The sequence below is a fragment of the Coloeus monedula genome, assembly GCF_965178545.1.
Source record: "Coloeus monedula genome assembly, chromosome: 4".
Taxonomy (NCBI): domain Eukaryota; kingdom Metazoa; phylum Chordata; class Aves; order Passeriformes; family Corvidae; genus Coloeus; species Coloeus monedula.
In genome coordinates, this window is record NC_138784.1 from 39,041,629 (window position 1) to 39,170,487 (window position 128,859).

General features: G+C 40.9%; 5 protein-coding genes across 5 annotated transcripts; 3 read left to right on the top strand and 2 right to left on the bottom strand.

The window, feature by feature from the left end:
* The first annotated feature begins 46,851 nt into the window (after window positions 1–46,851).
* Window positions 46,852–52,713, top strand: KRR1 (KRR1 small subunit processome component homolog). Its single transcript, XM_082280430.1, has 10 exons — window positions 46,852–46,961; window positions 47,369–47,544; window positions 48,032–48,166; window positions 48,418–48,543; window positions 48,636–48,719; window positions 49,315–49,371; window positions 49,869–50,039; window positions 50,207–50,284; window positions 50,423–50,516; window positions 52,067–52,713. Exons 1-10 carry the CDS (start codon window positions 46,874–46,876, stop codon window positions 52,207–52,209), a joined length of 1,152 nt encoding a protein of 383 aa, XP_082136556.1. The 5' UTR covers window positions 46,852–46,873; the 3' UTR covers window positions 52,210–52,713.
* Window positions 52,714–56,853: 4,140 nt separating this feature from the next.
* LOC309572650 (glioma pathogenesis-related protein 1-like) lies at window positions 56,854–67,288 on the bottom strand (the record flags this gene model as incomplete). The annotated part of the gene is made up of 6 exons (XM_082281054.1): window positions 56,854–57,005; window positions 57,089–57,115; window positions 58,217–58,299; window positions 60,051–60,160; window positions 62,188–62,433; window positions 67,109–67,288. The coding sequence occupies 6 exons, from the start codon at window positions 67,286–67,288 to the stop codon at window positions 56,854–56,856; spliced, it is 798 nt and encodes a 265-aa protein (XP_082137180.1).
* A 2,101-nt stretch (window positions 67,289–69,389) lies between these two features.
* Window positions 69,390–75,363, bottom strand: LOC309572649 (glioma pathogenesis-related protein 1-like; the record flags this gene model as incomplete). The annotated part of the gene is made up of 6 exons (XM_082281053.1): window positions 69,390–69,616; window positions 69,704–69,730; window positions 71,474–71,556; window positions 72,250–72,362; window positions 72,793–73,038; window positions 75,184–75,363. The coding sequence occupies 6 exons, from the start codon at window positions 75,361–75,363 to the stop codon at window positions 69,390–69,392; spliced, it is 876 nt and encodes a 291-aa protein (XP_082137179.1).
* Window positions 75,364–78,519: 3,156 nt separating this feature from the next.
* On the top strand, window positions 78,520–86,560 carry LOC309571970 (uncharacterized protein). Its single transcript, XM_082279903.1, has 6 exons — window positions 78,520–78,707; window positions 81,497–81,702; window positions 82,871–82,937; window positions 84,027–84,117; window positions 85,230–85,339; window positions 85,879–86,560. The coding sequence occupies exons 1-6, from the start codon at window positions 78,548–78,550 to the stop codon at window positions 86,166–86,168; spliced, it is 924 nt and encodes a 307-aa protein (XP_082136029.1). The 5' UTR covers window positions 78,520–78,547; the 3' UTR covers window positions 86,169–86,560.
* Window positions 86,561–89,303: 2,743 nt separating this feature from the next.
* CAPS2 (calcyphosine 2) lies at window positions 89,304–116,229 on the top strand (the record flags this gene model as incomplete). The annotated part of the gene is given in 18 exon segments (XM_082281193.1): window positions 89,304–89,381; window positions 91,687–91,733; window positions 93,277–93,322; window positions 93,448–93,558; window positions 96,276–96,305; window positions 96,311–96,484; window positions 98,833–98,955; window positions 102,280–102,347; window positions 104,697–104,816; window positions 105,933–106,007; window positions 107,515–107,610; window positions 107,718–107,811; window positions 109,029–109,144; window positions 111,256–111,332; window positions 112,843–112,997; window positions 113,548–113,667; window positions 114,705–114,801; window positions 116,054–116,229. Coding segments are annotated over 18 exon segments (1,803 nt in total).
* Window positions 116,230–128,859: the final 12,630 nt, after the last annotated feature.

A 128,859-nucleotide genomic window follows, 5' to 3' on the forward strand; every position in this document is an offset into this window, starting at 1 on the left:
CTCATTTCTGAGGCATGGGGAAAGGCTAATGGTGGTGATCCAGGGAAGTCCTACTTCCAGGGGAAAAAGCAGTTTTTATTCAGTCCTGTCACTGGTTCCCTGCTTGATCATTGCCCTACATCCAGAGCTGCTACGAGACTAATTCTTCTAAAATTGCTTTGGGTCCTAAAACTTATTCCAGAAGTATAAGGTAATATTGCTTCTGTGTCATATTAATGAAAGAAGGACACGGACAATGCATCCAGCAGCACAAATGTCTTACTGTGTTCGACTTATTATACCCTGAGTTCAGTATTATTAATTTTTAATGGGTTTCTAAATGCTAGTTATGAAAAAAATTCTCTCTTCACTTTTTTTGCACTTACAGGGCAAAACTCAAGATATGCTTTCACTCAGCCTTCTGTTCTGTCGCACACACAGAGACAGGCACAGCCAGGGTCTGAGGAGTGTTTGCTGTCAATGAGAGGTGTTATGTCACACAGTATTGGCACAGTCTAAGAACCACTACAGATGTGCTCTATTGACAGGAGAGATTTTTTGTACTTTGCTGCAAAGACATTTACACTGGGGTTTACAAAAGGATTTAAGAGAGTTAGGTGCCCAAATCCCATCGAGGCTTAGGTGGAATTTAGGGCCTTGCTGCCTCTGGTTCTGCAGCATAAAATGGTACATGCATGACTGCACTTGACTGATGTCACCAGCCATAACGTGTCCCCAGATCAGTGACAATGCTTGAAACAGTGGGTTGAACTCTTCTTGATCCAGGGCATTTTAGCTCCAGTGAATTCTTCTGATGAACTCAGCCTACATATAAATCATCTGTAGGGCCTTTGCACTCCTTCTTTACGCTTATTTTTTTCGGTGTGGACATGTGTGATTGAGGAGGAGAAATGGGGAGATGGAAGGACTCAGGAAGAGCAGGGAAAGCTTCGCCAAAGGATAGACCGAACAAAAAGGGGCTCTGCAGGGCAGATCTGGGAAGGCCAGGGGAAAGCATGATTTCAAAGCCAGGTAAATGAATATTTTATGAAGGCAGTGGTCCTTCCACTGAAGGGCTATGGATTTCATAACATTAGGTACAGTTTGCTATTCATGCAGTGGCAGGCTCCTGGGTGAAAGAGCAACACCCTTAACTGTGTTTAATAAGATACAGGAGGCATTAGAGAGTGAATGAAGAATGTTTTCAAACTGATACAGTCTGAAAGATGTGTGTTGGGGTAGCTCAGCCCACTCATGAGCTGAGATGGTTAAATGCCACTCAAGCCAGGGCCATCCATTGGGTGGATTTCCCCGCCCAAGACAGTGGGTCAGAGGGTGGATCATGGGATGGCTCGGAGGTCTAAGCCACCTCCCCCTGGGTGGTCCCCGGGCCCAAGTTACCTCCCCTTGTTCTGGAAAGTTCTCTTTTCCTCAATTCTTCATTGGTTCCCTGTTGCAGCTCCCACCTCCCTTATTGGTTCTTGTTAAATTGTATCCTCCCCCTTGGTTGTACCCCATTGGTTGCTTCCCTTTTCCCTGCCTTGCTCACCCCCTATAAAAAGGCATGCACACCCCCTCCATAGGGCCCTTCTGGTCCCTGGACCCTCTGGTAGTAAGTGTGCTGGAACCCACACCAGAGGCCCCTCTCTTTTCCTTTACCTCCGGGCTGACGCAAGCCCAGACATCGGCTGCCTGTTGTGCCTCCTCTGAGGAGGCAGCAGCACGCGCGCCCAGCTTGCGCCCTGCCTTTCCACCGAAGGCATTCCTTTAGGACATCGTGGAGGTGACGCTGCCTTCCCTCTGACCAAGGGCACGCCAGAGCTCGACCTGTTGAGCCAGCCCATGTCAATGTGTCTAGATGATGGCAATTTATGCATCTTCTGCCTCAAATTTCTTAACACACAGTAAAGGAAAGGCAGAGGTAGGAGGCTGAAGTGTGGAGAGAATGAGATTAAGGGAGGCGAAGTGCTGCGTACGATGCCCCTCTCTCTGCCAGGTTAATGTCCTCAGGCTCACGTTCAGCTATAACAGAGCTGAATGATGCCTGGGGCGTTCCATCGGTCTCCTGTGATTACAACTGCTGTAACTTCAGTGTGGCTTTGCATGTTCTGCCTTCACATGCGCACTTCTGCATGCATGGCACTTGGTTTTCTATTGCTTTGCAGGTTGAATGTTATCTGGTGAGCTCCCTGAAGGGCTCAGACCTCTAAACATAGCCGCAAGCTACATTTGCCTTTGTACAAACTTAGTCTTGGCAGAGCCTCTAATTATGTCTTATATAGACTTGTATATATGTGTAAAACTGAAATACAAAAAACATCACAGTTTTCAGATAAATTCATATCAGCCTGGAATACCTTGCAGTCCATGTCTGAAGTTATACACTCCTTTCTAATTGCAGAGGCTAATTCCAGCAGGTGAGCAACCTTCCCTCCCGAGAGGACTCCAACTCCTGCTTCTTATTCGCTCTCCCCAAATTAAGGTACTGTATTGGGTTGACCCTGAGTTGATGGACAGTTTTTAAGACCAATTACGCTTCTCACAATTTACATATTTAAACCGCACAGAAAGGCGGGACTTCCCCCCTTTTGGTCGGAGCTCGCCTGCTGGGAGGTGGGGGGCTCCGGAGCCTCCCGGCCCCGCCGGGCCGGGCCGGGGCCACTGCCCCTTTCCCCCTTTCCCAACGCTGTGGCACGGACCCTGGGTGGCTGGGGGGGACTGCCTCAGAGCCACAGGCAGCTAAACCCAGCCATGGACTGCTCACAGCTAAACCCATCCAGCGCGGCTTCTGGGGACCGGCGGGTCCCTCTCCTCTCCACGCGGGGCCGGCGGAGTCAGCGGGAGCCGGCAGAGCCCCCTGTCTGCAGCCAGCACACTTCGTGCTGAACTGAAGAAAACACCACGCAGCCAGCAGCACAAAGGGAGCGAGGCTTTCCCCACTGTAAAGGCTGAACAAGAACACTCTTCAGCATGGCGGTGTCAGTCAGAGAGAAAGAGAAGTGAGTCACATGGGACAGAGCTGAGCACGGCGACTGGGAGAAAAGAGGGCGGTGCCACGATTCTGGCGGGCAGCTTAAAAGAAACCTTCTTGCATGCCGTGGTAAGAAACTGTAATACCACAAACTGTTTGTCTCTTTAATCCATTTGAAGAACATGGGGGGATGGAGTATCTTCGTGTGCCTGTGAAGATTGTGAAGAATGCCAATGCCAGGCTATATAGTAGTAAGAGGCTGTTAAAGACTTGTGGCGAAGAAGAGCCTTTGTGTGCAGGCCAAAAGAACTTATCCTTAAAAAGATGAATAACCCCATGTGATGGCCCATGTTTTGCAGTGTGAAGGAACTGTGAGATTTTTCATGGGAGAGATGTTCTACACACAGCAGATTGTTTGTTTCCGGGCGGATCTGCTGTTAGTGGCAGTTTGGGAACCACGTGCAACTGAAGGAAAAACCCTTTTTTTTCCCTTAAGCATAAGAGAGAGACTTTTCAAGAACTGGAACACTGACTAACATCCCATGCTCTGTTATCCCTTGTGTGAGCTAGGTAAAAGGAGAGAAGTGCTGGCTGGAGGGGGGGGGGGGGGGGATTTGCTTTAATTTTGTTTTGTTATTGTCTCTTTACTTTTAATTCTATTAGTAATAAAACTCTTTCATTGTACTGCAACTGTTTAAGGTTTGTGCCTGTTTTGCTTTTCTCCTAATTCTTATCTCACAGAAAGAAAATGAGTAAGTAATGAATATTTTGAACCAAAACCACTACATTTAATTGGTGTTTCTGCCCGGTTTCGAACTCAACCCGCTACAGGTACTTCACCTAGATCCCATTACAAACTGTTAGGCGTGCCCAGAGCGTGGCAGGGAGATGGGGATGGAACTGGTACTCCAAGGGCTTGTGGGGAGGGATGTCCCCACCTGCTGTCTGCGGAGTTCCCGGAGAACCCCAAAATGTTAGGTCTGACCCTAACTATATCTTTAATTGTGCACAACAGGAGTGCTGATGCATTGCAAAGCAGGCTGGTGGCCAAACACCTCCAAGGGCAGAGACCTGGTGTCTAAGTGATCCTCAAACCAGTGGGGACCTGAAGAGAGGGTTCCCACAGCTCAGCATCTGGACAGCTGTGGCCTGACTCTTAGGTGATACGTTAAGGACTGGGTAATGGGAGTAGGAAGCAGACCTCAGGGTAAAGACTTCAGTGATCTCTGTTTATGACTTGCTTTATGTCATCTGTGTTTTATGGTGTATTCTTGATCTCAAATACAGCCTGATTAAGAAACTACACAAAAACTCTACAAGCACAGATCAATACCTACGCTGCTGCTTCATACTTTACTGTTTGTACATAATAATGACATGACTTATCCTGAGTGCTAAGCTAGACATATTTTAGACTAGTTGTACTAAATCTCTCTTGGTTTTTATTGCTCTTCCCTGGTCTTCTGGCCTAATATGCAAAATCTTTCTGTCAGGACAGTCACAGACACTGGAACAGATTCTGTTACCTGTGCCAACCCACACCCTGACTGCTTATTCATTCTCTCTGCCACAAACAGTGTTTTTGCATTACAAAGTAGACCTTTCATTTGAAAACATGTCATCTTCCACATCTGCAGATGTAGAAAGTATATTTTCATGGATAATTCAAACCAACAATGAGGCTGAAGGGAATACACTGTAATAATGTATATAAGCATAGAGCCCTGAAGCACTCTGAACTTCATTTTTGGTATTAGAAAAGAAAAGCATCAACTTATTTGACTTTGATTTGATATTAAGGGAATGTTTTATTTGTTCAAATACTTTGACAATTCAAAATTTGCAGGAGAAAAGTGCTTCCCTGTGTGCAGGTCTTTGAGCATAAGCCTGCCCAGGTGCACGGAACTGATGCTGTGCTCATGCTGCTGAGAGGGATTTCTGAGACTCAGCATCAGGAGGAATGGCTGGATGCAAATGCTCCTGGCTGGCTAGATGTTTGTCTCCATTACAGAGGTTGTTGGTTGTTCAGAAAGCTTCCTTTTGAGTAGTGTTTTGACCATGTAAACATGTGCTGTGTTCAACAGAGTTGAAGTTGCACTTTTCCTGATGAGTATTTCCAAAGCCACATTCTAATTCTTGTTTGCTTTCACAGAATCACAGAAGGGGTAAGGTTGAAAGGCACCACTGGAAATCATCTGGTTCAATCACCCTGCTCAAGCAGGGTTCCCTAGAGCACGTTACTCAGGGCCGTGTCCAGATGGCTTCTGAGTATCTCCAGGGAAGGAGATTCCACAACCTCTCTGGGAAACCTGTGCAGGTGCTTTGTTACCCTCACGATAAAGAAGTTGTTCCACATGTTCAGATGGAACTTGGTGGAACTTCAGGTGGGACTTTTAAAGCTAGAGGTAATTCTGACTCCTTATGCTGAGCTGTCAGACTGAAATGTATGCCCCTGCTCTTCTTGTTTGCAGGAAGACACACCAGATATACTGAGGGCTGCCATGACTGCCAAAACTAGAGGGAAACCAAGAACATAAGTCATCTTAGAGGTCTTTTCTAGCCTCCATGATTCTGAGATTTTGTGCAGAGGGAGCTTTTTCATTGATTACAAATACTTCAGTTCACTTCCTAATACACCTGCCATTTGTCACGGTTTTGCCTTTTGTGTTCTGGATTTTGTGCTATTTTTGAAAGCTTTTTTCACTCTACACCATAAGAAATGCTTTGAAAGCCAGTTTTGGTTTTATTTGCAGAAATGTAGGTCTCTCAGCTCTTTCCTCCCAGCCTTCTGATTTTGCAGCATCACCAGTTTGGGTATGTTAAGCATTTTCTCACCTCTTTCACACACGTAAGACTTGCAAGTTATGTGCCATAGTTTGGTAAAATTAGGCTACTGTTTTTATGTAGGTGTCTGCTTAGATGACCTGACAAGCTTATGAGTGCAGACTTCCCAATTTCCCCTGGTTTTATTTGTCCTGACCACCAAAACCTTCTCATCAGGAAACAGAAGACTGGCACAGAGCTCATGTTGTCTCTTTTTGAACAATTTGTAAATACTGCAGGACAAAATTCAAGAGATGAAAATTGTATTTTTCTTTATTAGCATGAGTCTAGCACATTATTTTATTTGCTTGCTTCTCCCTCGAATATGAATTATAGAACATTTTAGCAATGCAGAAATATTCATTTTCTCCATAGCCAGAACATTGAAAGCAACCAACAGAACAGTAGAAATCATGCCTTCATGAGCATAATACATCACCATGTAAACAGCTTTGAGAATACTCTTCAGTTTTGACACTAAATTTAACCGTGTCTTATCAAGAGAGTAATATCTAGAAAATCCGATTTACATAACATGAAAATCAGTCATTACTCAAAATTGTGCATGAATGCTTGCAGCAGAAATCACTTGCTTCTCTAGACACAATATCCGACTGCATATTTACACAGCTAAATGGGATTTCTCACCCTCCTTGTTGAACTAAGTATTTGTTTAGATACTCAGAAACATACGTAAAACTGTGTACACTGCCAGTCCATGGAAACCGCGCAAGCCTCCCTCTGCTTCTTCATGTCAGTCATGTTTTCCCAACTCGTATTTCTCAGTGTAATCTAAAATTGCATTGTTGTAAGCAGCTGGCTGCCTTTAACGCCTACTGCCTCTAGCACCGTACTCCTGGCATAATTTGTGTTGTTAGGAAGATAGTAGCACAAACATTTAAAGAACAAGACCTGATGAGAGATTAAGAGTGCTAGGAAATTATTTCCTGAGAGATTAAGAGTGCTAGGGAATTATTTCCCTCCTCAAAGATAACACAGCAAGATGTAGAAGGGTCTGGTTTTCCCTAGCTGGTCTGTCCTTAAAGAAAAGAGCCTTTTAGGGCTGGGGTGTATTTAGTCTGCTTTGCCTGGCACTCTTCTGCTGAGGACAGGCTTTCCAGTGGCCTAGGAGAAGCAGCTGATCCCAGAGAGGACCAAGCTCAGGATAACCAGTCTTGACATGCTGAGCACAATTGCAATTTGTTAAGGTGAGCCTCAGTGGAGTTCTGTCATGTCGCTCAAGAAGAATGACATCTTTGGAGAACTACATTAAGTACCTAAACAAGTGTGTGATCTTTAAGGATGCAGGTTGCCTGCCACTCAGATTAAATTAGACAGTATTAGACAAGACTCACCACATCTGAAAATCAAATATGAGCTCAAAGAAGTGCTTTAGGGCACTGAAAGGAGGTTCCCTGACTTAGTAATGTCATCTTCTCTTCCCTAATGGTGATTGGTGGAGTTGTTTCCATGATCTCACCAAAATGAAAGACTCTTACAACCAGAAGAATCATAATTTTTGTTTTCAAGTGCATTTGGTCTTTTTCTTTTAAATGTTTTTTTCCTTACATCCATCCACAGTATCAAATTGAAGTCCACCATTATCAGACAGCAACTCCAAAATCTGCAAGGTGGTATGAGCCACGTAACAGGTCCAAACCTGGCTGATATCCCTCTGCATGGAGCACAGGTGGTCTTAGACTGGGGAGAGGCCCTTCTCTTGCCGATTCCTCGTGTGGGGTGGGCTGAGGGGAACGGAGTGCACTGGGAAGCAAGAGGAGGTCAGACTGCTCCACAGCTGTGCCTCTGCATTTCTTGGCTGTAGCCAGTGTGAAGCAAGGGGATGTATTCAATTTAGCCAGCAAGGATAACACCTCCAGAAACTTTCTCCATTCACCCTTTATCTTTTCCCAGTGCAATATATGCAAGTTGAGGCTTTTGCAAACATGCACCTGTAGGAACTCCTTTAAGAAAGTATGCATATTATTTCTCTGACTCCCTGGACTGCAGTAGCAATTAGGTCATGCTAAGTTTCATTGCTTATCGCTGAGTTGAGGGAAGGAGCAGCAGAAGTCAGATATCACTTACATGCAGGGATTAAGGACATGACCCTACTGAACCCTATTTACTTGCTCAGCAACTCAAATGTCATCAGTCTTAAAAATCAATGAACACTGAATTATGAATAGTTTTCATATGGAAAGTTTGAGAAATATTGATGTCACTCGTGAGCAGTCGGTTCCACAATATTAATGTGTGCTATGAATCTAATTAGAGCTACACACTCAGCAGAATATGGACAAAGACAAGGTTAAAGTATTGCCTCCTGCCTTTCAGAAAGAATTGGGTGGCTTGCTTTAAATTTCATATGTGGTATTCCCTAAGTAGGTTTAAAATGCAATTACAAAATAAACGGATAAATCTAAAACTAAAAAGCTGTGTGCAAAGTAGATGCCCTTTTCTTGTCACTAGGACAAAAGCATTTATATGACTAAATTTGATCTTTCTTTTCTTCTGACGATCTCAATGTGCTTCCATCAACCAAAGTAACTTGTTTTCCATCTCTCTATTCAGACTTTATCTCTTCCCCAATTATATTTTCTTTTTCTTTCAGTCCTGAGTGCATTTATACTTTCCCAGTCTCAATATCTCTATCATGACCACATGTATATAGCCCCTTTGTTACAGAATACATAGCATGGCTCTCCACTCCCTTTTAATACAGCAGAGGAGCTTCTTGTTTGATACATTTAACAAAAAAATAGTAAATAACAAGTAATTGTTGTACTTGTTCCTTTCTGATGCTCGTGGACAGTGGGAGAGGCTTTTCCTGGGAGGCACAATTACTGGCACAATGTAGCACAAGTCTTACCAGCTGTGGTGTGGCCCTGCTGCCTTGGGAGAACAAAGATGTAAGCATTCACTGTACATGTCCCAGCCCATGAATACCTAAAGTTGTTACAGCAAACAGGATAGGAAGAAATTTGATTATGAATGGTGACTTGTTTTCTCACTGTTGCCCACAATAAACATATTTACAATATTTACACAAAGTGGTGTAAGAAGTTTTGGATGTTCAAGAAAAGCCTGTTTGTATCTCAAGTATGGTGAACAATGGGTGAAATTCAGCCCCGTGTTGCACTCCATGAGAATCAATGGAGCTTCTTCTTCTTTGGGCTGTCATTAAAGGCCAGTTGTCTCGTCTTTACCTCCAGATTGCTGCTGTGGAGCAGCCCCAGTGGGTGCGCTATGGGCTTGGTGGCTGCACTGGTGCTGCTTTGCCTGATGTGGCACCTCAGGCAGCACCCACTGTGTCAGGGAGTGACATCCCTGGGACCCCCCAAGAGCATTTTTCTGCATGTTACCTCCTCCCTTCAAGGGCTCACCTTCAGTTTAACCCAGGAGATGTCAAATACCACCTGAAGGTTCATGCACATGGAAGCCAAGTCCTGTTTTCTGCACTGCCTTTGCAGAGCTGATTTGTTTGGAGCCAGGTTGTGTTTGTGGCCTTCAGGGACCAGAGGGATAAAAAGTCCCTTATCTGGATCAAACTGTCACCTATACTGCTTTCAGTGCTGAAGCTCCCTCTGCTCTGGGTGCTTCAGCCCAGGGGCTGAGCTCTGTTAGAGCTACAAATCACCATGCAGCCATTGTAGGGATGTCCTGCTTCTCTTCACAGGAATACCCAGATGGGCACACATCCAAATACTGTCTAAAGTTCCTGCAGTTCTACTGTTCAAGTGTCATCCTCATGCTCCATCACACTGGAGGTACTGCATCTCTCTGAATGGATGTGGTACCAGCTGATACCCAGTTGGCAATGCACAGATATTATAAAAGTCCTCTATGTCATCCTGTGCAATTTAACCTGATGCTCTTTTGCATCACACAGACACTCTGCCTCCTTTGTTGCCTGCCTATGTACTTAAATGCTGGACAGCAGAGTTCCAGGAGCCACCAGAGCAGACAACCCAATATGTTAGACTATATTTTGTTGTTTGCTATTCAAAACACTAATCTCAAAATTGGAGCCAGTAAGGTTTCTTTCTTTTTTCTTCCTTTATTTCACTACAGCAGAACACAATAGATGTCAGCACATGCAATGCCTACTTTAATGGCCGTAGAATCACAAAAGGCCATAACTCTAGGTTTTCAGTTTCACAGACAGTGCACCTGGGAATTCATAGCTGGCAGCAGCTTGGGAGAGTGCAAACGGCTACATTGCAAGTCACTACTGAGACAGAATTATTTTAACAAGGTAGCATCACAACTTTGAAGTCCAACAGCAAGTATGAATAGCTCCGGAGAGAGTACAGGGGGAAAATTAAACAATGACATTATGCATACAGTGGTGTGTCTGTTGTGTTCCCCAGTTTAATGTTTACCCAAAGTGTGATGAAATATTTGAAAAAGCTTGCCTTTGAAAATAAGTCCTGTATGATTTTCCCCAACAAAGTAATACAAAATGATCTTCACTGCTCAGGCATGCAGCTTTGGTGAGGTTATTACTGAGTTCACAACACAGATGGACAGTCTCATTATATAGAACAAATGGGAATTGTTTTTATTACAGTATTTAATTGGCCATCTCCAGACAACACAGGATAGGGCAAGGCATGTTCCTCCATAATGATGCTGGAGAATGATCGCCAAGCTTTCCACAAGATTCCCTTTTGTCTGATGATTCCCGTTTTTTGGTGGAACAGGCTCCACTCTCAACCTCTGCCTCCTCAAGGTGAGCAGCTTCCCCTCCTCTCCCTCTTACCCTCGCACGCATTCATCTGTGTTTGCTATCATTGACCCCTAATTTTGCCCAATGCTGAGTGTAGAAGCTGTGAGAACTGGGGATATTCAATGTGTTAGTACATCAAAGAAGGAACAGCTTTCGCCCAGTTTCCCACAACACTGTGCTTTTATCATCCTTCTCTTCTTTATTTGGCTGAACCCACCTGGGGCAGCCTTGTGCTCCATGCTGCCCATTGCTGATGTCCCAGCACAGGTTGTGCTCAGACCCTACCGTGTCCTTAGCACCAGATCACTCCTTCCTTCAGAGGTGACCTGCTTTCACTGAGAGGACAAGAGTGCCCCATGCCTCCTCTCAGGGTAATATGGTGGTCCTGGCAGTCAGGTGGGAAGCAGGAGGAGGTTTTGATGCTCCCAAGGGAGAGAAGGGAGCTCAACACTTCAGGATGGAGGCTGACTGCCCTGCATCATCCAACTCTGATAGTTCCCAGCAGAGCAGCAGTTCCTTTTTAAGGGAAAAAAGCAAAGTGCTCAGAGATACTGGCACTGCCTGCGCTAGGCAGCAGCTGCAATCTGGCATCATGCTTTTGGACTTCTGTGTCTGAAACTCCCTTTTAGCTCTCAGCTGAGTACCATAACTAGGGTTTTTGGTTGTTTTCACCCAGTTGTACCCTCTGAGCAACTTGGGATTCTCCTTTCAGGTGTACTTGTGCTTTATTGTGTGTGTCCTTGGCTGAAGGAGTGTGCATAGGGGCAAGAGGGAGGCACTGGCTCAGGGAGATGCTGCTGCTCATAGACTGCTACTGCTGAGTACTGGAGTGCAGCCCAGCAGAATTAACCTAAAAGATCACAAATTATGCACATTGAAGCTAGGAATATAATTGCTCTGCTATTATGTACCCGATTTCTATAAAATACCATTATTTTACTGTTTAGAAACGTGTCTTTAGCAGCAGCTATAAATACACTTGCATTCCACAGTGGGTTTATTAAACATCAATTAAAATATTATTGAATAACTTATTAATTGACTATAACTACCATGTTACATGAAAAAATTGTTTAGAGAAGTGAAATTGTATCTTAGACTTGTGAAGTTACAGCTGATGAAACTGTAATTTTATACAGTACATTGAGAATAAGCATTTGTACACTTTTTTTGAACCCACTGTTTTTTAAGCCCTCCTACCTTATGAAAGCTTATTTGTTTAGACAGTATTTTAAAATGTAGATGACAAATTAAAATGCTACATAATAGTCTTCCAGGTAAGCTTTGGAAGCAGCAGAGGTGAAGCAGGAGGTGCTGTATCTTGATCTCTGCAGCATTCGAGCACTTACCTGCTTTTGTGGGGGAAACATTTGGTATGCGCAACGCGCTAAGGAGAAAATTACAAAGAGGAATCTCTAGCAGCAGGACTCATAAATTATATTGCCAAACCCCTCCTCTCAGTGACATCCTCACAATCAAGCTGGCACTGCTTTCATTGTGGAGGTGGGAAGCATCCTGAAGGTTACATGGCTTTTGGCTTCCAGCCTCTCCTTCCCCTCTTCTCACCTCAGCATCACTCCAACACCCTTCCCTACACTCATCTCTCCTGACTTTCACGCTCCCCCTTTTTTCACCTGCCATACCACTCTCATAACCAAACTTAACTCATCAGTGGTGATGATAAAAATTAAAGTAGAAGAAAAATATACCACTGCCCCTGCCAAAACAGTTGGCAGGTAGTTAAGCCGTGTTCCTCTGTTGAGGAGGATAAGAGCTCAATAGGAGGAGTTGAGCTACTTTCCCCTGCTTCATTTGGCAGGACTCTATTTTCAGATGTATTACCCCTAGGCTATTTGTGAAAAGAAATACACAGGCCGTGAAATTAGTGAATGTTGTGACACAACAGCCATGGGAGTAATTACTTGTGGAGGGTTAGACCTTTTCCTTTCCACCTTAAAGCATAGGATCACTCTGCTTTTGATGCTGGTCCAGGTTTCTAGAGTTTATTTTGTAAGCATTACTGGGAGTTATCTTGTGTAAACGTAGCTGTTTATCAGCTGCCACACTTTTAATGGTGAGGGATGTCCACAGGAATTAACACCATTTGCACAGAAGCAGCGTGGGCACGGTGCTTGCAGCTTGCCAAACTGCACCAGATTGCATGTGAGCAGTGACATTCTCCAGGCACACACACACACACACACGTGCTCTTCCTCCTGTAAAAGATGTCAGTACGTCTCTGCAGTACTCAAACCAGTGCACTTTGCTTGCCTCTGGCTCAGGGTTCCCCTCCTGCCCCTCCCAATAGCACCAAGACAACCTATAAAATGACCTTTATAATGAGAAAAAAAAAAAGGCAGGCAATTAGTATGCTAGAAGGGAAAATACGATGCTATATGGTTTCTTTTTGCTACGCTTAATAGATTAACTATGCCTGTAATTTAGTAAAAGGCTGTTTGTGGAGGGCATGTGACAGAGAACAGATGCAGTGAATACTGTTTTTAAATTCCCTTATTTATTCAGTTATTGAGACTGAGACTCTGAAAGAGATTTCCCTCCAGACCTGATTACTGCATTCTGGTATTTCCACATACTTTAGGCTGTAGTTATGCTACTGTGCAGATTTTGGTGAAAATCCCGCTTTTTATTGAACTTTTTCCATTACTTATTATAAAAGTCTCTTTCCTGTAATGCACTGTCTCAAACTGGGGGCAGAGATCGATTTCCTCATGTTTGACTTGTACTTCTGTGAATGCCTCCGGAATATGTAGAAACTGAATATAGATAAGTGAGAATAAAAAAAAATGAACTTTTATTGAAAACTTGGCACCACTGAGATCAGTGGAAATCCCCTCTTTCAGCAGGGCTAAGTTTTTGTCCTTAGGTCTTTCTAAAGATATTGAAAAGTATGAGTTTGGCTGTCAGCATCTCTGGGTTTTTCCATATTTATTTGTTGTGTATATTATTCTATGAAGGTTGATGCCACTCTGATCCCGTGGCACCCATTTCCATTGCAGTAGAATGACTCTCACCCAAACAGCCCGTCAAGAGGCTTCACTCCCTGCCTGATTCCACCCAAATTTAAAGGGAGGAAGATATCAGCCTGTTTCTGGCTAGATGTGAGAGCCATTTGGTGGGAAAGAAGTGGAAAGCACTGAGAGCCCCTGATAAGTAACTTGATCTTCTTTGCACCAGAGCAGGAGAGGAGGAGGGGAATCATTAGGACTGTGAGTAAGTGCCATTGGTTTAAGCAGTTATTACATGCTACTTGAGCCCTGTGAGAAGGAAAGTGTGTCTGCTTTCCATGCACACATGCAGAATGGTTTGTGAGGGTCACCACACAGCTGCGGCTTTGCTTGTGCAGTGCCATGGTCAGTGAGCAGGAACTAGGTATCCCATTCCTGGGATGAGCAGCTGGGAAAGAGAAAACTCATCCGGGCTACTACCAGCATTATGATCCATGTGTGTGACAGTTTTCTGGAGCCTGGCTGCAGTGTTGCAGCAGCTGTGGCAAGCAATTCAGATAAATAAACATTAACCCCTTTTCTCTTCAGATGCTTTGTCAGACCAGTCCCGGCCTGAAGCAGTCCCTCTGCAATGGACTGAGAGCACTGGTAACTTGGGGGGTGCCCTGGGGGACGTGGAGGTCACTGTCCATCCACCTGCCACAAGCCTGGCCACCATCCAGGGCCAGGATGCAGCGTTTGTGCCTGCGGGTGGCCTGACTTCTGCGGCTGACCAGGATACAAACATCAGGGCGGTGTTGAGTACCCCTGTGTTTTGCAGGAAACAGAGAGTTGTCTTTTTCTTCTCTTCCCAGCCATGGAGAGGAAATCAAGAAGCATGAGCAGCCTGAGAAACAAGCCCTTCAACTGCACTGTACAGACTGAAAGCATTTGTATCCTCCTTACCCAAAGGAGTACTGAAACTGGAGACCCTCAGGTGTGGAAGCTAAGCAGCAATGGCATGGTACAACTGTTTGACTGCATAGGAGCCTGTCACTGTTGGGAAACTGGAAGGTAAGAGAGGCTGTCTGTTTTCTAGCTCCAGCTTATGTTCCCCCTGGGTGTTGTCAGCTGGGGTTCTGATTGTGGGTGAGGAAAGTTGGAAAGACAGAACACAGCACCTGCCTGCAAAAAGGTGAACCTCAGGTTTCTTCTGCCTGCCTTCTCCCTTGTCTCCTGCCTCCCAGCACCACGTTTTCAGGCCCCCTTTCAGTAAGGCTCACCAGCATGGGCACACCTAGGGTAGACACAGCTCAGCCCAATAGTGGGCATGTCTGGATCCCTTCAGGAGTGAGGACAGGACATCAGCACTTGAAGAACTGTGCCAACATTTTTTTTTTTTCAGAACAACTTTCCTGAGACGGACAACATGCCCACCTCTGTTTTGTGGGGCTGTGGCACCGCCTCATCTCTGTTCTCCCAACCACAGCTTCTGCACTCAATGCTTCCTCCCACATTTACTGGGATGCAGTAGATAGTGTAGCTCTCTCTTTTAGTCCTCTTATATCCCTTGAAGGACCATAAGACCAGCATCTGCAAGTCCTGAGGTGTGCAGTTGTCAGCAGAGTGCACCCCACTCACATAAGCACTTCATTGTCTTGGGCTCTGTGCCAGGGCCTCCAGAGAAACTCCAGGTGTGAGAGGAAGAGGAAGAAGGTGAAGTCAGGCTTGGGGAGGGTGGGAAAAGGATGAGGGGACAGCAGCAGGAGTTTGGCAGTGCCAGGGAAAGGTGAAGAGCAGTAAGAAGCACAGAAGAAGAAGGCTATTCCTGTGCTTGATGAACTAAGCACGTCACAGTTTATGCTGGTGGGGTAATGCCAGTTCATTTACAAGATCTGCTGACTGGAGGATTCTGCATGTGTATCTCTCTATCTATATTGATATATGTATATATAGCTTTTGGCTTCTGAGGTGTTTTTCCCAAATAGCTGAACAGACAGAAAAGACCTTACATCAACGGGGTATTTACACATTCAGATGTGCCTACTGATGGTTTCCTCATCATAATCTGGCACTCTGCACATTTGTGAGATATTTATGGACAGGAATCAGTTATATTTTGGGAAAAGGAAGCTACTAGAGCAGGAAAAATAACCATGAAAGGGAAGACAGAGGGGGTAGGAAATAGAAGGAAAATTCTCACTGTCTTACCACAGGAGCTAAGAGCTTTATCACCCACGGTGGTAATAAGAGTTTACAATGCAAAGCAGCCCTAGTGCCAGGGTGATCTGTGTCCCTGGTTTGGCTGGGATGGGACTGGAACACAAGCCTGAAAATAACAAGAGGCGTTTTTGTCCCAGATCTCTGTCTTACGCTCATGTCAGGTCAAGCCACACCAGCCAGCAGAAGCATGTTCCTGCCACATCCTTCCTCTCTGGTTGCCCCTTCTTACACTTTCCTCTGCATTTCCTTTTTCAATGAGCAGGTAATACTTGGTCTTCATATCCCACAGGAATTAATTTCACCCCAGCTCAGAGAAAGGAGCATACATTCTTAAGTAAAGAGATACTGTGCTTAAATAATATTGGTATGCTTTTAAAAAAATTCCAGATGCCAGTCTTGCTCCTCCTGTCCATGTCTTATCTACATCCTGCATGAATCACACAGAGCACAAAAGACTCCCTGTCTGATTTTCCTTGGCTGTGTCATAATGGAAGGTTAATGACAGCAGAAACACAAACTTAAAACTCCTGCTAGCTAATGCCATTTGAGTGTTTAGCTCAGAAAAACAGCAGTGTACCTTTTCAAGCAAATGCAAATAAGCTTGATTAAAAAATCCTGCAGAAGTCTGGCACATTTACTCAGGCCAATGAAATTCAAAGTATTGCCACAATACCTGCCTTATAAAAATGCATGTATTTCTTCAGCTGTGTGTATTTAAACATTTTAGCAGTTCTAATGAGCTTTCAGAATGAAGCTGCTACAGCAATCAGCTTCTGTGTAACAAGCAACATTTAAATATTAAAAACGTAAATTAGCGAAGCTGGTTAATTACAATTTTCCAAATACTGCAGAAGTGCAAGTAAGACTATTAACTGCTTTGAAATTCAGATATCAGTTCCTCCCACTCAGGGAACATCTACTTCAGTAGCGAAGATGAAGTTACAGAACAGTCTCCTGAGCTAGCCAAAACAGTATCTGCTTACCAGAACTAAACCCCTTTGCATTTCAGATGCCATTCAGAGATGTTAAAACTGCACAAAAGGTTCAGGGAAATAGTTTTTGGGGTTTTTTTGTCCGGATCAGCGCATACCAATTTTTGCAAACAAAAATATCACCCAGGAAACAGAACTTCTCATGAAAGACAGGCTTTTACCTCTGTTGCTGGGCACTGTGGTCAACCATTCTGGGAGCTGGGCAGGCTGGGTCTCACCTCCACAGCCTTCCAGGCATGCGAGGACCCTTCCCTCACTGAGCACACAGAGAAGCATTTGTGTCAAGTTCACCCACTGCCAAAAATGTGCAGGCAGTGCCCAAGCTACAGTTCCTCTGTCCCAACATCTTCATAAAAATTACCTCAGCAGCAAATGTAATACCAGCAGAGTATTTACAAAAGCCAACTGATGAGGACATTATCTTAATCTTCTCTTAGAGAGCACAGGTTGGCATATGCTGGCATTCCAACCCATCCCGTGAACCCATTTCCTTTAGAGGGAAAAAAGTAGATGGAATCCTCTTTGAAGTACCCACTAGGAATGTCCCTTAACGTCCCAGATCCCCATTCAGCCATTACACCTCTGTTTACTGACATGAGTGCAGGCTCGGAGTAAATGGCCTAGCAGAAAGATGACAAATGGCTCCAAAACTGTAAATGTGTATATCTCTTGAGTGTATCATCTGCCTGTACTGCTTCACTCTGCAGAACAAAGAAGGGGTGCAGAAAAATCCTCCTTCTCAGTCTTCACTGGAACTGATTGAAACCCCAAGGAAGTCATCCCTCTTCAATGAGCTCTGGAAGTTTTAAATTTCAATACTGAAAAAAACCCCACATTATTTTCTCATTTTTTACTTTATACATTGCTGCAATTCAAAACCTTATGAGATAATGTCTTGCAAAAGTGAGGAAAATGTTGGATTACACCTCTTCACAGGAGTAAATGAATGGGTAGTTTTTGTTGCTGCTCAAGGAAACTGCATTTCATTGCTAGCTCTGCAGTGGTTGTGCACGCATTTATGTTTCTAAGGCATCTCAAAACTTTGCATGTTGCCTTTTTTTCCTTTTAAGTTACCTTTAATTTTCCATCTGTCTCTGACCCACCCTGATTTTGCCTAAAATCCCAGCTGGCCCATTCAGCTCCATCTATAGGCAGAAATGAAGTTCCAAACTGTTTCTGGAAGACATCATGTGTTAGGAGGATCAACACAGCAGCATCTTTTCACTTGCAACCTCCTGGCTGGCTTAGTTTGGGGTTTTCTTCTGGCAAATATCTCTCAAAAGTAAGTGAGAAAATGAAAAGGTTTATTCAACTGACTTTTGACTTCTAAATAAGAATTGAATTGACGCTTGTGTAAACTAGGACAATTGTTACCATTAACAGCTAAAAAAACCCCTGATACTTCAAGTCTTGGCATTGCACATAGTGTAAGAGATTATCTTTCCAATAAAGGATAGAAACTCGTTGGGATTGGGACAAGCAAAGGAATCAGTATTGTCTCCTATTCAGGGAAAAAGACACTTAATGATACGGGATCATTTTAACCAGAAAGCCTGTATCATGCCTGGAGGCAACCTGATTCTCTTGAATTTTACTCTCCTGGACATCCTTCATCTCCACATATCTGCTAGACTTCACCTTGATAATATATGGAAAAGGACATATATATGAAATTCTGAAAAAAATTATTTTGCCTTAATGTTTTTGTCATGACATGGGTGGTTTTTTTGTTATTCTTGGGAGATTGAGAAAAGAACATGCTGACTGTTAAGTACCACTGTAGAGACACTGGATCAGCCCTTATTTCACCACATTTAGAATACGGTTGTTCAAGCCAGTGGAAGGGGTTTTAGTGTCTCTCAGCTGCATAGAAGTGATTTTTAAAGATTGTTTTTGTGGTTGCTTCAGACCGTGAGGCAAGAAGGCCTGTTACTGAAGTAAAGTTCAAAAGGACTACACTCAGAAGGGAAAAAATTGGATCTATAAAAGCAAAAGCTGCAACAATTGTATAGATTTCTCTGCAGAACAGATTTTATCTAGTCTTCCCAGTTAGTTCCCTTTGAAAGGATAACTTCAAAGATATTCTCTGCAATGACACTGCTTCAGTGCCGAACCACAGCAGCAAGGAAATGTCAACAAGTTCTCTAAGTGAAGTCCTTTAAAAAAAGTCCTCCACCTTATTCTATTCATGCTCAAATACTAGCATCTTAATGGTGCTCTTGGTGCTGTAAGGTTTAGAAGCAAGCATAAAATAAACAAAACCTTACACAAACCCATCAGTGAGAGAGAGAAATATAGAGGTGCACACTCACTGCATTCTTTGAGGCGTTTCGTAAACAAACCCAGCTGCTGACTGGTGTTAGTTAAAATCATTTTGGTTCTCCTTCCTTTCTCTCAAACAGTTTCTTTTACTGACTTGCCTATGACTGCTTTTTCTAGGACAGAAATCCGAGTGAATCCACAGCTAAGTTGCTGTGTAATTCATGCTCATGATTCTTGGCCAGTTGTGGCTTCATCCAAAATATCTCTGGGTTTCCTTACAGACGTATTAGGTCAGATTCTCTTTTACTTTCTGTTTCCGGCTGAGGGAAGCATTTCATGTCTGAAAATTACAAATTAACACAAAGCTCTTTTGGATAATTCCTACATGATTATCAGCAGTGAGCACTTTAATTTATTTTGGGGGTGGAAAGGGCAGAGGGGGTAATTGCTGGTCCAGGCACAGACATGTGCTGTGGATGCATGTTTACAGCAAAATGTGTGGTTTCTCTGCCCAGGGCATGCTTCTGCCTAGAGAAGTTACCCTTCAATACATGCATGCAACATCTCACTGTGTCAGCAGAGCAGCCACTTTTGAAGGATTTTTTGTTTTTCGAGAGGTGACTGTGTGTAACTAATAACAGCCTCTTAAAAAACAAGTCTGATGATGAGAGCACAAACACCTCAGAACCTATTTGTTTCCATTTTTTTTTCTCTGGTAGCAATTCTAAGTCATCTATCTTCAAGGATGAACCCTAATCTTCTGGAGCCTGACTAATGGCCCACCCATCAGTGGGGTGTTTACATGTTGTTTGATGTTCAGCTCTTTTGAATCACAAAGAGAAGCATGGGCCTGCTCCAAAGCCCCTTGTCTGATGCTTTGCTAAGCCCATGCTTAAGATACTTGTGATACCATTCTTCTCTCTGCTGAGAGTAGGACCAGTTGAGGCCTTAATGAGATATTTAAATTACTTTGAATGGGATCAAGGACAGTGTGTGTGATTCATTCCCCACACCCCAAAAGGAAGAAACCACCCAGCTAAGTGGATGGAAAATGATTTTCTCTCTCTGTTGAAATCTTGGGAAGCATGGAAGACCCCTGCAAGACAGCTGCTTTATTCTCTCTGGGAGAGAGTGTGGAGGTTCCTAGTTTGGAAGAAGAATGGAGGGGGAGCACTGGGGATCTCCATCCTCACTGGCACCCTGGGGACCTGTGTGTCAGTGCCTGTGTGCCCCTTGCAGAGGGCACCAGGGGCTGCAGCTGTGCTGTGCAGCTGAGCCACAGTCTGCAGGAGGTGTCCAGCATCGTGCTGCAGGCACGGGTCAGCTTTGCTGCATGAACAAGCTCTTGTCTCACTCCTCTGCGACTCTGTCATTGTACAGATTCACAGGGGAAAAACCCATGGATTTGTTTAAGTGAGTGATAGAAATGAAAGCTTGAATTTGCTGATGATTTTTTCCTTCTCCTCATGCATCTGGGTATCAAAGGAATAATAATTGAAAAAAAGATATTCCAGCATTAATACTCCAGTAACTACATAAACCAGCAAGTTAATGCCACAATCCTTTTTTTCTATTTTTAGTTTCTTCTGCAGAAGACCTGAGCTTATTATGTTATTATGTGTGAGGAATGTTTATGTTGGTAGCAGTTCTCCGATGAAGGAAAAATATTAGCTCAGTTAGGGCCCTGGTAATAAGGGAAATCTGAATCTAACCTATGCTTGAATAAACATCAGTCCCGTCAAAATAAAATATCTTCAGATTTTAACTCAACAAATTTTTAAAATAAAAACAGAGGAAATGTCTTGACAGTGTCCTTTTAAACAACCTTCACAACTGGATGCACCATTTCTGAAAGTCTATTTAAATTCCTGTAAGCATCTAAATGACTCGGGGAAGAGCAGGCAGAGGAACAGATAACAAAAATCAATACATGCTTTTAGTAAAGGACAGTGGCAAAGGATAAAGAATGTAAACAATTATAAGAACAGAAGATTGCTGTAGCTCTAGTAATATTTCAGTCCCTTTCATCTTGTTCAACCTGCTGTTCAGTTTCCCTTATTTTTGACAGGGGGGTTGTTAAAGCTCTTTCCAGCCAAGGAATGGAAGAAAGCAGCCTGCTTTCTTCTGTGTGCTTTTTAAAAAGCAGAGAATAACTACATTAAAACACTTCCTGGCCTTCTCAGGTTTTGAACAGAGGCTTATTGGGAGTATCCATGACTCTTTTGCATGTGCAGGCCAGCTGTGCTAAAAACTACTGTGTATTTAGAGCAACTCATTCACCTTTGAGGGGAAAAAAAATCACAGGTGGCTCCCTGGCACCCCTTGCACTGTCACAAACTGGAGCAGCCCTTCTTGTCCAGAACTCCCTGGGCATTGATCTGAGAGCTTATGGTGAATGAGCCCTGCAGTATTGCACCAGTATCACTTGAATAAGAATGAATCTGCTTTATAACGCAGTTTCACAGCAACTTAATTGCTTTAAATAATAATAATTCAGGATTCACAGGGATGGCAGCAAGAATTATGAGAAGTAGAAGTGTATGTGTATTAAACAGGGTTGCCAGAAAGACCAGGAGAGCTTGTGCACTTACTGGCTCAGCTCTGTAGCAAATATGAAGTGCAAGAGGTGGTGCTGGAAAGTTCCAGATGGGCTTGGCTGACACACTGGTATCCTCAAACCTCGCCAGGGCTGTTCCCAGTAGCATGTGCTCAAATGCTTTGTTTGGCCCCATTTTTATGTAATCAACTTCAGCCCTGCTACACCCCAATCAGTTAATTTTTCTCATTTTCCCTTTTTTCCAAGAGATATGGCACATGTAGCTATGAATCCCAGCTTAAATGTTACTGCCATTCTGTGTCACTGTATGGACACAGACCAAGCAGGACCAGAAGCAAGGAAGATGCAGATGTCTTGACTTCTGAAAGCCCCTGCAGGGCAACCTCTGCACCACTGGCTTCTGGAGCTGAGCTGCTGAAGCCCAGCCAAGCCCTGGCAGTGCCCAAGGAGAAGACTGTAAATTGCATTTATGCCACTTCAGCTTCCTCCTTAGATTGGCATCAGCTGCAGATGGTCTTAATCTTGGTGCTGCTATGAAAACAGACCTCCAGGCTGCCTGGATGTGACCATTACAGAGGTGTGGTGCCATGGAGCTCCCCACAGAGCAGCCCTCCATCCTGCGGTGGGACTGACCATGGGCAGGCTGTGCTGGGTCACACATCCTGCCTAAATCAGCCTCCTGGCTTGAGATAAATTTCTGTTCCTTCTTCTCTTACCATGTTAGATCACCAGCTCAGCAGGTGCTTCCTGCTCTACTTACCCAGGCTGAGCAGGGGCACAGCTGCTTCACTTCTGTGGCTGCAGAGATTTGAGCCCACCTCTGGAGTCTGCTCCTGTGTCACGCTCAGTGCCAGAGTCCCAGTGGATCTTTGAGCATCACCTCTGGGTGCTGGGCTCGGTTGGTTTCCACTGAAGATTGAAATGAGATGTGTTTTTCCCCCAGGAATCAGTTGTTTAAAAAATAGTATAAAATGGTGGGGGAAGGGGGGGAAGGGGGAAGGCAGGGAGGGGAGTAGAGCAGGAGGGGTGGGCTCCAGGGATTTTGTCTACATGTGTAAAGAAGAAAAGCCTTTTGCTCCATTAGTCATCTTGTAATGGAACGTCTGGCCTTTAGAGGCGTCAGGGTTGTCGTGATCTCATCCCAGTTGCAAGGTGGGTTCCTCCAAAGACAGTTAATAGGGTCAATTAATGCTTTTAAACCAGCACCAGCTGGAAAAATCCTGCTGTACAGCAGTTTGCTGGAGTGATGTCAGGTGCCCAGGGGCTAGGAAGGGGGAGAGCAAAGGCACCACTGGGATACAATGCACCACTGCTGCCTAAACATATGATACAAATTGCCCCTAACACTAAGCAGCCCTTCTGCTCACTGTCAGTCAGACAAACAGGAAAAGAAACAATTGAATCTGGGTGCAGCTGCTCAGTGTGCTGAGGGAGCTGCCCTCTGCTCATGGCCACGGCTGCGTGGAGCGAGATTCCCCCTGCGTTTCTGATGCCCATCCTGGGAGCAAGGTCCTGCCAGCTTGTCTCTCCTGCCCATGCTGCTGTGGGTCCTGTGTCCTGCCTTCAAGCACCAGGCAAGTTTCAGCAGGGACTCCCTTTTGGCATGTGCCCCAGTGAGCTCTGCTTTTCTTACCACTGCTGTTGAGTTACTTTCACTAGCTGTACCAAGATCTGCAGTCTACTGGGTTCATCCCACTCCGTAAGGCTTCTCTTATCTCCAGCTGGAGGGGCAGCAGGCTGCCAATCTTCAGGAATCCTACCTTTGGGGAACCCAGCAGAGGGCTTGGGTGGCAGTGGCACAACAGCACGGTGGCACAGAGTGAGCCGGCTCTGGGTCCTGGCCCGAAGAGGTGACAATCTCCCCTAGGGTTTCTGCCATGCCTGCTGCAAGGGCTCTGTGACAGGAGGGCTGGGCAGTGCTGTGGTGGGCAGTGCTGTGGTGGGCAGTGTGTCGGGTGCAGGCTGGTACATGGTAGAGTGGAGGATCTCTAGAGGGATTTAGGAGCCTATTGCAGTTTGGTGCCAGCATGGACATGTTTTGTAGGTTTTCAGTGGGCAGGCATACTTGAGTAGAATTACAGCATCTACGGGCAAATGACAAGTTTTAAACTGCCCTTTGAAGTTTGGAAAGTCACACTTATAAAGCTTATAGAAGAGTGCCAGAAGGATAAGAAGCAACCAGAAGAAAGTAATGATGAATAAACACATACAGTCTCATGTGCTGCATTCACACTGAGGGGCTGCAACAGTACTTTCCCACAAAATGTCAAGAAGTGGTAAACATCCCTTGAGAAGCAAAGCAGTGTGGTGTTTTTATGCTTTAATTTCCCAGCCAGTGATTGTTAGACACTTCTTTGTGATTTAGCATTCTCATTAACTAGAATAGGTCCTTTGCAGAACTAAACTTAATCTGTATGTAACCTGGTGCATTTGCTTACTGTCATTTGGTGTCAGTATATAGTTTGGTGCCAATGGACTTGCAGTTAGACAGAAATAAAATTGGGAGAGAAGAAATCCCTGAACAAAGAGCTTGTGCCGTGACAGAAATATGTTCCCTTGCTTTGAAGGAACATGAAATAGATCTTAAAGCTTTGTCATCATCCTGAAGGTTGACAGTGATGTACAGATAGGAGAAACAGCAAATGAGGTACAGACAGGGCAGTGGCACACAACAGACTGCATGACCTGATAGTCTGGTAGTCTGGTTGCTGTTAAAAAACATGCACTTACAAAATGCAGCCAAGCTCAAATCCAGACACCCAGGGAGATATGGTGCAGAGCATCCTTCTGGGGAAAGGGCAGTGCTTCCTCCAAGGAAACTATGACAGACTGGAAAAGAGCTGGAGACCACAACGAATATGAGCTGCTAACCCAGCCCTTCTGCCAAATGATTAAAAACATGGGAATACTGAGTGGGAGTAAGTAGGATATATTACTTTCATGTTTGGCAGCAGCACATTGGCCAAATGAGTCCGTTTCTGGTGTCAGCAGTTTGAAGAGGATATTGAAAAACTGGACAGGATTCAAGTAAGAACTACCACAATGTCAAAAAAAAAAAAAAAGAAAAAGAAAAAGAAAACATGAGGAAGTCTCAAGGAGAGAAGTCTGTTTATCTTATCAGAAACAAGGCTAGTGCAGCCTGTGAATATCTATAGAGGAAACAAAAATTTATTAGCAGATAACTCTTCAGCCCAACAAATATAGAGCATTGTCCATCAAGAGGAGTCAAGGACAGAAACACTTCAGATTAAAAATAAGGTGTGTTTAACAAAAGGAGTAATTAACAACTAACCTAATTAATAACTACCATAGATTGCATTCTTTTCCTGCTAAAAGAGATGCTGTGGATACAACCAGGGTTAACAGGGAAATCCAAGTTTGATGTTCTGCAAAATCTCAAACCAAATGATCTCATCTATCTCTTCCAGCTCTGCCTTTGAATTCTGTAATATATTCTGTTCCTAATTCAATATGGGGAAAAGGTTTCATTCCAGTATCTGTGATTTCTACCAAATGGTTTTTGCATTTGTCTTCCAGTGGTTTTTATTTCCTGTAATGAAATTTTGGCTGATGTTTAGCTCTGTGTGCATAAACATTGCTGGCAGATAACAACTAGGCTACAATATCCAAAGCTTCATAGGAGCATTCCGTAACCTAGCAGCCAATTATGAAAATAAATTTTTAGATTCTGATTTTAATTCTCTGTCTGGAGGGAATTTCAGCAAAAATCCCATCTTTTTTTAAAAAAAAAAGAACAGTCAGGGCTTTACCAAGGGCTTGCAAAGTGGAGACTGAAAAAAAACCTGGTTGACCCCTATGTATTTCCTATAATCATATTTTATTGTACTTGTGTATTTTAGACAAGTATTTGGGAATAGATAATTTAAAAAATAAATCTTGCATTGCTAGTTTATGTAAGGCCTGGTGACATTTTTTGACATGAAGCATGCTGTTTAAATGCAGTGCTTGCCGAAACTTGCCTCTCTAGGATGGTTTTGCCTAGCCGTGTACACTGTAAAGTCCACACTAAGTGGGTTTTAGAAGATACAGGATGAATATTTTACATTTGTTTTCTGGAGGCAAGAAGATCAGGACGAGTATCTGAGCTCAGTTATTGTACTGCTTGCAACATCTTGCCTGTACCTTTCATTTAAGAGAACAAAAGTTTCCTTTTTTGAGGGATTTCTGGGTTAGATCATTCACTGATTTTAACATATCATTGTCACAATTTTATCACAATGACACTTTCATAGTTTTTACTGTTGGTATGACCCAAAGAGTTTACACAGCCATGGTATATGGACTCAATGTACATGGCATTTTTATCACAATACATTTATGAATTAGCCATATGCTTGTGCTAAAAAACAAAAAAAGAAAAGCAGCTGTGTTTAAGGAGTTAATGTTGTCAATGTTGTTTTGTTGCATGCAAAATTTAAGGAAGGAATATTTTTATTAGGGTTAGTTTAATGTGTTCTCTTGGTTTAAGCTATTTGAATGACTTGTGCAACTCACTTTTCTGCTCCTGATGCCGAGCAGTCCAAAACTCTTCTAGTTTCATTTTTAACTTGTCTGGTATGTGCAGACACAGAGTCATAACCCAGATCAGGTGGATTGATTGGGACACTGAACTCAAATGAACACACTTTCTGCATGAATATGGATGGGGCAAGCTTTCATGTTTGATGAGCTAACTTTGTATTTGTATTTTTACCAAAATGGAGGAAACAAAGGGGAAAATCCAATGCAAATAGCAAAGATTACTGCCTGTACTTAGTGGGCACCCACAAAAGGATTTGCTATTTACAGGGTTTTAGATTCAGTGTTTCAGTGCTATCAACTCTATTATTAAAGTCAAACTCTGTTTTCAGATTTACCATGTACAAACATGCAGTTAATTCAAACCCTCTGCATATAAATAATGATAATTTGAAGCACCAGAAAGCACAGACAAATTCAGCTAAGAAGCCTTCACACCCTGTTCCCACACTTGCTTTAGAAATCACTCCAAAGCCTTGGCTCATACTTGCATTTCTGTTCCTCTGTGAAGCCTAAAGCCTTACATACTCAAAACACACACATCCTAGAGTCAGAATTTGAGGCAAATTTGGTCAACAGACATGTGGGAGTTGAGATCGAGTCTTCTGCCAGAAAAAGGCACAGAATCAGCTTTGTTTTGTTAGGTCAGTAGCCAGTCTGGCTTGGGTTCCTCAGTCTAGTCACAGGAAAACAGACGTGTATTTGGTGATGCTTCAGTGTCCTTGCTTTTGTTTCTTTTTCTTCTTCCTTTTCTGTAAAAGATGCCTCATCCTTGTCTGTATTTCAAAGCAACACTCCCCACTACAGGTCATCAGTGGGATAGAGAAGAAAGTCATAGCTGCCCTGTGAGGAAGGCAAATAAAGATCTGGAGTTTTTCATCACATCCTCTTTCCTCTGACATAAACGACCCATTGGGAACTTTAAAAAAAGAAAACAAAACAAAACAGCTTTTATTTAAATAAATTAAATTTAGATAAAAGATAAAAATAGAATTCAGAGCTCTTGTCAATTCATAAGCAAGCAGATTTACTAGCAAACTTGTTCCAGCCTAACCACTCAAATGCTTTTGAATTTTTGACATTAAATTAGTGCTAAGCTTTGGATGAGCAAGACTGCACTACAGGATTAACAAGGAAGGGATAAAGTAAATAGATGCTTGTCTTCATTCTGTAATTTATCAACTTTTAAATTCTGAGCTCTGTATGAGAAGTTGTTCATATTTCTGAATATGAAACTTACAGAGGTGTGATTTTGTTCTCAGCCTGCCTTCCAGCTGACCTCTTTGCTTCTGGCCCTGGGCAGTCAGTAGCCCTTTCAGAGTCCCTGTTACAGCAGGCAGCTTTATGTCAACCACTCTTACAATCTTCATCATGTGCTGATAGTACCTACTTTGAGCTTGAAAGTGTGTGAGTCATTAGTCCCAAACAAACATGCATTAGGCCCCTTGCATTCGGGGGAAGAAGAAAATGCTGGGATGTTTTTTGGTATGTTCCAGCCACTGACATGTGAAAGCAGGAAGAAGAGCAGGGGCAAACAGAAATACCATCCCAAGAAAGCCTATTCTGAGAAGCCCTTAGAGATAAAAAGAGGAGTATTATTGAATGTATTTTTGAGGTACAACTTTGCACAGGACTGAGTTCTGCACATGTGCAAGTCACTCAAGATTGTTCTCATCAAATTTTTTGCTGGAGACACTTTCATGTACTGTGAGGGTACTTGTGGGAAATAAGTATTTTAGCCCCTTTTATTCACCTCTATCTTTCTAAGACTTGTTAATATTTCATTTGGAGTTAGATATATACATGATGAAGGTGGAATTATTTCATCAGGACTACCACTCAATTAAATATCCTCTAGAAATCATGGCAAGTGCATTTAATGCTCCTTCATGCTTCACAAAACAGTATAGGAGCATAAGAATGAAAGTAAAGATGTAATTGAGCATCTGTGTCTGTAAAGACATGGTTAAGCTCTAAGAGGGTTATATCTGTTAAAAATAGACCGAATTCAAAAACACAGCTTTGCTCTATGTTCTTCTTGCATTGAAGGAGACTGAGGTAATACACAAGGAGGCTTTATTTATTTATTTATTTATTTATGACTCAAAAAAAAGGAGAGATCTTTTAATTACACCCCAGTGACAGAAAAGTATGAAAGCACTATTCATGGTACCCTGGAGATCACACGATATCTTGGTGGCAGTTGTTCTGTCCAAACAAAATTACATGAAGGAAACTATTTACATTTTGTCTAAATGAATTCCCCTGAGGATTAATATTTATAGGGGAGTTGGGAAAAACTGGTTTCAAATCAACAGAGATTATTTAAATGAGAAACTGGACATTAAATAAGGGATGAAGGATTCCAGGAGAATGTAAGATCAGTGGTTCTGTTTTCTAGGACAGAGAAATACAGGTGCTGGGAGTCAGTCTGTAAACCTGGCTTTTAGGAACTAGGTTTTAACTGATGCTGGCCCCACTGAGGACACAGATGTGGCATAAGCAATGGTGGCTGTATCCCTGGAGAGACAAGGGATCATACCTACCCACTTGGAAGGAGGACGATGTTTGTGGAGTTTTGCGTCATTCTTTTGTTCAGAGAAACAAAGACATTTTCAATGTATATACCTGAAATCCTGCTGCTCAGCATTGCTAGCCCGGCTAGCAGAGAGATGCAGCAGCCCACAGACATGGGCATTTGCTTTGTTACAGGCAGTTTTGGTAACAGAGAATGTTGATTTTCATATGAAAAAAAGGAAAAAAAAATTATTTGTGTTATCTTTTATATTCTTTATTAGGTTTGCATCCTTCTCTCTGGAGGGTTGCACCTTTTTTGGGGTGAAGCTGGGACTGGTGAGCTATTTTGGTCATTCTCCATATTTAAAATGTATAGGTTTTTGATGTGATTTTTTTTTTTCTAAAGCTGGGGGGAAGGGGAGAAGGACAATCACAGCCTTTCAAGGAAGCAGGGAATGCCAATGGGGATTTTTGGTGTGCTCCCAAGTCATTAATTAGTATCAGCTGATGAGTCAGAAAAATGTGGCTGTCTGCTGACTTGTAACGTGTCCTAGTAACAAAACAGGTTCCTGTAGTGGCAGTTCACCGTTACTAATCCAGAGACAAGCCCTCTGTCAGCCCCACGTCCAAATAAAGGGCTGCCTTTTGCTTCATGTTTGTTTGTCTGATCTCTTGGTCCCCCCTACCGACCTCTGCGGGCAGCCTGATGGAAACAGGGTTTCTACAACATTCTGCAGCACACTGTGTGTAAATACATATTCAAATTGAATCAATAAGGATACTAGATTGTGCAATATTTAAAAAAAACCAGTAATCTCCATTGTTAAGACTGCTGAAAACTGCAAAGCAGTTTCAGGTCATGCTCGTGGCAAAGTGCTTGAGGCAGTGGCTGAAGGCAATCCTTCCCCCTGCATGTCGTGTCCCCCAGCAGCCCAGCGCTGCTCCTCACCGCCCAGGAAAGGAAGCAGCGACCCCATCTGGGATACACCACTGCAGGGACCTGGCTGCATCTGCTGCAAGACAGTCCCCAGGGTCAGCTGTGATGGAGTAGGACTAGGGAAAGGCAAAGACAGATGGAAAATGGGCTGCTCCTGCTCTGAGTGAGAGGCTGGGCTACACCCACAACCTGCTGAGGTCCCTTCCTACCTGAGTCACCCTGTGATCCTCTAACCCATGCCAGAGCTGCTCAGGACCAGAAGCCCTTGAACCCACTTGCCTGAGTCAAATATTTTGCTCTCTGGCCTGTTTCCAGCCTTGACTTTTGAGTGCACATTTTTATCTACATCATCATGCTGTGAGTTGAAAATCTGGCCCCTGCTCTACATCTTCAAAACATGCACAAAAAGAAAAGGACACAGCATTTTATGTTAGGGAAATTATTCAAACCTGTGTTTTCTGGTAGATTTTTATGGTTTGAGATGCAGACTTGCTATCTGCTACCAAAGCTGAGAGACAGGATTGTCCTAAGAAGTCTTAAGAACCAGGACAAGAGGCATTCAGGGAGGCTGAGCTGGCAACACTGGGGTATTTGTCCTCTGTGATGCTGTATGACCCACTTTGCCCAAGACAGAGACTGTTGTCCTTTCCTGACCAGAATAATGCTGTGGCAATGTCACTATGAGAGGTCAGACACATTGGGATCACAGCAGAGCTCCCAGCCAGCCTGGGGTGCCACAGCTTTGCACCCTTCCCTCTGCAGTGGTTGGGAAGCTCTGCTGCCTGTTTGGCAGGATACACCATCTGTCTGATCCAAGCTCTTCCTGCCTGTCCTCCACAGTTGTGTCACATGTCTTCATCCCTCTGTAGATGCTAAAAGTAACACATGAAATCAGGCGGGCAAAACTAAGAGCGACCACATGCACAAGCTGTTGAAGGATCACAGCACCCACAAAAAGGAAAGGAAGGGGAGGTTGGCCCCTTCCCTTGAAGGGGCTGGGATCAGGAGAGCACCCAGCAGGACTCAAATCCATCACTCATTTTCCCATCTTTAGTAAAAAAGCCAATGGTCTCTGCTTTGGGACTGCTCTCAGTAGTCAGATTTCAAAGTTACACTGGTGTTTGGTAGCAAAGAGGGACTGAAAGGGCCTTGGGAAGGGGCCTACAGCCACATGGATTCCTTGCAGCTGCTGCTTCACCTTCTCTGTGCTTCCCCCACCAGTAGCAGGATAGACCTTGTTGTGCAGGTTGGCTGGTGTATCTTGTGAGCCACTGCCCCAATGCCAAAATTTTCCAGCATTTGAGCAGCTTGTAGGCTGAGAGCCCTGACTGCCCATCCCTGGACATATGTAGTTGTTCCTGGCTCAGACATGTCCCCACCAGTGACACAGGCTGCAGGCAGCTCACTGCCCATTGCCTCACGTGCCCAGACTGTGCCTTCTTCCAGCTACCAGCTCATGGCAGCTGAGTGGGTTTCTGTTGGATGGGGAGGGCTTCAGCCAGAGTCTTATCTCTCTTAATCCCATGAAACCATCTCCTCATGGAACCACCTAAACCACAGTGTGACTGGGGGGGAAAAGGGCATTTCTAAATGTCTGCCTGCGTGGTATGACTAGAAGTCCACAACATCTGTATTTTACACTGGGATTAGGAACTGGAGCATCCCTGGTCAAACCAAAGTCCTGTGGATCCCTTCACTCCCTTATTCAGGATATCAACTGCATGTGGTTTATCTAAATTCATTAATAGCTCTGACCAAATCTGCTAATATAGTAAATAATTGCTGGGCCATAGCACCCTATAAGTAATCGCTTAGGAAGGGTAGCTTGGTTCCAGGCACCTGCCAGTCATTGCTCATAGTGTTTTGAGACCTAATTGGCAAATGAATTGGGGTTTTAATGTGAACTTTTTTTTCTTGTCTGACTAGTCTTACTTTCCTCCTGGTGAAGTTCTTGCTAGATGAAAACCAGTTAATCTAAAAATCACCTCATGAGCCTGTTCTGTATAGCTTCACGGGTTTGTATAATTTTTCTTTCCAGCCAATTCCATATTTCTAATCACTCTTGTTTGATAAGCTCAGAGGTAAGGAGATCTGCCATTTATTCATGTTCAGCAGAAACTCAGGCACATCTCAGTTTAATCACTGAATCTGATTTTGAGGGAAAGTGCTGCTCAGAACATGTACAGTGTCACGATCCATGCAATGTTTCCTGTAAATACAAAGTGAACTAGGGAACAGGGTGGGAGGGACAAAAATATTTTGACACAAGTAGACAGAACAACCATTTTTCCAGTAGTTAATTTTCAAAATAGAAATCCTGTAGGATTTCAAAATAGAAATCACTTTTACATATTTAAATCTTTTGAGAGGTTCATCTTTGTACTTGTCCCTGCTGTGGGACTGCTGTTTTGCTGTCCATAATCAGGCACAGATGGTCCCCCCTGTAGTTCCCCAGTGAATTTGTGGTTTGGTCAGCAGGTCCCAATGTGTTTGTGGGGCATGTGGCCTCAGCTCCAGGCAACCATGTGCCTGGGAGGGGAAGAGCTTTAGAGAGGCCCAGATAAAATAATGAGAGAAATTAACACAGCCCCCAGGGGCCAGATTTTCAAAGATAAGCATACAAGGACTGCTTCCAGTAGTGTTCCTTGGGTAGCCAGTATTGTCCACCCAGTCTTTACATTTGGAAATACATTATCTGAATTTAAAGAAAATGGAAATGATGAGCTATTATAGACATTTTTCCCCCCTTCTGCATGAACTCAGGGTGTGGAAAAAAATGTGTCTGCAAACATTAGTAGTACTCTGCACCAAAAATAACTGTGTAGCTTTTGAGCAGGCTGCTTTTGCATGTGGGTGTCTCCTCTTCCTTTCTGCTTCTGTCACTAGGCTTCACAGATTTCTCTGCACAGTAGAGAACAACAGCCTGTTATCTTTTGGGGTGCCTCTGCATTTAAGACCTCAGCTGCAGGTATCTTGGGTATAAATAATCCCAACCACACCATGCTTGAGTGTGCAGAAACAACACATAGCTGCTCAGCCAAGCAGTCAGCATCAGGGTGATGTGGGAAGGCATTTGCTCCCACGGCAATTGCTGGCAGGCAGCCCTCATTCCCCACAGTGGGGAGATGCTTGTGGCAGGGTGACAGAACCTGAGAAACATGTCCCATGCACTTGGAGATAGATCAGTGCTTGCAGGGGGGCTGGGGATGAGGGAAGGAGCCCCCTTGCCCAGCATGCTCTCACAAATCACCCTCAGACCTGGGATGAGGTGCTGTAGTGGGAATGGTTGCTTTATGCACACGAAAATACACAAAGCTCTTCATAGTGTGCTGCACATGGGACCTTCCTGGGCAGAGAAGGAGGGCCCTGATGCCACCAAGGCACTGATTTATGCCAGCGCTGTGGGGAAGTCAAGCATCAGACAAGCATGGCGCTGGAAAGCTCATGGAGGCTTTCCGCCATGGGGATGCCCCCCAACACCCTTAGGTGCCCTTCCCTGTGGTGACACCAGTGAGGCAAAGCATCACCATTGCCACCACATGCCAGCTTTGCCTGCCGCCCTCATGGGTGGGAAGGAACTGTCTGAGTGCCTCATGTCAGGGCAGGGCTGATTTTCACTGGTACCTTTTACATGCTCCAGGAACTCAGAGGTAACAGATGGCAGCGTTTATTGCGTTGCAATGGTGTCCCCTGCCAGCTTTGCATTGATCCAAGTCTGGCAGCACAGGACAATCCCTCCCATTCATAAAATCCTGGGATTTTCATTGTTTCCTTTGACATTGGTTTTTGAATGATACTGATTTATGCTCATGAACAGCTTAGCAATCTTGTCACAAATAACACGGTGGTATGGGGTCAGGGGCAGGGAGGCAAAACCATTTTTCTTTCTGCTCCAGTTCTCTCCCAAGCTGGGTGTGAATTACGGTCTGCAGTTAATGATGAAGTGCTGAGGCTGCTGGGACATTCTGCTTACCCAACAAAAGGAACAAAGCACATCTTTTAGCAAAAAGCAATATTTTTTTGTATTTGAAAGCCCAGTGGTGCTCACAAAGCACTGAGGCTTTGAAGATGGTGGGGGGAGGTTGAGTGAATGCAGCAGTAAAGCTGACAGTTTTAGAAGCAGGGATACCTAAAAAACCTCCTCTAATAGAACAGTGATGCATATAAAATGGATGGGGTATAGGTCTAACTCCTGCTTATAGCTCTGGTTACAGCTGAGGGTAAAAGACTGTCAGAATAAAATGCTGTTATGGCACAGTGCTTAGACAATCCCATATGCTGCTACAGCACAGTTATAACCTAAAGAGCTGGTAAAAGGGGACTGTAAATGTTAGGAACAAGAGGGAAATACAATAATATAATAAAATTTCTCAGTACTAAAGCTTTGAGTCTGCCCTGGATTTCATAAATATATAAATTGGTATTTTCTGGCATGGAGGTTCAGAGAAACCCTGGGCCATAAGGCCTCTCAGTGGGTAGCAGTAGCCTTGGATGCAGTTAGTATTCCCTGAAGTGCCCCAGCACTTTGCAGGAAGGGAGAATCACTGCCCTGAAGCACCTCACTCCCTCTCCAGAAGTGGGACAACTGGGAAAGCTTCTGCCCCCCACAATGTGATAAATACCCACACCCTACTCATTGAGCCCCCTTCAGGTGGTCCCTACCATTACTGTAACTGTGGACCCAGCTCTCTCCAGACAAACCCGGTCCTCCTCCATTCCCTGAGCATGCTGGGTCACGAAGTTCATTACATGGCTTTGGTCAGGTGCAGTGGAGGTACACAGCCCTGTAATCCACACCACAGAGAGATAACAAATAAAATGAAATATTACTTATTATTTGAACAAATACAGCATATTTCTTACCAAATACTACTAAATATAAATTTCAATTTACATATGGACCAACTCACATATTATTTTAAACTTTGCTTTTTTTTCCCTTGAAGTAATTATATATTTGACATTTAATTCACAATCATGATGACCCATTTTAAGGTTATCATAGGGTATTAAAATAGTTTGAACTGAATAAACACTGATAGACAATATTCAAACACTACTTGTTTGTTCTCAAAGTCCATGAGACAGTTGGAGCTGTAGGACAGGCACCGATCATCTTGAACCAGGGTTTCACCAAGGAGATGCAGCAGCTCTCAGCAGCAGCAGCCACTTCTCCAGGTACAGATGGAATATTCACCTTTTTTTTGCTCTAGTTGTTTAAAATCCATGACAGTGTATAAGGCTTTCAGTAACCAAGCTACTTATTTCCAGTGCAAAACATAGTTTGAGAAGAGTGACTGAAACATATGAAACCAATTTACCATAGTTTTAAATTTCTGTACTTGTATTAAATCCCACTTGCCATCCAGAAACAGCAGGATGCAAAAAAAGAGTTAGCTTTTTCAGTTTTCATTTGCTGTTCTGTTACAAAGAATGAAGAACCTAAGCAGGGTATGTTAAGTTATGTAACTTAACATTAGACATGTTCACCATGTGTTCTCCTGGATAGCAAAAAAAATATGCCAAATTCTGTGCAAAGACCATAAGCAACTCCAAATCAACACATCTTTGTGGCTAGTAATCAGCAAGGTCTACCTCTCCCTTGCAAAAGAATCAAGGAGAAGAAATGCACAACAAGATTAAAATTAATTATTTAAAAGGAAGTGTCTTGCTGCTAATTTATGTTGTAATTAAAGATACTGATTATATATAACCCCTTTGGTTGAGATGAGTCTATTCACATGCACTCTTCTCTGGAGATGCCTTCACTGTTTCATACAACTAGAAATCACTGATCTTGGTGGAGAGAAACTTTGAGGAAAAAAACAGTTCCCCTTGAGCCCTCTGTTGCAAGTGGAATAATATGAAGACCAAATGTGGAGCAGGACCTGATGGCTAGGCAAAGCAGCCAAACTGAGTTTCATGAGAGGAAATGTTCTTGCTGTAGAAGTGGGCAAGCATAGTCATGCTCTCTTCTCCCAGCTTAAAGACCTGGTATGAAAATGTTCCTGAGCTAAAATCTTGTCCTGTTGCAATGTATGCCCCAACTTTTCGTCTCCAAGGCAGAGGTAAGCATTACAGTCCCTCTGAAAGGCATGATTGAAGGGATATGTGAAATGTTCTTGCTGGTCTTTCTCGTGCGCTACAGGAATTATTCATGAGGTGGTATCTGCTTTTAGGTTCCTCATTCCCCACAGAGATGTCAGACTGGCTGTTACCAAACACAGTCTCATGAGTTACAAGGAAAGAAGCTTCACCCTGTATGAAAAGGAATAAATGATGCATTGTGGTATTCAAAACATCACAGGAGTCATTCTAACCATGCAGAGCATTGTCAAATGGGCATGTGTTGCCTTGCTGAGATTTCATAAAATCCCTTTACCAGCTTGGGGTCCCATTTCTGACTGGCATTGTTGTATGCAGAAACCAGCCCTATCCTGCTTTTTTGTTCACCAAAGGCCAAGAGATGCTGAAGTACTCTGGAGGCTTTCAAGTGATTGCAGAATACTGCTGGCTCCCAAGAGCACAATTTCATCTGAGCTGACAGTATTTCCCATAGTGTCTATCCCTCTTGATTTTGCAGTCTCAATGACTCCTGAGTCTCTGCATCACCCAGTGTCTGCTCTGAAACGTGCATAAACATGAACATAAACAGCTCAAACTCTTTCACATCTTTGTCTCATTCCTATTTATTCTTTGGTGTAAGACATTTAATATGTTTTAAGTAGTTTTTATCAGTGATGTAGAGTTACTGCTTAGTCTATTATCTATCATTCAATTATAGTGATTATTAGATTCCTACAGGGTAGATTTAACTAAGTACATTTGACTATTCTCATTCAAGAAATAATCTTCTTTGCAATGTTATCCTTCTTTCCCCCCTCCCCCCTTTATTTTTTTGTGATGAAGCAGTCCATGGTGTCAATACAAATGCTGTGACATTTATAGCAGTTCAGCTGGGAACATACTGCCTGCATGCTCCTTTTATTCCTAATTTGCTGATGATTTCCAGCAGTGTAAGAGCACAAGAAAGCACTCTGTTTGATAGCAGTGTCCGCTGGTGCCCTTTTCTCTTTTTTTGTAACCCTTATCTAATTTTGGCAGGACCACAGTTCCTGCTCTTAGACCTGATAACAGGATCAGCACACAGCCCAAACCTACAGTAAAACACTTAGGCGGGATTCTCAGCCCAGCACATGCTGAAATGGGGCCATCTGACCCATGAGACAGGGTGTCCTTTGGTCCCAGTGAACTTGTTGGGTACCCACAACCCTAATAATCCTAGCACTTAGTACTGCTATTGGCATATCTTGTCTATCTTTCTGACTCCCTTTGTTTCATCTCTCCTCAAATCCTAAATAAGAAGTGCTTCTTAACCACGGTGTTTTACAAGTTTTTACATTTTCTTATTTATTTGTGGTTTCCATGGTGCAATCCTTAATGTGCAGAACAATGTGGGGAGAGAACTGGAAGGGTCACCAGTCTTAAGGCAAGACAGAATCATTAAATGTAGCACAATCACTTGCAAGGAACAGATCATTTCATTTTGAGTGTTCATCTATTGAGCTCAATAACTTTCACCATATCACCCAGAAAGGCATCAAATCTTCAGCTGATGCCATCAAGAAGTGGAGAAACAATTTACATCTCAGTCCCTTTTTATCCACACTTCTTTCTGAAAAAATGTATTTGTGTAAAAAATGCATTTCTCATTTCTGCTATCTAAACCTGATAATTACTATCTGTTGATAATTTAAATATTACCACGGAATCATTTATCTGAAATACTAATACCTTCTTAATACTAAGCATTTTAAGACACTATAGAAGCATTGTCTACAACAATTTTGACAAACAAATGATATTTTGACAAACAAATGATATTTTTTCACAGAGCTCTTGGCAATTTTCCTGTGCTCCAATTCTTTGGCAGGTCTCTTCTGCAAGTTAATTTAATTTTGTAAGAAATGTGGTCACTAACTTGACACAGGTGTTCAGGTTCACCTCACCAATGCTGTATTTAAGCACTTACATCACTGTATTGCTCGCTATTTTCTTGTCCATAAATCTTTTTTATTTATTTTTTCACAGCATTGTTCCTAGCACTTCAGTTGCATTGCTTGACCTCTTTTAATTCCCAAACTCTACAGAATAATTTCTTTCCAGCATCCTATTTCCCACCACACAGATCCAGCACTCCTCTTCCCTAGATGCGTAGTTTTGCATTGCCTTGTGTGAAAATCATTCTTGTATGGGTGACTTGAGCTGAGCAAGTGCTCCAGCTCACTCTGCATGACTGCCACGTCCTAACAGATTCCCCTTGCTACCTGGGTATCTTCCACTCATTGGCTTGCAGGGTTCTTGAATCACTCTCAGGTGCTGGACAAAACCAGTGCCTTAGTCCTAGGCTGCCTGACTCAGAAACATGGCAGTCCATTTCATGACTCTTCCTCACTGTTAATCACCGAGGGCTTAATCCACTGGCTCTGTCCCATATTGTATAGTGGGGAGTTTTTGTTGATACTGGTGGGGTTTTTCTGAGATAACACCCAGCTAGCTTGTTACAACAAGTAGGGATTAGCAGTCTGTCGTGTTCACAATTGCCTTTTTTCAGACAAGCTTATAAACCGGAAAAGGAAGAGATATATTAAACAAAGTCAGCTTGTTCTTATGAAGCAATGGTGTCAGTGATTAAACGTACATCTTTTTTGATCACTGAATTGCACAGCAAGCTTCTCCATGGTTTCACTCAGGATGAAAATCTTTCAACCAGTGACCTCCTACTTGTCCTGTTTAATTAGCACTTCACACTCCTGTTTCAAATTTTCTGTAATTCCTCTAGTACTTAAGAAGCTACTGAAAAAACCACTCCCTTATCTTTTGGGACATTTGGGATGTGCAAGACATGCTCCTGTTACAGGAGCCAGCATCCTACATCTTCCAAAAGTAGAGAAAAAGCACTTTACTGAATGTTTCTGTCCTTTTGTCTCATTTGAAATATATTTTAATCTTCAGCTATTGGAGGCCTTCAGTCATTTTAAGTTCTTGTTTTGAGTATATCTACATTGAATAATTTTCCTCGAACAAATGGTAGATTGCCACAGTAAGAAGATGCGTTTATCTGGCATTCATCATGAGACACATGAACTAGGGGCTACCAGGACGGGCTGTCTTTCTCTGAGTTTGGGAACATCCTAGCACATAACTCATGCAGCTCTGGAATGATGAGACGAACGTCAGGATGGGTCCAGCTGTGATGCTCTGCATGGGAAGTGGTGTAAGGTTCCCTCTTCCCTATAACCTAGTGCTTGTGCTAAAGGAAGGCTGGAGCCTGGCATCCGCTGCCTGCCCCACAACTGCCTGTCCACTCTACTTCTCACTTTTCTTTGGAGACTTGAAACAGCAACTTTGTGCTTTATAAGTGTGAGTTCACTTGAGAGAATTCCAAAGCACCCTGCAGCTTTCCCAACCTGCTCAGACTTGGAGTCTCCTTCTATGACAGCCCTTTGAATTGGCCACAAATATGTTTTCTCGTTACCCATTCATGTATTAAATACTCATCTCAGTGATGAAATGCTTGCCTGGGTCTCTCTTAATGAACAAGTGTCAGATGTTTAGCACCAGTAGACTTTATTGCTCAAAGGCACAGGCTTCTTGGAGCTCCTCTCAGTCACTTCCAGCTCTGTCTGCCTCAAAACAATGGGGCAGAGGAAAGGGAAAGGAAGAGGCTGTTCCTGTCAATGGGATTCCAGCTGGTTTGTATATAAAATCTTTCCAGGACACCCAAAATGCTTTATTCACCAGTTGGATGTCATATTCTAAATAAAACCAATTATTTGGTCGACATCTACAACCCTGCTGAGGTATGTGATAATGGTGCCCCTTGTCTGGAAGACAAACACATGCATTCTCCCTGCAGAGAGCAGCCAAGAGGCCCTCGCCAGCCCCGGCAGTGGAAGAATGCACCCCTATTCCCTGCCTCTTTCTCTCTCCGCCTGCCCGTCCCAGTGAGCCAAGCCCGTGAGAATACCCTGGCATAACTTCCTGGCAAGAACCATCATTTTTATGTTGCTTTTGGGTAAACTTCAGTGACTCATCTTGTATTCATGCTCATCTATGGTTGGCTTTTTATATTTTTTTTCTTCTAATGTTCTGATCTGCCAAGCTGCGAGTAGTTTGCTTAACAATGTGCAATGCTTGGAGAACAGATGGGCTCTTTTCTTCCACCCGGTGGCATGCAAAAATGAAATTTTATCCATCAAACTTCAGTTTGTGACACTTTATTTGGAATGGTTGTTTTAACAGCTACTTTGCCACCCACCAGCTCCATTGTATTTCCTTCCGCATTGGATATAACTTAATGGCAAACTCAGCACTGAGCAGCCAGCAGTCTGCATTGCGGTGGTACCTCACACAGGATTATCTTGAATTGCCCTCCTGTACAAACACATAGTTAGAAAAAGTTTGCACCCTTGAAAATTTACAGCATAGGCAAGGAAAGTGGTTTTCCAAGCATAGTGGCAACTCTGAAAATGGATACCCAGGTCCTCAGGCACACTGTAGGGCTGACTTCACTGTTTGACTCCCCTTTTCCAGGACTGGTGCAAACTCACTGTTATTCAACCTACAAATTCTACTTTAACCCAGAAAAAACATTTTTGAGAAATAACATTATGTTTTCCCATGTGCCATTTCATGAAAAGCTAAGGAAAAAGATGAAGGAATGGTTCATGCTCTGCTGCTCCACTTGTTCAGAGACTGCCTTTCCAGAGGGTTGACTAGTATAATTTTTTCACTGAAACTTTGCTTGCTACCTTTAGAAGCCAAATGGCACTTTGCTCAAATACACACTGCTCACTTCCGTGAAATACCAAGGGGAACGGCTGAAATCAGAGCTAGCCTAGGACATCGAGACTACTGAGAAAGTCACATCTAGGACTGCTGCATTCCATACACTCAGTTCAGAGTGCTCTGGAAGCCTTTATGGCCATCTGTGCAAGAAGAAAGAGTTTTTTCCTTGGGTAACTGACATACTTATTTCCCTGTAGGTAAAAGAAAATGGATGTAATAGCTTGAACATTCCCATATGTTGCTGGTGGATCTCAGCTTCTTGAAGCTGTTGATAACTGGTGCCATCTTGCCTACAGCAAGAGCAGCATACAGACTTTTGTGAGCTTTAAAGATGGATTAAAGCAGAATATTCACAAAGGCTAATTAAGCAACAGCAGCTGCTTTTCACAGGTCGGTCTGCAGGCAGTGGGCAGAGGGAAGCTCCCCTGGCAGCGACTCAGAGCACATCCCTATATTAAATTCTTGTTCTGAATCACCTCCTGGGAGAGCCTCTGCTCCCCTCACAGATGCCCATCTCCACCATTTCACATCATTCATCTTTCCAGCTGTGTCCCTTGGGCTCCTCTGCTGCCACTGCAGGGGAAATCGCTGTGAAATGTATTGCAGGTGGAAGGATAAGCATGTTGTACATGGTTTCACAGACTCAAATGGGGTTTGATCTTTCCAGTGATGAAACACAGCTTGCTAAATTCTGTGTTTTGAAACTCACTGCTAATATTTTAAAGCGAAAAACAATAACCATATGGGATTTAGCAATTCACATGCCAGGTTATGATGAGCTGCTTGGTTTGTCAGTTCCCAGCTGCTCCTTTGAAAAATCACCAGGGGATTTCCTCACTGACTGGGCTGCCAGCTATCCTGGGGTGAATACAGGGAATATGAAGTTCTGTATTAGATTTTATGGGCTGCAGCCTTCAGCTTGCCACGATCCCTCTGAACCACATGAATGTGAACCAAGGACAAACTGACTCTCATGAATCCTTGCATTTATGGGAAAAGAGCTCTCTGTGGACACAAAACTGGTGGAGGCAATGTTCCAGTTACGTATTTCAGACATGAGTCCTATGGCACAGAGAGGTAGGAGGATGGAAGATATGTGGGAATAGGGCTCCTCTGTGGCTCATCCTCTGCCTGCTGGTTTCCTTTGAGCCTGAGTTAAGGCTGCAGCAGATAGGTGCTTTTACCGTTTCTAGGGACAGCTGTCCATCACCTACAGCTACACATATGCACCTTTACTGATACATACATCTAACAAGGATGAGAACTGAGGTTTTATGTGCTCTGTGGCACAGAAAGTGTGAGAGTGTTCAGGGTGAGCCAGGGGTAGTTGTCATGCCCTTCACCCAAGAGAGCCTTATCAGACTTTGCCCCCTGGAGCGTCTGGCACTGACAGCAGCAGTGAACTCGCCCACGCAGCCTGGCCAGACTCAGTGCAAGGAGAAGCAGTGTGGTTGGCTGTAGAAAGCTCTGTATCTCAAAATTAATTTGCCTGTGGTTCTGCTGACACCTTCTGATTATGCTGCTCTCCCAGTAAAAGAAAGGGTGTGCTGAAATCAATTTCCCACCCCCTATTCCACTGCATATAGAAGACAAAAGATATATTGCTAATTAAAATGTTCTAATCTGCTGGAAAGCAGTTTTGTAGGATTGATTTGAATAAAACTGATGATGCAGCCCACTCAGATCACTGGGAAACGACCTCTCTATTATGAAGTCCCAGAATAACATAGCCAAGCAATCTTGATTTCCTAATATCTGTCAAAGGAAGAACTTCTTAGTTAGTTACAGCATATAATACGGATATTCCTGAAATGTCCTCTGCTTAATGAACAGCTGATATTGGCTAACCTCACAGAAATAAGAGAGAATTAGTACCAGCTGCAAAATGCATTCACTGGATAGTGAAACTGGCAGTTGGTATTATGCCTGCTATAAATATTTTTAATTAAAAATTGTTTTCTGTCTCTTCAATTGGTATAATAGCGATAATGCTTACTGAGAGTTACTGAAGATGTAATAGGATTCCCCTTCGTGTATAGCAGAGCTATTTATTCTGCTGTAATATTGCTACAGTGGAAATCTGCATAATAATGTCCAGATTCCAGTACAAGAGAAAAATAGACTGCGGGAGTGTTTCAGAATAAGGCACATGAGCATGCAAATTCCTAAATAAAAACCATGCTCAGACTCTGTTTTCTAAGGTATGACTTTAAAATTATATTAAAAATCTTTTGGGGGGGAATTTTCAGCTTTAATCCACAGCCCTAGGGCATTGTATGCCTCTAAGAAAGGGTTTGCTCTTTGCATGCTTACAGGGAGCATCACAGCAGATCCTCTTGTGCTGCTCTGGCTGTGCCCTGGCACAGGTCCCTGTCAGGGAGGATGGGGGCTTGGGGGTACTTCTCCTGCTCTGACTCAGAAAGGAGTAGCCCCTTTCTGCATGTGGAGGGGCTGGGAGAGGCACTGGCAGAGGGGACCCTGCAGTGCTGCAGCAGACCCGAACCTCTGGGCACCTGGTGTCCACTTGGTGCTCTACTGCCATGACCATCCACAGGTGACGAAGGACACCTCCTCCTTTGGGGAGTCAAGAGGCATTAGACCAGCTATTCCCTGGCAGGCACAGCCCATGTTAGGCATTACCTAAATAGAATGGATACTGTGACAGCTGGAGAAATCTGTTAGCTGTCCCTACTGGGCCTTTGGGAACTTGTGATTGCTCTCCACACTATGTCAGAGACTTTCTAAAGATGATGGGACCAATTGCTTTCTCATCCCCACTGGAATCTCTTCCGCTCTGAGGCTTTGGACCAGTATAATGATTTAAGCATTTTCTCCCACCACCTTCCTCAGGCTCCCGCCTTCGTACTCCCCAGCTTCTGATGCACCTACCCTTGACCAGCACTCACCTTCACTCTCTCATTTTTACTCTCTTGTGTGTATCTCAGAGATCCTGGTGCAGCTTGCCTTGGTCTGGTGTTTGCTTTCTGACAACTCCCAAAGGGTCAAGTCAAGACAAAAGCCTCATTCTGTCAGTCACTATGAATACCTGATTAGGCACATTCCCTGCTCCAAAGACCTTTTGATCTAAACCTGCTGTTTTGATTTCATGATACTAAATTCCTTTCCCAGTTTGGCTCTCATCCTTTTCTTGTCCCTAAACTGACAGCAATTTTATTGCAAGCAAGTAATTTCCCAGACAAAGCTATGGTCTCTTTTACCCATAGGTTCTTCCTTCTTATTCTGGGTTCTTCCTTCTGCCACAAATTATCTTTGCTTTGCTATTCCAGCTAGCCCTTTAGGATGCATTTATGGTTTACAGTCCTCTCATTTTACAGCTCCTTGTTACTCTTAGGGTTCAGCAGGTACTGTCCTCTCTGCTCTCTTTCAAAGGGAAAGATGAACTCTGCTTACTGGGGCATTTCCCCAGCTCTCCATGGAGAAGGCAGCAGCCCCACTGCAGTGTGTTCTTGCCTGGCCAGGTTTGCAATGGGCACCGATACCATCATCTATGAGCACCTATGCAGATCAATGGATTCAACAGCAAAGACAAGAACAAAACAAAACCAGAGAAGTGACTCACACCAGTGCCCAGAGGGATAAAGGAGGAAGAGGAAGAGGGAGATAGGAAAGAGAAATGAATACCACAACCTCATCCGCCTGAGGGCACAGAGGTCATGTTAGCCAGGGAATGGAATGAAATGAAATGGACTTTTCTGAGGGTGGCTGGGTAGGGGTAGGTTCTGTTTGATTATTTAAATTCTTCCAGGCTACCTCCCAGGGTCAGGTCACTCAATGAATTAATTTTATTCCAATAATGAAAGTACTCTATTAAAACAGAAAAAGGACAACACATGATTATTTTTTTCTCCATCCAATCCAATGAATTGGTTTTGGTGGCCAGTTTGGATGATATTTTGATCATTTGACAAGTTTTTTATGAAATACCTGATAATTTAAGAGCCTGTTACAGCAGGAGAAGGTCTCGCTTGCCCATGTGCTTGTTTCCTGCCCTGTTGTAAACTAAAAGAATAAAGAACACCCTAAGCCAAGAAATACAATTCTCCAGTTATTTGAATCAAAAGGAAGTATTGATTATTTAATTACATAGAAGTGATCCAGATGCTTAGCATTTACTACAGATTAATGACTGCCCCAGAGCAGTTAATGGCCCTTCTCACTGCCATCAACAAAAGCTGCTTATTAATCCCTGGAAAATGGCTTGCATAACAATCATAACCTGCTGTTAAAAGTTTATAAATAGATAAAAGTGTCACATGGATTTATGAGTGCTAAGGCTGAATGGGATCTGTGTGGTGTTTCTAGCAAATGAATGCCATGTACATGAGCTCATCTGATTGCCTGAATTATCACAAAATCCCAAGTTGCTCTTTTGGATAGGAAAATGGCATGTAAGGAACTGCCAAGTGGCTGGAGTCCTATCTATTGACTGGGAAATAATTACTTCGCTGCATAATAAGGAGGCACCTTCCTTCTAACAGCCCTTTTTATGGTATCGCCTGAAACCCTTTTTATGGTATCGCCTGAAACGCGTGTAAGGGAGGCTGTGCTGTTTCATTCCTTCACTTTGTTTTTAAGAGGATACACACATATACACACACACACAGCTGGCCCAGGTCCTCCCAAGCACAGGAATGGCTCCAGCAGGTATGTAGGGGTCTTGCTAGACTGGGATCTGTACTATTCAGACAAAGGTCTTTGAAGGAGCCCTTTGCACCTGGGTCTCTCCATCCCATCTGGGCTGGTAGAACACTGAACATGGTATGTGCTGCCAGTGAAAGGTGCTTTTGGAAAACATGTCGCTCCTGGAAGAGCTGGAAGGGCATGCAGATCCTGGGGGAAGGGGTGGTGGAGGGCAGGGATTCGCAGCAGCACCGCATCCCCGCATGTGGTAACTGCGTCCCACCACTGCGCTGGCACTCACACTGTCCCTCCTGCCTGGGAGCTCAGCTTCAAACCACCATGCAGAGAACCCTGCTCCTGTGGGGTTGTAGAATCTCTGCCTCTCTCCTCTCATCACATCAGGAAGCTTACTTCCACTGCCAAGCACTAAGGGCATGCCCCTTCCACAGCCCACTCTCGTGATTTTTTTGGTGGGCTGCATCACAGAGGAGTCAGACACTAAACCAGTGCTGAACTAAACTAATTATCCTTCCTCAAACTCTTTCCAACTCTGCTTTGCTGCGCTTTCACAACACGTGGCCAGGTTTCAGGTGAGAGAGACGCACAGTGTGCTTCATGCGCTTCACTGAGCCACCTCCCCAGGACCCCCAGCCCTTCCTTCGCATAGACTGGGTGTCTGTACCTGGGCCAGACCTCCCTCCTACGCTCAAAGGCTTTGCAGTGCTGAGGAATACCAGCCCAGAAAGCAGCCCCAGAAAGCTTCTGTGTCCAAGAGCCGAGAGAGGCAAATTTGCCTCTCTGTGCTTGCCTCCCTGTGCTTGTCCAGGGGCACGGAACCTTTCCGTCAAAGCCATTGGGCATCCAAAGCCCGGTGCCAGGCGAGGCGGGGCTGCGTGGGCGGAGGGGGCGCACATTCCCACCGCCTCCATCCCTCCCGGTCGTGTCCCTCCCGCGGAAGGCACAGGCGGGCGGCAGCTCCGTTCGGGAAGCTCCGCTTAGCGCGGCGGCCAGTGCCATCTAGCGGCACCGGGAACGGATGACCACCCTCCCCAAAGGGCCGCAGGGACCGCCGGCACCCGTCTGCCAAGGGCCTCGCGGGGTCCCCCTCCAGCTTCTTTCCCGTCTGTGGGAAGCGCTCCCCATCCCTGTTTGAAGGATGTTGACGGACAGAAATTAAAATAAATGGCTAAAAGCTTGCATCAACTCGATGCCAAGCTTGCAGACAGAAAGGATCTTGGGAGTCCTGTTCGTTGTGGGAGATGGGGTGGGCAAAGGGCTGGCAGATGGAGCAGGCTAGGAGAAACATCAGCCAGCTCCGAAGGAAAGGTTTCGGGGGGGTCAAAACTGATTTTTAAATCAATAATTTACTTAGGTATAGATCAGATGATATAAATCTCTTTCTCATCAATTAGGTAATTAAACACCGTAGAGTGCAGGTTTTTATGAACAGATGCAGTGAACATCTGCCAAAGACAACATTGCCTCAGAGTGTTCTTGCTCTTAAAGGTCTCCTCCACTTTTTCACTCCATTGGTTTTTCATGATACCCGTAAAAGAGAGCGGAGGAGGCTCATTCTTGCTCTTTAAGGAAATGCTCAGCTACAGGCAGAGGATGGGGCAGGGAGGAGGATGCAGAGCATCCCCCAGAAAACCTTAAATCACGTTATTCAGATAAAAAATTAGGTCTCATCAGGAACCCCTTTTCATTTGCTACGAGCACCGAAGTACTTCATGTATTTCTGTCCGTGTGCCGGGGTGCAGATTTTGACGAGGCTGCCCCTTTCCGCACCGCGTTCCGCACTACAGGAAGGTGTCCGCGCGGGCTGTCCCACACGGCGGCCGGGGGAAGCTCCCCGCGGCCCGGGAGCCGAGCGCGGCCCCGCCCCTTCCGGCGCCCGCGCGGACATGGCGGCCGTGCCCAAAGAGGAGGCCGGGCCCGGGCCGGGGCCGAAGCAGAAAGAAAAGCACAAGAACAAGAAGAAAGCGGAGCCAGGTGGGGGTGGGGCGCGGGACCGCGCGGGGCTGACGGCTCGTCGGGAGGGCCGCGGGCTGAATGTCCCCTCCGTGGGGCGCTGCGGAGGGTAGAGGCGGCTGGTGGGTGCTTGGGGCCGGCAGCGGCGGTGCCGTGTTGTGGTGCGCCCGCCCTGCAGGTACTCGGCTTCCTCGCCTCAGTCTGTGCCTTATTCTTGTATAATATACTTGCATAATCATCTTGTATATACCAGATCAACAGCGCATATCTCAGCTGCGGATATTTTTTTTTTTTTTTTAAACTTTAAAAAAAATACAAATAGTTTAAAGCAGTAATTTTTCTAAGGTCAGAAGAGATGCAAACGGCATTCAACAGTGTATTAAACCAATCTTCGTATAACAATAGCTTTTTTTTTTTTTTAATAACAGTTGATGAATCTGAACTTCTCACTGTGCCAGATGGATGGAAAGAGCCAGCCTTTACAAGAGAGGATAATCCCAAAGGGCTGCTGGAAGAAAGCAGTTTTGCAACATTGTTCCCGAAGTATAGAGAAGCGTACTTGAAAGAGTGCTGGCCACTTGTCCAGAAAGCCTTGGGTGAACATGTATGAACTCTTAATAATTGTGATACTGCACTTTACCTTTTGGGACATACAGGTCTTACTTAAGCTAATAAAAATAGTGCAAGTTGCTTTACTCATACTGTATTTGTAAATTTCTACTGTGCTTGCATTTTGAATTAGTAGTGTCATTTTTTGTTATCCATAATTGGGTGAAGAACTGTCTAGCTAGATTTGCAGTTCTTTACAAATGCTGTCAGCAAAGTCTTTGCAGCAGCAAGTATCTCGTCATCCAGACACTGACAGCTTGTTGTGCTTGAGTTCAAGGAGATGATAGAGGTGGTGCTTTGGGCCTTGTGACACATATTCAGTCTGGTTTGTCTTTGTGTATGTGAACTTTCTTAAGCTAAAAGTCACTTAAGAAGTTTTGGAAAATAGATCTACATTCTGTATGTGTCATTCTGTTTGTTAACTGCTTACTGCCAAAGCTGAGTTATGAGATTGATTTGGTGTTTCTTTTCAAATACTGCAGTATGTGAATGCAGCGCTGGACCTAATTGAAGGAAGCATGACTGTAACTACCACTAAGAAGACTTTTGATCCGTATGCAATCATTAGGGCTAGAGACTTAATAAAACTTCTGGCAAGAAGCGTTCCATTTGAGCAGGTCTGTATTAAATCCTGAATGTTTTTTTCCATGATAATGCTTATATTTTGCCTTAAATTCTATCATAGTACTTACAAAATTACTACATTTTAAAAATGAGGGAATTTCAAGTGAGCCAAGTAAGATAAAATACATATTTAAAGTAAGTATCTCTGAAAGCAAAGGGAGAAGAATAACCTAAAGTATTCTCTTGACTCTTATGAGTAATAGACTTGAATTCAGATGACATTGCCTGCATCTTGTCTTTTTAGGCAGTTCGTATCCTTCAGGATGATGTCGCATGTGACATCATTAAGATAGGCTCTCTGGTGAGGAAGAGAGAGACTTTTATAAAAAGAAGAGCACGGCTTCTTGGGCCAAAAGGATCTACTCTTAAGGTACTTCCTGCAGATGTAGTAACTAGACAATACTGATGCCCAAATTTGTGTCAGGTCATATTATACTAATTTAATTTCTTTTTTTGGTGTAGGCCCTGGAACTGCTAACAAACTGTTATATTATGGTGCAAGGCAACACTGTTTCAGCTCTTGGACCCTTTAGTGGGCTAAAAGAGGTAAGAGGGAGGTAGATGAGCCATTTGTGTTGCAAACATAAACTTCTGTGCCCAGCTCAAGGGTGAGCGATACACAAAATCTGGCAAACTGCAGTATTTTACTTACTTTCAGTTATGTGTTAGTAAGCTACATTTGTGTTAGTAAGCTACATGAATGTCCGTAGTGTTATCATCTTTGCTGCTGAATTTTGTTTAGACTCTTAAGACATTTCTGTGTTGGAAGAAAAAGTATCTGTATATGTTTTAATAACTATGTGGGAGAAGAACGCTTGTCAAAAACAGGTTCCTCATGACACTATAAGATCCATGATGACGTGAAAATGTTTGTAGGGCCTGCTGGAGTCTATTAGAAGCATGACAATATTATTGGCATTTTTGAACTGCTGTGCCTTCCTGTTAACCCTGTGCTTTAGCTTTTTTTAAGGCTGGAATCAATGATCTTGGAGGTCTTCTCCAACCTTAATGTTCCTATCATTTTAAATCTTACTACTTTGGGGAGGCAGAGGAAGCAAGATAGTACAGCTGATATTTTAATTGATTAGCATATGAAATATTTGCTGAGTTTTCTGTTGTTTTTGTTTTGTATTCAATACAGGTTAGAAAAGTTGTTCTGGACACAATGAAGAATATACATCCCATATATAACATCAAGGTTAGCGTGGTCCACTGCGTTTTTGTTTACAAGAAAATACTATTTCTTCCCAGAGAGTTGTATGTTAATAACTTATATATTTCTGTGTGGTAATCTATTTTTCAGAATTTCTGTAGTGTGCTGCTTTATAAAAACCACTGACTTTGATATCCTCCATTTTACTAGGATACATTGGCATAACACGATTATGGCAGTATCTCAGAAAACATCAAAGGAAAAGTGTGTATAAACTTTCTCCCTTTGATTGTTGGCTTGATACTTGCACATTTAAACTGAGGCACCTTCTCCAGTGCATTATCCCTGTTTTGAGACATCTGTCTGGTTCTGCTGTTCATAATTAAGCCCCTCTGCTCTTACTGAAGTGAGATGTGGAAGGTTTGGATGTTGCATATTCACTGTAAGAAAGTCTAGTGAAACTTCTGTTTTCAGTCTCTTGGCTTCTACTGTAATACTCTTTTTTTTAATAACTTCTTTGTGACATTCTGAAACTCCTGAAGACTTTGATGATCAAAAGGGAATTAGCAAAAGATCCTGAACTGAGGACACAAAGTTGGGAAAGATTTTTGCCTAAATTCAAGCGGAAGAACTTGAAAAAACGCAAGGAGCCCAAGAAGAAAAATACTAAGAAGGAGTACACACCGTTCCCACCTCCGCAGCCAGAAAGCCAGGTCAGTTGAAACTTTATTTGGTTATGCAGGAATAGAGCACACCTAAATTGTGTTCTTTGTAAAAAGAGATGGGGAGGCTTTTTCTATCACGTTCTGATTTCCTGATATTATATATCTGGCTTATAATGCATAATTAAGTAAAACTTCTTGCTACTTGTCTTACACAGATTGATAAGGAATTGGCAAGTGGCGAATACTTCTTGAAAGAAAGACAGAAGAAACGCAAACAAATGGAAGAGATAAAGGTAAAGTTGTACTAATACAGAGTCCAGTTAAAAAGCATTTGATTGCTAACTTGGAATCTGGAATCTTGTTTTTTTGGGGTTTTTTTGTCTTTTTTGCCCCTCTCTATTGCTACTTGATCTTTTTATTGGTAACTTTAGGCAAAGCAAGCAGATGCAATCAAGAGAAGACAAGAAGAAAGAAATAAAGCTTTTATCCCACCAAAGGAAAAGCCAGTTGTGAAAACAAAGAAAGGTAACCTTTTTTTTTCCTGTTTTAAAACCTTCTGTTGTCAATTTCTAGGCTGAGTGATTTTGCAAATGCAGCTTAGGAAAAAGAAAGGTCATGCAAAACAATCCTGGTGGTTAGATCCATGCCTAGAGTTGCCAGGGACAGTAAAAAGATCACTAGCCAATAATTCTATACCTTTGAAACAATTCTCTGTTGAACAGTCAATCTCAATTGGTTGTTCTAGCTTCATCAGTTTTTGCCTTTCAGTTGTACAGTAAAGCTGCCATGACTTTTACATTCAAGTTAACAGAAAGCAATACTTACTTGAAAAACTGACTTCACAACTTTGGTACAAGATAGAGTAAATAGCTTTTCTGAAAGTTAAAGTAAAACCACACTTTGTGCAGAGTAAGAGCTTATGTTCTCAGATTACTTTTTTTTTTAATACACTGGAGAAACAAATCTTCAATTCTCACTGATTATGCTTCATATTCATAGTATTAGATATACTGTTAGCTATACTACCTACATATTATTACACTACGTATTACACAATTTGTTAAGAACTTAAAAGTTTGTGCTTCTTGAAAAGCATCTGTTTTGCAGCACTGATACAGTACTTTTTTTTTGTTGTGATGGCAGTACATTTCCAATGATCCTGTTGTCTGCACTGTGTCTCAAATATGGTGCTTTTCTAGCTGCTATGTGTTTTGAACTGAAATCCTTCAGTCTTCCAAGAATAGATGACAGGAGTAGTTTGTATGTAGAGAAGAACTGAAATCCAAAGAAGACAGCTGGTACCCACCACTAGATATAGGAATTAACTGTGTGAGATAGGAAAGTTAGATCCAAACTCATGACTTGTGCTCCAAAGAGAAAATACCATCACGTGTGTGAACATAAGAGTAGGTTATTCATGTTGCTCAGCACTAAGTATATAACTTCAGTATTCTGGCACTCCCTATAGAAGTTTTTAATAAAGGTTTTTATGCAAGGGTCAAAGGTCTGCATCATATTCCCCCAACCCACCCTTCCTCATGCTTTGTCTAACAGTGGCCATTAATGGATGGCCACAGAGAGAGTATAAGGATGGGACAGGCATGTTTGGGATCGTATCACTTTAGTTACTTGCAGAAAGACAAAATGCCATAAAAGCTTCTCTGGATATAAGCACTCAGCAGTTAATTTCTTTTCTTATGCAAGATCTATCAAGCCTATGTCTAAGAGTGCATATGTATTAATTTCAGAGGAGTACATCTGTGTTCTGAGGAGTTGGTGATAATAGTTTGTATGTCTGTAGGGTTTGGCATCTGTGGTCAAATGTTGTTGTATGGGATTTTTTTATATAACTGTTCTTCGAATTCTGCTGAATAAGATTTGTAGATAATTCTAGTTTCAACAAAAATGATTATTAGAATAATCTAGAAAATGATTAGTGAACATAAAACAAGTCCTAACCAGTGCCACAGGATGCAGTTTACTGTGTTTAATATATATAAAGTCTTCTTGTAGATTGGTAACATTTTTCAGAAGTTAAATTAATGTCTGTTACCTTTGTATTTCTTACTATGTAGCCTCCACTGAGAAAAAGATTGATATTGAAGCCATCAAAGAAAAGGTAAAGAATGCGAAGAAGAAGAAATTAGGAGCACTTCCTGAGGAAGAAGTAAAGTTAAAAATGGCAGCAGATGAAAAGAAAAAAAAGAAAAAGAAGTAGTTCACTACCCAAGAGGTTCACTTGTCTCCTCCGATAATGAACATTTTTATAGTCAGAAGATGGGAGAATTTTTGCTGTTGGTGTAATGTGGAAAAGAAAAGACTAAGTAGAAAGATCGTTCTTTTTTCCTAAGTACAGTTTAATTAGTGGACCTACAATAGCTGTACAGACTTGGCAAGGTTGGTGAAGAAAATCTGTGCTGCACGGTTGTTTGAGAAAGTAAGAGAATGAATTTGGATAATATCCATCTACCTAAAGGGAGGGTTTCACGATAGAAACATTTAGGAGTTTGATGTGGAGTGTTAAACATTTGGGCCAGAGAACTCTGGGATAGTGAAAGTTCAAGGTAATTCTGTGAAAGAGTACCAGACAATATGCAGCCGTAGTTGTGGTGATAACTTTTGCTAAATGGGCAAGATTTATTACTATATTATGCTTTTATTTTTGTAAAAGCTGATTATTTTGTGTGTCTTGTCTTGATGTTAATAAATATTTTTATTTCAATGTTCTTAAATCCTTAGTTAATCTACTGCAAAACCTCCATTTTCTTGTCCAAGAAACAAACTCACAGCTTCATCTGAAAATCAGACAAACCATAATCTTCATTGCATACCATTAATAAACTGTCATTTATTAACATTATACTGATGGGTTTTTAGACAGAATATGGTACAAAGTAAGTGTCTTTACATACAGATTGTGCTGCAGGGAGACCATAAAGTTGTGTTATTTACCTTTAAATACATCTTCATTTAGTTCCTTCTTGCAAGAAGTTCTTAAAAATTGTGTTCCTTTTTTTATTTTTGAGACACTTCCTCTATTTTAAAGGAAGTTTAGAGGTTTTTCAACTTCCTGAAACTGTAAAATGTGATGAAATAAAGTAATAAAGTGCACCAGGAGAGCAGCTATTGCTTATTTCATGCACTGGAGATTAAAGAAACAAATGTAATGAGGAGGAGATAGAGCCACACTAATTTCTGTTGAATTAATTTCTTCTGACTCTGTTAAGAATGCTTTTGCTGGGTTTTTGAATTTTGATCACTGCACATGCAGTGGAGATGATTCTCTTAGAATGGTGCAGCTCAATGCTTTTAGGTTAGTGACCTTTTATTTGAAACCAGGGGGTGAAAACACAGCCTTTTTTTTTTTTTTTGTTCCCCACACATATAAGAATTGAGAATATATTTGGTTAGAGAGTCAGTGCATGAGCATTGGGACATAGCTATGGTGCTTTTGCTCTAGGGTAGGGCACAACATCAGCCTGAGTTATTAGGCCTTTCAATTATGTGAGCAGTTCTTGGCACTTAATTGTTAAGGAAAAAATACTCCCAATCTTCTTAGGGACTGCATTGTTCGTAAGTGGCAGTTTCTTTTGGAATCAATCAGGGAAATACTATTTACACGTCTTTAACTGAGAACATGATGCATAAGTCACAAGCCACCCGTCTCAGAAACTGTAGTGATTGATGGGTTCAGTGATACCAGCACTACAAAAAGCTTTTTTAGAAACGCCAGCTGGTGTTTGGCAGCTGACAGAGTAAAGGTGAGACCAAGGTTAGGGCTTGCTGGGTAGTTCAGACCTCTCACATAGTGAAAGGACTAATTTCAACAGGAGACACTGCAATACTTGAGTTTAAATTCCTGTTCTCACAAATATGCTTCAGCAGAAGAGTCCGCAGAGTGAGGACCCATTAAGGAGGAGTTTGACAAGCCAGGGGAGGAGCATGAGTGTATTAGGGGAGGGAGAGTCCTCGGTTCTGATCTGAACTGCAGCAGGCCCCTTTCATGACAGAGGAGTGGCCTACATTCCCCTGCCTGTTGTTTAAAAAGTTAAAAACCAGTGTAAGGCTGTTTTTCCCACTGGTCTTGCAGACTGGCATATCATTTCAGGAATCTGGCTGTGAAAGTATCCTAAAAAAAAGTTTCCAGCTGCATCAGCTAACTTCTTGGGTGCCTGAGTTGCAGTGCAACTTTTGGCAGCCTGGCTTTAAATTATGTTTATTTCCACTGAAGTTTTTTTAATTAGGACCCACAGCTGAGTCATTTATGTAGCTTTTAGATGGCATCTTTCTCTGTAATAAAATTCGAAGTACACTTCAGGAAGTCTTGTCCTATTGTTAACGGGGTGGACAGGCGTCACCTGTCGTATTTAGTGTTTAGTATTTCTTGGTTGTTACTGTTGACAAGTTTCAAGGATTGTTGGTAGGACATTATTTACTTAAACTGGAAAATCAAGAAAGCTTACTCATATTCCTGTAGGCAAGTTAAGCCAAAGGATTTGTCTGCCCAAGAGTCCATATCTGAACGGAAAGGGGCTGCATGATCTCACTTGCTGGTGCTTTATGGACCTGTTTTCTGAGAGAGTATGGCAGTACAGTTATAACACTTGTGTAAAATGTAAATAATAGAAAACAAAGTGGGCTTGGAAGAGTGAAAGATTTTCTTGTATTTTCAGAACTGCTTAACTATTTCAAATTATGTTCTTAAACTGATTTTAGAGTTTACAGACTTGCAGAAATGTATGTGAAGTCTGTATTTCCGTACCAGTGTTTTGCATTTATTGTATGGAATTCATGGATATATGCTGTGGGGACAATTCAAAGTAGTTTGATCATCCAGAGCTAAATACCTGGATTGCTGGATATCCTGAAAATGACAAAGCTACTTTTTTCCTCTTGACTTCTTGATTTTCAAGCTTTTTTTTTTTTTTTGAAAGATGCCACATTGTAAAGGTTGGGGGTTTAATCAGTTTTTTTAAGGAAAGTCTTTCTTTGGATTTCCTAAGAGCTGCTTAAGTATATCGTTAACATTTTGAACTTTAAGGTCTCTGTGCTCCTTCTGTTTCTTCTGGTCGAGATCAAGCATCCATTAAACTAAGCAGGGAAGAACTCCAGCTGAGCTCGTTTTAAGCTCCTCAGACACAACAGTGTATCTGGTTCCCTTCCCTGCATTTCTCTTTCCAGCAGAAAGATCTTACCCTACATGGCTTCTGTGGGGCAGACACTGTGCTGGGCTGTCTGCTGTGGAGCCCTGTGAGGGAGGGTGCACACACATTAGGTCCTGCTACCCATGTGCCACTTGCCAGCCAATATTTAGATGGGACTTTGCAGTCCCTGGAGCTTGAGGCTTGGGTTTCACACAAGAGTGCCTGTGACTGTGCCGTCTTGGCTATGGAGACTCTAGCAGTCAACAAAATAAGATGTATATATATTAAGATATATCTAGCATTAAATTTGTAGTTTTGTCCCCAGCCATATTTGCATCTTGAAAAATGATTTATTCCAGGAATGCTGTGATACTGAAATGATTCTAGTACAAGGAGAACTAGCAGATAACTATGTGTAATGTGAGAAATGCTGGGTCCCAGTTCCAGTGTTTTCAGTTGAAATCCATGGCAATAGTAAGATCAGGAGTCAGGGTCAGGAGTGGGTAGACAGAAACACTGACAAGTACTGCGGTGACAGTACCACAGAAATTAAGCGGTGAGGGGAACTCCCCGGCTTCCTTTACAGCAGTGTGTGCAGAGAGACAGGTGCAGAAGCTTCTAAAGGGATAGACAGGGATTGCTGTGGTCCAGCTTGAGTTTGTGCAGCTCTGCTGCCTCCAGACTCTGCTTGAGCCGAGTGACTGTAGTTGGTAGAGGACATACCCAGCTGAACAGAGCAGCTGCCCCCACAGTTTTCTGCCTGCTCCAGATGTGCAGGTTCCAAGAGACTCGTTCTTTGGCAGCTGTTGAACCAAAGTCATAACTCTGGGCACAGTGTGATTTTATTTGGAGTTTTATCTTTCCCAGCATTGTTTCTAGTGTTGTGCAAGTTGGAGCTGAATGTGGGGTTACTTTGTGCACCAGTAGTTAAGCTGTAGCTCATGTTGCAAATTCATGATTGCCACACAGGAAGCAGGAAATAACAATTTATTGTTTGAAACAGCAGTAAAATCCCAATGCTCAGAAAAAAAACACAACAGGAAAGATTGCAGTGATATATAACCATGTAAACACAGATAAAACTGTTTAGGCACAGGTACCATGAGTTTAAAAACAAATTCTAAGCAAAGAGAAGTGGCACTGACACAAGTGCTCTGTGAAACTGGGAAGTGTGCTGCCTGCCACAGGATGCAAATGCCAGAGCTCACAGGGATCAAAAAATTCCTTAAAATAAAGTGTAAATGATACAGGACACTCTGCATCTTGCTGTAGGAGCACCCAAGGTAAGAGTGCAATAGGAATGAGACAGGTGCATGCTCTGCCTGTGACTTGGCTGTGGGCTGGGGCCCGGCTCCTGGGCTGGACATTCTCCAGCCCTTCCTAAAGTGTGTTGCGCAGCTGCCTGCACCTTAGTGTGCTGCCTGGACAATGTGCTCCCGTACCTATCAGAACACCAGCACACTGCTCCACTTTAAAAATATTTTAACTTCTTAACTTTTAAAATAATTTTAGTATCTAAAGCCATTTTAACTTTTAACTGTCTCTGAGCAATAAGGAAGCTGCTTATCAGTGCTTTTAACTATGACCTGCAATGCAGATGTTATTTCTGTATTTCTAAATCACCTGTGGATGCAAACAATGTCTCTACCAATGTTTTTGCTGCCAGCAACTTATGCAAGTGGAAGAGCCAAGTGCTCTCGTGGTCTTCTACATGTGTGTCACCCACTGGCAGGTACTAGAGACCAGTATTTGGGTATCAACCAGGTGGCCAGAAATGTCAGTATTAGGAGTAATGATCTTAAAGCAGTAACGGAGATGCAAAACTCATCACATGCAGGTCTGTCCCACTCTGGATACCAGTTGGAATCCTCTGTAAACAAAGCAATTTACTTGTTTTCAAGTATAACTGCAGCAAGGGCAACAAAAGGAAGCAGTAATTCCAGTGGTACTTACCAATGACTTTGTCACGCTCTGCATTTCCTGGAGAGATAAAAGAGATAAACATAAGCACACTTATAATTTAGAAACAATTTGACTCTAGCCAAAAGGGAATGAAATGCGAGCATCACAATGGGCTTATAGATACAGCTGATGTGTTTTTCCTCAGGAAGAAGCAAAGATCCACTGACTCTGGCAGACCCCTGCAGTGACTCTCAGGACTATGCTGAGGAGTGGTTGATCACAATTTTTTGACTTCTCCTCCCACCAGTGGCTGGTGTAGAGAGGATTCACCCCCCAAGGTGTGCTTCCCAAGATCACGTTGGCTTTTGCCCTGTGCCTTGTGTTTTGAGATCCTCAGCCTACAACATTAAACAGCGCTGTGAATCCAGGACCCCCTCACATTGTGTTTAAATGCCATCTTCCCCCTCCTTTAGCTCACCAATGGTTGAGTGCTGGGGAAACATTCAACCACACCCTCAGCTCCCCACAGGCCAATGTCCACAGCACAGTACCTTATCTTTATGGAAATTTCAGGTCTCCTTCCCTCCTGACTCCATTCAGGCAAAAGCCAAGTGCAGGCATATCAGGAAGGCTGCGAGACTTGGGCTGAGCACTGCATCTCCATGAAGGCTCTTGCATGTCAGATGGCAGATGGCCTGGCTGATGTTCACTGGAGTGAGCAGCTTTGGCAGTGCCATGGCTGCTCTCCCCACCCGCAGAGGCATGGCAGGCCAAAGCTTACTTGGACCTGCACCAGCTCAAGCCACAGCTCACACATCATATAATAACCTGGACCCCCAGGATGGGACAGGTATCCCATTCTCTGCTTTCCATTTCTGCAAGTAGTAACTTCTGGCAGGGTAATAACACCTTAAACTGCAGCCACCGTATCTGCTGTATCACACCCTCCAGCACCTGAAGAGCACACCCCGTCCCATCACTCCTCAGGGTAGAAAACAGGCTCTTTCCACCCTCCTCACCTCCCTCTGTGTATCACTACCCACTTGGCTTCTGACTACAGATTTTCAGCCTATATTTAGGAACAGGAGAGTGCTATGCCTGCCTCCTACCAGTATCTTTTGTGTGCTCTTTCCCTTTCTGCATGTGCTTGTGGAGGATGTCTGGTTGTCTTCTACTTACGACACATCTTGCTATCACACTGCTCGCCGCCACAGTCTCCGCATGCATCTCCCGTCTTGTACGGGCGCACTGGGAAATTCCCACTGTGAAGGAAAATCACACTGCTCTCAAACAGCCCTTGGCAGAACATTAATACCTACTGCTAATTAGGTTTTAACAGGAGTTTTGCTTCACTTGTGTTGATAGAGTGATGGTTTTTTCAGGAGTCCTGTCTGAGTGCCCTGTGCCCAAGCCATGCAGTGAAGAAGAACAGGTTAAGTGTAATGGGACACCTTGCTGTTTAGGAAACTGGAGACAGTAGTATTGCAAACCTGGGAATTAAAGCAGTCTCAAAGTTGAGTAATTTGTGTGCATGGAGACTCTAGACTTTCATAGCTGGCTCTAGCTATGGAAATGAGCAGGTTCTTTTACTGTATATGTACATGTGTATTCAGCCTCAAAGAGGGATGCTCTGGTGTTGGAGAATCTCTCATAGGTGGTGGTTTCATCCATATGTTGGTTAGTATTTTAGGAGTGATGTGGGTCTCTCTCCTGCTCCCTCCCTCTGCCAGTGGTGTGAGTGGGACCAACTACCTCTGCCCAGGCTGATACTGCACCAAACACAGCTCAGTGCTTCACTTTGCTCAAAGCATGGCCAAAGCAAGACTTACAGCATGCCTCAAACTGCCCATGAACACAGAGAGGGATTTTGTAAGCATGAAATCTCAGTAGGGAGATGAAACTTCATGATAAAACCTCGTTACTTTCAGCAAGGTGAGGCTCTCATTGCTTGGTCTAAGCTGAAGAGTATGTTCACTTGAGGAAATTGTGTATGCATCTTGCCTGGGCCCTTGGCAGAGCTGAAATAAAGCAATGAAGCTGCTGCTTCTCAAAATCAGCAGCTGGATATGATATAACTGCACTTGTTAGAATGCAACTGCCCATTTGCAGTGTCCTCACCCAGCAGGGAAGGGCCCAGCTTTAAAGCCCCCTCTAGAGCACCCTGCCTCTCCAGAGAGCACCCTGCCTGCTTTGCTGGGTGCTGGTCAGGGCAGCACTTCTCTTCCCCATGCCAACACAGGGCAAGAAATCCAGTGGTATTTTTCTGCACAACACATTGGATGTGGGGCTTCTGGGGGCAGCAGCAGCTGTGTCATTTCAAGGTATCTAGTCAGGGGTACGTATTCTTCCAAGGATGAGGCAAAGGCAAAAGGAATGCCAAACTTGCTTGAGCTCAAGGGCTGGCCTGGCCTTGGCCCAACATGGTATGCACGTAAAGCTTTTAAAGCTGCATTTATACCGTGGTGGCATTAATTAGCTGGAGAAGAGAAAAATACATCCATCCTAGCTGGACATACTATGCATATGAAAGACCTCTGGATCAAATTTTGCTTTGAGCAGCCCTATCCTCATAAGCAGCCCTCAGCTGCTAAGACTGCAGGTTGCCAGCATTGCACACTTCAGTGTTTATGCAATCCATTGACTTAGGGCCTTAATTCTGGGCCGTGTGGGAGTATCTTCAGACTTTGGGCTTGCACCTTGGCAACTGTCTGGGGCGATCTTGGCACTCAGGAGCAAGGGATTAATTTTTAGATGATCACTTCAGTATTTTCATGTCAACATCTTATCTTTAATCCTTTCTTCCACTCTCACTGCTTTTTGGCTCCAATACATAGCCCTATCTAGCAAATAAAAAAATGCTGGTTGGACAAAGGTGTACCTCTTTCTCTATTTTGGAGACCATTTCCTCCCACAAAAAACATGACTAAATGGACTGATCTAATAAATTTGCATGTTGTGGAAGGGAAGAGGTGGGACCCAAACCCTGTGAAATATTTGTAACAAAAAACCTTACGGCGGCCCGTAGTTGCAGACGAAGTGTGCTGCGTTGCGTATGGTGGTGTATGCCACCTTGGGACAGAAGTGGACAGCACAGCCAACCTTGTAGCTTGCAGCCCAAACTACCTGCAAAGACAGACAGATGGATACACTGGTGACAAAGGCTTTGATTCAGCACCTGAAGAGTTAGGAGAAGACCTGCCCTCCTCTGTTTCATGGCGTACAAATGAGATGAGGGGACTCCTTGGGCAGGCTTCGCAGGAAAAAGCAGCAGTGATGGATCTCAAAATCATAGTTTGTTCTGAAAAAAAGACTGATTATTTTACCCAATTCACCATGTATTTGCTAAAACTATGCTGAAATAAGAAATAACTGGCTGTAACAGGTTGTTTTCCTTTCTTGCAAAGGAGAAAGGTGAAGTTCATCTTCTTTGTTCCAAGCTCATCCGTTAGCTTTCTGTTGTTCCTGCTGTGGGAGCTGAGTTCAAACCTGAAAAGGTTGCATGATCTGCTACAGCTCCTATGAGGGCTGGCTGCCCCTTTACTAAATCCTGTGGGGACATAAAGCAAATTGCCAGAAGGCACTGGTATTATGGGAGGAGCAGGGAGGAGGATTGTGTCTGGGCTGCAGTCCTGCCTTTTAACATCATGGCCTCGACAAAGGTAATCTAGAGGCAAGGCCATTACTTCACTTACTGATCCTCTCTCTACCAGAAGCTTTTCTGTGGGACCCAGCATCCTATCAGAGTGCAGCCAAATGCTGCAGTCCTGGAAAAGTAAGTCCCATGACAGCAGCAGAGGGGAGACAAGGGCACAGCAGTACTTGAGGGTGATAAAACAGCAGCAATGACTGACTACATGAGCAATATGGAAGGATCCTGGCAACCTAGCACATAAATACATTTGTGCCTCCACTGACTTAAAGGGGGGAGGTCTGGCTCTTTCCGTTTATGCCTGTTTGGTGCCAGCTATGGGAAGAAGGGACAATCCTCAGGCTCCTGAGGATCTTCTCAGTGCAGTGGCAGAGCAGAGGTTGCTCCTGACACCAGCCATAGACAACTTAATTCCTGTGGACTGTGAAGGACTGAATAAAAGGACCTTCCCCATCCCAGGGGGCCACTGACTGAGCAGTGATTTGTAGTAACTGCAGTAATTGTGCCCAGGGAAAATTCTCTTCTCCACAGTTGGGAAGAAGAAGAGGAATGAGGAGTTCCCCGACAATAAAGACCCAAGGATACCTCCTGAGGCTGGCAGATACACATCTTCTAGCTACAGTCACTATAACTGCTAACTCCAAGTGAGAATTATCTTATATTTTCATTCTATCCCCATGAAACTGCATGGGCTGCTCCTCTACAAACACCATGGTCAACAGCACTGTGCCTTAGTACCAGGTAAGGTGTGCTTCTGTGCAGATTCCAGGTGCTGACTCTTGCAATGTCCTTGAGAGCAAGCTCAAAGAGCAACAGTCACCCCTCACAACTCCTGCACCCAAGTATCTTCCCTGCACACAAGTTCAGAAAGCCCACCAGCTTTACCTCATCTGCTCAAGTCCTGGATGCACATGTGTATCTCTGCAAAAAAAAATTAAATAGCTTCAGGTCAAAATTTAACCCTAGAGCTGCTATTGCAAGCTGTCCTGCTTTCCTATAGCTGTGGGTAGTGGTTGCAGGCTTGCATGGCAGCAGCACTCCTTTTCCTCACTTTGCCCACTTCCTTTGGGAATAACAGTTGGACAAAGTGTGTACATGGTGTTTGCAGAACTGCAGACATCTCTTTTCATGATGGTACTTCTCCAGCCCTTGGCATTTGAAGTCTGCTTAACAGAGCTGGCACCTCATTCCACTCATGCACTGCAGCCCACAGCCATTGCCATTGCCTGTTTTTTGGGCACTGCTTGGCTAACCTGACTGTTTGATGGCTGAACTATTTTCTTCTAAAAAAAAAAAAACCAACCCAAACTGTCACATTTGAAGTAATAACACAGTGACTCTTTTCCTCCCATAAATGGAAAAATAAGAACATCTGGTGCACATAGACATATAGTAAGACTATACAACCTGGAAGTTCATTGAATCTCAACAGAAATGTAGAGTTTTTGATTCAAAATGGCAAAGCTGGCTCATGGTTTAGATGGAGAAATGCAATGCCTACCTGTGTATAGTGGCCACATACTTTACTGCACCGATTGGTGTTGTAAGTGTAGTATTTGACCTCATTGTACCAAGAGGTGATGGCTCCTTTCACAGTAAAGGCAGAAATTGAGCCTGTCCAGAGGTTTTCTCCAGCAGTACGAAATCTGGGGTGAACTTTCCCTCGCTCTTTGAGGTATATATTATGTTTAAATACACATTTCTTTACCCAGCCTTTCGCAGTCTTTGCCAAATCTGGATCCCAACTCTGCAAAATAAAGACAATTAAAAATCACTTTGATATATTAGCAGTGCTAATATATATCCTTATATATTCAGAGCAGCTTTCAGGAAAATATGAGTCTCAATAGTGTAGATGCTTTTGGTTAATTCATTTTTTACTTCTGTTGAGACTTACAGAGCTGCATGGCAGATTGGCTTGTAGGTTCATTTCTGATTTGAACTTAAATTGCTGATTAAGCTTGAAGAAATTTTTGGGGTGGTGTATGATCTTGGCTGACTGGTTTGTTGGACACCAAGTGCTGTACATCAGTCAAATAACAGTGTTTGTGGCACAATGAGCATTTCAAGGTTGTGCTGGCCATGACAGAACATTAATGTAAATTAAAATGAATTTACATGAAATCTGGAAAATGAGGGTTATGCTTACCATACCAATAATGCAAGTCTTGTGTAGCCTCATATTTGCTTCAGGCCATGGCTTGCAGGTCAGTTCACAAGCACACTGGGATTTTGGGGACAGTTTAAACCCAACCCTTTGGTGAGCATCATTGTGCTTGGTGGCTTGAAACATTAGTGCTGAATTCCTATTTGTGGAATGACTCATTCACTTGCCATTCAATTTTACAGGAAGTGGTTATTTAAGCAATTGAGTTATGTAAATGTCATTTGTTTGCACTGGAGGTGGTGTCTGCTCTTGCTGGGTTTTCTTGTGCACACACCTTGACTGAGTGATTACAGCACTGTAGCTCCTGGTAGATACAATACCACAAGTGTATGCTTGTAGTCCTAGTTATACTTTGTGTTATGTAAATGAAGTTGTCCAGCACTGAACTATTTTGTTTTGAAGTTTTTTTTAAAAATAAACTTTTTATTTGTCCTCTTCTGAATTAACTGAAATAGCTCACTTGCTTGTGCAAATGATGGTAACACTAGGGAAATTGTTTTGAATGGATCAAAAATGATGAAGGAAAAGGTGTATTTTACAATCTACCTTTTTGTAGATTTTTTGGTAAAATTTAACAAAGCTAACTTGTTAGATATTATGTCTATATTTTACCTAAGTAACCTTTTTTTGTAACATAGCTAAGTCTGAAACAATGTGTATCGTTTATGCTACCAATTAGTAATTAAAAGTCCCAAGATCACACCAAAATGCATCTACAGAAATTTGAAAATATTTTGTAACCTATGTCTGCCATTTCTTCCTTTGCCTAATGTTCGCAGAGGTTGTATTTTCCTACTGTGGAGGGGTGGACGCTGGCCAGGTGCCCACCAAAGCCACTCTATCACTGCCCTCCTCAGCTGGGCAGGGGAGAGAAAATGCAACCAAAGGCTCCTGGATTGAGATAAAGACAGGGAGAGATCATCCACCAGTTACTGTCATGGGCAAAAGAGATTCAGCTTGGGGAAATTAATTATATTTATTACAATTTGAAACACTTTCCTCCCACCTCTCCCTTCTTCCAGGACTTACCTTCAGTCCTGATTTTCCACTCCCTCCTCTGCCCCAGCAGCACACAGGCACACGAATTGGGGGTTACGCTCTGTTCATCAAACACTGTCCCTCTTGCTCCCTCCCCCTTAAGAGGGAGGACTCCTCACACTCTTTCTCTGCCTCCAGTGTGGGGTCCCTCCCACAAGAGACAGTCCTTCACAACCTTCTCTAATTTGAGTCCTTCTCATGAGGTACAGCTCTCCATGAACTGCCCCAGCATGGTCCCTTCCACACGATGCAGTCCTTCAGGAACACACTGCTCCAGAGTGGGTCCTCCGTGAGGTCCCAGGTCCTGCCAGCAAACCTGCTCAGTGTGAGCTCCTCTCTCCGTGGGGCCACAGGTCCTGCCAGGACCCTGCTCCAGCACAGACTTCCTGTGGGGTCACAGCCTCCTTCAGGCACTCATCTGCTCCAGTGTGGGGTCCTCCACAGGCTGCAGCTGGATCTCTGTTCCCCCATGGACCTCCACAGACTGGAGGGTCACATCCTGCCTCACCACGGGCTGCACCACGGGCTGCAGGGGAATCTCTGCTCTGGTGCCTGGAGCGCTTCCTCCTGCCCTTTCTGCCCTGCCCTTGGTGTCTGCAGAGTTGTTCCTTTCACATGTTCTCACTCTCCTCTGGCTGCAATTGTTTGTGCACAACCTTTCTGCTTCTTGAATGTATTATCCCAGAGGCGCTACCACTGTGGCTGAGGCACTTGGCCTTCACCAGCAGCAGGGCAATGGCTCTGTGGGACATGCGGGAAGCTTCTGGCAGCTTCTCACAGAAGCCACTCCTGTATCCCCCCTCTGCTTCCAAAATCTGCCCATGCAAACCAAATACACCCACAAAACTAGGACATAAATAATTTTGATAGGAACTCAGTATATCAGGTATTAAATTTGGGGCAGGAAGTCTTATTTCAAGTGAGCAGCTGGTATTTCCTTAGATACTTTTAAGGACAATGGATAAAATCCGGCATTGTACAGAACTTATCTTCCAGTCCTGGAAGATAACTCTGCCAGTTAAGACAGAAGCTTCATTTTGCATCTCGGCAATGCTCTGAGATGACCATGATGAAAGATGTATGACAGTGGGGGATGCACCTTAGTGCTTCATGGTCTCTTTTTTTCCACATTCTGCTTTTTACAAGTCCATGCATCTCTTCTCCTTCATCCTACAGTAGTAGTAAGTTTAAAGTTTGATAAAGGTATGCATAATACTAAGTTTAAAGTTGCATTAGTATGTTTAAATATACTTTCCATTTTGTGTGAATGCTTAAACTGGCTGACAGATGAAAAGCAGTGTACAGAAATGTTCACAGTGATCTTTAATTTTAACTGCAGTTACACTCCTTATTTGCTTATAATACTGCACTTAAACAGAAAGATTGGACTAAATGGCATGGGAAGAAAATGCACAGGACTGGGAGATTTGCATATAGATATCACTGCTGTTTAAGGAAACAATACTCATGTTTTTTTTTCCCTCGTGAACTACTTCTCAGTTTTCATTTTATATCAAGTTGCTTGCTGATTAAAGGAGGAAAAATTGAATGTATAGTATGTGAAAAGTAATGGAAAGCAGCACTAATTCAAAAGAGACTGTTGTGAAGCCCTGATGAAACTGGTGAGACTGCTGTTTTTGAGAAGCCTTAGAACAGAACTAAGCAGTGCTTTGGGTAGATGAGAAAAGGCTCACTTTTGTCAGGTAAAAAAATTTTAGATCAACATTCTCATTTTATAATACATGTATTAAAAATATCTATGGTTGAACTTTATTAATTGCAATTAAAGGTGTTTCCATTTTGCATTTCCTTTTAAAAACTACTTTTCTGAAAGATGGGAATGCCCTGAATTCAATCTTAATTTTTACATACCTAGGTGGACAGTTACCTCCAGCAAAAAAGAAGTTCCCTGTGAAATAAATGCACCATCTTCTTTTCTGCCTTTTTTAAGTGCCAAAGGCCACTCAAAATACTGTTTTCAAATCCAGTGTTTTTACTTTTGAAATAGATTTTATCATGTATTGTACTGCTTTCTCCACATTAAATAGTTTCTGGGAGAGGTCATATTTAAGACTAGGGGTTTTACATTGTTTTGAAAGAAACTTTGCATGATTTAGTTTCTGTTTTAGATGCAATTTATTTGTCTCTTATGCTGCCTTTTTTTTTTTTTTTCAGATTTCAGTTCTTTTTCAAAAGGAGAAATTAGGCACAATTTAAAAATATGAATATTGCACTTTTAACACATCCTAACAATATTTCATTTGTTTAGGGCCTGTAAAGCAACATAGAAAATGAAGAGTCCATGTACTGAAGGTCAGGATGTACAGCTGAGAACAGCTGAAGTAAAAGATTCATCTGGAAGAGAAACTAGTTTCCTGTCATGTTTGCAATTCAAGTTTGATTACTGCTCAGTTACTCAGAATGGGGCACTTATCTTTTAGTGTTTGACAACCAGAAATGGAAAATGAACTTTTTTTTCCGAACTTCAGTTGGGGTGTTGCTAATTACAGCTGTGGCTGTCATCTTCTGGTGGTGATCATGTGAGATACCAAGAAAGCAGGGCAAAAAGAGCTCAGGAAAATGGTTGTGGTTCACTCGAAAGACAAACTGTGTTTTGCGTGGTAGCTGCAGATACTGCTCCTGAGGTGCCCGGGGCGCAGGTGAGGGGCAGAGCAGTGGGGGACAAGATGTCCCCAGCACTCGATCGTGCTGCACTGGGTGCTTTTTGGCTTCCCCTGCAGGCCCAGCCCCTCAGAACTGCTGCTCTGCTGGCTCAGTCGATGAGAGCCTTGCAGAGAACGCTCAGAGAAAGCTCTCCAGCGCTGTTTGGCAACAGGCTCTGCCCTGACTCGAGCATGAAAGTTGTGCTCAGATGCGCACATAAAAGCACACCTCCGGCTGCCGAGCTGCGTGCGGAGCCTCGCAACGAGGCGGCTTCGCACACAGCACACCGACAGTGCTCGGCTGAGGGCTGAAATCTTGGGCTTCGACTGAGGAACTTCAGTCAGGGCAAAACTGTACACATATCCAATGGCATAAAGCCACCTGATAATTAGAGCCTTCTTCTCTGCTTTAAAAAGCGGCTGGTCTTATGACCCCAGGTTTTTGTGGGTTTTTTTTCTGTTTTTTTGCATTTGATCACAAAAACAGTTTTTAAGAATCGTAAACACCATCGCAATGCTACACATTTGTATATAAGTCATGAAGACTCCCTTACCATGTAGAGCATGTTGCTGGCTGGTGGATCCACTCCGGACCGGAATCTGTTATGGGTTTGCACACATTCCTCAATAAACTTTGGATCCCGAGGATCAGGTAATGTCGATGGTTCATAGGAATCAGAGGAATAACAAAAGAGTAGTAAGGCCAGCACACAAGTGGAAAACCTGGTTGTCATTGAGAAAGGGAGAAGAAAAGAGATGCTGCAAGCACAAAGTCAGCACCGCGGACCTGAAGGCATCCCGGACAACACCCACAGCCGCCGCTCCAGGCGCCTTTATAGAGCTCCTCATTACATGAGGGCGGCTGGGCGGGGCCTGGCCCTCACCGCAGGCGAGGCGGGCGCGGGCCGGCACTGCGCACGCCCGAGGGGAGCGGGGGCGGCCGGGGCTGCTCTGGGGTCGTGCGGGGCGGGCACCCCCAGAAGGGAGTGTCCTGTTAGAGAGCTCGCTGCCTCTGCTGGTGCTGTTACCCACTTGCTGTACAGAACACCGCAGTGGAGCGTCGCAGGGAAGAGTATCGGTGTCGGTCCTGCCCCCGCAGGGCCAGAGCTGAAAGTCAGTTCATTTCTGCGGTTTGTGCACAGGCTAGAGAGATGTTTTCTGCAGCCAGTTCCGTCACCGAGCACTTGCTTAGGGCATACACTGCAAATGTCATTAGCCCTTTCCTTATGGTCATGCTTCTCAACATCTAGTCTTCCAGCTTTAAAAGCAGAGTGTTTCAGCTGTACGAAGAGGTTTTAGCTCCACCAGCAGCGTTTTGCATGGAAGACTTGTGAGCTGGACTTAACTTAGCCATAGTAATTGAATACAACGTTAGTCACAGGAAACGAGTCATATTCCAAGAACACTGCTATGAGAATAAGGAAATGAAGCTACAAGTTCACATTAGAACTGTAGCAGCCTTCTCTCTCTCTTTTTTTCTTCTTTCTTTAATTGTGGTGGACAAGTGTCTCTCCTGTCCTTTAGGCTTCTTCATGACTATTTGTTTAGCTCCATAATCCTATTCATAGCAATTACTACGTATTGCAGAAAGGTTTTGGATCAATTTTCTTCTTTTGATGAAACTAGATGCTGTTAAGGCTGTTGCCTTTCCTCTTTTCCTTATATATTTTCTTCGTTTCCACTACAACCAAATTGTTCCAAAATAAAGCCGCTTTATTTATTTATTTATTTATCCATATCCAAGTCATTCAGTGTCATTTCACTCTAATCCACCCCAAGGGACCTATTAACAAGAACCTCGGTTGGGGCTCATTTTTATTCTGTGGGATGACATGCTGCAATGTGGCTCAGAATTTGAGTCACTGTGTTCTTAAAACATTAGAACAAAGATAAAGGAGGAAAACCAGCTTTAAATATTGACAGCACAGTTATGCATTGCTAATACCAGCCAGTATCTTCTGGCTTGAAAGATGGGCTTATTCCCCTTACTCACAAACATGTATTGGAACAACAGGGGTCAGGTTGAGGGCTAAATGTCTCTTGAAACAAACTAAATCCATCAGAGGTTTGGACTTTCTAAATGAGGCTGAGATTTCTAAACCAGGATCTGTCCTGGGCCCATTTCATCTTCTGTCTCTGTTTCCTGCTGCCTGAAAGCTCAGGATGGCTGTCATCTACTCTGCATTTTAGATTTTTTCACCATCTCACATCCTAAAATTAAGCTTTCCCCCTTGACACTCCCCCTTAATCCTTACTCTATCAACTTTCCCTGGTATTCTTCTACTTATGGAGAACAAGGATTAACTCTGAGAGAGCTGAATAGTACAACTGACAATAGAGTAATGGACACTGACACATACAGGTTAAATGTAACCAAGGATAAGCTTTACTCCTGTTCATAAAAAGTAATATATACAGTTAAATCTCCATTATCTGGGGAAAACTGTGTCCAGGATAACTGAAGGTTAATGAAGATGAATTACTGCTTCTTTTGGGTACAGTGTGCCACCTCGGACATGTCTTCATGATGCCCCAGGTTTCCAGGAGGATTGTTAGCACATGGAGTAATATCTATTCTCAGTGGTCCCTCTAGCAACCTAGCCCTAGAGCTAGGAGGCTCGTGCAGACATAAGAGCACGTTGCAGCTACTGCCAATAAATTATACTACCTCTACGCACAGTCACTTGTATTTTGCATTGAGTGAAGAAGCAACCTTTCCTATGCTGGATAAAAATTGCAGGGATAATGAGAAATGACCAAGTGTTTTTTTAAATGTGTGCCAATTATGTGAGAGTAATACAGCAGTAGGATCGCAATCAGTGTCTTAACTGACCATTACTCATAAAAAAATCTGTGTGGAAATTGCTGTTGTACTAAAAGTACAGCACTAGCACTCAGTACGAGAAACAGTGGCCTTAAAATTAAAACACTAAGGCAGTATTGGTCACAAGAGGGACGTGGATGCTCAGCAGGTGGGACGTATGATGGCATGGCAGGCCGGGGGGGCCGGGGCCGCGGTGGCTGGGGCTGTGTATCCCAGTCTGGATGCCAGTTGGCATAACCTAAAAGTCAGTGAAGAAACAGGTGATAAGATCTATCAGTGTTAGCCATACTTACAGGAAAGCCATTAAAAACAATTTGATACTTACTTATCAGCTTCTCACGTTCTGTATTTTCTGCAAAGAGATCGGAAGAGGAAAGAAATGTGAGTACCATTCAGTGGTGGTTCTTAATGTGAAGAGGTAAGCCTTTGCTGGTGCCTGGCTGCTTGCACTGGTGATGCCAGTTAATGCCTAAAACATTCTGCAAGGGGGAAGCAGGACAGCAAGAGCAGGCTCCCAACTGCTGTGGAGTTCATATATTTTATTGAATTGAAAGAGAAGCAGAAAAAAACGGCTGTATCAGGAAGAATTTGTGTCATGGGGGATGAGGGAATAAAAAGTAACAACAAAACATGGAATTTAATTTAAATTGTTACACATACCAAATCTAAGTAGTTACAGACAGACAAATATAATTACTAATTTATCGCGGAAGTACACCTTTACTAAAAGTTTTGACACATTTGCAGGACTGCCTGTGTGCATCCTATTGAAGTTCCTCATTTTCCCTATAAGAGAAAATGGTAAAAGCCAGTGGTAGGATCTAGCACTTACCTTTTAAATACTCTGTTCCTCCTGTCCCTCCCCCTAGACTTTGAGATATTTCTACTTTTCCTGTGATGCATCAGTCTGAGACTTTAAGATGAGTCAGCCAGGATATTACAGAAGGAAATAAGAGTACCAAATGCTCAATCATTTCTACAGCTGAGGCTGTCTAGAGCCTGGCTAGTAAAGACCATCCCCATTAAACCTCTGTATAAAATTCATATTTGATTGAAGACATTGCTGCATGTCCTTTCATCTCTGTTTATTTAAAACGTTGTCCAGTTTGGGACTAGGTGAATAGACAAAAAGGTCCAACCTCTGCAAACTGCTGTTTGGAGCAGACTCAGAGTGATGGGGTACAGGCTGTGTGTTTCCCTGCTGTGCCCACACCCTGACACCAAGGGAGATGGACCCAGCACAGATTCACTCCGGCTCATTAGTGGGAAGGCGGGAGCAGGGAGCAGGCTGAGCCCCTTCGCCATCACTTCTCTCCCAGGCTCAGGCAGCATGTTTGCAGGGAACACCTCCACCCCAGAGAGGATTTCACTCCAACCAGCTCCTTTCACTGTTGCATCTTTGCGGGGTTTGGGAGTGGGCTGTGCCAGCTCAGCCCCACACCAGCTCCCAGCACTGGCCAGACATCCCACAGCTGCCACAGGCCTGCTCCAAAGGGGTTACCAGTCCTTTATTAATTGCTCCTCCAGATTTGATTTAAATCCCCTCATCCCCTGAGCCTTTTGAGCTCTGTTATAACTGTTCATTTAATTATGTTCATGAGCACTCTGATAACACTGAGCGTAGTAGGGAAGAGATTTACAAGCAAGCTGGTTTTCAGAAAATTGTGGGAGTTAGAAATAACTGTGCTTTTTGGTACAGAAATATGGTTGTGTGGAAAATGTGTTAAGACATGCTAAACAAGCAAAAAAGCAAAAGATAAATTTCCTATTTCTGCTGGGAGAGAAGAATCAGACTGAATATTTGCTGGGGCTAAAATTTTGGATTTAACTTCCTGACCAGATAAAAGAGAGAAAGTAGTCTAACTGATACTTCCCTGCATCAGAAACTCTGGCTTCTACTTCTGAGAGCCTTCAGCAGCAAAGTATTTCAATTATTTCCTTCTTACACTATTCCTCCCAGAGTTTGGTACTGTTGCTATGTAGTGTGCTACAGACCCACTATGTACTTCGTGCAAATTGACTCATCGTATTTCTATTGCTAATTATGCCACTTTTATTTCTATGCAGTTTTCTTAGTTGATCACTTTGGTCTTACCACAGAGCTTGTCTACACACTTCTCATTACTGCATCTACTGCATGGCTGTCCTTCTTTATATGGTTTTCTTGGGTAATTCCCCCTGCAAAACATGAACAGTGTTTTGTTAGCTGTCATTGAAAAGCTATCAAGGGGAGGGAATCTCCAAAAACTGGTCATTGAAATTGTTTGAAATTCCTTTTAGATCAGATTAAAGCTCTCACTGGCATGGGGAACAGTTGACTCTCACCACTGGAAATTAATGACACTTCTCAGGCAATACTGTATTATTGTAAGCATATAAAAATCTGCATCTAGTCCCTCATTACCCACCTGAATTATAAAAAACAAACCTGTAAAAAATAAGTCGAAATACTACAAGGTACCAGATAAAGTAGAGGACTGTCTTCCTTTTATTTCTTAAATTACAATGTCTTGCTTGAAATTCGGGTAGGGACATAGAAAGATGTAATCTTTTTGAAGTGGGAAGATTACACCCTTTCCACTTTTCCTGCACACACTGAAGTCAAAACAGATTTTCTTCTACCATCTGCATTATATGGTCTCAGCTATGATCTGCTGTCCTGTTTTTTAGAATGGGATTTTCTCCAGTCCCAGCTATGTCCAGTAGGTTCTGTTCCCAATGGCCAGGGGAAGTTTCCCTTGGACAAGTGACACGAGGATGTAGCTTATTCTGAAATTTGTTATAACTGCACCTGTCATTTTGGCATCTGATACCGGATCAGTTGGGATATTTAAAAAATAAAAAAACCTCCAAGTGCCATAATTAACTTACGCTGGCCCATAGTTACAAACAAAGTGTGCTGCTTTGAACAGTCCTGGAAAATTTTCAACTGTACTGCAGAAGTGAACTGCGCAGCCAACTTTGAAACTCTCTGCCCAAACGACCTGCAAGACAAAGGGAAGTACGTGATGCTCTGTTCAAATACTGCCAAAGCAACAGCATTAAGGGAGGACGGAGAAGGAAAATATCTCAGGGAAATTTAAATCAGCTGACACAGGAGCAACTTAAACAACCTGCAGGGCAGCTGGGATAAATGATGGCTTGATAGCCATTTTTGCACTTATTATCTGGCGCCCCTGTAAACGTGAAATTGCCAGGGGATAATCCCTCTCCACCATTACTGGAAGTAGAACTTGACATCACTGGGGCTTGTAATATTTGCTTCCAATCTCATGCAACAATAAGCTGGGGGGTGCAAAGCTCTGCTGTAATTCCTGTTCCAAAGCAATGTGTTCCAAGCCTGTACTCAGATTTTCAGTTAAATTATATATATGTATATATAAGACTATAAAGAACTGGGCATGTAAGACTCACCTGAGTGTAGTGACCACACTTGTCAGTACATGTATTGGTGCTGAAATCATAGCTGCTGACTTCATTAAACCAGGCCCTGAGTGCTGCATCCACAGAGAATATGTGGGCTGTGCCAGTCCAGATGTTTTCTCCAACAAGTGTGAAGGTGGGGTGCATTTTCCCTGGTGTTTCAAGGTAGGTATTGTGGTTAAACATGCACTTCTTTGCCCACGCTTTGGCAGTCTTAGCTAAAGCAGCGTCCCAGGACTGTAGAAAAGGACGAAAACATACTATAACCTGCACTGCAGTGACTTAGCTGAATTCAAGCATTTTTAAACAGAAACTTGTTAAAGAGTTCTTTTCCCCTTTTCTGCTTCTCATCCCTGCATTCAGTTTCTTTCTCTCACTTGACAGTTCTACTCCCATAGCAAATTTTTGTCTTCTTTCTCCCTTACCTGTTGCAGGACATGCAGGATCTATCCATTGTCCTGTTGTATCTGACTTGTTAATACATTTAGAGCTGGAGTGCAGTCTTTAATCTGCCATACTGAGAGGGAGTAACTGTGAAACTCCCAGCTATAGAGGGGCTTGGAGGACTTTGTGCCTAGGAGATGTTGGCTGTCCCGGGATTTGCACTTTGCAATTATTATCAGACCTGACAGGAATTCTGTTCTGCTGGCCAGGACAGAGGGGAGAGTTATAGCTGCTCCCTTCCTCAGCTCCTTCTGCCTCTTTTCTCTCTCAGCAGATGGACTAAGCAAATAAAAGACTCATCTCTGCTGGGCTGAGAAGGAAACACTCCTATGCAAAGAGGCACAAGTGATAATTTGGCAAACCAGTCTGGCAGACTTGCAGATTTTGCACTGAGAGGAAAAGTTCAGTACAGGGAAATGCAAGTTAAGGGATGTGAGAAAAAATTGAGTTTGTGTTCATAACAACAGCTTTGGAGATGACTATTACCACTTGAAAGTAGTAGACCAAATAGCAAATAAAGTAGTAAAAACTCTTTGCAAAGGAATGGAGAATAAAATCACATATATAATCATACTTCTGCAGAAGTGCTGTTAAATGCTGTGTGCAGCACAGCACCCCACCTCAAGAAAGGTACACTAGAACTAGAAAGGCCAGAGAGAACCTGGAGTAGGATGATAATCTTCATGTTTGGAGGGCTTTCATATAACAAGAGAGTGCTCTGCAGCTTCAGTCAGAGACATCTGGACGTCTTGTGTGAAGTAGGTAAATAAGCAGCCATAACTTGCTTCTTCCAATACAAAGACCAGACACTGTTAAATGAAGCTAGGCATTAACAGGCCCAAATCAAACACAAGGAAATAGCTTCACACAACCTGTGGTTAGGCTGTGCAGCTCTTTGCCATATGATGCTAGAAATGATAAAAACTTAAATAACATCAAGGCTGAAAAAAAATCCAAAAAATCCATTAAGAGCTTGTAAGTACCATGCAACACCTTTGATTCAAGAGGCTTAAATATATTTGTCCTGCTGTTATTCCAGAATTGCTGGGTCTTTGGTCTGAGCAGGTAAGTTTGCTCTTGTACACTAGCTTTTTAAATTAAACATTGTTTTTAAAATGGCAAGAAATTGAAGTCACTGGTACTCTGAATCTCACCCATTTACTGTGAGCTTCCATTTGTAGAAATGATTCCTACTCTGCATGTGGTTATGCATTTAACTTCCTTTCCATCTATGCAGTACTGCTGGAGGGCTCAGAGAAGTGACATGCACTGACTGGGGTTACCTCCCTCAGCTAGCTGTACACATTTTTCCTTATGTATTCCACTGAACAACATGTGACCTATCCATAGCCTGTTCTGATATTCACTGTATTTGTAGGAAGCTCTGCTTTTCAGCCTAGGTATTACTATCCCTACTCTTCAAACCCTGCTGCAGCAAATGAAGATCAGGTATCTAAATGGATGTCCTGAAAACTCCCTTCATTCAACACATGTTCTAGATTAGAAGAAACAACAGGAGATGACAGATTTTCAACAAATCCTGTTGTGCAGATTGCCTGCTCAGGAACTTTTAAAAAACCAAACAGCTTCCTTGTATGAAACCTGACCTGATATAAAACAGATTACTATCGCTCTTAGAAAGAGGTAGATGACGCACTGAGAACTGAACACTATTTTTTACAATACAGCCCTTTGCTCTGACTGAAGTTGAGAGTAGCTAAATCTTGTGCTAAAAAAGAAATTTGCTTCAAATTATTAAAACTGAACAATACTGTGAAAATTGATGTCTTTTCTATTTCTTAAAAAGAACGAACATATATGTTACAGAAATCATTAACTGAAATGGAAAGAATAGCACAATGCAAATGAAGAATAAGATGGGCTAAATCAGCAGCCCAATCTATAATAATTTCAAACAGATCACAAACACCACCTTACCATACGAAACATGTTGCTGGCTGGTGGATTCACTTTGGATCGAAATGTGTTGTGAGCTCTCACACAATCTTCAATGAACTTTGCATCTTCTATGTCAGGCAAGGGATATTGCAGATCAGCATGAAAGCAAGTGAAGAAATCCAGTAAGAACAATGCAGCAAAGAAAAATGTGATTTTCATAACTCTCCAGTGGTTTTTTTTTAAGTTTTACAAAGAGAAATCTCTTAGGTGGAGATGATACCAGCAAGCAGTTTTTCAGAGGTTGGCCTCTGGGTGTGGAAGCACTTGAAAGTGTCAAACTAACAGGAAGTGAAGTGCAATTGCTTAATAAGGTACAACTCTCTCTGACATCATAGCTGGCAGTCAAAGGGTGAAGCATGAAACAGGCATCTGCCATGCACATCAGCAAGAAGCAACACTCCAAGTATACGTCTGTCTTTCCTTTGAGTGTTCTCCATCTTGGTTGGCTGCCAAGCCATTCTGTGATTGTAGGTCTTATCTGAAGAGATGCTGCAAACAGCTTTCTTAAAACCTGCACCAATAATAAAAACTGTAGTTTTGACAAAACAGAAATCTGCTGCGCAGCTGATTTTCCAATAGTATTGCTTAGTCATATCAGCATAGTTAAAATTATATTGCAGGATGTTGCTTCAATTTCAGAATTACTCAAGGAACAAACAGAATTAGGAAATCTGTGCTTCAGCAGGAGTCAAAAAAAGGTTTTTGAACAGCACCTGGCTGCAGAACAGACATTCTGGCCTGGTTTGGTGTGTAACAAAAATAAAATTTGGAAATCCCAAGCTTGAGTATGTGTTGATTCTCTCCTCCTTAGTTATTTGCTATTACCTGCTAGCCTGAAAGCACTGGAGGAGCTTCCTGTGCTCCTGGAGAGTAGCTACAAGATTAGCACTCCTGGTGTAACATTCCAAGTCTGATCACTTCTTGGGGCAGTAGAATGGTATGTGTTGGCATTTATATCGTCTCCCCAGCTGTTCTACAAGCTGGTTGAATTTTTTTTTTTCAAACCTAAACCAAATTGTACATATATGCAAGAGCATAAGAAGAACCATATGTTTTAAGAGCTAAGGTCTTGTATCCCAGTTTTAGGTAGGTTTACAGGGAAAATTTGTTGCAAATAGATTGTAAAAGATGTTAATGGGTCTTATTCCCTGCTCAGTTTTGCCAGTTACACTTAATGTAAAACCATGATTATATTACAACTACATGCATTTTGCACAAAAAATATCACACTAAAACTGAACCTTTAATTTAACAGTACAGTGATCTTGCACTTATATATGCATGCAGTTGAAATTCTTTGTTTGGAAAATGAACTGAGATTTTATGCAGTAGGAAATTTTGATGGGTCCAGGATAGTCCAGGTTATAAAATGCTTTCTTGCATTTCTGGCTCCATCTAGTGACTCTATCTATATTTAAAGCAGAAGTCCAGCCTGCCCTCGAGCATCTATGATGTTTTCCCAAGAAGAGAGTTTTAGACTTTTGCCAGCATTAAGCAGTTGATCTCGACAAACAAGTTTTGGGATTTGGATATCACATTATATTTGTCTGGACAATACAAGCATTGCCTATCCTTGTGCAGATCTCAAGTGATATTTAGCACCATGAGCTGGGAGCTGGGTACATGCATGAGGCTTTACAGCCTCATGATTTTGAAAAATTCCCCATGTTTACATCCCACTTTCTCTCTTCTGGTAGTCACTAACCAAGACATTTTACCAAAGATAACTCTGACTTGAATGTAACAACCACAAACCTTAGCACAGTTCTGCACTATGAAAATTAAGAATCTGACCTCATCATACCAATTTAATGGCATCAGCAACATCAAAAACTTTATGACTTCCAACCCAAATATTCTTTCCAACAGATGTGAAATTAGGATGGCACAGATGTTTCTTACTTAAGTATATGTTAAGTTTAAAAATGCATTCGTCTGTGCCCTTGCAGTCTGTGCCAAAGCTGCATCCCAAGTCTGCAAAACATGAAAGGTGAAATAGTTATGCAATGTTAAGTTACAACAAAATCTTAAACAATCTGATAAAACCAGTAAACAATAAAGCAGATAGATATCAAATGCTGGAGTTTCATAAAGAAATATTTCCCCTTATTTAGGCAAGTGCCTGAGTTTTATTTTAATTGACTTTTCTTATTGCAGCAGAGAAATACGAACTAATTTCATTAGACAAGTTTTTCCTCCCTTCACTGTTGAAAATTAACTTTGTAAGAGCAATTGCTAGCAACTGAAAAGATGTTTGAAATGCAGTTTTGTCTTCAGGTAAGGGATCGCTGGCATATTAATTAAACATGAAACTTTTTGGGTTTTTGTTACTGAACAGGTCTTTAAGGATTTCAATTTGATACATAAAAAATAATTCAAATTAAAAATGCACAGATAGTGTAGGTTCAACAGTACAAATATTTTAAGTATTTTTAAGAGAGGCTCTGGAATAAAATATTTACTCCTCCTATGGTAAGGCTTTAAATATACATCAGGGCATTTTACAAAGACAGCTTCATGAGGTAAACGTGCCAATTCCTGGCCAGTAACTCATTCTACTACCTTTTACTTCTTTGCAACTGATTCCTGAACATAAACAATCTTCTGTGTTTGTCTTCCAGTCATGACTGTTTTTCAGCAAGTTTACCTTTAAAGTACCTAATTTTATATCTTAAAGGAAGGTGATGTGGTTTATTGCCTAGGGTAACTGGTGCTCATGTGTTTCAGTTCACGCTTAGTCTCTGTGTGGGCTTTACAGTTAACTCCACTGGCTGCTGATACTCTTTCCTCCCTTAGGCCTTTGGGTTTTCCCTAACTGTACTTTCAGTCATAACTTTTCCTGGTTTTCCTATTCCTGAGTATTTAAAACTGTGTGTGATGTCTTTTGCAAACTTCATCACTTCCAAAATGACCCCTCCCCTTATCTGCCAATCCAGCTTAAACCCCACCCAAGCAAAGGACATTTTTTGCCGAATACATGCGTGTTCCCAAGCATGTTCAGGATGCTCATCCTTTAGCTGCCCATTGCTAACATGTTCCTCTTGAGGCACAAAGCGGACTAAACATCGAACATCTGCTTTTTCTGCATCTTCTTCACTTTTGTGTAACACTTTCCAGCAAAAATTTTCATTTGCGACCGGAAACGCCCTTCAACCCTAAGAGTGCAGCTCATAAGTTGTTTTAGACGGAGAGCCCGGCCGCCGCGGGGCGGTGCCCGGCGGTGCCTGCGGGCCGTGGGCGGGGCCGTGGGGCCGGGCCGTGCCGCGGGGCGCCGCCGGGGGCCGCTGTGGCGGCTGTGCGGGGCGCGGCCCGGCCGCGGGAAGGCGGCGGAGAGGCGGCGGCCATGGCGCTGTCGGCCGTGCAGCAGGTGCTGCTCTCGGCCGTGTTGGTGCTCTGCGTCTTCGTCGTCATGCCCAGGATGTTCGGGGGAGGCGGCGGCGGGCGGGCCGGCCGGTCTCCGCGGGGCGGCCCCGGCTATTACGATCCCCGTCAGCACGGCAGAGGTAGGAGCCGGGGCGGTGCCGCGGCCGGGGTTCCGTGCTGGAGCCGCCGCGGGCTCGGGCGGGCTGGAAGGGAACCCCGGGACCCGAAGGGGATGTGCTCTCGTCCGGCGGGAGGCGCCGGGTGTACACGGGCTGTGGACGGGGAGGCCTGGTCAGACCGCTTCGAGCTGGCCTGTACGCGCCTTAAACACCCCCACCTCCGGCGGTGTGCTGCTGTTCTGGTTCGCCAGTGCTTTGGGTTTTGTCTTTGTTGTCTTACCAAAACTACTCCTAAGTGCAAGAAACGCCCGGTAATTGGAAGTGTGGGGCGGTGTGACGAGCAGTGCCCGCAGGGGCACAATCGAACGGATGAGGAACTGGGAGGTGTCACAGGGGAAAACTCAAGTGCAATAAGGAAGCCAAGTGTTGCTGTTAGTAAATGTATCCACAGAGTCGTACAAAATCTGTCCGGCAGTGTATTAAAAATGAGTCCAAGATGCTTGTTTAGAAAATGTATCAATGAATGGGCTACAGAGTTTACTACTTGTGGGAGCTAAAATGGTAGAAATATATGTTAAGTCATGTCAGTGCATGTCACGATTTAGCTGAAGGTCCAAAGGTCCACCTTTGTTTTTGACAATCACAAAAAGCCTGCTTTTGTGATGAAGCTCTGTGATTCATTGATGATGCCTTCCAAGGCGTTTCAAACCGACAGATAGCTAGCTAGTTGCTATAGTCCTGCAAATGTGTCTGTGCTTTTCCCTGCCGGCAGAAGAATCGAGGCTTGAGCTGCTACCATGTTCTTCCCAGCTGATGTCAAACTTACTGTGCTTCATAAGCTCTTGCCTGGCCTGTTTTCTCTTGATTAGCTGTATATTCCCTATTGATCAAATTATTTTAAAACCAAATCCTTAAAAAGTAGAAACACTTCACATGCCTGTGATTCTACCGAAGTACTGGCCCAGCACTGAGTAAAATAAATTTCAGACAGATCTCCTCACCTCTCTGGGTGGTTCTTTTTTCCTGGTTGGCTAGTAATTCACTTTGCTGTTTCTTCTGTGGGATAAACTTGGTGCAGGACACTGGACTCCAGTAGGATTCAACGTTCCTTCTCTCCACCCAGAAGGTGTTTCCCTTGCCACATTCTTACTTGTATGATCTCTAGAAATCTTTTTATCTGTGATACTATTTTAGTAAAACTTCTCATTTACATTAAAAACAAATAGAACTTAAAGTACGTAAAAAAGGTGAGTGTAAATGTAAAACTAGGAATCAGTATGAAACATTCTGAAAGGTGGAAAAATATGTATAATATAAAATGTGATTTCCAGATTAGTTAGTGCAGTTTTAGCAAGTCTAAACCTACTTGTCCTGAAAGGAGAATGCCTGCCAGAGTTTGCACTGAGTGATGAAGGTAGCTTGAGTTCTGATTGGATCAGCTAGGGCGCTTAGTTATTGCTTAATTGTCCAATTGTGTTTTGAGTTCCAATGAACAAACATAGGGATAAAAGGTGAGTGTTGCAAACCGATCAATTACATGTGGAAGAACTTGCAGTCATACCTGGCATGACTTCACTTTAGCTCTGATAGTAAAGGCTGCTACATCCAAGGTCATCCCTGCAGGTCCGAAAAACTTTTTTGGCTAACTTATTTTAGGCAATACTAAAACGCTGTTCAAGATCTCTTATCACAAAGTACCAGTTTAGATTAGCAGAATTAAATTCATTTTTTTCTCTTGCAGTTGGCAGAAGCTGTAGCCAAATAGTTGTTTCACTGGGAGGTGTAGCTTTAGTTTTTTTCTCTATTTGATGGTGGCTGTACTTTGCACACTTGAGTTATGTTAGCATGAGTTCCTGAAATGCCCATATTACAGTATTAATTGACAAGAAGTGATTTCCATAATGGTCTTTTGTTTGGGAGTTTTTATAGAATGTGAACCTTTTCATACCCATACTCAGCTCTGATACGTTAAGTTCAAAATTGTAAGCCTAGGCAGTTGATTGAGACATGATTGTAAAACTTCACAGTCCCCCAATCCCCTGCCATCTCTGCAAGCATCTGCATTCTTTAGCTGATGGTACCATGAACCCACAAACCCTTGATTTAATTACCAAATAACCTGTTTCCTAAGTTGAACAATGGCACTGGCTGTTTTCTCATCTGCTGCCTGTTCTGGCAGGCAAATTACATGCAAAAGTACTTCTGACTTCCAAGGTTGCATCTCTTGGCTATTGTGTAATCTTTTTCCTAATAAATATTTGATTTGCAGAGGTACAGTACTTCTAAGCCTGTGGGAATATCCATGTAAAACTGAAATGACTGTCAAAATAATGTAAGCAGCAGCACAGCACGTACATTTCAACAAAACTTTTTTTTCCTGGGACCAGACAACTCAATTTGTAATTAATTCAGTTCCTTTGGTGTAAAGGAAAAAATATTAATTATTGTTTCCAGCGTTATCCATAGTTCCTTTGGGTATGCTTTAATTTCAAGATTTAAATTGTTTCTTGTTATGTCTGTCTTTCTGTGATTTGCTGAGGGTTTGCCAATGTTGCTGTGAAGGAAGAAGCTTAAATTTGTATATTAAAGAAACCAAGCTTTGTTGGAGAGTTTTTGCTGCCTAGATTTAATATGCTGCCTGTTAATATAAGAAAAACTTAAAATTTTTTTATTGGATGCAAGGCTGCCCACACTGTCTTAGAAGAGTGATGAACAAAGATGATTACACAAGAAGAAAACAATTTAATTCCAGTTGTGGACTCCTGATTTCATTTCTTACCTTGTTGTCTTCCCTCAATTTAATTTTTAAGGTAGTCCTCAGACGGTTTATCAAGTTCACCGGCATCCAGGAAATTCTGACAGTAATACTTACCAGAGTATTCAGCAGATGAGAAATGCAATGGAAAAAGAGATAAAAAGCGAGAGAACGAGAGGAAATGGTAGAGAGTTAGCATTCACTCTCATGCCATTGTATGCTCTTGGAGTGGGAATGTTTGCAGCATACAAACTTCTTAAGGTAAGCCATAGGAAAAGCATTAAATTATTGTAGTTAGGAGGAAATGTAACTGCTTGGCTTGTTTGTTTTTCCAGTTCTGAGTCCATGTATATGGTTGTCCAAAAGCCATTTCTTGCTCTGTTTGAGTGTGAAGTCCAAAGTTAAAATTTTAGCGTATCTAGTTCTTCCTTATGAAGGCATCTGGCTTACGTATTTTTAGACATTTGAAGAAGTGAGAATCTCACCCTGTAGCCTCAAATGAGAATCTGAGAACCTAAACAGTGCTGCTACCTGAGTCTGTAACCTAAGTCTCATCAGTGTTTCACTCCCTTTTCATTCTTCAGAATGAGATTGAGTGTGGGAAGGAGGCGGACAATTCCTGCAGAGCAGTGCTCTTAGATTAGCAGTTAGATGGAATTGCGAGTAGACTGGATCTTTTATTTGGACTCCTCATTTGATCATGCAGGTGCAACATACAGGTTTATTCACATAATGGATACCTTTTCTACCATTTGTAAATTAAAAAGGGAGAACACATGATCACTTGTTTTTCAAAAGGAATCAGTCTTGAAATGTATTATTTATAGTAAGAGATACTACAGGACTTGCAAAGCTGAGAGTGTACCTGGAATACTGTTGCTTGCCCTCAGGGAAAATAAAAATGAACAGGAATAAGACTGGAGACAACATCCTCATTTCTGGAGACAGTTCATGTTAATCTTGTGTATGAGAAAAATATCACAGCTTAGCAAAATGAGTATAGAGGCTGCCCAGTTTAATATAAGATTTAAAAATAATGAAAACCATACTTTGGGTGTTACAATTCTTTACACTTGGGCTTGTGGGATTGAAATGTAAATATTTTTATAATAGTATCTTTATTACTTTAAGAAATAAATTCTATATAGTAATTAATGATAGGAGACTGGATCCAGTAACCTAGAAGGTTTCTTCTGCTCCCTTTTGAAATAGCAACTGCTTTCTTTTACAGCTTTTGCCAGTCATGTTGTGTTTGCTTAAAATCAGAAGTGTTAGTTTAAGACAGGAAGAAGGCATCACAGAAGAAAAGTTTCATTAATGTAGCACATCTTCATGGTTGCTGTTTACTTTCACTGAAGTTCTAAAGACAGTGTTGGTTTTAGTACACAAATGATGATGAAGTTGTTTAACTCAATTGTATCTTTTAAAGATGAAGTCACATGAAGAAAGTTACTCCAAAAAGGAAAAAAGTACAGAAGACAAGGCAAAGGAGACAGGTAAGACACCCATTCGGAATGCATATGTTCAACAAAAATGCTTGTTTCCTACTGGAACAAAACATGTTTTCATTGATGCAATCTAGCTAAATGAAGACAATCTTTTAAGTTACTGAGAGCAGTTAGGAATCTGCAAAAACCCACTTTGTTTTTCTGTATGTTTGAAATGTTTGTTTGAGGTTTGTTTAAATTCTCTAGATGTAATGCTCTTTAAAACAGCTGTAGTAATGCAGTATGATTCTCTTAATCACTTTATCACTTAAGATCTGTTCAGTTTTCTTCAGTTTAAATGGGATATAATCAAACAGGTATATTTAAATAATATAATGATCTGGTTTAGAATTGATAGTGGAACAGTATGGCTAAACAATTACAGAGACCATTTATGATTTTTAGGCCAAATGGGAAACCTGTCAAAAACGTTCAAAGTTGATGCTGTTTTCATACCTTTCCCTCCCTTGTCTAGACACATTTTTAGTGAATTGAACATCTTTTGGTGTCTCTGTACACCAGGTCTGGAATGTGGCTCAGCAGTGATTTGCTACACTCCCTACTCATCATCCTTGTGTGTTGCATTCTTCTTTCTTCAAAGTTTAATTGTATTTTAGGAGGAGTGACTCCTCTTGATTGTAGTGCATTAAGTGTTAAATATATTTGTAAGGTGTGAATAGGCAAACACATGAAAGCATATTAGGTATAAATACAGTACTTACATCTCAGGAAGTCTTGCAGCTGCATAGTTTTTGACACTGGGAAGGTGAACTCCACATTCTTGCTTAGTTGCTACAGAGGTGTCTTCTGTTTGGGCACTATTGGAGATAGGTTACTGGGTGGCAGGGACTTCTGTTTACACATAATAAGGCTTCTGTTCTTACCCCCACCATTCCCTTTTCATGTTGTAGAATTTTATAGATGAAAGAAGCTTTCTGGTTTTGAATCTGTCCAACCAAAAATATAAATTAATATCCTAATGATATTGTAAAGACATTACTTACAATGTTCTTTCTCTTTTGCTCTGCCTCTCCTCCCACCCCCTCCATCTCCCTCTTTTTTTGTTGTATTGCTTTTGTTTGTGTTTGTTTCTGTTAGAGCATCAGCTTTTAGAACTGGAGCAACATCTAGCACAGACAGAGAAAATGTTAAATTCTTTATTGACTCAGTTGGATCCACTTTCAAACTGGTGAGTGTTTCTAAAAAAATCTCAGTGTTGTTTCCTGTAAATTGAAATTTGCCAAAATGTTAACAAAGAGTTCTTAAAATGATCCTTATATATATGTGAGGAACAGTTTTGGGAGCCTTCTTTGATTACTTATTGTTTCCGTACCCTTTTGCAGGTAATACCAGTTCTGCCATTTGTGAACTTTTTCACAGACACCTCCCATCTCTTGTTCATCAAACATAAATGCAGAAGACATATGATCATGTTACTGTGGCTTAACAAGATGAATTTTAATAATGACCAAGGAGACTAATAGTGAAAATATACTTAAACTCAGTAGCATTTGAAAGCCCTTGTGGGAATTAGATTTTGGTAGCAGAGTGAGTTTCTTCCTTTAGATGTAATTATAAGGAAAAAATAGTTATCAAGGTATAGCTGCTTATTTTTGTGTTTTGAAATGAATCTGTAAAGTGTGTGTATTTCAGTGAAATAGAACTTCTCTATTTTAATGTGACAAGGGAATCAGTAATACAAAAACTCCTTGTAGTTTTGGAGAAGTTCTGTTCTTTAGAAGCCAGAGCCTTATATATCTACTAGAAATAAAAATATCCCTGCAGTTAATTTTGTAGACTGACATCCTTATGAAACAGGATACTTTTAGATTAAAACATGCAGAATCAGGAGATTGTTTGTTCAGCTGAACTTAGCATATGCTGAAACTATTCAGCAGCAAATTCACCAGCCAGTTTGCATAACAAATTTCTAGTAGTGATGGGGAGGAAAGTAAAAAAAAAACCTTGAGTGAGAAAAGCCTTTAAACTCTAAAGTTCTGTATTAGACATTGTTGTACTACTACTAACAGTACTGTGGATAATTGTTACTTGTGGTACTCAGTATTGACCTTGGCCATTGGGGCTCCAGTGTTGGAGTTCAGTGACATTCAATAGTTGTATGATGTGATGGGCTCCCCACTTCTCAAGAGACAGTTCTCAAAGGAAAGCTTGACCTAAACATTTCACAAATGTAACTATGGTATTTATATACAGAAAGAAATACTGCAATAAGTGTATTATTATCAAGCACTCCCTTCCAAGATAATCTTTCACCTGTTAACATTTGTCTTCTTTTTCTAGTGTCAATGCTTTAGCTTGTGAGCAGAAAGATGAAATAATGACACAGCTCCAATCAATTAGACGACTGATGAAAGAAAGTGGATTGGATAAATCAGAAAACAAGACGAAAGGTACTTTAATTTTCAGACAGATAATTAAGTAGTTCATATTTTAAAAGAATAAATGGATCTTACTATAATAATGTTCAGCTTCTGCACCTTAGGTAATTTGTGTGGAATTAGTTTTATTTTGGAGGAATACCATTCTTCCTGTTTGAGATGTATCCAATTTCAAATTTTTGATACATCATGCTGTATTTAAGAATAGGTGCTAAAGACATTGAACTGGCATGGACCACACAGTCACATTCTGCTTTGATAAAACAGGCCTTTGGAATGTCAGTTCCTAAGCAGTCTAACTTTAGGCTAAGGATTTACAAATGGCGATCTCTGAGGCTGTGAGTAATGCTTGCATACAACACTGAACAGCAAACTGTATATTGGTATCAACTGGAGACTTCCAAGAGAAATTTGGGGGATTTTTGCGTTATTTGAGTCTTAATAGAAGAGGAAAAAAAGCCAAATTAAAAAATACTCTACTTCTAAACTGACCTGAAATTTAGAGCCTTTCCAGTAAACTTTAATTTTGATTATTTTTTGTGAATTTTAAGATCTCGGACACATTTGTAACGAGAAACTTGAAGATCTCATTCAGTCATTTGCTGAACATTCTCAAGAGAAAGAAATGGACAACAGAGAAGATGAATGTTATGAAGATTTGCTTGAGGATATTGATAATGATTACAAAACAGAAGAGCATGAATTACACGATGAATGTGAAATACATCAGTTGGAGCCAGATGTTGTAGAAGACGACGAAATGATAAGCACAGATGCCATTGAATCAGAAGAGATGGCACTGAGGAGACGCAATAGATATGAATGGAATCTGCATATGTAAAACTTTCAAAAGCTTATGAATTCTTTTTATAATGTCGTATGCACTTTAAACTGTTTGAAATGAAGTTATGTGCACTGCTACATGCTTTAAAAAGAGGGGTGAAATACTGCCTTTGCTCGTATCTGTGACAATTCTGTAACTGACTTCAGTGGCAGCAGGATTTTACTCAGGATGTTTACATATTTTTTCTATTTATTTTTTCCCTATAAAATTATTTCTGTACTCTGTATATAATGCACTGTAATTATATCTGATGCTTCACAAAAATATTAGAGAATCTTCTAATTGAAACTATAAAGAATAGATATTTCATAAATGTTTTGTAACTAGTAAGCATTATGCCACTTGAACTGTGACTTCCTTGAGTTCATTAAAGAGCATGCACTGATGAATTCAGCTCTTTGTAGAAAAATTTTCTCTTTGGGAGTGTGAAAATCAGTATGGGTTAAGTCTTTGAGATCCATTCATAGTTAAGTTTCTTTATTTGGAGAGAGAAGTTTAGCCATGGACACTATATTAAAATAATAATGTCTGAATTTGCAGTCCTTTGAGTAACAGTGTTTAGTTTTGCATGTCAGCTTAATCCCTAAGGTATTACACTGGATCACTTAATTTCTTCCCCACTTGTCACTGGTTAAACTCAGCAGCTGTCTAATAACTGAGTGATACCCATTAATACTGTATATCTGATTCACATTTATTTTAATACCATAGAATCTGGCCTTTTGATTCATTGTAATGCCTTTTTTTTAAAAATCAGAATTAACACATGTATTGCTATGTACCATTCAAGACCTGTGGGGCATGGGATCTTTTTTCAATACATTATGCCAACTTGATAGTGGCCTTTTAAAGTCATTATTAGGAACAGCATTTCTTTTCCTTTGCCAGAATAATTTTTGCCCATACCTTCATTTTTTTTACTCATTTTTTTTGTTCACTTAATGCACACACCTATTGTACTGCCAGCCTTTAATGACAGGAGTTACCTTAGAGGTAGGTCTGACAGTATGGCACTGTTAAATTTTCTGTTTTATAATTGCATAGCTTTTAAGTAGACCAGTTGTGATGCCTGAACTCTTCTGCCATCCTTATTCTTACAGGAAAATAGCATGTGGACTTGTTTTTATGGAGGAAATGTACTGTACTTAAAGGGACTAAATTTATTATCGTGTCACTCACTGAAATGGAATGAATTGTTCATTCTGGTGTAGAAACATGGTATGTGTTTGGTTCTAAAACTGGATCACACAGGCTTGCAAGTAGCAGCATCCAGAAATACATCCTTAGCGTCAGTGTGTTTTGCACTAAGTGAGATTTTGCCTAACTTTGGAAAACTGATGGACTACAGAGCCGGGGTTTCTCAAGCAGTGGCAGATTTTTTCCCCAAGACAGAACGGATGAACAAAACTGGTACTTGGATACAATTTGATTTCAAAAAATACCTGATGTTGCTCTGGTCATTCAGGACAACTGGAACTGCTTGGAAAAAATCATAATTTCATAGAGACTTTTCTCTGAAATATCTAATAAAGTGAATGAAACTAATTTCAAAGTCACTGATCAGAGGGAACGATGTAGTGGGAGCCGGGCTGCGCTGCCGAGGTGTGGGCAGGGTGCAGGTCAGTCCTGCTCCTTCCAGGCACTGGTGCCGGTGTCCTTTGCCGCAGCGTTTCCCCGCCTGGGGCGGTGTTTGAATCATCACTGCTGAGGCTTTCACCTCCAAGAGTCCTCGGATGCTGCTGACACTCGAAGTCCTTGTCCGAAAGGCTCTGAGCTACTTTGGGGTGATCGCTGTGTTTCTGCCCAGGCCACAAATACGCACCGTGGGCTCTCTGGCCGCCGTTTCGAAGTCTCCGATGCCGGCTGTCGGGGTTTGCCGAGGGCAGAATCCGTGTGATGCGTAAGGGCCCGCCTGTCCTGGCGGGGCTGCGGCGGCCGCAGGGCGGGCAGATCCGCCCGTGGGCGCGGGGAGGGAGGGACGGCCGGGCCCCGGGGCAGGGAATTTCCGCAGGAGCAACCGGGCATTCAGCTTCCCCACTCCGCCGAGGCGCACCTTGCGGAGCTGGGGCGAGGCCTGGCTCGGATTGGCCCCTCCGCGCTGCGGTACCCGGCAGCCGCCGGCCCAGGCGGGGCGGGCAGGGGGGCGCGGGCACCGTGGAGACGGTGCGGGGACGGCCCCGGTCCGTCAGCCCTGGGACCGCTGCGGTGAGACAGAGCCCCTGCCGGCCCGCGTCCCGCGCCTCTCTTGGGAAAAGGCATCGTTTCCGTGGAGCTGCTGAGCTCATAATGTTTATTCCGCCTCTTACAGCGCTGCTGTTTGATAACCGTAATCTCAGTGCGTGAACCATTAAATACAACAACGCTCTCTCCCCTCTATGCCCTCAGGTGGGGAAGGATGCTCCATTTCAGGAGAGCCTTGCGGCCGTGCACGGACGTTCTCCGTGCCCGGGAAGCGGTTCGGCGGGAGGGCTGTGCGGGTGCCCGGCGCCGTGTGCCGGTCTCCGAGCAGGCCCTGCAGCCCTGCTCCTGCTCGGGGAAGGAAAGGCTGCTTGGGACTGGGAACTGCCCGGTGCCGTCAGCCTTTGGTTTGAAAATGGAGTGTCTGATTGCTGGGAACTACATGATGGGCTTTTGGTTCAAAACTGACTGGGTGGAAGGAGAAGCCAGCAGAGCAGGAATACTGGTGGAATGTCATCCTGGAGCTCTCGGAGCCTGGCAGTGTGCCGGGAGGGCCCTTAGGTCTTCCTGAAATGTTCCCAGGGCATCGAGCCATGGAGAGACAGGCAGCGGTTTCAAGTGGTACAAAAGGTTTGATGTTGCCAAGGGGTAGCAAATTAGTAATACTGGAATGAGAAGGTATCGATAAGTGTAAGGGAAAGAGGGAATTAAGCTTGAGGCAAAACCATAAATTTGAATGGGGATCTGGTTAAACATTAGTAATAAAGGACTGAAATTAAGAGGTGGTGGAAAAGAGAAACCAACAGCATTTCCTAGCTTGCTGAAGACAATACCAAAATTCTTTCTAATGCAGTAACTTTTTTTTTTTCAGAAGTACTTAGATAAAAAATATGTGTTTTTCTCAATAGCATGTTCTGTTTTTCAGTTTGTACTGAAAGCTGTCATTGAATTTACATGGATTTGGAAGTTAAAGGACTTGCTGCATCCCCTCGAAGGAAAGCTGAGTTGTCATTGAGGGGGAAGAAATGTCAGGTAGTCAATGGAAGGCTTGTGATTGTTTTCCTTCCTTACTTTGACATTTTAAAAATATTTTAATCATAAATCAGAAGGCTCTTGGTTTGAGGTTAGAATCCATTCTTTAGAGAAGACAACTTTTAAAGAAATTATTTTTGTCAGAAAGGGATAGTTTAGTATGACAGCTTCTCGAATGAACATGAGAAATTCCAACATAAACAGCTATCCTAGAATAACTGCTACTCTGAGTGCTTAATTGGAATGTGGGGAATTTAAGAATGAACTAGTACTTGCAGTTAAGAGCAACAGAGGCTTGAACCTGTACTGCGTGCTATCTCAGGCTGTTGGTGAAACTGGCATCAGGTGTGTCCGTGTTTTTGTTCTGCAAGACAACAATAAAATAAAGCAGCCCCTAAAATACAGTTTGAAAAGGCATGATTTTAGATCGACATGAAAAATGAATCTCAGTGCTCTGTGCTCAGTATGAAGGGAAATTACATTTTCCATGTATTCCTAATAGTCTGGGCTTTGAGGTAGGGTAGGTGTGCAACCCTCACAGGTTCACTGTAGCAGAAACTTTAGGGCTAACTTTTGAAAGTCCTTACAAATACTATCTTGGATTCTGAGGGCCATTATTTTCCTTACCGCTGAGGTAAATATTAATATTGTTAGGAACAGTTGATTTTTCTCACAGATACCGTGTACTTTATGTCCATGAACTAAAGTTAATTTCTAATCCTCCCTCAGCCCCCAAGCACCCATTTATCTTCCTTATTTGTTGCATGACCCCATTAGGAATTCTTGGAGTTTGACTGCCAAATTGCTGTTCTTCTTTTCAGTTTGATTTGGAATGAAAAAGGACCTTTTGTAAATGATAATACATCAATGTTACAGTGTTACTGTTAATGTTTTAACCGGGTTTTCGGAAATTAGATACCTGGGGACAGCAAGAACATTTGGGGCATTTAGTGGAGGTTGTAAAAGAAAAGAAATAACATTTTTTCTGTAATCTCTCATCCCTTTTTTTTTTATTCTTGTGCAACTAAGTTTCCAAATTTAGACTCCCTAGTCCACATGATTCTTAGTAGTTTGCAAAAGTAAATCTTAAAATTATGTTGAAATCATATGCTTCACCTCAGCATTCACAACGTTTTTTGTTTGCTTTCTTCCTGATTTGTTGAAAAGGAATTATATTAAGGCTTTAGCATCTAGGATTAGGTGTGTTCTTTACCTGACCACAGTTGTAATGGTACAGAAAAAAGATAAATGTGCGGTGTAGTGCAGCGTTTTTGATGCCTTGACGGTTTTACGTACGTGACCACACGGTGGCGGTGCTCATTCCGTGCGGAGAACTCTCCAACCTGGATACCCGGACCCATGTTCTGGAGTCGCTAGAGGGTAGTGTTGCCGAACTTCTGTCTCGGGAGCAGCTACAGGGGTGTATGGCGAGAAAGGAGTTACAGTTTTGTGGTTGCTCTCAGATCGTCAAAGATGTTCAGGCACTGCTGGGAATAGGATTCTGCTCAGTTCAGGCTGCGATGCTGAGATTTATGAGCTGAAAAGTGAAAACAAAAATGTTAGCCCTGGTTCTGAACGTTCCCGAACCACTTTTTTTTTTTCAGATAGGGAGGCCAGTTAGGCGAATTGTTACTTTGTGCTTGCCGCAAGCAGCCTTCCCCACGGATTTGCTGCTAGCTGTTTTGAAAAGCCGTAGGGGGATGGATGAAGCTTTGGGTCACTTATATTTTTTCTTGCCATGTTCTTGCTCATTTGGGTTTGGAGATCTGTGTGCTATGCAGCCTTGCAAAATAAATAAGGTGAACTGCCTAGTCATCGGCAGGACTGCTATACTAAAGCTGAGATGAAACAGTTACACCAAATATCAGAGGCTCTTTGGGGTCTGAGCTAACTCCTTGTGAGCCAGCTGGCTGTCAGTCTTGTGGTTTTGGTTTAAGGGTTGGTTCCCAACCAACAAGAGCAATGTGACCCAAAGCCTTGTGAGAGCAGTGACGGCACAAAGCCTCAGAAACATGGATTATTTTTAATGTATTATTAATAGCTGATGTGGATGCTATCTAGATTCTTAATGGCTGGAAATCTTTCTGTCATGATGAATATTCAGTCTTTTAGTCTCATGATCTGTAAGAATTAGCTTTCAATTAGAAGTTTTTGGTTTTCTCCCCTTGTTAGTAGCATCTTAGTCAAGTCTGTTGGACAGATAATTTGAGCCACTAATTTTAAATATTTCAGGGGAAATTGAGAGAGCGAACTATGTATTTTAATCCAGATTCCCTAGGTATGCAATAATGTGTCCTTCTTTTAGGGTTGGAGACCAAATAGACAGGCTGCTCACAGTCCTTGCCCGCCAGAGTAAGTCTGCTTCTATTTCAGATCAGCTTGTTTAATTGTGTGAATTATTAACACAGTGCATTGGCATTTGTAGTGATGCGCAACTTAGTGTTCCATGAAATTTATCATCATAGGTTTGTTTTCTGTAATTTATATTTGGAGTAGAATATATGATGCATTATTTACTTTGGAATTAAGCTGATTTATGTTTGGCTCAGCGGAGGTGTAATCACAGAATGGGTGAAGATGGAAAAGACCACAGTGGGTCCAACCCACTGGTCCATCTGGTCCAACCTCCCTGCTCAAGCAGGGACATCCCAGAGTACATTGCTCAGGATTGCATCTAGATGGTTATTGAGTATTTCCAGTGAGGGAGACTCCACAACCTCTCTGGGCAACCTGTTCCAGTGCTCAGTCACCTGTGGTGAAGAAGTTGTTTTTGGGTGGAACGTCCTGTGCATCAGTTTCTGCCCATTGCCCATTGCTGGGTACTCCCAAGAAGAACCTGGCTCTGTCCTCCTGACATCCTTTTCAGAGGGTATCACTCAGAGCTGTCATATTTATACATTGTTTTTCTTGAATATTTTTAACCTGTCTGCAAAAGGAGAAAAAACATATTTTAACTATTGGCCGCTTTTACAGGTATTACAGTAAAAGATACGGAGAAACTGTTGTGAAGGGTTTCACAAGCAATGGGAAATTCTGTTTGTGCTTTTAAAATTTCAAACCTTGTAGTAACTTTGGCAGATAAGGAACATCTACTCTTCCAAGGACCATGATTGATAGTTTAGGCAGTTTTGTTTACTGAAATGCCTTAAAGACAGTGTATGTAATTATTTTATAAGTGTGTGTGACCATGACCTTTAATTCTTCATACCAACGTCAAAAAATTCTGATTTCTGTGTACTGCCTGTCATTATCTAATAAAAAAGACTGTAAAATAAGGAGCTCTCTTATTCCAAGAAGTTATAAGAGAGTTGCTTGGAAATATTGCTGGTAAAATATGAAAAATATGTATTCATGGTGCTCTGCAACATACCTGGAGTAAAGGCAGAAGGCACAGAGATGCTTTGATGAGTTGGAGATGTTTTCATTTCTTTAAGCAGAACAAAATACTGGGGTATGGTTTTCTTCCACTGTGTTAATCTCTTATGAAAAGTTCAGAAGATTTGCATCCCAAGTAGTGATTGCTTCCCTGTTGCCTCTCTGTTGACTGATTGTAGAGGAATGTTGACATGGATGTGCTGTGGGAAGACAAGAGTAAGGTATCCCTGCTGCATGATCTTGTTGCAGTAGCTCCTGTTGGGGAGTGAAGAGAAGTCAATGTGCGAGTAAAGAAGGGTCCTTTTCGGCTGCCAGGGTCCTCTGCTACTGGGGAAGAGAAGCTCAGGAGCCACTTGCTGAGCTGAAGCAAGAGGGGCTAATAGAGATTTGCTGAGTAGGCCATATCCAGTTGCAGGGAAATTTTTGTGAAGGACCTAATAATAACTAATAGGCAGTGCTTTTATTGTTGTTAAAAAATAAGGGACTGTATTGCTTTTAAAATTGTTTTAACTCCCTGCAGGGTGCCATGCCTAGATCTAGGGAGGCTGGGAGATTCTGATGAAGAGGTAATTGTAAATAAATTCTTTCTCAAAAATTTTTTAGAATTCACATGTTTCATGATTTAATAAAAAGTATCACTCTAAATAGAAAGCAATTATGATTGCTTATCCTTTTTTTCCTGTGATTTTAGGATGGAGACTCTTATGTACCGTACACTGGAAGTTCTTCTCATAGGTGTCCATTAGATTCATCTTCAGATTGGAGAACATCATTGCAAACTCCGTATGTGCAGCATCAACATGTCAGTCTGTCACTACAAATATCTTTATAATATGCCCCTTTAGCAGTAATTTAGAAAAGCATACATAGCTTTTTTTTATGAAAGTTCTTTTTTTTCTCTTGTGCTTAAGCATATATCTCCAAGTGCTGTTGGTCCAAAACATTTTTAGCAAAGTCCTTTTACTGAGATTCTTTAGAATATTTAGAAAAACCTATTTTATTGCTTAGCTTAGCTCTTTGTTGATTGATACACTTACCCTTTTTTTTTTTGTAGTTATTTTTTAAGACATATATTAATAGTAGTAATAATAAAGATTAGTAGTAGTAAGTGTATGCTTGAAGACAAAACCTGTATAAAAACTTAAGTATTATTTCTATGGAAAAATAGTTACTTCTGGTGAAAAGAAAACTTTTGGAGTTACTTGCAGCCATTTCACAGTTTTTTTCTTAGGGCTGTTGTCTTTAAAACAGAACTGTAACATAAACTTTGGAATTATGTCTAATTTGTCAGAACTCTTTTATTGTTAAAATTTCCTCATCATGTTAGCATTTTTACCCTGGATGAGCAAGAAACTTAATCACCACTAGTCTTAGATGCTAATTTTTAAGGAAAATCAGTAGCCCAGATGCTAGCATACTGTTGTTTTACAGTACAGTGCAGCATTGTTTAGGATGGATATCCACTATAATAGTTTTAAGAGTTAATTTAATTACTCAGTTATTGCACTTCCCTGAATGCAGGAAGAGAGTTCTTTTGAACTCTTACATCTGAATTAAATGTGAACAGAATGAATGTGATAATTTTTTATTTGATCATGTTACATCTTAATTCCTGTTTTCCTTTAAACATGTGTCTAGAAAATTTTGTCAGAACAAAATGTAGGTAAGGTGGTTGAAAAAATATAGACTGACAAAAAGGATTATCAGTTCAGTACTATGGTATATGGTCTGAAAATATAATGTTTTTTAACTTCTTTTATGTGACAGGAACTAGCTTATTGGAGAAACTATTAAAAATACACTGATTAAAAATCCATTATTTCAAAAAAACTTATGTAAACCTAAGAAATATTCAAACGAGTGTTTTAAAAAAATCCCAGAATTTTAACTAGAGGGAAAACCAATTTTAAATTAATTTGTACATAACCTGTGCCCCTTGAAACAAATAATATAGTAACTTCAAGGGCAGAACTCCAGATTGGCTGGAGTTCAAAGTGAATCTGCCAAGATCATTATTTTGTATGTTTCCCTATATAACCAAATGGTTTCTCTACTTGAAAAACGATTTCATTTAAGTAAAAACTGAAATGGTAAGTGGTTTTTTGGTCTTTTTAAAATAATGTACTAAGAATGTACTAGTTTTTAGAATATGTGCCTAACATAGGTATTTATATGTGTCTTAAGATGTAACTGTAAACATGTAACTACAGATAGGTTGTTTTCCTTTCTACTGCCTTGTAAATGTGCAGTGCAAACATAGTTGGGTTGCTATAGCCTTTTTGGGTCTGGATGCTTATGATTACCCTTTACCATTTTTTTTTTTAAACAAAGTTCATATGTATAACTCAGTCGAGCTTCAGTAGTGCTAATGGAAGGTTGGTGTGGCTTTGTTTGTTTCGCCGGGTCTTTCTCCCTTTCTTCTCTGCTTTCCTTTACCTCTTGTTGCTTCCTTTCTGCCTTCATTATGTCTTAAATACTGAGTGCTCAACGTACTGGAATGTATCTTCTGTTTACTTACCCTTTTTTGCTCTCCTTCTTTCTTTCTCTCTCTTTCTCTCTCTCTTCCTCCCCCCCTTTTTTTTTGCCTGACTTGCTCCCCATCTTTTTTTTGTGGAGAAGATTTTCAAGCTGTTTTAAAATATTTTAATGCATTCCTTTGAGCAGCCTTTATTTCTGCATTTCTTGCTTCTGGGGCTCTGACCAAGCTTTCCTTTAGCAAGATAGATTCCAGCTTCTTCAGTAACTGTAAGTAAATCTTCTCAAAACAGGTCACTTTTGGAAGAAAAATTTAAATATACTCTTACAATTCAGGAATTAACCAGTGAAGGGATGTGAATCCTCTTTTGAAGGAGAAAGTTGGCTCTTCAAAAACAAATCTTTTTGGGTTTTGAGAAATGGTTTTCTAGAGCAGGACTGTAACACTGTTGTTGCAAGATGACTTGCAAGTGTTGTGTAGAGATGCTAGACAAGGCCACCTTACTTTTTGTTAGCACTGAAGGAATATAACTTAAATATTGAAGGTGTTAGTCATACAGGGAGACAGAAAAGAATGGAATCTTGGACTTCTGTCGTTGCTGTGCTTTCTACTGATCCCAGCCTCTGTTGCATACCTTTATAACCTTACATCTGAAATGGTGCACTTAGCTGTGCAGCTGATGTTGTTCTAAAGAACAGTGTCCCAGTACTCATCTGCCACACAAGAATATTATAACTTCTGACTGAAAAACATTCATCCACCCGTTTTCAACCATCCAAAATCAAATGTCACAATTTACATTTTAGTGATGTTATAAGGCAGAGCCACTGAATCTGACTTATTTCTTTAAAAGTGATGTAAAACCATTTGCCTATGTATTTTTTAGATTTAAAAATGGTAGAATTTGAAGAACTCAATGCAAGTTAAGCCTGAATATGCAGTCCTATTTGCATTTTTTCTTAATTTGAAGCATCATGTCTAGAAGTTTCAGACATTAGACTGGATAGGAATTAAAATAATGCTGTTCCCATTTAATAGACCAGCCAGAGGCTTTTATATTGATTACTCATTGCTTTAACATTCTGTTTTGGAGCAGAAGACAAGACCAGAAAATCTGCCATCCCCCACAGAGAGAAACAAACTGAAGTATGGTCAGTATGAAGCAGATACAAAGGAAGAATATAAACAGCATCCTCAGAGAATTGCAGAAAAGAAAAAAGAACACCTCCAGTGTCCAGACAGTTCAATAAAGGGAGCTGGCAAAATAGAAATCACATTTTTAAATAGCAAATGTACATCACTATTTAATTACACTGTTTGGAATGGTTTGCACATGTGTGTAATTCATTTCATGCTTTTATTGTAAAGAAATAAAAGCATGTAATTTCAGCATCTAATGTTGGGGAGGAAAAAAGATATAGGAAGCTTGTTTCAGTTATTGCAGAGCGAGAAGCTGAGGTGCCCTGAGAATTTATGTATGGTTGTGTTCTCTGGTAAGGAAAGTAACCCTGGCCCTCATAGTGCACCTCTAGCTCGAGCTTGAAGATGAGCATGATTGATAAGGAAGAATTTACCGCCTATAAGAAGAGGAGAGACAGCAGGAAGGTCTTGGCAAAATGTTATTTCAAAATTCAGAAATTCATTCAAGCTTTTTTATTTTTTAAATGTAGAAATATTTTAATTAGTACTCTGTAAATTGTGACTGTATATAGGACTTAAAAAAGGAGAAATGAAAGATTTAATTGGTTCCTTAGAGAACTATTACCACTAAAAATGCAAAGAGTTATAGGGTTAAAATAATGAAAGATATTATTTGTACTTTTTGCTTTGATGTTGTATAAGATTCAGTACAGTTGGACTGCAAGCTGTATTAGTTCTGCCAGGTTTCTTTTGTATTTTTAAATTAAAACTAAGGTGCAAAGAAGGAAGATCAGTGGAGAGAAACTGGAAAATAAAGGGATAAATAAACCCAACTTTCATCTTGTTCTGGAAGAGATAGCAGAGGAGTGTGGTTGAACAGGGAGAGATGCATCACCGTAGATGTAAGGAAGCATGAAGCCTAAGTAAGCAACATCTGTGAGGACTGGTTGAATGCTAGATTCTGCTGAGGGTAGATGACCATTTAAGAATCTTAAGGGAAAGTTGAGTATGCAGATGTTGATGGAACATATTGTGCTCATTGCTCTTCAGAGAAAAGGTTTGTGATGGATGAGTTCACTGAATTTACTTTCTTAACTTTCAGTACAATGAAAAGACATAAGACAAAGATGGTCTCACTATTTTGTAGATAGCTTTAAGAGAGCTCTCTCCTCTTATAGTCATGCTTATAGTGATCAGATATAGGAGAACCTGAAAAAATCTATTAATAAATATTCTGTGAATAAGAGGTGAAAGAAAAAAAGTAGTGGTATTTTGTGGTTTAGTTTTATGTTTGGTGGTAGATAAGATTATCTGTTCTGGAGATTAGTTGTAGGGTTTTCTGTTTGTTTGTTTGTTTGTTTGTTTTTAATGATTCCACTCTAATGTACTGGTCTGACACTGTCATATAATCTGCTTTTCAAGGAGTGACTCCTTTATATGCACAACTGCAAGCCCTTCAAAAAGGTATTTACAGGAGCAGCCAAGTTAATCTGAAAATGAAGAAATAGATGGCAAGTGTATACTGGGAGAGAAAAAGCAGAACTGACTTTTTTCTGGTGATTTTGGGTTCCAGAAAGATACTTGCTAAGCACTAGAAGCATGTGTCTTAGTTCTTCTCACAGATTGTAATACAATGTCTATCAAAACAATTTTTTTGTTAGATACTATCACTACCTGATTAGATGAATAAATCAAAATATTTCAATGCACTTGTTTTACTTGATTAGTGGAACTTGTAACAAATTTTCTTTTCTGAAAGAAGCTGCTCATGGAGGAGATTGCTAACAAAACCTACTCTTTTGATTTCTTTCCTGTGCTCCCTCCTTCCTGAGTTCTGTAAAAACCTCCTGTATACTTTTTTTCACGTCATCATATGTAGGAAATACTTCCATAATACCCTGGGACTGGTTTACAAGTCTGTTAGAACCAGTAGCATGCTTTGGCTTTTCCCTGTCTAGACAGTATTTTACTTCACTGGTCACAAAGCAGTATCTCTACAGTGAACTTTGAGCTTTATACCTAACAGCAAATCCTCTGCTTTCTCTTGGCTGTTCCTGAGAGAATAGAAAAAGGATGAGTTCTTCTCTTCTTCTCAGAGATATTAGTCTTCCTTCTCTGACTTGCTGCTGTTTTTTCACAAAGCTTGTATGAACAGCATTTTTGAGATTTTTTTATTTTTTATTTATTTCAGTATGAATGAAAACTGGTAAGTATTCAAAAGATATAAATCTTTCTCTCTAGTCTTTTCTTATAAGTTCAGTTCCTGTAGAAAGCTAGGCTTAAAAGAATTCTCTTTTAATTAGCATGAAGTGGAAGAAGTAGATACTTTAAAAAGTGAAGAAGAAAGAAAGAGACGTACTTTTAAATAAATTGTTGAGGAAAACATGTGTGGGTTTTTTAGTTTGTTTTTATTACAATTCATTAAATTTGATTTATGAAAAGAATATATTTTTTATGTAGGGTACACAGCTTGAAGATGGACATAATGATGATTTTGTAACTCTTGATAAGAAAGCTCTCCTGCAACAATGCTATACAAACAAGCCTTATAATGTGCAGCACAACACAAGGAAATCAGAAGCTGTAAGTATTTTGACTGGTATTATGCTGCTAACCACCTAGATGTGGAGGATGGTTTCCCAGATGTTCAACAGAAGTTATGCCTTTGGGGTGTAATTGCACCCATTGAAATCATGTGAGTTTAAACATTTCTTTCAATGGAAGCTGAACTGAGCAATCCAGTGAGCATTTTTAAAATCCTCTCTGTAATGCTTGTGTTTTATGCAGTAATGTACATAAATGAGAATGCAAATAATGAGTAATATATACAGATATATTCATACAACTAAGACGTAGTTGAGTGAACCTAGTGTTACATTCAGTGCCAGAAGTTGGACTTTGATGATCCCTATGGGTCTCTTCCAGCTCAGGATATTCTATGGTTTCCTCTGACCTGTAGCTTTTAGCTGAGCCTGTATTCAACGGTCCATGGATTCCATCAGCTCTGCTGCTAGTGTTAGATTGAGTCAGCAACAACTTTGGCTGAGTCTTCAAGCTCCAGGGATGGAGCTTCTACGGCATCTCTAGGCAACATCTTCATGAGACATGCTATGTCACTATGTGAAGAAGTCCTTCCTGTTGTCCACACCAATCTTCCCAAGGCTCAGTGTGTATATACTGCTGGCTACTGTCAAAAAAATTTGGTTCTCACTTTGTAACTTCTCTTCAGAATGCCTCATAGCTGCTGGTTCTGCAAACTAAACAAACCCAAGCTCCCTTAGCATCTCCTTTCAATTGCTTTGGCTCTGATCTTCTGTCAGATCCTTTCTGAGGGAAGGAGGGATTTCTGAAGACTGGAAACTAGTATGGACTCACTAGAGGGGGTCCCCATGCATAGAGGGGAATTAAAACTTTCCCTACATGGATGTACCCAATATGCTTCTTTAATTTCTTACATAGACGTGAATTTTACTCTTTTTGGGGCTGAACAATAGGAGTCTTGCTCATCTGAGGGCAGGCCTTGAATTTAGGATGATTTACAATTAGGAAGAACCTTGATTTGATATTGCATAGTTCAGTATTTGCATATGCAAAGTGATGGCTTTTGTAACTGGTTTTTGAATGTATTGTTGAAAAGGGTTATGCATTCTAACTTTCTCATGGAATATTAAGCCGTGAGAAATTTTATGATTTTTTATAGTAAAGAGCAATTTTAATTCATTTTATTTGCTGATCACTATGCATTGAATTTTGCATCTTTGCAAGCATTTATTTGATTTCTAGTCTTGTTGAAGGGAATGTAGATGTTGCACTACTGAGGTCACTGTTAATTTTCATGATAAGAAAATCTTTTGAGAAAGTACTTAAGCTTTTATATTTAGAATAAATTAAAAAATCTATACTATAGGCTGAAGATAATGGAAAGAAGTCTTGAAGTATCCCTAGAGTAACTACTTAATGCTAAAGGAAGTACAGTGAAAGCACTGAGAAAGGGAGCAGTGCAGAACCACAAAATAGAAGATATTCTGTAGCTGCCGTGCTTTAAAATAAAGCCAGCAGGTGTCTGAGCAAGGTGTTACTGGGACCTTCAGAAGCCCTTTTGTTATTGATTAGCACTCATGGTCAGCACTGGCTGTCTCTTTCGAGGACCATCTCAGGCTTTCCTAGGTCAAGCTTCTGATAGTGGTAGAATACTGGAAGAAATTGGCAGTAGTAACTGCATGTATGTTCCAATAATTTTCTTTGTAGGTCCCTTCCGGTTCAGTTTGTTCTGTGATTTTGTGATTCACAGTCCATGTGTGATTGCCAATAGATATCATATATAACCTCTGAAGAAGGCTGATTTTCTCTGAATGGTCATATTTAGGGAACAACAATTACTACTTTTTTACCAGTGGGAGCTGCTGCAAGTTCAATGTTTGCCTCTGCCCTCCACATTTTTGTAATCTCATAGTAGAGCTTTTGTCTGAGAGCAGAATGGAAGATGTTCCATGAAAGGTTACATTTGGTGACCTAATATTCAATTGAAATTTAAGGTGTAAATTTTTTTTGTTTGTTTGTTAGGGTTTTTTTTTCAGATTCTTTTCAGCATGCTAACTGGTTTGGATCTATAAGCCAGTGTCCATGGAATATGTTATAAAAAACATTGTTCTGTATTATCAGTGTGTTCCTTTACATCATTCTTTTTAAAACATCTGTTACAACAGTTAATGGGTAAAAAATTATTAACTCAGAATAAAGCAGCCTGTAGTTCTAATAGGTGCAAAAATGAAACATGAAAGCAAACTAAAAAGCCCCCTATCTCTTATAATTCAGAAATCTTCTAAGGCTTAAAATCAGTTTGGAGTAACCAACAGCTAGTCTGGTGTTACATTAGTTATTTGTGTTTTTTCAATTTTGCTTTCTTTTTTTGGGTAGTGCCAATCTATTTATTTGAAGATTGTGAATTCTACCCATAACATCTCTTGGAATTAGGAATTATCTCTCATAGGTACCTGGGAACCTTTCAGTTCTTCATCCATGCAATTTGAATTTGGTTTGCACACAAGACCAATTAGAAAAATATCTTAATTCTTTAGTTTCAGAATATCTAAAAAAATGTAAGGCTGCGTAAACCCCCTCCATAATAATAATCTCTATTTTCTCATATACAAATATTTTTTTTGAATAAAAGGCAACTTTAAATGCAGTAAAAAAGTTCAGATATATGGAAGATAAAGAGAGGTGCTGAGGCCTGATTAATGCTGGTGGCCTCCATACTATCTTGTACTTTGGTTTCTCTCTGTGTAACAGGTCATGATCAATGCCTGCACACTTTATAGTGAATGGCACAAGGTTATGGTTCAGTGTTACTCTAATAAAAATAATAATAAGATCATGTTAAATCCCCTTTCCCCTTTAGGATGATATTTCCTGAAAGGTTTTTCAGATTGACCTGTCTCAGCAGAAAATTATTGTGGCATGCAGGAAAGAAAAATCTTCCAACTGAGACTTTAGTCTTAAAAGAATTTTTTTTGACTAAATATTGCTGGAGGTAAAGTTTTATTCTCTTAGTTGGAATCTGTGTCAACCATAAAACCTGGAATAATGTGAGTCTCCGAGTCTCCTCAGGCTCTATTGTACTTACAGAATGTATTGGAAACAATACAGAAATAAGGATTTTTTCTGTCAACTTAAATACTAGACTTCTCATATTTATTGCAACTAATATGTATAGACAAATCAAGTGTGTAGCAGAGAATATTATATGTCTTTTATGCAAATAGAACTCTATTAAAACTATAAAAAAATATTAATTGTGACATTGGTAAGTTTGTGACCTCTGAATGCTGTCTTAAAGGGTAATTTATTATTTGAAGTGCCTGCTGTTATATATTTCATTTGTTCTCAGTCAGTTTTTCATTGCAGGAGGATGTTGCTGCAGAGAGGAGAAAACAGGCTGTTGTAGAACAAGTTATGGTGGATCAATTATGTAGGTAAATGAATTTATAATGTAAAATTTCAGTTTTCCCTACGTAAGAATTTAGATCTGTTAGTGTTTAGCTTTTCTTGCTTAAGAGTTGTTTTGGTCATCTTGTTCCAAGTCTTATGAAATCTTATGTAGTATTATTTGCAAAAATTCTTTAAATGAGAAGTCTTTTTAATGCAACTTAAAATATTAGTTTAAAGTGCCATGTGGTTTTGTTTTTTGTTTTTTCTGGAAATAATTTGAAATTTTGCACTTGAACCTATTTTAAGGCCTTTACAATAGCACGAGTTCTTGAAAATAACTCTCTTGCACCTCAAGAAAATATATGGATGCCTGATGTTATAAATTACACTTTTTCAATATTTATTGTCATTTCTAAAAATCTTAGCTTTATTAATATTTATTAATTCTTTATTAATACTGACACAGCACCTTTCAGGCATAAAGGAGTGTTATACTAGTGCTGGGCATGTGGGAACAAAAGGCACTGTTATAAATCGAGTTGATCCAGGTTGTACAGTAAGATCTCCTGCCTTCATTGCTATCCCTTTAGCTACAAGAAAGCATTGCTTCTGTGCAGAAAGATCCCTCTATTTTAAGCATGCTTTAATAATTCAGGGCTTTATGCAAGCTGTCTGGTTATGACAATATAGGAAGATGCAAGCTAGTTTAATATAGTTTCATGTTACTTTACATTTACTAAAAATTAACTGTGTGTATGTCTAGATTATTTTGCATTCTGTACATAGTTTACAATCTCTGGAGTCATCTGCACTGGTTTTCCAGCCCATCAAATCCTAAGATTTTGAGGCTGGAATGTTGTTACACTTCATCATTTTAGTTTTAATTTGTTTCTGTTACAGTGGCAGTTCAAATGGCCTACATTGTTTAAAAGTCTATTAATGCTTTTCACTATTTAAAAGCTGAGATGACAAGAAGGTTGCCTGAGGGAAACAAAATTGTCATGAAACACAATGTTAAATTCCAAGTATAATTTAGCAGGATTAAAATTATGGAGCTATATGGGATAGAAATCCCCAGTTTTCAAATAAGTGCTTGGCCTGTGACAAAGATTATTACAGAGGTGATTTTAAAAATATGCTGATTTTGTTAAAGTGTCTCAGTACTACTGATGTTGCATTAAATGTACAGCTTTGTGCATCTTGGATCTTGGATGCCCATTCTGTGTTTAACCTCCTTCTGCTGCTTTGCCTTATTTTTCCCATGTATTCCTTCTCCTACTCTGAACCCTTCTGTTGATAATGTCAAAACAATATTCAGTAGTTCTGCAGCTGCATCAGGATGAAGTTTTAATTTAAAAAATCTCTCTGTTTATGTTCCAAATATAACTCTGCCAGTACTTCCAAACAAATTGGTATCAGATATCAGGATGTTAATCGGAAAAGATTAGTTCAAAACAGTTGCATTAAAAAAACTATTAAAGGAAACACAAAGGTGTTTTGAATATTTTTTTAATAGGGCCAATCTTGCAGTTAAATCAGTGTAACTGATGTGTACAAAGACGGATCTGTATAGATCAGAGAGCAAGTTTAGAAAACTATAATAGCCATGTAAAATTACTTTTTCCTTCTGATAAACCATTTCAATAGCATAAAAAGCATCTCATTTATTTTTAAAGGGTCTTTTATTTTGTTTACTTGTTGAACTGATACAGAGAATATCAAAATGTTCAAAAACAAGTTCATCTATTTCTTTTCTGCTTGTTGGGACTTCAAGATCCTCTCAGCTGTGTAGTCAGTGCTTTGAGGGAGGAAGCGCCAATGTTTTTGTTGGATGACAGATTGGATGGGGCTCTGAGCAACCTGCTCTAGTGAAAGGTGTCCTGCCCACAGCATGGAGGTTGGAACTGGACGATCTTTAAGGTCCCTTCCAACCTAGGCTATTCTATGGTTCTGTGGTGCCATCACTGGCCAGTACTAGTAACTGCTATCACTAATATTGGAGGGAGCCGTGGTTATAGAACATCACTGATGGAATATTTACAGAAATAGTGGAAATGATAAAAAACCACACAAACCTTCACACTACCAAGATTTATTTTATATAAAGATATATCGAATATACTTTAAATAATACATATCTACATGTAACATTACTACATAGTAGTGCACTGCCAGAATATTATTGCATATGTTTAATTTTGAGAAATAGACTTAAGAATTTGTATAAACAAACAAAAAATTAGGCCCACAAATTTATTCAAGCTTAGTGGGTAACTCCAAGATTGTATTGCTGTATTATTCTTGGGTGTTTTCTTTCCTGCGTAAGAATATGTAAGACCTGAAATTCAGCCATACTAATAGTCAGAAGGCTTCTCCCTGCTCTTTGTGGTCAGAGCTGTTATAAGTGATCCAGAGCAGTCCACATGTTCTGATGCTTGCAAGGAAGCTCAAGGACTTCTGGGAGTTGGGACAGCACCAATGTGTTTTAGAAGAAGGACACTCCACAAAACAAAGTAAGTTTATAAAAATATGTCTTCTGCTGGTTTTTTTTTTTGTTTTTTTTTTTTTAAACTCTGTGATGTCTGTTTGCCTTTCCAGATGTTTTATTTTTGCCTTGGATCCACCAGCTTCGTGTGAGGCCTTTTTGTAGCTTCCCTGTGCTTGTTATTGCCTGGTGAGATAACAGGGACCTTTTTATGTGAATTCTCTGTGTATTATGATTGATTCATAGAATTTATAAGACTTGGGAGAACATTGTTAAGGTTATACTGATATTATTCATCACAAGGTTTTGCCAGCCTTTTCCAAGCTGTTGGATGCTTGCAGTCCTGTCATATCCTTTGAGAGATTCCTATCCTGAGGTGCATAAATTGCATAAATATGCATCTGTAAATGCTAATGTAGATCTTCACAATATAATCATACTTTTCTTTCATGTTTTGATTTCTGCTGCAATAATTAACCCTATTGGCATTAAATGACATTCCTGGACTGTCAGCATTGAAATAGTAGTTCCAAGAACTTAAAAAAACCTGAGGAAACACTGTGATCCATAAAATGAAATTAATTTGCAGGTCTGAGTTTTGTTATGTTAATTTTTCTCAACATTCAGGCAAGCATTTCTGCTTTGTGCATTTTAACATCCCTCTCTAAAGTCTTTCTCATTGAATGTCATCTATATATTCTTAAAAAAGAAAAAAGACAACAAAACCAGTCTCAATTTCTTACATCTATCACATAGACAAATCTCCATTTCTGGAACTAGTAATAGGGCCAATGTAAAATATTTAGGTGGGTAGAAAAGGCCCAATCTGGGTATTTTTGTAAAAGAACGCATTGATTCATGGAAGTATGGTGAGTGACAGAGGTTTCATTCTTTATATAAGTGTATGTAAACAAAAATCCCATTCATATCTATGCTCTCTGTGAATGTACTCTCATATTATATAATAACAGAACACTTTACAGCTCTGAGTTGCTTTCTAATTCAACTACAAAGGATCATCTCCTCAGCCAGTTGCCAAGGATACCGTATTTCATGTTTTTTGCTGTTTGGAAATGGTTGATTTTTATGTAACATTTATCTGTGAGCATATAGGTATCATTAACATGCTGCATTATTTTCACAGAATAAGGACCAAATCAGGACTAACTGAGAGCATGCTCTCCAACAAGCTATGCTTTGATAGTAGGATTATATCGAGGTAATCACAAATTTTGTGAAGCTTTTCAGTTCTCTGAATTTGTGAATGATGATTACTCTCTTGAACTAATTAATTGCGCTGAATGTTTAAGAAAAACAGTACATGTGGGTGTCCACATATAGCACAAATTTTGACATGGCTAATGGATAGTGGCTTTACAGTTGCCCTGTACAATGTTAAGATCTGTAAGCAGTGTTATATTACTATCTAACCCGTAGCTCTATTCAGGACAGTTAGCACAGGGACTGTGTAAAACAGTGCTTTTAGCTGTTGCATCTCAGTTGATTAAAATTATTTTAGTCTTATCTTAGATGTGGCAAATACTATAAGTAGTAATGGCTTTGCAACTTTTTCATAGCTCCTTATGTATTAAATTTTAGAACGTCTTTGAAACTGTTCTTATTTGAGTAGTGGTGGCATAAACATATTTTTCAATTCTGAAAGTGATGCTTTTCTGCAGCGGTGAGCTTTATGCTTGTTAGACACAGCTGAATATTCAGCAACATACTTTCATATACCTCAACGAATGCAGTAGTCCTGGTGTGTGTAATCCTTTTGTTAATGAGTGAAAATTATATTGGCATACTAAAACATGAAGCCTCCAGAGGTGTTTTTAGCATTATGGAGAATGGAATATTGAATTAAAAATGTGACTGAATCCATTTCATGGTGGGTTAAAGAAAATAGTCGAATAGCTCTTTAAAAAAATAAATCATTCAGCATGCAACAGTGGAAATAAAATAGATACTGAGAGCAGCCTTGAGGAGAAGAACTTGAGGGTGCTGGTGGATGAGAAGTTCAACATGATCTGGCAGTGTGTGCTTGTGCCCAGGAAACCAACCATGTCCTGGGCTGCACCAAAAGAAACATGGCCAGCAGGACAAGGGAGGGGATTCTGCCGCTCTGCTTCTCTCCTGTGAGACCCCACCTGCAGTGCTGTGCTCACCTCTGTGGTCCCAGCATGAGAAGGACCTGTTGGAGTGATCCACAGGAAGGTCACAAAGATGATCAGAGGGATGGAGCACTTCTCTTATGAATACAGGCTGAGAGAGTTGAATTGTCCAGTCAGGAGAAGGGAAGGCTCCAGGGAGACCCTTTTGCAGCCTTCCAGTGCCTACAGGAAGGCTGTAGGAAAGCTGGAGAGGGACTTCTTACAAGGGTGTGTAGTTATAGGTCAAGGGGGAATGGCTTCAAAATAAAAGCAGGCAGGTTTAGATTAGATATTAGGAAGAAATTCTTTACTGTGAGGGTTGTGAGGTACTGGAACAGGTTGCACAGAGGATGCCTCATCCCTGGAAGTGTTCAAGGCCAGGCTGGATGGGGCTCTGAGCAGCTTGATCTAGTGGAAGGTGTCCCCACCCATGGCAGGGGTTTTGGAACTAGATGATCTTTAATGTCCCTTATAACTCAAACCATTCTGATTCCAAAATAAATGTTACTTATGTTTGGGTTGAATTGGATTTATATAGATGAAAAACATAAAGATGCTTTTCAATTTTCCTTCTAGAAATGGTCATGATGCTTGTAGAGAGTTGGTTGGATTTTTTTTTGCATGTGACAAATCCCTTACAGTGTATGAATTTCGACAGTTTGGAAAAAACAGGTAGGATAAATTACTTTTTATAAAGGTTTTAGAAAACATATTTCACTGTATCTAAGAAGCTTAAATAAATTTAATTGGTTTAATACCAGTTTTGGATTATTTCACAGGACAAAAGCCTTGCCTTTCATTCAGAAGGGAATTTATCAACATCAACGTGGACAAAGAAAGGGGAAAGCTTATGATCTTAGTGACTTCTACATTGTAAGTATTCTTCTGCTGAATGTAAAACTATTTTTCTGGAAGTAATATTTGGATATTTGAATTGAAAATTGTGATCTAACCTTCTTGGAAGACCAAAATTCTTCCCCTTGGGTAACGTTTTTGAATTAAAGATTTTCAGAAGTCTGGATTATTTAGCTGTCCCACATTTTAGAGATTCCAATTAAGGTTTCAGATTAATCTGTAGTTTGCAGTTTTCCCCCTAGAGGGCACAAGACTGCAGACAGTGTGGACCTTTTTTAGGCGAAATGATCCGCTCGGGATGGAGAGTCCTGAAGAGGAAGTAGACTAAAGTACTTGTTAAAAGTCAATAATCTTTGCAAGGTCTGCTGGCATTTCTAACTCGAAGCAATGATTAAATATTTTTTAAACATGAAGAAATCGTGTGTTAATTGTTTCCTACCGTTTATAAACCACTAGCTTTTTAGAGCAAGTGTATTAAACAATGTTAAACTTTGTCTACCAGCTGATCTGATGATTGAATAAAAATCATATTGCACCTTCTGTACTGCTGTTCTTCCACACTGGGTTAAGTGCTCATGGTATGTAAATACTTAGCAAGTTTTCAAGTACAGACTGTTTTCACCAAATTCTTCACGTGCTCCTGCAAATCTGAAGTTCAGAGCAAAAACTGTGTTTGTGTGAAGTGTTGAAAGTAAAAGAAGTTGACAGTAGTTTTTAGTGTGTTTTTTCTAATAACATGCCTATCCTAACTGCTTACACAGCCACCGAAGAATTTTCAAGATGAAATAGATGAGTTTATGATACGGAAGATAAAGCTACTTGTTAGGGATTTTCATCTGCAGCCTGCATATGGAAATGTGTTCTGAATAAAGATGCATCTTAAAGTCCTCCAGAAAATGTACTGCTCCAAAGTAGCTCTTTGGAATGATGTATCTGTGAGGCTCCATATCTGTGATCATGCTTTCTGGGCTGACATTAAGATACACAGATCTCTCACAAAGTCCAAGTGGTTGAGACCCTTGCAAAATATCAGTGTCTCTGCCTCCACCTTCCAAATTCATGAGTTTTGGAGTCTTTATACCCAGGCCTGCACAGATATTACAGTTAGAGCTACTGCATTTTTTATTCTTCTCAGCATTCTTTGCTTCTAGTTTGCTGTTTTTCTTTCTTTCCCCTTCCCCTCTATTTATGAAATACCCAACCTATTTTTAAATTATTGTGTGCTTTAACAACAGGGAGCTAATCTAACTTTCCGAAGTGTTGATCATAACCTTCCAGAAAGTGTTAAGCAGAACCCCGTCTTTACCCTTCGTGTGATAAATATTGATGAAGCAGCTATGGATTATCTAAAGTAAGTGCTGCTAACTGCTTTTCAAATTACCTTTCCTTCCTTAAGCAAAAAAATATTCTTTTGAGCTCCTAATACCTTATTACTTATACTGCTAAAAACAGAATCCATATTTAGGCTGTTGTTAGGAGAAATTAGTAATAGATGTTAGTGGTTTTTGCACAGTTCAGTAACTTCCTAGAACGGTAAGGAGTAATTTTAAAGTAAGAATTGAAACATGAAGCTTCTCTATTTGCTTTGTTTGAGGTCACATGTTTTTATATGCAAATCATATACCTCAGTTTGTGCCCATAACCTCTTGTCCACAGGCACCACTGAGCAGAGCCTGTCTCAGTTTCTTTACTCCTTTCTGTCAGGTATTCATATGTGCTTGAGGGTAAGATGCCTCAAGGCTTCTATTCTCTGGGCTAAACAATTCCAGCTCTCCCAGCCTCTCCTCATGTATCTCATACTTTGATCCTTTCCTGATTAGGAAGAGCAATAATTTTAATCTCAATTAAATATGCTCAGTATCTAAAGGCTATTTTGTTAGCAGAACTTGACTATTATTTTTCTTTCTGCAAGTGTTTAGACACATGAAGCTTGTTCTCAGTTGCGGTAATATTCACTTAAAGTCCCTTTACACTGAAAGCTTTACAAAGGAGCCATAGTAAGCTAACAGTGCATAGAAAATTCAAATTTAATTGGTTCTAGAACTATATAGTTGTATGATGCTTAGTGCTAATTGTTCCCTCTCTGCAAGGCTTCAGTGAAATAAAACACAATATAGTTTAATTTCAGATAGTTTATGTAAGACATTTTACATCTCAGGAGCTTATCACTCAAGTAAACAGCTTTTTCTTTCATTTGTTGCTAATCTTATACCTGTGAAATTTGAAGTTGAACCAATGTTATCTCTGAATAGAAGAACCAGAAAGAAGACCAGCTCAATAGGTTGAAATTTTGGATTTTCTGCTACCTGTGGTGGAATAGATTATTTCTTTTTTACTCTGTGTTCTTTCCATTAGTGGCAAAATTTCAGTCTGTCTTTTTCTTCTGTATGAGGATGTTATTGAGCACTCTGTTCTCTGGTGCAAAACTCTTGAACTGCATCCTCTTTACCTTCATTACTCTACTGACAGAAAATCCTGTTCAGCTATAGTCCAAAAGGTCTATTGCAGGTTCCCAGGAGCAGCTATGCCCTGCTGTCACAAACCGTGAATCTTCTGGTTTACATGTGTTCTAGAGGGAGTACATTGCCCTCTGCAGGTGGTTGTTGACTTTCCAGTTTAGGTGATCTGATGTAGGTAAGTTTTTAGGGACTTCATAATGGGAGGTATCCAAAGAGGAGATGAAAAGTCCTACTAGATAGCAGAGAGATAAGTCTTTCACCTCAGAAAGCAGGAGGAGAAGTATGCCATGGCAAAACACTGGTAAGCAAGCAGCTCAGAGTTGATAGTAGTGCTTTTCCATTTTTAAAAAATATTCTGATTAATAATAATATTAATAATTAATAAAATTAATATTTTAATATTCTGATTAAAATAATTTGTTGGTTTGGTTTGTTTTTGTTTTTTTTTTCCCTTCCAGTAGGTTCTTCCACAATATTTTTTTACCAAGCTTTATAATAATTTCTGATGAAGGCTTATGGGAAGTCCTTCTCAGAAGGGAACTTAGCCAAAAGAAACCCACAAAATTTAACTATAATTTCTAGATAGACTTTTGGTCTAAACCTTTGTTATTTAAGTTCTAAAGAGAGTGTTAAAAAGTATTTAATGTTATTTTCCTGTTGGTGATTAAATGTAGTTGCTTTAACAAACTCTTCCAGTGGTATGAGATTAGGATTGTCTTGAACTAAACTTCTGGAGATTTTATGCACGGGAGGAATTATCCATGATTAATGAATTAGTAGAGGAGATGCCCGTGTGATATTGTTAGAAAGTAATTCCTGCATATCTGCAGCAGGCCAGCAAGGACTTTTGTGAGCGCCCTCTCAAACTCAAGCAATTGGATATTGTGCTTATATATGAATTAAATAGTAAGTTCAGCATGTGATGGTTTTTTACAACAGCTGTTTTGAATATAGTCATATTACACGTAATTTCACTAATCAACATTAATTTTGATTTCTTTAGAGCTTCTTCTGTGGAACTCAAGCGAGAGTGTTCTGGGCAAGTGGTTGATGACAGTGAAGTTTTCAAGAAGATTCAAGGTTTCTGTCTACCAGAACTCATTTAATTTTAATTTCCATATCTTTATATTTACAGCTCAGTGCAATGAACAATAGTGATGTTATAAAGACTTTATTTGTGTAAATGAAATTAAACAAAAGGTAGATATTTATCAGGATATTTTTAGAATCTGATACCAGCACAAATCAGTCATAAGAATGCTTTCTCCTATCTCTTCAAATCAACAGTCTGGGTAAAGATTGTGCAGAATGTACAGAGTAATTGTGAATGTGATCAATAAAATGTTAATCTCTGTGTTGACATAATCTCTGAAAAAATTCTGAAACATAATGCTGATGCTATGTTACACTGGCATTAAAGTTGTTATTGGCCAAGTGTACAAACACCATGAGTATAATTGAATAGTGTACTCTGGAATATGTAAATAAATTCTACCACATTCCTATCCCAGTCTTTAGGACAAAGGCCTAGCTTTTTGTTAAAAGTTATGAAAAGATGTTTGTACAGTGCTGTGTATTATTTTTGTAACCTTGTTTTCAACAAAAATGGTTGATCTGAGCAGCTCACAGCTCATATAATCACCCCTGTTTACTGTCATTAACTAAACGTGTCTTAAGTAGGCACTCTTGGGTCACTAGAATCTGCTCGGACATTTATTTTTACAAAAAATTTGTTGGAATAATAATTAGGGTTATTTTTAATCCTGTAGTTATTCCATTTTTTCCCCGTGCATAATAGACACAAGCTGGCTTTTCAATTATCTGACTTCCTCTAAGGTGTGGCCTGGAAGAATGTTGTGTGTATACTTCAAGGCACCTTTTAAGATATGTCTGAGTGTCAGCTTCACTGGAAAAAAACTTCCTTCTTTCACCTTGCCCCTATTTGTCTTTAAATTGTAGACACAAGTAATTTGAAGGTAATAGCAGGTGACTTCTGTTAACAGAGTATGCTGAGAAACTCAGACATACCTAAGTAAATATGCTAGCTGCAGACTTTCATATGTCTTACCATAGAAATTGTTCTCTGCATATAATTTAGGAATGATTTTGCCAAATTAGTCGTGTTTGCTTTTGTTTCCACATGTACTTAACAAGTCTGTACAATAAAGAAGCAACTCTGTGTCTCATAATGGAATGATTGCATTGTTCTGAAGTAGTTGTTCCAAATTTACTTAGTATGTTGAATCATGGCATGTAATCAGTTCCCACAGAAGTGGGCAGTTTTAGAATCTGAGCATATAGACTGCAATAGCCATTTTTTCTTTCCTTATGTGATCTCTTTAAAAAAAGTTCATTAGGTATTGCTTGTTAGACATGCTTTATATGATTTCCACTCAAATATTAAATAACTGATGGTTTCCTTTTGTATTGGCATTCTCTTATCAAAGACAAGGGAGCCAGAATGCATGGGTATGTCTTTTTGACCAGCACCATCATATGTAGATGTGATGTTCTTTACTTCCATATTGTCTCCATAGCAAGTGGACAACTTCAGGTAAATGTTGTGTCCTTTATTTCTCTAAATCCTCAGGTATTTTCAGAGAAACACTAAGTAAAAGAGGAGTTCGGGTTATAACAGGCTTAGGAAAGTATTTCCGACAAATAGACAAGAAAAGAAATGGTCTTCTCTCTCAGGCAGCCTTGAAAGAAGCTCTAAAAGTATTCCATTTGGAAATTCCTGAAGGGGTAAGTCTACCTGAAACTGTAAACATGGGTATTATCTTTCTTAATTTATGGAATTGCTTCTTTTCTTTGCTTAAATCTATAGTTTAATACCTGGGTTTTGCATGTTTTCTTTTGATGGTGGTTTTTTTCCCCCTTGTGGTATATTGACATTTCTGCATTCAGTTCTATGTGAAGTTCTTAAGACTAAAAAATAATATAGTTAAAAACATGCAATCTTTTTACATCATAACATGAACAAGCATGATTGCAATCCATTTTTTCTCTTTAGGCTTAAAAAAAAATTAGTTTATGCTGTTTACTTAGATTTTTCCTTTGTTTTATATATTATGTTGTAAAAGTAGCTCACAGCTATCTGTGAATAGAACTGCGAATAATGTGAATTATGGTCATCAGTGACCACTGATGACATGCATTATTTTTACAAATCTGTGAGTGAGTTTGGATCTAGAAGTTTGGGGGGTGTTGTGAGAATTCTGTAATTTCCCATTATAGCAATTGTTTTATTCCAGGATATAGTGAAGAACTTTGTCAATATATTTTTAAATTGCAGGACTTCAGATCCTTATGGCTAATTCTTGATGATAGCAAGAGTGATAAGGTTGACTATGGAGAATTTACTCATGCCATATTTGGAGAAATGAATGAATATAGGAAAGCATCTGTGAGAAAAGTAAGTTTTATTGTAGATATTTTAAGTGTAAATATTTTGCAGTCTAACTTTGGAGTTAGTTGCTCATCATATTCTAGTTGTTGGGTTTTGTTGTTTTTCTTAAGTTCTGTACCTGGAAATTGACTTCTTAAAGTTTCAGATCAGTTTATCAAAAGAAAATAAGTTAGTGGACTGCATGTTGCATTGTTAAATTAGTTCATTTTAAATTCTAGGATTAGTTCCTTTATTATTTTGAGTCTTCACCCATACGTGCTATTCTTATAGTTCAGTCCAGTGTATAAAGCATCTGGCACCCTGAGAAGATCTCTTCCAGAAGTCTGTTTCCTTATTTTGGCAAATGACTATATATGTGTAGACTTTTTTCCCACAGTGCCTGAAATAGGAGGCAGTAATACTTGTCTCCTTTGAGACCTACAGTATATTCGTGAGACATGTTCTATTTGAAATGCCACTTGTTATTTGTCTATAATGTAATGTGGAGTTGTTTGCAGCATCAAACACTGATGACAAACCAGCCAAATGAGTAGCAACTGGATATCAAGATCAAGAAAAATCACATATACTTTCATGCTTTCAATCATGGAGGATCTGACTCTCCTAGCCTTATGTATCAAGCATGTGTATTTGAGTAAACTGAAATGAAAATGAAGCTGCTGTTAGCAATGCTGAAGAGGCTGTGTGGAGGCTTCTGTCAGAATGATGCGGAATCCTAATAATTGGAGGAGACAGAAGGGGGAAGCAGCTTAACTTCTGATTCTAAGGATGAGCTAGAAATTAGGGAGAGAAGACAATTTTTTTTGAGTTGACCAGGGAAGACACATTTGATGTGAAAACTGTTGAGGTAAAATAATCATGAAACTGCATAATCTAGAATGATTTTCTGATATCTGGTGCCTTACATAAAATAGGTAAATTGATATAATCCATTGTGCAAGATCTAAAAGTATGTGCTAGGTAGTTAAGTGCATTTGATCTTTTCATCTCCCCACTTTTTTTTTTCCCCTTAGATACTTATATGAAACTTTTTTCCCCTACAGGCTTATATGAAACTAGATTTCAACAAAACTGGGAGTGTGCCTGTGGTAGATGTCAGAAAATGTTACTGTGCAAAGAAGCATCCTCTAGTATTGGCAGGTAATTCACATGAACAAACAAACAAACAAAAATCTGTAACTATGGAAGTCATCTTGTTAGCAGAGATAGCAGATCCAGAAACTGCTTGGAAATACAGACTTTGGCTTAGACTTGAGCTGTTAAAGGGGAACTTCTTTCATGTGAGGACTTAAAACTGAGTCTCTCCAGAACATGACTATAAGTAGTAATGGAGTTCATATACACAATTTTAATACTTGCTCTTTATCAAGCTGCTAATACTGCCTGTTTGCAGAGTAGTTCTTTTCCCTACCTCTGAAAGCAGTTATTTCTCAGCTTTCATCTGTAAGTTATCAGTGGCAAATATGGTATTAGTAATTTTCACTTAGTAGGATACTCTCATTTTCACATTACTGTTTTCTATCAAAACTGACACGGAATGTACTCAGCACTTGAATAATTTATTCAGAAGGAACTTAATTTATTTCTGGGACAGGTTTGTCATCCTTAATAGAGGAAATGCTGGTTTCTTCATTATTTTTTCAGGATTCTCAAAAATGTTTAAAGTCTGCCATTGAAAAAATAGGAGTTTAAATATTTGTATGTCAGTTTCTAAAATAATACCTCCATGTACCAGCCTAGTCACTGTGAAAGTCTCCATGGTGCCATGACCCTTTCTTTTTTACCTGTAGAAGAGAGGATTTTTTTTATATTGCCAGTGATTTTAATGGTAACACATGAAGTCACATGGGGTATAGGGATACCATATGTGATTTTTTTTCCAATGCTATAATGCCATATATTTTGTACTTTTTTTCTCAATGCTATGAAATCATCTTGAGTATTATCTTTATAAAATTGCTAGGACACAGATGTAAATTGCAGAACACTTTTGAAATGCCAATTTCCATCTTAAAGTTTTCCTAGAACTTTGAAGTTTTATTAGAGTAAACACGTGCTTTCTTACAAGATAACTTCAGAATTTTAGTTTACAAATGCATTATGCAGCTTTTGCAGTCATATGAAGAAAAAAATTTTCCTGATCTCATAACTCATTGCAATTGGCTGACCCCATGTTTTCTGTTGATACTTAATTCTATCATGCTATTAAAGTAAGGTTTCTACTGATGGTATTAAGTGAGCCAATGACTTAATTCTGAAACCAGAATATTGAATTAGTTCATGAAAAAAATATTTGCAAGCTAAAATTTGACAGTTTCTTGCCTGAAGTATATTAAATGCTACATATTCACTCTTCTTTAAAATGTATTAATAAAAAAATATACTTTCATAGGCAAAGCTGCAGAAGAAGAAATTAAATCATCATTTCTAGAAACATTAGGAGAGTCCTGCAGCAACCCCAATGAAGTGTCCTATTCTGAGTTTGAAGATTACTATGAAGGATTAAGTTTTGGAATCATGGGTGATGATGATTTTGTTAATATCTTAAGGAATTCATGGGGAATTTAGAGTGGAAGATGACAAAAAAGAAGAAGGGATATTTTCTAAACAAGGAGTGACTAAATAAGAGAGGATTTAGTCTTGATGTGCATTACTTTATAATTAGTGTCTTAAACTGATTTCAGGGACTGAAAACTTTAGATGTTTTCAGAATAATACATGGCAAATTTTCTGCAGTGTCTGTTGAGTTATGCTAGCCACTCGTCTAATAAAAATGCTGTTCATGTCTTTTCACTGGAAATAATTAAGGCTGCTTCCCATATGAAAAGCCATAATTTTTTTATATTAAAATAAAGTAGCCTATTTTAAAACAAGAGGGAATTAGAGTACTAAAATGCCTGAAGGGGTACGTGCAAGAGAAAATTTTGGTTTATGATGCATTGTGAAAAGCTTCAGATTTGACTGCATAAATGTCAATGGTAGCTTTTCTTCAGAAATTTCGTATAACATTCTTTATCTTGCTTATTTTTTATTATGCTGGTACTTAACTTGAAAGAGAGCAGGTCATCCTTTTCCACTGCTGAGGATGTCTGCAGTACTGAAAGTGCAGAGATGTTCACAGCATTTAGCCCCTTGGCCTATGCACCATCTTGACTGATCTTGCTTTGTCATTTTGGTCAGGCATCCGAAGCTGAGCATTGAATCTCAAAGGTTTTAGTAATCACACATGTATTTTGTAATGCATCCTTTCCTGTATTTTGGTAAGTGGTTTTCAAAACAAATATATTGTATTTAAATATCTGCTTACTTTATATTGCTGGGATTTTAACTAAAACATAGAAATTATATATTTTGTCAAACTGATATATAGCATTTCCTATCTACTCTGAAAGTATAAAACAGAAAAGTATATTTAAAAAAGCCCAAAACATCCACTTCTGCCACCAGAAAAATTGAATCATAAATTAAAATATTCTTTGCTACTTCAAATGTTCTCACAGATACTCTTTTCAATATAATACATCTTGTTAATTCTGTAAAATTCTTTGTGTTAAGAAATAAAAGTATATAGTTAATGAGAGAGAGACTTTGGTTTTGATAGACCTGTCACTGAAATTAACTGTATGTTGAACTGCATTTCTTAAGGCTATGCAATTAAAATATATAAGTTTCCTCTGAGCTTGTCTGCCTGGTTTTGAATTTATAGTCTGTGATTAAAAGAACCTTCCTCTGAGACAGAATTTGTGTTTCACAGGAAACACAGTGCTGGAATGGATGCTGAAATGAGGAACTTTCGTCCCCCTGTGGCTGACTACTACAGTCTAGATATAATACTTCCTTGTTGTAATAGCTTGTGTGTTTTTATGTCTGGATTGTTTGACCATGACCTCAGTTGTAACAAGTGTTGGAGGTTCTACTCTAAATCCTCAAATGAGGCATTTCAGGGAGTTCTTTTGGGGCTGCAAAAGTCAGTATGTATTTGTTTACAGGGAAAGGCAGATTTTGTCAGTGTTAATTCTAAGCAAGAATTCTGACTCATGGTTTTCTTGTTCTGCATTCCTGCTGGAATTTCTCTCTCTGGAAAGGTTTTGTTAATTAGTGTTCTTGGAACTGGTGGTTCTGAGAAGGGCAGGTGATTCTGAGAAGGTCAAATTTAGCTGGTTGGAGAGGGATCTGCTTGTTAATGTGTCCATTCAATAACTGAAAAAATACCAAGTGGCATTTTTGTTAATTTTTTAAAGAATCATGTGCTCTATTTTGATTTATTCACTTAGGAGAATTGTACCAACAGGTAAAACTGTAACTCAATTTAATGAATGAAAATGATTGTGAAATGAGGTATTGACATAATTCTTTTTGCAATGTTTAATTTTATTGTGAAGCTTTCAGGAAAATTGTTCCACATTTTCCTATGGAATTGAAAAAATCAAGACAAGTAGATGTATACTAAGTGGGCCTGCTTATCAGAAGAAGCTGTATAGGTCACATCTGCTGCAAGTTAAGTGTTCTTTATTTTGTTATCATAGAAATGAGGTGCTGTTATAAGAACATAGCTTTGGTAATCCTGCACTTTTTTTATCTGAAGACAGATCCCTAACAGGATAATCTAAGATAAATTCTAAAGGTCAAAATTTGCCTGAAAATGAAAGTACTCTAGTAATTATTTGAAACTGGCTAGGTGTGTAATTTCTATTAACTACAAGGTCAGTTACGCAGGTCCTGCTTGACCAACCTGATCTCCTTTTATGATCAAGTGACCTGCCTAGTGGATGAGGGAAAGACTTTGGGTGTTGTCTACCTGGACTTCAGTAAAGCTTTTGACACCATTTCCCACAGCATTGTTCTGGAGAACTGGCTGCTCATAGCTTGGAGAGGTGCGCTCTTTGCTGAGTAAAAAGCTGGCTGGTTGGCTGGGTCCAGGAGGGTGGTGGTGAATGGAGCTACATCCAGCTGGTGATCGGTCACTGGTGGTGTCCTCCAGGGCTCAGTCATGGGGATAGTCCTGTTAAATACCTTTACTGATGATCTGGATGAGAGAATCAAATGCCTCCTTAGTAAGTTTGTAGACTGTGTGGAAGTGTTGATCTGCGGAGGGTAGGAAGGCTCTGCAGAGGGATCTGGACAGACTGGATCAATGGGCTGAGGCCAATTGTATGAGGTTCAACAAGGTGAAGTGCCAGATCCTGCACTTGGGTCACAACAACCCCATGCAGAACTACAGGCTGGGGGCAGAGTGGCTGGAAAGTGGCCTGACGGAAAAGGACCTGGCGGTGCTGGTCAGCAGTGGCTGAACATGAGCCAATGTGTGCCCAGATGGCCAGGAATGGCATCCTGGCTTGGATCAGCAATAGTGATTGTTCCCCTGTACTGGGCACTGGTGAGGCCACACCTCAAGTCCTGTGTCCAGTTCTGGGCCCCTCACTACAAGAAGAACATTGAGGTGCTGGAGCATGTCCAGAGAAGGGCAACAGAGCTGGTCAAGAGTCTAAAGAGTAAGTCATATGAGGGGCAGCTGAGGGAGCTGTGGTTGTTTAGTGTGGGGAAAAGGAGGCTCAGAAGAGACCTTATCGTTCTCTACAACCACCTGAAAGGAGTTTGTAGCCAGGTGGGGGTTGGCCTCTTCTCCCAGGTAACCAGCAGCAGGACAAGAGGGAATGGCCTCCCCAAGCTGCACGAGGGGAGGTTGAGATCGGACAACAGGAAAAAAAATTCACTGAAAGGATGATTAAACATTGGAACAGGCTACCCAGAGAGGTGGTGGAGTAATCATCCCTGGAAGTGTTCAAGGAATGACTTAGCACATGGTGGTGTTTGGTCAAAGGTTGGACTCTGTGATCTTGAAGGTCTTTTCCAACCTTACTGATTCTGTGATCAGTCGTTGCCTCATAAGATATGTTGACCATGGTGAATTTTTATTGGCATTCACAAAAGTCACTTTTATCTGCCCACGGCTTCTCATTGTCTAAACTTCAGATGGTGGCAAAGAATTGAAACCAAATTCTACCCATGGTTTGCCCACCATGCTTACCATCAGTAGAAAAGCAGAGAAACTATTCAAACCAAGGTTTGTGGTGTCTGACTTTTAATGAAAAGTAGTATCAATACCCTGATTAATTGTGTTCTGACGTGCTCTTATTTACTTGTGAATATTTAATGAACCTGAATCCTTTTCTTTAATCAATGCTTTGTAGCTTTAAAACTTTCTGGAAATGTCTACTGGGTTTACTGCCTTTAAATGTATTTCAAACAAAACTTTCTACATTTGCTACCTTTTTAAGAATTTCCCATGTTTTCCAAACTTGAGTGTGTTCTTAGTTAAACTGTGGTTCGCAAAGAAGATTCTTCACTGAAACTCACTGCTTAATAAACTAGTTGTCTGCATGCCACCATGACTTACACTTCTGCTAAAAAGTTTTAGCTATTTGCTGCAATTGAGAACATCAGAAGTGCATTATGGTGTGAATGTATTTTGTCCTATTAGATGTGCGGGCTCCCAGAAGACAAGTGGAAATTTGTTAAGTGATTTAACTCCTTATTCTTAAGGTCTGTAACTACTTCATGAACTGAATATGCACTGACACTGTAAGCTGGAATGTTAAGAGCACTTTGAAAAATCGAAGCACAGGAACACAGAGCAAAACCTCCAGTAGCTTCACTTTGCCTGCTAATGGAAATACGGCATTCCCACCAGGGATGGCTTTGTTGCTGAGAAGAGGCGTTTTTACTGATTCACGCTCAAAAACTCAATTCTCTTCCATAGGAGTTACTGCCAGATGATCAAATTGTGTGCGTCTTTGTGGCCAGAACAACAAGAAAATTAAAAATGTATCTACCTACTGTGTGTTAGTAGGGATGTACTGTTTACTTTTGGAGTTTGGGTTTTTTGTTTTTATGGGCATTGGTTATTTGATTTCTTGGTTGGGGTTTTTTTGTTTGTATGTTTTGTTTTTTTATTGTGTGAGGGGTTTTTTTTGGTTTTTTTTTTTTTTTTTTTGTGGTTTTGTTTTTGGATTGATTTGGTTTTGAGCATGCTATCTCTATACAGTAAAAAAGCCTAGAACTGATTTCTGATGTGTTGAAGAAAACAGGTAAGTTTCTGTGGCAGAAGAAAGGAAGGTAGAAAATCACATACATTTTTTCCTTGATATTACTCTAACAGTTTATCCTTTTTCTTCATACTTAGCAATTTAGAGACTGAGATAGTTCAGTACTTGCTTTTCATGTTGTTAACCATCTTGTCTTTGAGCAGTTAAATCAGAACTACTCTGTTGTAACCATCAGACATCTGCAGTGATGCAAGAGGTCTATTTAGGCTATTTGTTCCACTTGGCATGCCTTTTCCAACCCTGGTAGCCCTGGAGCTGTAGGCTTTGTGACTCTCTAAACCCTAACACTAACCCTAATGGTGGCTAGGGGCTGAGGCTGAGGTCCTCAGCACCCTGGATGGCCCAGATGAGGGGGTCACAAAACTCCCTTTGGGAGGAGCATGCTTTGGATGATAACTGCTTAACACTGCTTTATACTTCACATGGGGGAAACCCCATTCTGCTATAGTGAAGCACAGGTTAATACCAGTGGAAGCTAAAATAACAGCTTCAGAGACGTATCTTAAAGCAATATTCCTTTTTTCTTACAACTTGTGTTGAGTAAGTGAACACTTAATCACTCCTGTGTCTAATTCTGGGATCCTATGATTTGTCTTGGCATGAATTTAGTCTTGCACTCACAGTGGCAAAATTATTGCCCTGAAGTAATTTCTTTTGACAATAGCATTTGCCTTGCAGATGCAGTGATTAACCGCAGGTTTCAGTTGTGAATACTGCAGTTGTTTTCATCCTCTAGACATACTTGAATGCTCTGCTCTCAATGTTTCATGACCAAAGGAAACAGCAACAGAAGTCAAGCCAGTGCTTTTATTTTACCCTTAAAACAATCAATTTGGAAGTGCCTGATGTAGCAACAAAATTTAAACCAAGTTATAATATTCTGCTTTTTATGGGTTTAATATGCTTTTGAGAGATATCTGTTCTAGATATTATTGTTGCATAGATCCAAGTAACCATAGGAAATAGGCACTCCAAAACATTAGTTATTTATTTACTAAAACCAGTGCAGTGAGAAGGGAATCAGGTGTCACTGCCAGATAATTAACTTTCCACATTCCTTGTGTTTCTTTTTTGATACTTTGTCCCCTGTTTGAGACTATGTGATTTCTAAGTTCTCTTTCCAATTTTATCTTGGTATGCCTCCAAACTTTTCTTTTGGGAGCATCGTTCTTGGAAATGAGCTTCTTTAGTAACAGCCATAATGCTAAAATATGTTCAGAAATAAATCAAAATATGAAATAACATTCAGCAAGAAAAGTCTCTGGGGAAAAGGATAGGAGGGCAGATAAAAGCAAATAGTAGCTGCAGTGGCATTCCTAGTCTTTAATATTTTTTGTTCATTCATATCTTTTGACTTCCCTCCTCCTTCTGGAACACCAGTCATGAAGCAAAGCCTATCCTGTAGTATTGGTCAGTGTAAGTACTCTTCCTTCACATAAAGTCAGAAGAAATCTGTCTGGAAGAGATTTTACAAGGTTGTCTTCTCCATTATCCTGTGTTATCTGGAAAAAACCAGTTGTGGTGCTTTGTCATTTTTGATGGAGACTCTACAACATTCCCAGGTAATCTGTTCTACTGCTGTTAGATGTTGCCTGCTGATTGACCTGAATATTTCTTGCTATGGTTTAAGCTGATTACTGTTTCCACTATCCCATCCCTTCCTTATGTAACAGCTTTGAAAACTATTATTACATCCCCTTTGATCTCAAGTCTGCTAGATATGGCTGTTTAGGAAAATTGCATTAACTGGTCAGATTGAAGACCATTCTCATTTTTCTCCCATATGTGCCAATTGGTACATTCCTTGTGTTGAATTCAATGTTCTACACGAGGCACAGTGCTCTGGTTAAGGTCTTGCCAGTGAGGTACTCGCATTACAGTTCTTACTTTTAGTTCAGATATCTTTCCTCTCCTCTCTCTTTCCTTTCACAACAACCTGATTTTACTAAATATTTCTGACATTGTGATTTTAACTCACGAATTTTCTCAAGAACTGATTTTTCTTGCATCATTTCAGTTAAAGTGAAATGGTGAAGTTGTGCCATGGTTTGAGATATGGGGAGATGTTCCTGCTGGAAAATCTGGCCTTGAGTGTCTCAGTTGTGTGGGAGCTTTGTGCTTTTGCTTCCTTTCAGGCTGCTAACAGGCTTGCATCAGCTTTACCTGACCAGAAATATTATTTCTCCTTCCCAGTTTTGCTTTGTAGGATACATGTCAGTGAAATCCACAGCACAAACATGGAATCTTTAATGGAAAATAAAGAAGAACCGAACCATTTTATTTTTTTAATTATTATTTTTTTAAGAGCAGGGGTAAGGGTAAAGGGAAGCCAAACCAAAACATTAAGGTGTTTAACACCCTTTTTTCAGACACTGTATGTAAGTGGTCTCTTACACATTTAATAAATGTAATATGATTATGTATGCAGGTATTTATTAGGATAGGTTTTACCATTGCTTATTTTTGATACCAAATGAAAATGGAATATATGGAAAATATTTTCTCTGCTGAAAATATCTTTATTAGACTTTGAGATGTGTAGTAATCCCTGTTGCTGTCTGATGCATAGAAATTGTAGACAACCTTCAGTCTACAACTACTTCACTGTAATTCCCAAGCCAAAGCTTACTTCTCTACAATAGTCTTCAAAATGTAGGATGTCTATTATTTCCTGTCCTCTTTTTTTCTCCTTTTACTTAAGTTAGGCTGCCTCTATCCTGGTGAAGTGAAAGGTTTTATTGAGTAAACATAGTGGAGAACTGCTGTTTCCAGGTGAGATTTTTCTTCATCCCCCTTGTCAACTTGCTACTATATTAATGTCTGCAGTGCCTTCCTCCTCCTCCCTGGTGAATTACCTACTGTTAATAATACATAAAACTGTGAACTTCCTTTCACCCTGAAGGAGCAGTCCACAAGGTTGCTTTAGACACTAGTCAGGATTATGTCAAGATTACTAACATTTTAGTATTCTTTTTGGCTTAATTGCATTTTTCTCTCACTAAAATGAAAGGAGTACTAAAAACTGTAGCTGCATTAGTTCCAAGTAAACGTGGACTACAAGCTGTTCCTTTGCATTTCGACTTCAAAGACAGCCTTTTTGATAACTTGTTAGATTGAATTGCACTCTTGGGCTGTAGAGACTATTTGATAGCAGCGTGAATGTAGGCTGTGAATTCTTAACTCATATCTATGAGCAATTTAAAGGTTGGAAAAAGATGGTTTTGGCACCTAAAAAATCAACCCAGAATGATGACAGCATAACGATACTCAGTTTAGACTGAGTTTGAATTGCTGTCTTGAGAAAAAGTGTTCAGAAGCATCAAACAAGAACTGGCATGGTAAGTGTCAGTTTAGTGATCTAATAAAATGTAAGTGGAGGCTGGTGTCATGTCTGTGCTTATGGAAATGCTTTATGTCCACTCTATACCATGAAACTGATTGTCCTGTTGTCAAAACAGGACGTGGAGATGCTTTTCCCTTAGGAGAGGTGATGAACCATAGTCCTTCTTGCCCATCTGTATTCTTGAATGTATTTTGCCAAAGGGAAGGCCTGGGTGGCTGTAGGGTGGGACCTGGCACATGGAACCTCCTAAGAAATTTTCAAAATTAATATTAAAAACCTAAGCCAATGACTTATTAAAAAATGTAAATGAACCTGATAAGCAGTGGTCTTTTTCCCCCCCCCAAGATTAGCATAATATTCACGTTAATTATGATACTGCTAGGTTTTAAATTAGAGCTTCCTTTTATGGAGGAGGAGTAGCAATCTTTTAGTCACAGTAGTGGGAGAAACTTAAAGGTATACTTAAGCTGGCATCTCTGCTCTCAGAGCATCTCTTTTTGCATTTTTTCTTCTACTCTGCCTCCCCTTTTGATGCTGAATCTTTTTGAGCTGGGACATGTCAGTGACTGTTTCATTAATGTGCTTTCTAGCTTTGAAGAGCCTAAAAAACATGTCATGGCCTGAACTGGGCACAATGCACACTACTACACTGGGATATAATCCTTGCCTCAGAAAATGTAAAATATGAGTTGGAAAAAGGTATGAGAGTGGGAAGAGATGAGAATGGGAGACAGGGAATACTATGTTAATGATACAAACAGCTCACATTTAATGTAATGGCAAATATCTCTGATTGCATCTTGCTTAACAAGTACCTATGGCAGCAATTTGTAGAATGAAAAGTCAGAGCAAATCTTCAACTCTGCATAGGCTAGCAAAAACACTAAGGTAGGTCCCTAGAGATAGGTAGGGGTTTAAAATATTATGAGGATTTTCTTTGTTCAGGTGATTCCAAGCAGATCTTTAGAATCCATTCTTTTTAAGAGAGGTCTTTTAAATCTCCCATGTGATACTTCCTGGCTTCATAAAGTTTTATAAAAAAAACAGTTGTTACATGATATGAGAATGCTTCTTCCATTTTGACAGTCAACATTTGGAAAAAAAATCTAATAGGAAGGATTTTGTTGGTTTTGTATGTGTGCTGTTGAGAAAAAGTAGATGAAAACCTGAGTGCAACACAATGACAGTAAGGGACTTCCCCATGCATGCCTTGCCAGCAGCTGTCTTGCATATTTAAATGGTGTTCCTCACTACAGTGATGGCAGATTGACTCCTGTCTCTCTGCCAGTCCTTTTAAAGGCCGAATTGCAAGCTAAGTAGAAGGGTGAAAGTTACAAAACTGACACCTTGAACTCCCACCACAGGTTGATAGGAAGTTTGTACCCATGCTGTAGCATATGCACTGTGATCTTGAAGTGAAAATGTCTTCTTAAAAAGGGGTATTAAACTCTCAGGACATTTTAGCCTGCATGCTTTCAAGCTGTAGGGAGATGGAGGTGTTACAGCAACCCATTCTCAAGAAAATGGTGTCATGAGTGTTAGTGGCAGTCTCAGTTAGTCCCTGGCAGGAGTGTGTTGCTTTAGGCAGCTGCTTTACGGTACCTCTGTTGTGCTGTCACACTCTTTAGCCTGCCTGCTTATTCCAATGAAAAAGCAGACTGTTCCAGAACTTTAAGGCACATATCATTCTCTTTCTGAATATGTAAAAGTTTAGGGAAATCACCATAGCTACAGTGACTAGCAAAAGTGAAGCGCGTGTTCACTCTTCCTGTGGGACACAGATGCTAGAGGTTGGTTGCGAACCTATGACATTCCCCATTTCCCCGTTTCTGTAGTTGGACAGATCAGATCAGTCCAGGAGCTACCACCTGTTCTGGGTTCCCACTGCAAGAGGTATGCAAGGCCTCAGACAAGACTGCTGGCGCCCTGATGGCCCCATTCCTTCAGTCCAGGCGCATCTCTCCACATCTCCACTTACACCCATGTGCACAGGACAGGTAGGTGGCTGGGGCTGGTGTTTTGTTTGTTGTGTTGTACCTCCCAGCCCAGGTGGTGTGCTCAACAGTATCTGCTGCAACAGCAGCCCCTGAACCTGCGCCTACCCCTGCCTTGCTCCAAACCAGCTCTTTTTTTTCTTTTTAAGGAAGGCATACTTCTTCTAGAGCATTGCAATTCAGAACAAATTGGGAAAAGGTCTCGAGGGTATCGAATGTTGCTGAAATGATCAGCGTGGACATGGCATGTTCTCTGACAACTAAGTGTAACAGTCGATGTGACCAATGTGGTTTTACTCTGTGGCTAAGTAAATTATCTAACTTGTTCAAAGACATATGGAGAAACCTGCAGTTTTACAACCTTGTATTATTTTTCTAATGCTAAGAAGGGCTGCTAACTCACAGTTAGGCTGTTTCTGCCAAGACTTCCTACCTCAGCATGACCTTGCACAGCTGTTTAAGGCTCACTGGCACCTTGTCTCTGAGGAGGAAATGCTGATGATGCTACCTGCAATGGATCTGGTGTTTCCTGTCTGGCTCTCCCCTGTCTGATGGGGTAATGACTCCAGTTTATGGGTCATAGCAGAAATCTGTAGCAGCACCTCTAACTTTGGCAAGTGAGACCGAAGCACAAGCAGAGAAGCAGTGTTTATCCCTTGAGAATACTGTTCTGTTTCCATGGCAGTAGACAGCTCAGTCCAGATTTGGGCAATCTTGTCTGCAAAGTAGCACGAAAAAAAATCAGGAGAGGAAAAACTTGACTGCAGCTGAATGGAGGCAGTCAAAATTAATCAAGCTTGCGTACACTGAGATTGGGTCTGCTATATGAGACTGCAGAGACTAAGTGAAACCTCTTTGCTTCCTGCATTGCTCAGGCATCTGATTGCAAATCTGCCTCAGTCAATGATGCTCTGTGGGAGACTTGTGTGCCTTGAACTCTTGGAGTTGCCTTTCTAACAGGTAAACTATAGCTACTGACAGTGGGAAGACAAAAGGGTTGCAAAACAAAAGTATTAAACGGAATCAATAGTAGAAAGTTATTGTTACAAAGTATCTTCTAAACACTGATAATCAATTCCATTGCTGTTGCTTCAGGGCTGCCCCAATGATCCTCAGTGCAAACATCTTCAGGAGATGATCTGTTAAAGCATATCCCTGCATTCTTGGGGCATGCGTATTATGGTTTCTTCCTAAAAATAAATGAAAAGAATGGAGATTGCTAGTCATGGGAAGGAGGAAGATGATGGATGAGGTTTCCAGTTGAACTTCAGTGAAACACAGAAACTAGGTGTAACAATGCCAGTCACCTGAAAACCTCTGTAGTCCTTATAGTGTGTTTCCATTGATTGTGGTGGCATGTGAAGGAGGGTGTGCTGACTTCCTCAAATAAATCCCTGTCATATGTGGATTTTGTATTAGATTTGAACTGATTTTAGAAGATAAGTAGAAGTTAGCATTAACTGAAACATGAGACTTTTTCCAGAATATTTTATTGAATGGACCTAATCTTTTGAAAACACAGACTAGCTGCTCAATAACAGTTTGAATATCAATTAGGTAGTAGATAGAGTGTATGGCTGGATGATAGATAATATAATTTACCAAAATAAAAGTGTAAAGGTCTCTTTTCCTTTTCTTTTTCCCTAGGACTCAAATTATGTCCAAGTCAGTTTGATCACTTCAAAGACTCAGAAACTAAATATCACTTTAAATTTCTTTGCAAGGTTGTTCAGTGGTACATATACTGTCTTCCTGTAAATTGGCTGTTTCTTAGTACAGTCTTTGTCAGTGAAATGGAAATGACAGATGTTTCAGAGCAAATTGTGTTATAGATGTTTTTGTTTTGTTTAGGGTTGTTGTTGTTGTGGTTGGTTTGGGTTTTTTTGGTCTCTTTTCTAAAGAGACTTCTAAAATTACATAATAAGGCACTTCTGTTTAGACAAGTTTAGTTCTTTCAGGGCACACTCTTCTGTAGCTGAAGAAACCTAATTGTCCTGCAATCTAGGTGATCATTTATTATTTATATTATGTGAATGATTAAGACTTGCAACCAGATGAGGCTCTCATTATAGTAACACAAAGTTTTATTATTGATATATTGCCCAAAAACTTTAGTTAAAATAAATGAGAAGGATAAAAAATAGAAAATCACAGAAATTTGAGGAGTAGAAATTTGAGGAGTAGAATTTCCCAAAATTTTCATGAGACTGCCAGGAAACAGAAGCCAAGTTGGTGAAGGCTACCTCAGCTGTGCTGGCCATGCTGTAAGACAAGATACGTGGCTATGGCATTTCCCCATTTTCCATCTCTCTGAGCTTTCTGAATAGAAGTGGAAAGCTTTATTCCTTTTGAATGAGGAAAGCTTGTACCCGAGAGCTGTTTGGAGGCACTGCATTCATTTTCCTGTCTCTTGGGACTCTGTATGCTTGACTAGGACATTCCAAGTCCTTTTTCTTTCAGTCTCTATAAGTACTAAGAGCACCTAAAAGAAGCTCAGGCCTATTTACATTCTACTTGAACTAAGGAGCAAATGCCTGTTGAGGAGCTCAGTATCATTCTCACTGCCTAATGAGTCCTTACAAAGACACTGCCTTGCTGGGAGGTGGCAGACCCCCAGAAGTGGCATCATGTGCTGGCAAGCTGAGAGTGAGAAAACACATCGCTGACCTTTACCTGAAATCGAAGGAAATTTTCAGGGTAGATCAAAAATTCATTTCAACTATTTTAGCACTGGGCACTAAAAAATGTAAGTGTG

Excerpts from the sequence above, each read along its gene's own strand:
- KRR1 (XM_082280430.1), top strand. The coding sequence starts at position 46,874 with ATGGCGGCCGTGCCCAAAGAGGAGGCCGGGCCCGGGCCGGGGCCGAAG. Across the intron at positions 46,962-47,368 it reads CAAGAAGAAAGCGGAGCCAG|TTGATGAATCTGAACTTCTC; the intron begins GTGGGGGTGGGG and ends TTTTAATAACAG. Across the intron at positions 48,544-48,635 it reads CAAAAGGATCTACTCTTAAG|GCCCTGGAACTGCTAACAAA; the intron begins GTACTTCCTGCA and ends TTTTTGGTGTAG.
- LOC309571970 (XM_082279903.1), top strand. The coding sequence starts at position 78,548 with ATGGCGCTGTCGGCCGTGCAGCAGGTGCTGCTCTCGGCCGTGTTGGTG. Across the intron at positions 81,703-82,870 it reads CAGCATACAAACTTCTTAAG|ATGAAGTCACATGAAGAAAG; the intron begins GTAAGCCATAGG and ends TATCTTTTAAAG. Across the intron at positions 85,340-85,878 it reads ATCAGAAAACAAGACGAAAG|ATCTCGGACACATTTGTAAC; the intron begins GTACTTTAATTT and ends GTGAATTTTAAG.